Source organism: Natator depressus, chromosome 1 (assembly GCF_965152275.1).
Source record: "Natator depressus isolate rNatDep1 chromosome 1, rNatDep2.hap1, whole genome shotgun sequence".
NCBI classification, from domain to species: domain Eukaryota; kingdom Metazoa; phylum Chordata; order Testudines; family Cheloniidae; genus Natator; species Natator depressus.
The window spans coordinates 10,386,449-10,508,255 of NC_134234.1; the positions used below are offsets into that span (position 1 = coordinate 10,386,449).

The following is a 121,807-nucleotide window of genomic DNA, read 5'->3' on the forward strand; positions in this document are numbered from 1 at the left end:
CACCATGATTTCAACAATTTCCATTCCACCATCAACCTCAGCCTGGACCAGTCCACACAAGAGATCCACTTCCTGGACACTACGGTACTAATAAGCGACGGTCACATAAACACCACCCTATACCGGAAATCTACTGACCGCTATGCTTACCTACATGCCTCCAGCTTTTGTCCAGACCACACCACCTGATCCATTGTCTACAGCCAAGCTCTACGATACAACCGCATTTGCTCCAACCCCTCAGACAGAAACAAACACCTACAAGATCTCTATCAAGCATTCTTACAACTACAGTACCCACCTGCTGAAGTGAAGAAACAGATTGACAGAGCCAGAAGAGTACCCAGAAGTTACCTACTACAGGACAGGCCCAACAAAGAAAATAACAGAACGCCACTAGCCATCACCGTCAGCCCCCAACTAAAACCTCTCCAACGCATCATCAAGGATCTGCAACCTATCCTGAATGATGACCCATCACTCTCACAGATCTTGGGAGACAGGCCAGTCCTTGCTTACAGACAGCTCCCCAACCTGAAGCAAATACTCACCAGCAACCGCACACCACACAACAAAAACACTAACCCAGGAACTATCCTTGCAACAAAGCCCATTGCCAACTGTGTCCACATATCTATTCAGGGGACACCATCATAGGGCCTAATCACATCAGCCACACTATCAGAGGCTCGTTCACCTGCACATCTACCAATGTGATCTATGCCATCATGTACCAGCAATGCCCCTCTGCCATGTACATTGGCCAAACTGGACAGTCTCTACGTAAAAGAATAAATGGACACAAATCAGACATCAAGAATTATAACATTCAAAAACCAGTCGGAGAACACTTCAATCTCTTTGGTCACTTGATTACAGACCTAAAAGTGGCAATTCTTCAACAAAAAAAACTTCAAAAACAGACTCCAAGGAAAGACTGCTGAATTGGAATTAATTTGCAAACTGGATACAATTAACTTAGGCTTGAATAAAGACTGGGAGTGGATGGGTCATTACACAAACTATTTCCCCATGTTTATTCCCCCCCACCCCCCCAGCCCCCCACTGCTCCTCGGATGTTCCTGTTAACTGCGGGAAATGGCCCACCTTGATTATCACTACAAAAGGTTTTCTTCCCCCCCTGCTCTCCTGCTGGTAATAGCTCACCTTGTGATCACTCTCGTTACAGTGTGTATGGTCACACCCATTGTTCTCTATGTATATAAATCTCCCCACTGTATTTTCCACTGAATGCATCCAATGAAGTGAGCTGTAGCTCACTAAAGCTTATGCTCAAATAAATTGGTTAGTCTCTAAGGTGCCACAAGTCCTCCTTTTCTTTTTGCGTATACAGACTAACACGGCTGCTACTCTGAAACCTGTTAGGAAGTGTAGGAAGGAGGTGCTTTTGCAGAACTGGGATTAGACATAATTAGAAGTGTTACAATGTTGTCACAATTTAAACATGAATGGAATGGAGGATGGATCTAGACTGTTCTCAGTGGTACCAGATGACAGAACAAGGACTAATGGTCTCAAGTTGCAGTGGGAGAGGTTGAGGTTGGATATTAGGAAATACTATTTCACTAGGAGGGTGGTGAAACACTGGAATGCGTTACTGAGGGAGGTGGTGGAATCTCCTTCCTTAGAAGTTTTTAAGGTCAGGCTTGACAAAGCCCTGGCTGGGATGATTTAGTTGGGGATTGGTCCTGCTTTGAGCAGGGGGTTGGACTAGATGACCTCCTGAGGTTCCTGCCAACCCTGATATTCTATGATTCTATGAATGTTACTCACCTTCCAAGGAACTGAGAAATTTGAGCTTTTTTAAAAAATGCCAAGCTGGTGACCAAAAGGAGAAAAAGAGTGCCTCCAATTACAGTTCCCAAAATGATGATGTTATCGGAAACTTGGAAAGAAACAAACACAGAACATTACACTTTGCAGTCAGACTTACAGATACAAATGTCATAAATATTTAAGTAGCAAATGTAGCTTGTCATTATATGGAGTGTGCATGTCTCTCTCTCTCACACACATACAGACAGAGCTATCTCATGTGTAAATTATGTAACAAGGTTTGTCAGGACCCTGAAACATGCAGACTTTGCAAAAACACATCTGTCTAATTAACGGTCTGAGGAAACCTCTTGCTTTACCTTTGAAATTGCTTAAGAAGTTTTTTGGATGGACGTTATTGTTATACTAACACAATAAATAAGGGAGGAGAAATTTGGGCTAGATCAGGGGTTCTCAAACTTCAATGCACCATGACCCCCTTCTGACAATAAAAAATTACTACATGACCCCAGGAGTGGGGACCAAAGCCTGAGCCCACCCAAGCCCCACTGCCCCAAATGGGGAGGTCAAAGCCAAACTCCAAAGTCTTCAGCCCCAGGCAGGAGGCCTGTAACCTGAGCCTCACCATCCAGGTTTGAAGCCCGAGGGCTTCAGCTTCGGTCCCAGACAGTGGGGCTTGGGCTTCGGTCCCAGGCCCCAGCAAGTCTAAGCCAGCCCTGGCGACCCCATTAAAACTGGGTCATGACCCACAGTTTGAGAACTGCTGGGCTAGATGGATCACTTTGTGAACACATCCAAGGGTCCCCAACGGCAGATGGAAGATGGGCCATCGGACGTCTGTCACTGTACCACTTGAAAACCACTCCACCAGACTTCATGACTTATTAAGGATTGGGGTATTTTACTAACCTGTTGCAAATGTATGTAAGTGCTTCAGACTAAATAAAGTGTAGGTTTATTTATAAGTAAGAGCACTTTTGTATTGTACTGTTTGTGTCAACCATCTATCAGGTGGACGGCTGTGTCCTCATTGATTTATTTCCTGCCACTGCTTTGCCAAGAATAAAGTTACCAAAAGCTTTGGGTTCAGAAAACCTTGGGTAACAGGCAGACATCATTAGAAGTTCTGTGAAGCAGAACTGTCTGGGCCAGTAGGGTGCTAAGAGAATAATGTTGGCTCTGTTGCGATGTATCTTCCCTACAACTTGTGGAAATAGGGGAATGGAAGGAAAGGCATACTTGAGGTTGTTCATCCAGGACAGCAGAAGACGCATGGCTTCTCTGGAACAATATAAGTGAAGCTTTCTGATAGTTCGAGATGCAAAAAGGTGTATCCCACTGTGTAAATATCTCACTTAGGACTATGTTGTGGACGTCCCACTCACAGTTTGCTGAGAAGTTTCTGCTTAGTCTGTTGGCAAAGATGTTGTGAACACAGGTGCTGGAACTGCGGGTGCTACCGCACCCCCTGGCTTGAGAGCCATTGAACCAGAATGATCTTATGCTATGATATGACTACATCATATGGCTTCTCAAATATAGAACAGAAATATTTATTGAACTCTTCAGACTTTTCTGTAACATGATGTGGTTCCTGATGCACCAGTTCCAGAGACTGATGGCTTCCAGACAGAGGAGACAAGACCTTGTTCCTCCTTGTTTGTTTATATAGACGACAGTGGTAATATTGTCTGACATTATCTACATGTGGAGCAAGCGTATGAGCAGAAGGAAGGTTTTGCACGCAGACCACCCTCAGTTCCAGTACATCTATATGTAGTCTGACCTCTCATGGGGTCCAGGTACCATGAGCAGTGTGGTTGTCCACATGAGCACCCTACTCCAGGAGGGAGGCATCCATCACAATGATGGCTCTGGGGGTGGGAGGGCTGAACGGAACACCTACCAGGACTGTTTTCAGGTTCGACTATCAGTCAAGGGAGGTGATAACTCTGGTAGAAATGGCCACCTTGGAGTTGATGTGGTCCTTGTTTGGCTGATAGATCAAGCAGAGCTAGGCACTGCAAGTAAAGCAGGTCAAGAACATGCCATGCAGATGAATATAATTAATATAATGAATGAATATAAATGAGAAGCTAGGAACTGTAGAAAATTGACAAGGGAAACAAAAGGACACAAAGAGAAATTTATGAGCCAGCAGAGGTCAGGACAATAAGTAGGAATTATTTAAGGAACAAAAAGAATTCTAAAAGTGATATTGATCCATTACTAGATGCAAATGATAAACTTATCCATAATGCAGAAAAGTCAGAAGTGTTCAATAAATATTTCTATTCTGTATTTGAGAAGCCATATGATGTAGTCATATCATATGATGATGATGAAACACTTTCCATTCTGATAGAAGGATATTAAGCAGCTCCACTAAAGTTAAACATTTTCAATCGGCAAGTCCAGATAACTTGCATCCAAGTCTTTGCCTACATCTTTGGGGATCATACTGTCACTGGCCACTGTTGGAAGACAGAATACCTATATGGACTATTGGTCTGAGTGACGGGTGTCGGTCCTCCGAGCCCCTAGGGGCGATGGAGAGAAGTGGTCTTTGTAGCAGGCCTCGGCCCCACCTCCCGGGCGTTGGGGAATTAGCGGGGAGGTGGGCCGGCCGGAATCGGTAGCGCGCCCTTCAGGCAGGGGAGCGCCGGCAAAAGTCAGTAGCGCGCCCCTCAGGCAGGGTAGCGCCGGCAAGAGTCAATAACGAGCCCCTCAGGCAGGGGAGCGCCGGCAAAGTCAATAGCGCGCCCTTCAGGCAGGGGAGCGCCGGCAAAAGTCAATAGCGCGCCCCTCGGGCAGGGGAGTGCCGGCAAGAGTCAATAGCGCGCCCTTCAGGCAGGGGAGCGCCGGCAAAAGTCAATAGCGCGCCCCTCGGGCAGGGGAGTGCCGGCAAAAGTCAGTAGCGCGCCCCTCAGGCAGGGGAGCGCCGGCAAGAATCAATAGCGCGCCCCTCAAGGCAGGGCAGCGCCGGCAAAAGTCAATAGCGCACCCCTCAGGCAGGGCAGCGCCGGCAAAAGTCAAAAGCACGCCCATCAGGCAGGGGAGCGCCGGCAAAAGTCAAAAGCACGCCCATCAGGCAGGGGAGCGCCGGCAAAAGTCAAAAGCACGCCCATCAGGCAGGGGAGCGCCGGCAAAAGTCAATAGCACACCCCTCAGGCAGGGGAGTGCCGGAAAGAGTCAATAGCGCGCCCCTCGGGCAGGGGAGTGCTGGCAGGAGTCAGTAGCGTGCCCCTCGGGCAGGGGAGCGCCGGCAGGAGTCAATAGTGCGCCCCACGGGCAGGGGAGCGCCGGCCGGAGTCGGTAGCGCACCCCTCAGGTGTGGGAGCACCGGCAGGAGTCAATAGCACGCCCCTCGGGCAGGGGAGCGCCGGAAAGAGTCAATAGCGCGCCCCTCGGGCAGGGGATCGCCGGCAAGAGTCAATAGCGTGCCCCTCAGGCAGGGGAGCACTGGCAAGAGTCAATAGCGCGCCCCTCGGGCAGGGGTGCGCCGGCAAGAGTCAATAGCGCGCCCCTCGGGCAGGGGAGCGCCGGCAAGAGTCAATAGCGCGCCCCTCGGGCAGGGGTGCGCCGGCAAGAGTGAATAGCGCGCCCCTCAGGCAGGGGAGCGCCAGCAACAGTCAGTAGCTTGCCCCTCGGGCAGGGGAGCGCCGGCAAGAGTCAATAGCGCGCCCCCCGGGCAGCGGAGCGCCAGCCGGAGTCGGTAGCGTGCCCCTCAGGCGGGGGAGCGCCGGCAGGAGTCAATAGCATGCCCCTCAGGCGGGGGAGCGCCGGCAGGAGTCAATAGCGCGCCCCTCAGGCAGGGGAGCGCCGGCCAGAGTCAATAGCATGCCCCTCGGGCAGGGGAGCGCCGGCAAGAGTCAATAGCGCGCCCCCCGGGCAGGGGAGCGCCGGCTGGAGTCAGTAGCGCGCCCCTCAGGCAGGGGAGCGCCGGCAAAAGTCAATAGCGCGCCCCTCAGGCAGGGGAGCGCCGGCAAGAGTCAATAGCGCTCCCCTCAGGCAGGGGAGCGCTGGCAAGAGTCAATAGCGCTGCCCTCGGGCAGGGGAGCGCCGGCAAGAGTCAATAGCGCGCCTCTCGGGCAGGGGAGCGCCGGCAAGAGTCAATAGCGCGCCCCTCGGGCAGGGGAGCGCCGGCCGGAGTCAGTAGCGCGCCCCTCAGGCAGGGGAGCGCCGGCAAAAGTCAATAGCGCGCCCCTCAGGCAGGGGAGCGCCGGCAACAGTCAATAGCGCTCCCCTCAGGCAGGGGAGCGCCGGCAAGAGTCAATAGCGCTGCCCTCGGGCAGGGGAGCGCCGGCAAGAGTCAATAGCGCGCCCCTCGGGCAGGGGCGCGCCGGCAAGAGTCAACAGCGAGCCCCTCGGGCAGGGGAGCGCCGGCAAGAGTCAACAGCGCGCCCCTCGGGCAGGGGAGCGCCGGCCAGAGTCAATAGCGCGCCCCTCGGGCAGGGGAGCGCCAGCAACAGTCAGTAGCGCGCCCCTCGGGCAGGGGAGCGCCGGCAAGAGTCAGTAGCGTGCCCCTCGGGCAGGGGAGCGCCGGCAAGAGTCAATAGCGCGCCCCTCGGGCAGGGGTGCGCCGGCAAGAGTCAATAGCGCGCCCCTCGGGCAGGGGAGCGCCAGCAACAGTCAGTAGCACGCCCCTCGGGCAGGGGAGCGCCGGCAAGATTCAATAGCGCGCCCCCCGGGCAGGGGAGCGCCGGCCGGAGTCGGTAGCACGCCCCTCAGGCGGGGGAGCGCCAGCAGGAGTCAATAGCACGCCCCTCAGGCGGGGGAGCGCCGGCCAGAGTCAATAGCACGCCCCTCGGGCAGGGGAGCGCCGGCAAGAGTCAATAGCCCGCCCCTCGGGCAGGGGAGCGGCTGCAAGAGTCAATAGCCCGCCCCTCGGGCAGGGGAGCGCCAGCAACAGTCAGTAGCGCGCCCCTCGGGCAGAGGAGCGCCGGCAGGAGTCAATAGGACGCCCCTCGGGCAGGGGAGCGCCGGCAGGAGTCAATAGCGTGCCCCCCGGGCAGGGGAGCGCCGGCCAGAGTCAATAGCGCGCCCCTCGGGCAGGGGAGCGCCGGCCGGAGTCGGTAGCACGCCCCTCAGGCGGGGGAGCGCCGGCAGGAGTCGGTAGCACGCCCCTCAGGCGGGGGAGCGCCGGCAGGAGTCGGTAGCACGCCCCTCAGGCGGGGGAGCGCCGGCAGGAGTCAGGAGCGCGCCCCTCGGGCGGGGGAGCGCCGGCAAGAGTCAGGAGCGCGCCCCTTCGGCAGGGGAGCGCCGGCCAGAGTCAATAGCGCGCCCCTCGGGCAGGGGAGCGCCGGCCAGAGTCAATAGCGCGCCCCTCGGGCAGGGGGAGCGCCGGCAAGAGTCAATAGCGCGCCCCTCGGGCAGGGGGAGCGCCGGCAAGAGTCAATAGCGCGCCCCTCGGGCAGGGGAGCGCCGGGGTAGGGGAACGCAGGCCCACCCAACTCCACTGCGTTTCAACCCAGGGCCCTGACAGTGGCGGGAGGCGAAGGTCCCGCCGCTGGGTCAGCGGGCAATCCGCATCCGCTGACAAAACACACCCACCCCACGGTGTAGTTGGGCCCCTGGGCTACTTCCTCCCCGGTCTCTCTCAGGCGGGTCGCTCCGGTCCCTCCATCTCCTCCGGGTATTCCGCTGCGGGCAGCTCTTGAATCTCCATCTCCTCTGGCTAATCCGCTGCGGGCAGTTCCGGTCCTTCCGGATAATCCGCTGTGGGCAGCCCCGGTTCCTCTGGATAATCTGTTGCAGGCAGCCCCGGTTCCTCCGGATATTCAGCGGCCGGCAGCCCTGGTTGCCACAGGCCTTCCCCCCGGTAAGGCCCCTCCTTGCCCAGGGGTTCGCCTGGGTCAGCAGCAGGCTTGCGAGGGAGCAGCCAGCAGCCTGTGTCTGTCTCCCTCCCTGGTGTTCTCTTCACTGGGCAGAGAGCCCCACCCTTTGTACTTCCTGTCCCACCCTTCTCCTTCCGGGGATTGGCGGAAGCTCGGCCTGGCCCCGCCCACTCAGACCCAGAGGGTGGCTCCTTACCCTCTGGTTCAGAGGGGAGCCACACTGGCTCTCTACAGTCTGACACAGTGTGGCCTTTCTTTTTTGTTCTTAAATTCCAGCCTACATGCATAAGGTGTAGAAAAAGTCATATCCCAAGAGATGATTTATGTCCAGCTAGAGGAAAAAGGTTTAATGAATGCACAAATTATGGACATTTTGTAGTGTTTACCACACCAAAGCAGTCAGGGAGTTGACTTATATTACAGATAATCAAGAACCATTATTCCCCTGATCTATCACATGTGATGGATGACACAGAGCGTGCCTGGAGAGTGTAACTGAATATTCTTGGAAAAACGATTGATTTAAAAATTTACTTTGGAGCTGATTTTACAGTCATCTCAGAAGGGACTTACAATAACCTTCAAGCCCTCATAAAGCTGAAGTCACATGACACAGCTCTGACTAGCCCTGGAGGTACTCCGAACTGTCTGGGCCAGTTCACCACAAAAATAACTCACAAAGAGAAAAGTTTTGCATTCAGAGTGCATGTGATCAAAAGCGCAAAGACCACCTATCTTCTCAGCTGCAGTGTGGCATCCACGATGGGCCTAGTAAGAAAGGTGGAAGAACTCGATGGAGGATTTGATGTTACTGAACTTTTGAAAGGACAGTACAAATCAATGTAAGAGACAATGCTGCACCATAAAGTGTACAAAACCTGTACCAGACAGACCTTGGAAGAGACTAGCTGCAGATTTATGCGAATTCAGAGGACATCATCACCTGATTGTAGTGGACTATTTTTCCAGGTATATAGAAATAATGTACTTGAAAGACATAACATGTTGCAATGTTCTTGATAAACTAAAGTGCACTTTTGCTCATTTTGCTATTCCAGAACAACTAGGGACAGACAACGGACCAAAATTCACTGCAGCAGAATGTAAGTCATCCTGAACAAAATATGATTTTGACTATATTACTGGAAGCCCACATTACCCACAAGCAAATGGAGAAGCTAAGAGAGCTGTACAGACAGCCAAGAAAGTCCGACAGCAGAAAGATCCATTCCTGGCAACTCTGACCTACAGATCAACACCACCAGCAGCTACTGGATATAGTACAGCACAACTCCTGATGGGAAGACAACTCAGAAATCTGTTCCACCTTTGGAAAAGAATCTATCCCCAAAGTGGCCAGACATGAAGAGAGTAGCCAAACTGGATAAAAGAGCTAGAAGAGCTTATGAACACTTTTACAACAGACATCACTCAGAGAACTGCCAGGTCTAGAACCTGGTGACTATGTTCTGGATGGAGAAAAAGAATGGACAACTCCACCCATCGTAAAGAAAAATAATAGAGTGCCTAGATCATATGTAATCATATGTGACCATGGAGAGTTCAACAAAAACTGTCAACAGCTACAGTTTGTGCCTCAGAAAGAAAAAAGAAGACAACGACTCAAGGATTCCAGACTCACCACATCTCGTCATTGCAAGTAATGGACAGCCAGACGACCAAGTTGTTACATATTTGGGTCACGGAATTAGAAAACCAATATGATTCAGACATGCTTAACAGACTGATCCGTATTGAACATCAAAGACAGCATGATAGTGTAAATTTTGCAAATGGTAGGAATGTAGAACTTAAAAGGGGAGCTGTAATACACTGCTAGACTGTATTTATACTGTTTCACCACTAGGTGGCACTGCGCACAGCATTGTTATTTAAGCTAACCTCAGCCATCTCTGGCAGAGCATTCAAACATCTTGTGATGAACACATCAGGTGTACCTTGCTAAGAAGGAAGCTCTGTAGCCAGTCCATATCTGTTACAGGGGCAAGACAGTGGTTAGCAAACTTTTTAGAAGTGTGGCTCTCTTACAAATACAGTGGGTGCTGCAGGGCTCTGCCCTGGGTCCAGTACTACTCAACATTTTTATTAATGACTTGGATAATGGAGGGATCCAGATAAGCTCCCTACCCGAAGTGGGAGTCAAAGTGTCTGTCATCAGCTTCTTGGTTGATAGAGATGGAGAAAACAATTCATACTGGAGAGGACCCTTCCACCAATTTAACAATGAAATGACTTCATAGGGGACCTGCACCCTTGTCTTTATGTGATGTCTATTGGGTAGATATACAGATTTTACCCCCACTGTATGCAGCATACATGAAATCTGGCATGCTTTGTGATAATATGTGCAGAGGGCCATGTGATCTTGAAGTGTGAGCCAGACTCTTACTGATGTTTGAGGGTGAGCCTGCAGCTGGCTGATGAGATTGACTAATGATGTTGAATCTGTCCTGAGGTAGATATGCCTGAACTCGGGTTTGACTTGGGTGCAAAGTTGTAGAATCTGATGGATGGAGCTGTTTAATTGCTGAAGTGATGTTACTCGAATAAGCCAATCATTAAAGTGTGGGTACACTTATAGATTCATAGATTGCAAATCCAAAAGAGACTATTGTCATCATGTAGTCTGACCTCATGTATAACACAAGCCAAATAACTTTCCCAAAATAATTCCTAGAGAACATCTTTTAGAAAAACATTGAGTCTTGGTTTAAAAATTGTCAGTTAGGGAGGATCCACCACAATCTTTGGTAAATTGTTCCAAAGATTAATTACCCTCACTGTTAAAAACGTATGCCTTATTTCCAGTCTGAATTTGTCTAGCTTCATTTTCCAGCCATTGGATTGTGTTATACCCTTCTCTGCTAAATTGAAAAACCTGTTATTAAATATTTGTCCTCCATGTAGGTACTTATAAACTGTAATCAAGTCGTCCCTAAACCTTCTTTTTGTTAAGCTAAAGAGATTGAGTTCCTTAAGTCTATCACTATAAGGCATGTTTTCTAATCATTTAATCATTTCTGCGACTCTTAAATCCTCTTCAGTTTATCAACATCCTTCATTAAGTGAGGGCACTAGAACTGGACACAGTATTCCATCAGTGGCTGCACTAGTGCCAAATATACAGGTAAAATAATTTTTCTAGGATCGCACCAGTTCTTTCAGCCACCATATCACATGGGGAGCTCATGTGCAGCTGATTATCCACTACAACCACCAAATCTTTTACAGAGTCACTGTTTTGCAGGTGACGAACCCATCCTTCAATTATGGCCAAATTATTTGTTCCTAGATGTGTACTTATAAATAGTTTTAGGCCAAGAACATATCACTGTGGGACCCCTCTGGAAAAAACACACTCTCAATGATGATTCCTCATTTACAGTTACATTTTGAGATCTGTAAGTTAGACATTTTTAAATCCATTTAATGTGTGCCATATTAATTTTATATTGTTCTAGATTTTTAATCAAAATGTCATGTGGCACCAAGTCAAACATTTTACAGAAGTCTAAATGTTTTACCTCAACATTATTATTTTTATCAAACAAACTTGTAATCTCTTCAAAAAACATATCAAGTTAGTTTGACAGGATCTATTTTCTACAAACCCATGTTGATTGTCATTAATTTTATTACACTCCTTTAAATCTTTATTAATCAAGTCCCACATCAGCCGCTCCACTATCTTGCTGGGATTGATATCAGTCCTATAATTACCCACATCATCTCATTTACTGTTTTTAAATATTGGCACAACATTAGCTTTCTTCAGGAACTTCCCTAGTGAACATCAATATTAATAGTCCAGTGAACTCCTCAGCCAGCTCTTTTACGATTCCTCAATGAAAGTTACTAGTACCTGCCAATTTAAAAATGTCTAACTTTAGTAGCTGCTGTTTAACATCCTCCTGAGATACCAGTGGAATAAAAAGAGTGTTATCATCATCATCTGATGAGATTACAACTTCTGATTTTCCACAAATGCAAAACAGAAATATTTATTGCACATCTCTGACTTTTCTGCTTTATTATTGATAATTCTACCATTTCATCAAAAATGGACCAAAACAATGATCAGAATTCTTTTTGTTCCTAATATATTTTTAAAAAACCTTTTTCTTACTGTAGAGTCATAGAATCATAGAATTGTAGGAATGGAAGGGACCTTGAGAGGTCATTTAGCCCAGTCCCCTGCACTTATGGCAGGATTAAGTATTATATAGACGATCCCTGACAGGTATTTGTCTAACCTGCTCTTGAAAATCTCTAATGATGGAGATTCCACAACCTCCTTAGGCAATTTATTTCAGTGCTTAACTACCCTGACAGTTAGAAGTTTTTTCTAATGTCCTATATAAACCACCCTTGCTTCAATTTAAGCCCATTGCTTCTTGTCCTATCCTCAGAGGTTAAAGAGACAATTTTTCTCCCTCCTCCTTTTATGTACTTGTCAGGGTTCCCTCCCCACTCTGAACTCTAGGGTACAGATGTGGGGACCCACATGAAAGACCCCCTAAGCTTATCTCTACCAGCTTAAGTTAAAAACTTCCACAAGGCACAAATTCTTCCTTGTCCTTGGAATGGTACCACTGCTGCCACAAAGTGAGTTAGACAAAGATTTAGGAAAAGGACCACTTGGAGTTCCTGTTTCCCCAAAATATCCCCCCAATATCACCCCGTCTCCTGGGGAGGCTTGAGAGTAAACAAGGTGAGCACAGACCAGCCCCTTGCGTTTTTAGGACACTAAAAACCAATCAGGTTCTTAAAAGCAGAACTTTATTATAAAGAAGAAGTAAAAGAAGCACCTCTGTAAAATCAGGATGGAAGGTAATTTTACACGGTAATCAGATTAAAAACACAGAGGATTCCCCTCTAGGCAAAACTTAAAGTCACAACAACAAAAAAACAGGAATAAACCTTCCTCTTAGCCTAGGGAAAATTCACAAGCTAAAACAAAAGATAATCTAATGCATTTCCTTCCTATTACTTACAATTTGTAATCTTAGATGCTTAGTTCAGGTATGGCTTTAGGAGATGTATTTTCTCTGCCCTGGTTTCTCACTGTCCCGGAGAGAAAAACAAAGAAACCCAAAACAAAAACTTTCCCCCACCGATTTGAAAGTATCTTCTCCCCTTACTGGTCCTTTTGGTCAGGTGCCAACCAGGTTATCTGAGCTTCTTAACCCTTTACAGGTAAAGGAGGGATTTTATGCTACCCTTAGCTGTATGTTTATGACAGTACTTGACAACTGTTATGTCCCCTCTCAGTCTTCTGTTCTCCAGACTAAACAAACCCAGTTTTTTCAATCTTCCCTCATAGATCATGTTTTCTAGAAATGTAATAATTTTGTTGCTCTTCTCTGGACTTTCTCCAATTTGTCCACATCTTTCCTGAAATGTGGCACCCAGAATTGGACACAATACTCCAGCTGATGCCTAATCAGCATGGAGTAGAACGGAAGAATTACTTCTCATGTCTTGCTTACAACACTCCTGCGAATACATCCCAAAATGAAGTTTGCTTTTTTTGCAACAGTGTTACACTGTTGACTCATATTTAGCTTGGGGTCCACTATGACCCCCAGATCCCTTTCCACAGTACTCCTTCTTAAGCAGTCATCTCCCATTTTGTATGTGTGCCACTGATTGTTCCTTTCTAAGTGGAGTACTTTGCATTTGTCCTTATTAAATTTCATCCTGTATACTTCAGACCATTTCTCCAGGTTGTCCTGATCATTTTGAATTTTAATCCTATCCTCCAAAGCACTTGCAGCCCCTCGCAGCTTGGTATAATCCACATCCACAAACTTTATAAATGTATTCTCTATTCCATTATCTAAATAATTGAAAAAGATATTGAACAGAACCAGACCCAGAACTGACCCCTGCGAGACCCCACTTGATATGCCCTTCCAGCTTGACTGTGAACACTAATAACTTATAGTAGCTCCATCTACCCTTGTTTGTTTATGAGAAGGTCATCCAAGACAGGATCAAAAGCCTCACTAACGTCAAGATATACCACATCTACTGCTTCCCCCCATCCACAAGGGTCGTTATCCTGTCAAAGAAAGCTATTAAGTTAGTTTGACATGATTTGTTCTTGACAAATCCATGCTGACTGTTACTTATCCTCTTACTATCTTCTAGGTGTTTGCAAATTGATTGCTTAATTATATGCTCCATTATCTTTCTGGATACTGAAGTTGAGCTGACTTGTCTGTTATTCCCCATCCTTAACTCTGCTGACCCCATAGTTTTCTCCTTGTGGCCCTTTCCTTACATGATCAATTTTTTACAATTTCTAGCTTTTGATTTATTACTATCAACCACCCATTCCTTCCATTTATTATATACATTAATTATGTAATAGAATAGAATATATAATTATTTCTTTCATTTGCTATTCATTATTTTATATATTATTATTTGGCTTCCCTATTTTCTCAGGTGAGCAGCACTTTGTGAAAACTCTTGGGGCTACTGATAGAGGGAATTTCCCACTTGGAATTTCAGGTACTTTCTGTTTGCCAGGTTGTTATGTGAAAATACCCATCCTGAGCTGTAAGCCAGTCCTGAGGCTCTAAGGATGGAATTATAGAGGCTAGGGTTACCATCCTGAACTTGAAACAGCAGGTGAAGGCATTAGGCTGCCTCAGGTCCAGGACTGGGCATCAGCTCTCCCCCCCCGCCCCCAGCATCTTCTTCAGGATTAGATAATAATGAGAAAAAACCCTTCCCTCTGAACTTTAGAGGCACTTCTTCCACTGCTCCATGATTTAGAAGTGAGTCCACTTCCTGCTATAAGAATGTCTTGTCATAGGGGTCCCCTGAATTGGAAAGAATGAATATGCCACTTCTGAAGGTGGAGATAGTTTGACAGATATCCCAGGCTGAACGATGGACTCTGCTCTTACCGGCACTGATGAAGCATACCAGTGTCAGTGGTTGGTACTGTGGATGAAATTCTCACCACCAAAGACAGTAGTGATGATTTAGGCTGAGCACTCACCATTAGGTTGCTTGGTACTGAAAATGACTTGAGTGTTGAGAAGTTTGGTATCGAGTGGTCATCACCCCAGAGTCATGGTGCAGTTTGCATTCCAAGGAGACACTAAAGTTGGTATTGGAAAGTCAGCAGCAGGGGAAGTATGGAACTCGATTTGATATGGTATCAGCATTGCTCAGCAACATGTCTCTGTGTGGCTGTCAGAGAGACCCGCTCTGGGCCGTGAACTTTCTTGAGAAAGGAGGTTGAGGCAGTGTGTCTTTTTCTATGAGGTCGTGATTCACGTGACCTAGACTTGTGCTCTCTGGTGCAGCAGTGTTCTCTTTTACCCCTTTCAGTTGACTTAGCTGCTTTTCCGGTCTCAGCAGACACCTTCTTAGTTGAGAGAGCCTGGGAGCTTGGAGTTAAGCTGGCGCTCACAGGAACGCTGCAATGAAGGCTGCTCAAGCCTACCAGGGCCTTTCTTCTCCAGATCTGAGGGGCTGAAGAATAATGTAAGGCAAGCCTCTCTCACCATCTGTGTCTTTTTATAAACAGAATGGCAAACAAAACTTCTGTCAGGGATGTGCCCCTCCATGAGGCAAAAAAGACACCTTGAGTGTCCATCGTTCAGAGGAATGGCTGCATTGCAAGATGGGCAAGTCTTGACGCCAGGAGTCTTCGGTTCATTCACAAGGGCTATATCTCGGTACCAGGTAAATCCCTAACTAAGAATTATTTTTTAAATATATACTAATTGACACTAACAAATACTAATACCATGCTAAGCTAACACTATACTAATTAACTAGTTATTTACAAAAACAGTTTTTGGGTCAAACAGTGTGCAAGAGATACAGATATAGCCAAGTGTTACATTTCACTGCAATGGGCGATAAGGAGTAACTGAGGGATGGTTGGGCCCCCTCCACTTTATGCCTTCTCATGGGAATGTGTGAGGACGTGTAAGGTGCAGACACAGTCCCAAGGACACTGTGGGCCAAAATAATCTGAACTTGATTGTGTGGGACACATGCATTACTGAAGTGGACTATCTGTGGACTATCATTTGAAGAAAAACTGGGGATATGGGAATTTAGTGAGTTTACAAAAAAATTGGAAAGTAACACTCAGTTAAAAGGAATGGGTGACTCAACCCACATTGCGGGATATAGGCTTATAGTCAGATAGAGAAATGCTACATAAGTGAATAGAGAAAGTTCAAGGACTTTGGGTAGGAACATAATTGGGGCCAATGTGCTACACAGAAAAAAAGAAGTGCATGACATTCTTTCCCATACTCTTTTGCCTCTGGTGTCCATTTAGGGCCAGATTATGATACCCTTACTTATGCTGAATAGCACCATAACACTCCAAGATCCTCCTGAAGGCAGTGGAGCCATTTCTGGAGTAAGGTATGTTACGATAATTGGTCTATAAATTTTACCTGCTTGGGAATTAACCATGAAAAGAAGGCCAATTTATTTAAAATAAAGAATGTTATAAACAGGTACAAGAAAACCATACAGAGAGACTGAATTAGTCCAAACGATAAAGGCCTACTGATATGGTTCAATGACTGTGCTGAGATTGGATTTAATAAGCAAATGTGAGAACGAAGTTGTCTATGCCAAGTTTACGGAAACAGATTTAACTGGTGAACAAAATAATGAGGGAATGAACCAGGGGGTCACCCAATGAAATTAATAGCCAATATGTTTAAAACAAACAAAAGGAAGTACTTTTTTACACAATGCATAGCAACCCATGGAACTTGTTGCCAGAGAAATATTATGAAGGCCAAAAGTATAACTGGGTTCAAAAAGAAATAGATAAGTTCATGGAGGGTAGGTCCATCAGTGGCTACTAGCCAAGATGGTCAGGGACGCAATCCTATGCTCTGGGGCTATGGAGAGCACACAGCGGCAGAGCTGCACTGGTGCAGTTGCACTGCTGCAGTGCTGCGAGTGCAGATGTTCTAAGCTGACAGGAGAGAATTCTCCTGTTGACTTAATCACTCCAGCCCCCGTGAGTGGTGGTAGCTATGTTTGCAGGAGAAGCTCTCTCACCGACATAGCGCTGTCCACACCGGCACTTAGGTTGGTGTAACTTACATTGTTCGGGGGGTAGCTTATTCATACCCCTCAACAACATAACTTATACTCATGTAAGCTGTAGTATGTACATAAACTGGGTGTCTCTAAGCTTCTGACTGCCAGAAGCTGGGAGTGGACGACAGGGGATGGATCACTTGATGATTGCCCTCTTCTGTTCATTCCCTCTGAAGCATAGGCCACTGTCGGAAGACAGGATTTCAGGCTAGATAGACCATTGGTCTGACAGCTGTTCTTATGTTCTTATCTCATCTTCCCTGACATCAAGACATAAGGAACAGACCAGACTGAATGATTGTCTTCCAGACAGGAAGGCCACCAGTCCTTGCTCTTGTGTAAGGAACTTCATTTTTCATCTGTGAGACCTGAAAGTCACTATATCATCATGACATCCAGTCCTCAGCCCATAAGGGGGGATACCTAATTGTCAGCACCTCAGAGGCACAAAAGATCCTGTTCTGTCTTCCTTTTCTTTTTGTGTTACTTTCTACCCAACTATATCATAGAATCATAGAATAGAATATCAGGGTTCGAAGGGATCTCAGGAGGTCATCTAGTCCAACCCCCTGCTCAAAGCAGGACCAATCCCCAACTAAATCATCCCAGCCAGGGCTTTGTCAAGCCTGACCTTAAAAACATCTAAGGAAGGAGATTCCACCACCTCCCTAGCTAACGCATTCCAGTGTTTCACCACCCTCCTAGTGAAAAAGTTTTTCCTAATATCAAACCTAAACCTCCCCCACTGCAACTTGAGACCATTACTCTTTGTTCTGTCATCAGCTACCACTGAGAACAATCTAGATCCATCCTCTTTGGAACCCCCTTTCAGGTAGTTGAAAACAGCTATCAAATCCCCCCTCATTCTTCTCTTCCACAGACTAAATCATCTCAGTTCCCTCAGCCTCTCCTCAGAAGTCATGTGTTCCAGTCCTCTAACCATTTTTCTTGCCCTTCGCTGGACTCTCTCCAATTTATCCACATCCTTCTTGTAGCGTGGGGCCCAAAACTGGACACAGTACTCCAGATGAGGCCTCACCAACGTCGAATAGAGGGGAACGATCACGTCTCTCAATCTGCTGGCAATGCCCCTACATATACATCCCAAAATGCCATTGGCCTTCTTGGCAACAAGGGCACACTGTTGACTCATATCCAGCTTCTCGACCACTGTAACCCCTAGGTCCTTTTCTGCAGAACTGCTGCCAAGCCATTCGGTCCCTAGTCTGTAGCGGTGCATGGGATTCTTCTGTCCTAAGTGCAGGACTCTGCACTTGTCCTTGTTGAACCTCATCAGATTTCTTTTGGCCCAATCCTCTAATTTGTCTAGGGCCCTCTGTATCCTATCCCTACCCTCCAGCATATCTACCTCTCCTCCCAGTTTAGTGTCATCTGTGAACTTGCTGAGGGTGCAATCCACACCATCCTCCAGATCATTTATGAAGAAATTGAAAAAAACGGCCCAAGGACCGACCCTTGGGGCACTCCACTTGATACCGGCTGCCAACTAGACATGGAGCCATTGATCACGACCTGTTGAGCCCAACAATCTAGCCAACTTTCTATTCACCTTATAGTCCATTCATCCAGCCCATACTTCTTTAACTTGCTGGAAAGAATACAGTGGGAGACCATGTCAAAAGCTTTGCTAAAGTCAAGGAACAACGTGTCCACTGTTTTCCCCTCATCCACAGAGCCAGTTATCTCATCATAGAAGGCAATTAGATTAGTCAGGCATGACTTGCCCTTGGTGAATCCATGCTGACTGTTCCTGATCACTTTCCTCTCCTCTAAGTGCTTCAGAATTGATTCCTTGAGGACCTGCTCCATGATTTTTCCAGGGACTGAGGTGAGGCTGACTGGCCTGTAGTTCCCAGGATCCTCCTTCCTCCCTTTTTTAAAGATGGGCACTACATTAGCCTTTTTCCAGTCGTCCGGGACTTCCCCCGATCGCCATGAGTTTTCAAAGATAACGGACAATGGCTCTGCAATCACATCCGCCAACTCCTTTAGCACTCTCGGATGCAGCGCATCCGGCCCCATGGACTTGTGCTCATCCAGCTTTTCTAAATAGTCCCGAACCACTTCTTTCTCCACATTTTTCCTGCTATCCTCTCTCTCACTTTTTTGGCTTTTCATCAGATCCTAAGATCAACAGAACTGCACACATCAGCACAGCGAGATGAGATAGCCCATCCATCCCCTGCCCTGTCTGAGCAGAAAAGACCCAACCAGATGATGTTCCTGACAGGAATGTGATTCAGGGTCCAGTCAACAGATGTTGTGGCTGACCTGCCAGCCTAAAGCATCCATTTGTGACCGACCAGCCCACCCAAGTGTCCCCAGAACATCAACAAACACTATATTTCCGCCACCTTTTCTATCCTCTCTCTCTTCCACCTTGTGTTTGTCTGTCTGTTAAAAGCAGAAGTGAATACCCTTCATACATCAGGACTGAGAATAAAATTAACCCTTTCCTTTTCATCAAAGAAAGGCTGTTAGTAAAAATAAGACACTCTGAGATTTTGCCTCCAAAAAAAAGAAAGACTTTAATAGGATTTAATTGTTTGTACTGTGTAATCACTCAATTTCGGTTTCAATGTAAATGCTTGTTTTGATTTCTTGCTCTTTTTTGTGATTGATCAATAAACTTCCAACTTTAGAATGAATGCTTTTGGATGTTTGCCAAGAAACTGAGTAAACCAGGGTCTCTATGGACCCCCCTCTTCATGAACTTTTGTAATACTGTTTCAATGTTGGACAGTGAAAGAGTTTATAACACCTTTAACTCTTTTGGCCCTAGAGATCAGTACAACAGGTACTAATTGGTTTGACTAAGATATCTGAATCAGGCCTTCTAGGTTTTATATAAATAATGACTTCCAGTTCTTTTCAAGGGCAGCCCCAAGTTGATCACATTGTTATAGTGCGGGCTGGAAGTGACAAAGATGTGGGTGACATCTGCCAGGTTTACATTAGAGTACAAGTTACAGCTTCCTGCCCTTAGATTAAAAAGGTATCACAATTCATCCACCCCACATCAAGAATTCAACAGCAGTGATGGGACCAGTAAAGCCTCAAGTTACCAATCAGAAAAAGGGTGAACAAGCCTCACAGCTGAAGATGCAGACAACACTTGCATATTTGCCTAATATTTCCCTCCAACTAGCATGACTTCCATTTTATATGAGTTACAGCCAGTTTGCTCTCATTCCAGTCCTTCTCTTAGTCAAACTCTGGGAAAGCAGACACCTCAGAATCTGCATCCAAGAAGAAGACATTGTAGAGCTGAATCAGTCAGTACACAGATGAAAATGCAGTTCCTGAGGCCTAGTATGAGCTTTCAGACAGTTCCACAGAGTTTGTTTATACGCCACTTGTCTCGCATGTTCATGGTAAGTGAGAAGTACCAGTGTTAGTTAACAACAGTGAAACCCCTTCCCGTCCTGGTTTCAGACTGCTGTATTTGATAAGTATCTGTTAATAACAATATCTAACTTATGCAAGTTCCAGGGAAAGCCTGGCCATTAAAAAGATAATAGTTCAGTGTGGAGAAAGAGACGTATCCCTGATACGTATTAACAGGAGAGTTTAGGATAAGATGGTAGGGGCAGAGAGTAAGGAGGTGATCCCACTTTATCTTTCAACCTTCTGGTGGCTGCTTTTTCTGGTACACTCCCTTCAGATGTAAGTTATGTTCATATTGCACATCCAGTGAGTGCCTAGTTGGAGCAAGGTACATTACTTTACCACCTACCACCCATAGGCAGTTTCTGCCAGCATAAGTCACTGAGGAATGTGTCCTAGAAGTTTCTTTGGAAGATGCACCTGCTTTCACCAGTTCTAAATTTGACCCACTGATTAATTACTTAAAATTAATTAAAAAAAAACTAGATAAGTTCATGGAGGATAGATCCATCAATGGCTATTAGCCAGGATGGGCAGGAATTCAAAACCATGCTCTGCAGTGTCCCTAGCCTCTGTTTGCTAGAAGCTGGGAATGGGCAACAGGGGATGGACCACTTGATGATTCCCTGTTCTGTTCATTCCCTCTGAAGCACCTGGCATTGGCCACTGTTGGAAGACAGGATACTGGGTTAGATGGACCATTGGTCTGACCACTATGATTGTTCTTATGTTCTCTTCACCACATTCCTATGAGGTATGGTTAAATATTATTTCTCTTTTAGAGATGGGAAAACAGAGCCACAGAGAGGACTTCCCATGGCTACAAAGGAGTTATTGTCAGGGCCAAGATGAGATCTCAGAAGTTCCTAGTTTCCAGGCCTGCTCTCACACCATTAGATTTCAACTCTTTCTCTAAAACTTTTGGAATGGTATTAACAAATATGGGAGCATTAAGCAATGGTGAGATGTAGTATGGTTAAATTATGGGAAAAGAATGAAAGGTGGGGTGTGCTGTTGTTGTTTTTAAGAACAGATGGAAAAATACAACCTTAAGAGAGAACAAAGGTCTCAGAGATAAAGAAAAAGAGTGATCAACTGGAAGAAGAGAAGATAAAAATTCCAGAAGCAGCAAGAGACAGACTGTGCAAGGGAAGACCCTAGCAGCCAAGAAAATCAGAACCTACAGAAAAGAAGGACATAAACAGAAAATATAAATATCAATCCATAGTGCTTTACTCAAGGACACAGCCAAGATCAATCCACCCAAAGCAGCTGCAAATCTGGTGTTACTAATTTATATATGAGTAAATTACCAAATATAAGACTTTATCTAGTTAGAATCTGTTATTTAATTGATTATTGCTTAAATGATGTTTTACAAAAGGTTTTTCAAATCTTTCACAAAGCAAATTTCCAAAACAAGATTCAACATGCTACATGTTATTATACTCAGAAGAACATGAAACATGTTGTTTCCCCTGGAGCAGATACCATGAAACCAAACTTAAGAACTCACTGGTTTGGAGGAGATTTGGTACAGATTGTAGGTCACTCGTTTGGCGTGTGAGAGCAATGTATGTAAGCTCCCCCATTCAGACTATATGTTTTAGAGTTTGCCAAGCCAAACTGGCAAGAGAAAGAAAGGTTACCCACTATACAAATATAACTCATGGAAGTGAAGTCTGGAGGCTCATCAGTGAAACAAATAAAAAGATTGGCAACAGCAGACAAACTGATGTTGATGTAACAGAAGATAGAGAAGAAAGTGAACTGTCTCGAGTGCTTAGTTTTTCACAGCACTTACCATTTGGAGTCGGAGGGGGCCCACTGTCAACACTTCCTCCAAATCCTTTGTATTTACAGTCTGGAGGGGCCCACCCAAAATCACAATGGCAGTTTCGGTTGCTATTGCACACCTGAAATAAAATAAATGTATAAATGGCATGAAACAATAAAATCTAATGGATAGCATTATTAAAGGGCTAATATATGAAAAATTGTAATTTTATTGAATCATGTTGAAAGCACACAGGAGGAAGATAGGTAGCAAGAAACCAACAGCAGAGTGCATATGGGAGAGTTGTTTTTTTCCTTCTCTCTGTACTATAAAAAGTAGAGACCTGGGTATTCTTATCTTGGAGGAGAATCTTTTACTGTCAGAGCCAGGTGAAGCTGGCTGTATTAACCTGTAGTTCTTGAACTCCACTTGTTGCCATTCCAGTGCTTCTGTTTCTATTTTTCCACTGCACCATCTGGTGCTAGGAATGCAGCTTGGAAAGCGGGAGTTGGCTCACTGACTGATTTAAAGTGGAGGAGGAGCCATGGGATTATAAGCAGGTTTTCTACTTCTAGGAGTAAACTGAGGTCAGAACACAATGCTAGTTGTTATCATTTAACATTTATTTTGCAGAAGTGCCTAAAGGAGACAAAGAAGGTTGGGACACCATTGTGCTAGGTGCTGTACAAATGTGTAATAAATGACAGTCCCTGCCCCAAAGAGTTTGGTTAGACCTTGGTTAAACTCAGGTTAATACTCAGTAGTATGGTGACCTCAGATCAGACCAGAAATCAGCCAGATGTTTTTTACACTGTAAAATTGGGTTTTAAGAAAGGATGATTCTTAGTGAAGGTACTACTAATGGTCCAGTTCAGAAGGGAGCATTTACATCCTGTCATATTATCATCTTGTTCTTGTTTCAGTTCCCTATTTCTGTGTGATTTAAATAGTAATCGCATCTGTGGTCTGCATGGGTCTCCTTATACTGCTGGACTTAAACTCCTGTGAACCTCAGGATGAAAAATGTCCAACTGCAGATGGGTAAGTAATGAAGTAATTGTGCACATTGCTTTTTAGTGGCTGACTGACAGAGGATATGCGATCCACTTCCATTGTTAGCTGCTACAGGAGCTCTCCTATAGCTCAAGTGGTAGAGGCAGGTGAGGGCTTTTGGAGTCAAAGGATCAGGGTTCTGGTTCTGGTTCTAGTCCCAGCCCCCAGGGCCTTATAGCCATGTCTAGAAGGTATCCTATATAGTCTGTGCCATGCTGGGGCTTTGGGCAGTTTATCAGGAATCCAGGTTACTCCAGTTTCACAGAATTGATGACATTAAAAAATTGTTCATATTTATGTGTATCACTACAGCAAAGTATTTCATTGGCATTTGAGATTTTCTTTTCCTCAGTATCATTTATTCCAAAAGTATCTGAAATACCCACATTCATCTCTCCGTGATTCCGCCTAGACTTTTGGTGTGTACAGCTAAGCTATTACCTAGAGTAGACAAGCCTTTATCCTGCATAGCAAATTTCCTCTTTAAAATTAGCATGGGATGGGTTCAATCTTACTGTGGAGGGCAATCTTTTATCTGAGGTTTTCCCATTCAACTGACACTCTAGAGGTGTTCAGTCTCTTCAGTAAGAAAGTCATAGAACAAGGGTTGCTGATCATAGGATTGTCACAAAATACAGGATTTGTAAACATTCCTATGAAGTCATCTAGAAATGCCATGCCATTAAGAGCAAGGGAAGTTACAGTTCTATCATTTTCTTGTTGATGATGGAATGAAAGTTGTTGTGGGGAGAAAACAAGAGAGAATAAAGAAGAGGAGACATGGTTGTACGTCGATGGGAAGCCTGGTCAAAAGGAATAAAACTAATGAAATATTTTGCACATTCCATCTGAGGATCTCAGTGCACTTTAGCTGAGGTTTGCAAACCTCACACCCCTCTGTGAGGAATGTATTACTGTATCCAACAATAAACCATGGAGTCCTAGGGGACAGCAATGGCCCAAAATGCCTTTTATCACCTTCAGCTGGCCTGAAGATTATGACCTGTCCTATCTAAGGCAGACCTCACCTCAGTTATCAATATCTCTGTCAGGCCCATGCTGGATGACTGTATTGTGCTCCATTTAGTGCTATTCTGGAACCTTCATCTAGTGCTATGAGAATGTAACACCCGTGTTTCTTGTTCTGCACTGACTCCCTAGCTGATTGTAAGTGCAATGCATAGAAATAATGTATTATCTATAAAACCCTATAAGGCATGAGACCTGACTGCTTTGGAGATCTTACTACATCATGTGTCATACACTGTAGTGGCTTTTCATCAGATGGAGCACAAGATATCTAATGTGAAACATAGCTGCTGAGAGAACTAATTCCAGTGTTTTATTTATTACATTTTAATATACAAGGGATGTTCCAATCTTTGCTACTTACCCCTCTACTACTGCATTTTTTGTCATGACAGTCATAATTCAGAACTGTTATATTGACACATGTCCTGTTTATACATATCTGTAAAAGGTCACACATAAATATACGTTAGATAATGGAATGACAGTAGGAAAGCCTGTATTCTGACTGATTAATAGATGTGGAAACCACACCATGGGTCAAAAAGAAAAAATTAGTGGTAAATAATTGTTTTTTCAAAGTTTCACTGCATTCTTGGCACCAAAGCCGAGCCCTCCAGAAAGTAACAAGCATAAAGGCTGTGAATGTGCTCATTTGCAGAATGGTGTTCCTTCCACTTCATCAGAATCTATATCAGAGATGCCGAAGAAGTGGGGAGGGTGAATCTATATAGCCCAGGGGTAGGCAACCTATGGCACGTGTGCCAAAGGTGGCACACGAGCTGATTTTCAGTGGCACTCACACTGCCCGGGTCCTGGCCACTGATCCCAGGGGCTCTGCATTCTAATTTAATTTTAAATGAAGCATCTTAAACATTTTAAAAACCTTATTTACTTTACATACAACAATAGTTTAGTTATATATTATAGACTTATCGAAAGAGACCTTCTAAAAATGTTAAAATGTATTAATGGCACGCGAAACCTTAAATTAGAGTGAATAAATGAAGACTCGGCATACCACTTCTGAAAGGTTGCCAACCCCTGATATCAAAGAATCAGTTTCTAGAAAATAACATTTCTCCTTTAAGTATTTTTAGTGTAAAACCTTGCACTATAGGTAGCTCTCTTGAAACATTACATTTAAATTTCTTATCTTTCTCTATTACCCTCTCAGTGCAGGTGGTCACATTTAATAATTTTTGGCCAGTATTTGCCTAGTTCAGTATTTCAAGCATTACTCAATAGGCGCAAACCTGTTATTTTATATCCTATGCCTTTTGCAAGATTAAGGTCAACTCCTGTTGGGGAGATTCTCTGTCGTGAAGCTGCTCCTTAGGTATATCATATTGACACCTAGGATTAAGTTTTGTACTTTATAAATCAATTGATCATTGAAGATTATATAGGAAGGTGAGAGCAAGGTGGTGAGCAGCTACTGAGTCAGATGGGGAATCAACCTGGACACTGAAATACCTAGGATAATGGTGGTAAATTGAGATGAGAAGAAAAAGGGTGAGCCAGGCATCAAAAAGAGTGGTTACTTCCCTTACAGTAACTGTGATTCTTTGAGAAGTTCTGCACATGTGGATCCCACTCATGATTTCTGTGTGCCCCAGGACAGGAATTTGGAACATTTTAGCTAATAGTGTCCAGCAGGTATTGTGCTTACACCCAGTATGCTCTCACACTCCCTCTCCTGATGGCATAAAGGGCCTGGCGACATCAACTGCCATGCAGTTCCTTTGCCACCCAGTCTGAATGTTTGAAGGAGGACTCACTATTATTGTACAATATCCTAATACAATCTGATATCCATTTTTAGAGTTTTTGTGATGAAATAGCCATCCCTTTGGATTTATTACTAAAACAACAAAAAGTTTTGAAGTCTTATTAATAGGTTTAGTTCTATCCAGGTAATATAACAATGATCTTCTCACATGTAAAGTATTTAATTTAGATTCAGCTGACAAGGAATGAGGTTTCTGGGGAAAAACCTGGTAAGTGAATAGACTGATTTATACGAAAGTCTGACAATACTTTTGGAATCAAAGACAGGTGAAGCCTCATAGTTATTCTAGCCATATCAAAAACTATGTTGGGAGTGTTTATCATGAAAGCTTGCAACTCACTTTCATTGACAATAGATAAACTGAATAATTGGATAAAGGTTCAAAAGTAGGTTCCATAAGGGTGGAGAGACTGGGAGGCAGGGAGGCTGGGATATTTGGCGGGCGGCTGCTCGGGCTCCCCGCTCAGGGCAGGGGGAGGGTCTGCCGTGGTTCTGCACAGCTGCCTGCCCGGCTCTTCCCGTGGCCGGGCTGCGGCTCCGAGCCACCTCCCTGGCAGTAGCTGGGGCCAGGAGAGCCGTGCTGGCAGCTGGGGGGAGCCTGACTCTCTCCACCTGCCCTGGGTGGGTGGAGATGCTGGAGGGGCGGGGCATTTGGTGGGGGCCTGCTCACCCAGGACAGGAGGAGGGTGCGCTGCGGTTCCCCACAGCTGCCAGCGCGGCTCTCCCTTACCCGGCTCCGTCCGGGGAGGGTGCTGGCTTGAAGCCGCAGCCCGGCTATGGTAAGAGCTGGGCAGACAGCTGTGGGGAGCTGCAACAGACCCTCCACCTGCCTTGGGCGTGGAGCCCAAGCAGCCCCCAGGCAGCTCCCCAGGTCTCCCCCTCCCCCCCGGCCAGGCCAGCGTGGAGCCCAGCTGGGGAGCCTTGGGGAGCGGTGGAGGACCCTTCACCTGCCCGCAATGCGGGCAGGGGTGGGGGGCTGAGACAGCCCCGACTGTGTCCCCGCCCGCCAGGCTTACCACCTGGTTGAGGGCAGGTGGAGGGTCTGTGACTCCACGCAGGCTCCCCACAGCTGCCCACGTGGCTGTCCCTGACAGGGCTCCGGCAGGGGGGATGCCTTGGGGCCTCAGCCTGGCCCCCAGTGTAGAGCCCTGCAAACCCACAGATATCTGCGGATATCTGCGGATATTTTTTGTGGATAGCGAATTGGATGCGGACACACATTTGTGTATCCACGTAGGGCTCTAGGCAGTGCTCACACCTTGTGCCATAACCCCCTCCCCTCGCTAGATGAAGTGGCACTGCCCCCCCCCCCCCTCAGTTTCTTCACCCAGAACATCCATGAGATGAGATTCCAGTGCAGAGAGTACAGAGGGTGGATCATGGAATATACTCTGCATCACATCTTGAAGAATCACAGTTACAGTAAATAACCATTTCTTCATCTTGCAAAAGATGCAGCCATGTATTCCATTTGAGTAATTCACAAGCTGTACCCCTCCCAGGAGGAGGGCCTTGGAGTCTACCTAAACAAGAATTGCAGGACCACCCTAACGAATCTTGCATCCACCGTGGAAGATGTGGTAATGGCATTATGGTTCGTAAATGTATGTATGTATGTATGACCACGTAACAGCCTTGCAAATATCTAATATGGAAATGTCACTGAGGATTGCTACAGACATTACTTATGCTCTTGTTGAATGAGCTCGCACCCACTGAGGTGGCATAGCCAAAGCTATTTCATCTGTAGTCTTGACACAAGATATTATCCATTTAGAGATGGTCTGTGAAGAGAACACTTGACCCTTCATGCGATCTGCATATGACACAAACAGGTGAGGAAAAGCATGAAATGGTTTAGTCCTATCCAAATAGAAGGCTAGGCATTGCCTGACATCTAATGTTTGGAGACGCTGCTCCTCCAGAGATGAATGTGGCTTATGAAAGAATACAGGGAAGTATACTGCCTGGTCCAAGTGAAACTGAGAGGCCACTTTAGACAAACATTTTTGGTATGGTTGTAAAGTCACCTTGTCTTTGGAGAATCTTCTATAAGGAGACTTTGCCATCAGAGCCTGTTCCTTACACCCTCTCTTTGCAGATGTTATTGGAACCAGGAAAACAGTTTTCCAACAGAAGAGTGGAAAGGGACAAGATGCTGGGGGCTCAAAAGGAGGCCCCATTGGCACCACTATGGCTATTTAAAGGTCACACAGAGGAACCAGCTCTTGGACTGGCAGATGTAGGTGAAGAAGCCCTTTTAAGAACCTTGTTATCATGGGATTGGAGAAGATTGATCTTCCCTTGCTAGGGGGATGAAATACCAGTATAGCTGCCAAATGCACTTTGAATAAACTAAGCTCAAGTCCCAAAGACTGAAGGTGCAGCAGGTATTCCAATATGTCCTGGATAGAAGACAGTATTGGTTGAATTCCATGGGCCAATGACCACACAGAAAACAGCTTCTCTTTTGCCATCTTACTCAGAGATGCAGCCACACGCAGTAACAGGTCCTGGTATGCCTTGAAATCCTCTGGTACCAAAGGGGAGGAACATCCCAGCACCACAGAACCATCCAGGGGTGAGGATGAGGCAGTTAAGTGTGCCTGAGCTGGATCCTGCTCCAGGGCTGATTGGCCCAGGCAGGACAACTCTGGAGGCTCCCTGAGGGGAAGCCTCACCAGTACCTGCAGCTGTGGTGAACTGACAATCACTGCCATAGATGTAGTCAGTGGTCTTGGCCTTGAGCAGGACGAGGAGCAGGATCTCTGCGACTGAGGAGTGTCCCATGGATTTTGAGGAGATTACTGGTATGCATAGGGCATTGGTGGCCCATAGGTGCCAGGGCAGGGGCCTCCATCAGATAACGAGATGTGTGCCAATCCTGGTACCCATAGTGTTCCATGAACAGCTCTCAATCAGGTGATGGGAAGAAAGAAAGAGGAAGGTCCTGACTCAATTATCGAGTGGTCCTGGGCCATAGTGGTGAGCCAACCCTGAGGGTGTGAGTAGCTGGTCCCACTCATCCATAGCCCAGAATGACAAGGGGGCTGGTACCGACAGTGGAAATGGCACTGGCATCACTGAGTATGCCTTTGTTGCTTCCAGTGCAGGGAGTGGGGTTGACACCAGAGTCAGCATTGGTACTGAAGTAACCAATGATACCAAAGTTGAAGGCAGTGACTGCCAACATGGCAACACTTGCGGTGCCAGCCATAGGGGGTACCAAAGTTCCTAGTGCCATGGAAATCCTTGTGCTGGGTCTGGTACTGGCCCCATTTCCACTGAGTTTGGAAGGGAAGCATTTGGGTGCAGCACTGACAGACTCTTAAGTTCAGTGGCCTGGCCAGCCAATAGGGTTATAAAGGAGACAGCCCTGGCAAAGTTCTGGACCAACGGAGAGGTGAGGACAGAAAGGCAGAGGAGGTCCACTTCTGCCTGATATGTTGCCAGCATGGAAGTAGCTGGTGCCACTGTTGCCCTCATTGGTATCGGACTCAGTGGATGCCTCAGGGCTGGAACCGGGATTAACAGTACAGGGTCTCTGACCTTCCTGGTTGACAGGACATGCTCCATGCCGTGCACCAGGATTCATTGCATCTTCTGGGGGAGGGAGATAAGTCCTGAATGACCGAGGCCACTCCATGTCCCGTCTTACATGACCTTTTCCTCGGTGCACTTGATGGGGAACTACTCCTCTGCCTCCTCAAAGAGGTGCCAGCTCCAGGATGCGAAGTGGCAGCATTCTCTGCACTAGAGGGCAACCTCTGAGCTGATGAGATCCTCTGTGCCAAAGCAGGCTGCCTGGCTTCTTCGAGCAGGTGCTGCTTCAGATGAAGATACCTCACCACTTGAGTCTATTTCGTGAACGATCTGCAAATTGAACACTACTCCTTGACATTGGCTTCACCTAGACACAGCAAACACTCCACGTGGGGATCGTTCCCAAAACAACAGACAATGTTTAAATCCTGGTGAGGGCAACACCAGGGAAAACTTCAACAACAACTACCTAACACTAAATCTAAGTAACTATACTCGGGGTACTAATTAACGATATACAATTAGAGAACAAAGTCACTAAATAGAAGAAGGTGAAATAAAAACCACATAGAGCTCTGACTCCAGCTACGGGCGATAAGAAGGAACTAAGGGAGGCTCGGGGCAGCACTGCCTGATATAGCCAGTGCAGGGGCTATGGCCATGAGATTATTGGTGAGTCAGGCTCTGTAGTAATCCTGAGATCTAGTGAGGACACAGAGAGATGTCAAGAAATTACTTGTAAGGGACATCAGTGCTGAGGAAACCAGTGCCACATCCCTCCATATTGAAGATTCCACAGAGGCTGAAACAGTCAGTGGTGAGTGGGATTTATTTAGTAATGGCAGTGCCAATATAGATGGCACTGGGATGACCATGCTGAACATCCTAGAGCTGTGAGGGACAGTGCCAACAACTCTGGTATCATGGTGGAGTGTAACAAGTGCATCTGTGCCCTCCTATCCCCTCAAGCCTTCAGTACCAGCTAAGAAGATTTCTGGGATGGTCCTTTATGGTGATGCAACACTGACAGCTCTGACCCTGCTTCTTCCCATGCCAACTCCAACAGCACCATTAAAAAACATTTCCTCCTACCCAGCACTGGAGACAGAGAATGTGAAGAGAAGCTGACTTGGAGTCCAGCTCTCTCAGTCCTTGGACAGCAGGGATCCCTAACTGACCTGAAGGATTTTGTAGAGTCTCTTTTGGTTTCTTTGCTCCTCCTGAGCTTGGTGTCATGTCTCTGGTAACATGCCTCTGTTCAGAATCCACCATAAACCTCATGCATTTTCCATGAGGAAAATGTTTATTCTAGTTTGTCTCTCCTTCTGTGTATATTTCTTAATAATTTGCATATTGAACACTTAGCAATGATGGGCTCTTCATCCAAACAGTAGAGATACGTGTCATGGGTCTCTGTCAGAGGAATACCCCCTCTCCCCCATTTCCCCAGACACTCCTCAACAAGGGGGGCATGATTTAAAGCCAGGAAATCTGTTAGACCTGCAATAGAGGTCTCCCTACTGGATGGGGAGCAAGCAGATACCGGAGACAGTGTTGGTATATAATACTTTAAATGCTCTTTATCGATTATAAAACGAACCTTACTCCACATTCACACCCCAAACATACTATACCAGAGTCCAAAGATCAGAATGGTCCTGATGGCTAGTCGACATTCCTTCCATCAGGATAAGATCATAAGATGCGTGGAGCCGGCGAAAACCACATCTATATCCAGATGGGGCTCTAGATCAATAAATGACTCTGATTTGCAGAAGTCATAGGCAAACATTTATAGTCCATTCTGTCGTGACATTGGTTCTTTGCCTTTGTTTACTAGGCCTTCTACCCACACAATTCCAAAGAGACAATCCTGGCCGGGCCGCCATGATCCAAGATGTGCCACTTCTTCCAGTTCTAATACAATTTTATATTAGTCCAGTTGGTGTTATTTCATTTGCTGATGATTTCCTGTATTTTTCTCAGAACATAAGATTGTTTTTGCACAAATAGTTCTAATAGTCCTTGACCTTAAATTCTTGTTTCGGTTGCTAACTTGCAACGCACGTATTCATGTCAAGCATGCGTCATTCATACCAGGCCGCAATGACCTATAACATACTACATTGTGATGAATATATATATATCCCAACAAATCTAGGCTCAGCCATCATTCCCAGATACAGTCTATGCTCTATTATTTTTTATTTCTTTTTTTTAAAATATATTTTACTGCCAATGGGCTAAATGAAACATTAACAACTACAGGAAACTAAACAAACTACAAACTTCTACTCTAACTACAAAGTAACAAAGTACAGTAGGGACACAATGTTATTCCAACTTTCTGTCTAAGCAGTGGGAAGGAACGGAGTGGCACTTGGGAGGGGGAGCACGAAGGTGTATCTGGTACATTCTGAACTCCTGTGATGGGGCACACAAGCACCTTTAGTGGGATCCAATTTTGCAGTAACTCAGAGAAGAATGCAGACTTCCTTTTATGCTGTTGGGGAAAAGATACCAATACAGGAATTAAAGAAGTTGTACAGAAATGATGTTGTTTATAAATTTCCTGGGCCTTTTTGCATTTTTAAAGACAAACTTTAAAGCATTTAAAAACCACAGCTGAGAAAGTGAGTATTATGCACCTAGTAGACTAGATTGTACAGTCATTCTCAGATATCAAAATAAAAATATAGTCACAGAAAAACAGATAAGTAGCTAGATAAACTCCTGTACACTCACCCAATAGAAGAATGAAATGGGCCCAATCATCCCATCAGTCACAAGCATGTAACTGCTGGGACAAATACCCTCCAGGTTTTTAAGCACTATTTTAACATTTGAGGATTTTGCTTCTAGATTAATATTGCAAACCCAGACAGATACCCAGGCAGAGCAGGCATAGCTCAAGCCTAACTGTTCTCAGAGCATGTTGCAAGATACACCTTTTTGTACAAGCCTTCTTCCTGGAACATTAGCATGTGTCTTTTTAGTCCTGTGCTGGCATATACAGAGAAAATGAAGATGGATTTAGACAGTTTAGCACATTCAGGAGAGTAGGAGACATCTAGAGTCAGATTTTTAAAGGTATTTAGGTGCCCAAAGATAAAGATAGGCAGCTAGTGGGATTTTCTAAAGGGCCTAAGCACCTAACTTCAACTGAAATGGGAATTAGGCACCTAGGAGCGTTGGAAAAATCTGACTCTTATCATCTCTCCACATACTCCACAAAAGGGAAGAATATCTGTTGCCACTAATCACTCATGTCTTTTGAAGGATTAAGAAGGGGGTACCTACTGGTCTGCCTCAGCCACCTGTGGAGAACAGGTTGTTCTCAGAAGTGTCTTAGAAGCTTTTCAGGTAAGGGGAGGGAAGGAAACTTGGAGAGGGGAACAAGAGTTCAAGTCCTCCTCTGTATTTAATCCGTTCACAAATCTAACCGTACTTACTACAGTACCTTGTTATCACCACATGCTGTGCCATCTCTCACCAATCCAATGTCTACTACCTCCATCCCAGCACTAAATTCTGTACCCCAACACAAAACATTGCCAACTGGAGTCTGAACTATGGACCCACGATAATTGCTTTGAGGTATTTTTTTAACATTAACACACTGCAGTCTTCCGCACAAGACATCTCTGAAAGAAAAACAACAAGAACAATTGCTTCAAGATTTATACAGACATTTGAAGAATTCTGTATGGGAGTTGTGGTGTATCTTACCATGGAAGATTCAGAATCACTCCCATAAGACCTTCCCTACATCCTCTGTGCCTTGATAATCCCACTAATAGCCCAGACTATGATTACTGACCTTTCTGCCATGGAGGATTGTGTCCAGTTCAATCAGGAGCTCATCAATATGGTTGCAGTTGGTAAAGAGGTGAGAGCAGAACAATGTGGGTTGCTGCCTCTGCCTCCTAGGCTGAGAGAATGGGGAGGGGTGTGCACTGCTGGCCTGATGCTCAGGAATAAAGAATTGAACTAAAGACCTGAATTTGGAACCTAGTCTATAAGCCTACTGTTCTACTCCAAGCCCTACTACCATTCTCTGTAAAGTGCTCTGGTATGTATGAATGAAAGTAAAGTGATTTACCTGACAATACCTGAATTTCTTTGAGATGTATTGTGTATATATATATATATATTTTCTACTCTTTTGCACATGAGCCACATGCACTCAAAATTGAAGTCTTTTGTCCAGCAGTAGTGTCTGGTGGGCCTTCCATAAACCCTGAGTGTCCTTGTGCTCGCATACCAAGGGCACAAAGGATGGAGCGGCTCCCAGTGAATTCCTTTGCCACTGCAGAATCTAGAGCTCTATACTAATAGATAAGATGGGCCATGAAATATATATATTTATAAATATATATTAAATAAATATATATACATGGACAACACATTTAGAAGAACTGCAGTTACTCCAGTTCTTTCTTTTTAAGGGCTTTTCCATATATATATTCCACTTTTGGTGACTCACAAGCAGTAACCCGAGCTAAGTAGGTAGAAAAGACACATCTGACCTTGATGTTCTACGATGGAATACTGATTTGTAAAAGTATGGATTGAACCCACCTAGCTGCCTGAAAGGGGTATGCTTTGTAAGAAAGCTACAGTAGTATGAGCCAGAATCCATCCTGGGGCAAATAAGATCTAGCTGTGTTAGAGTCTGCTACTGCAGCTATGTATTCTATTCTTTGCACCAGTGTTAATCTAGACTTTTCCTTGTTGGCTCTTAGGCGGACAGCAAGGAAGAAATGAAGAATCAGTTGGATGGTGGATTCCACCTACTGTGGTGACTTTCCCCGAACAAGCCAATAGTCCAGATAAATTACATTATTATACCCTATCTTCTTAGGTAAGACAACTGCTAGAAGCTTGGTAAACACTACTGGCCTTGAATAGATACCAAAAGAGAGGGTCCTCTGAGACTCATAGGGATTCTATCCAAGCTACAGGCTTAAACACTTCCTGTGCACTGGATGTATTGCAGTGTGAAAGTGTGCGTCTTGCAAATTAAGACTTGCAAACCAGTTTTGCGGATCTAGTGATGGAACAGTGGATGCCAGGATTACCGTTCTGAATCTGAAGTGATGGACGAAGGTATTGAGCCTCCTCGAATCCAGAACGACGTGCCGATCTCCCTTCTTCAGGGTTATGAAATTATTGGAATAAAACCTTTCCCTCTGATATTGAGGCTGAGCCTTTTTTATTACTCCGAGAGACAGAAGTGAGAGCTCTCCCCAGTGCAACAGCCGCCTCCCATGAGATGGGTCTCTGAAGAGGGAACTGGAAAGGTGGGGAGAGAATAAGAGCAGTATGGAACTGAATGAATTATCCAGATGAGATTATTTCTAGGACCCAGCAGCCTGTTGGTAAGTTCCATGCATCATGGAAAAAGCAGAGATGCTTCCAAAGTGGGAGGGGAAGAAGGGTCTAGATCCTGTGAACAGACTGTACTGCAACTCTTGATCAACCCATCACAATGGTTGCTTGGGTGCAGATGTAGACTCAGTTGAGACTGTGTCTTGAGACAGGTCTCCTCTTTTGACAGCATTGCCCCTTTCAAAGAGGCTCTGAAGTTCTTTGGTGGAAGAAAGTGCTGGGCAAATGTCTTTGTCTTGATGAATTGCAGGGTCTTCCTTATTTCTCTTTGGGGAAGAGTGTAGATCCAAACAGAGCAACGAATGGCTTGGGAGTCCTTCAGGAAGTGAAAGACATCAGCAGTCTATGTACTAAAATGTTCTGGACTGTCCAAAAGAAAGATCTTCCATGGTTCACTGGGTCTTTTGAGGAAATCTAGAACCCTAGAGCCAAGATATCCTCTTCATTAACACTGAAGTTGCCGTAGGTCAGGGTATGGTGTCAGCAGCATCCAGAGCTTCCTAGAGAGATGTTCTTGCAATTAATTGGTTCTGTGAAATTGATGCTTTAAACTCTTCTGATACCTTGAGGCAAATTTTTTATGAAGTGAGAGAATTTATTATAATTCAGAAAATTATAATAGGCACATAATGCCTAATAATTTGAAATTCTAAACTGAAGGCTTGCTGATGAATAACTTTAACATCCAAATAAATCAAGATGTTTTGGTATTTTTCTTTTGTTTTCATTTTTTGTTGTCTGTTTTTCTCACTGGCAGCAACCAGCACCACCAAGTCTGCTACCAAGTGTGTGTAAAAATATTTTTGTTAGGTTTTGTCTCTGGCCAGGAGGGATTTTATAGCACTGTATACAGAAAGGTGGTTACCCTTCCCTTTATATTTATGACAAGGGAACAGGAAGATATGGCTATAAGCAAAGCTAATTTACTGGTCTGAGGCAGCTCCCACTCAGAAATTTCCTCTGAATGTTCAGGTTGATTTACTGCTAGTTGAGAAACTGCAGTTTCCTGATAAGTAGCTGTCAAGGCTGATTCCCAACTCTAGCACTTAGAGTGCAGAAGTTGGGGGCCCACAAGGATTTTAAAAATTAATACTGGTCACTCCAGGCTGGTATTAAACTCCTAAGGTCACAGCTTCTCTCTGACCTTGGATAGGTACATGGTGCCACCACCCAAGTGCGAACCCCCCCACCTTTTGAGAACCCAGGAAGGAACACTTGGGAATTCCTTCCTGTGGGGCGCCCTCAAGCCCTTTCACCCCCCTTCCCAGGAAGAGCTGAGAAAAATACAAAGGAAATCAGCTGTTGCCACCAGCTAATTAAACAACATAGGCACAAACCTTTTAGGGACACAAAAATCCAATTCTGTTCTTAAAAAAGGTAAATTTTATTAAACCCAAAAAGAAAGGAAATACATTTGGAACTTAGGCTTTTTGCTACATCTTAAAAGAAACAATTACAAAAATCAAGCATCAAGATAGCTCTCTTGAGGTTCAGCTTAAAGGTTACAAGCAAAACAAAAGCATCTGGGGTTAGCACAGAGGCGTCCACAAGCCAATAAGAAATAAAAGAAATAACCCTAATCGCATCTTCCTAGACATTCCCTGATTACTTATATATTTGGGGTTTCAGATAAGTAAGTTGAGGTATGATCTGATGCTTTTTCATACTTGATTTTAAAGCTTTTTACAGCATAGCTCCAAGCCCTCTCCTGCTCTGTCCCCTCTCTCTGGGGGATGGGGGGAGGAGCAGAGGGGAGGGACAAATGGAAGTTTTTTCTCCCAATTTTAAAAAGTTCTAGCCCTCCCATTGGCTCTTTTGGTCAGGTGCCCACTCCCTTTCTTTTACCCAGCCAGGGAGACTTTTTAACCCTTTACAGGTAAAGCAAGCAGATAACGGCCATCAAGAGGGACTTTATAGCTAACTGGCTGGCTGGGTGTCCATAAAAGGCAGCTACGCCCCTTCATTTATCAGAGTAGCAAAGGAGGACTTAATCCTCAGAGGTGATTTAAAGGTGTGATGTCTCAAATGATAAGGACCCCAGGTGTTCCAATAAGGGTGTGTTGGGATGTTGTAGAGGGAGGGGCCCAGGGGTCATGGGACAGGATACCAGGGCATATGTCTATCCTCATACTCCCTAAAAGAACAAGATCTAAATGAATCCCTCAATTTCCAACCTAGTTAATTCACATGAAGAGGCCTTAGGGGAATAACAAATGGATCCCCTGTCTATTATGTTGTGACTCAGAAGACAAAGAGAATAAACGTTCCAAGTCTAGGGGAGGGGCTGCCAAAGCTGACGTACTAGGCTGAAAGATAAGTCTAGGGAGCTTGTTCTGAGGAGACACCCAGTGCCAGTGTGACAGTGGGCATTGGTACTGTCGAAGGAATGTTATTTCTTGCAGGCAGTAAAGGAGATTCAGGCTTCTCTGACACTCATAAATCCCCTGGTACCACCTACTTTCTCGATACCGACCAGAATGGTGTTGCAAAAAAAAAATCACACTTGATGGTGCCGATATGGTAAGTACCGAAAAAAATCAGTATCAATATAAGCACTATCAAAGTGGTCATTACCAACGATGCTCTACCATGACAGCCATCGTTGGAGTGCTCGGTGCTGAAGTAGCCATTTATTTAGTATGTTATTGCAGTACTGGGATTCTGGAATCATGCTCCCTCAGAGGTACTGCAGTACTTTAAGACAGTGGAATCTCATTGGAACAGGAGCTATGGGATGACTTGGACCTCTTCTTAATATAGGTTTATGTAGGTGATCTCCCTCTTTACCTGAGGAGTGATGCTCCTTTCCCTCTAAAGATTTAGTTCTGCTGGTCCTAGCACATCTGAAGCTGAAGCCTTGAAAGACAGGGCCCAGGAGCGAACAGATCCTGAATTCACAGGGACGCACCTGAGGTGGATTTTGAGGACTTTACACATACCTGGATCTAAAGCCGGTTGCATAGAGCAGTCTAACAAAAGCAGCCAGTACATTGCTGGCCGAGAGATCCTGATCTTGAGCACATGGGACACGTGCACACCAAGAGTGGAACATGTATAACCTGTTCTTCAAAACCTCCAATGATGGAGATTCCACAACCTCCCTAGGCAATTTATTCCAGTGCTTAACCACCCTGACAGTTAGGAAGTTTTTCCTAATGTCCAACCTAAACCTCCCTTGCTGCAATTTAAGCCCATTGCTTCGTGTCCTATCCTCAGTGGTTAAGAAGACCAATTTTTCTCCCTCCTCCTTGTAACTACCTTTTACGTACTTGAAAACTGTTATCATGTCCCCTTTCAGTCTTCTCTTTTCCAGACTAAACAAACCCAATTTTTTCACTTTTCCCTCATACGTCATGTTTTCTAGATCTGTAATTATTTTTGTTGCTCTTCTCTGAACTTTCTCCAATTTGTTCACATCTCTCCTAAAATGTGGCTCCCAGAACTGGACCCAATACTCCAGTTGAGGCCTAATCAGCTTGGAGTAGAGCGGAAGAATAACTTCTCGTGTCTTGCTTACAACACTCTGGCTAATACATCCCAGAATGATGTTTGCTTTTTTTGCAACAGTGTTACACTGTTGACTCATATGGACAAGCACTTGTAGAAATAGTAGTTTTCTTGTTATTGTCATCAGAGTTCTGACAGGGTCTTTTGTGGTTGTTCTGTTTCAGGTCAGAGCTCAGATGGTCTCCCTTCCATGCATAGGAGAGAACTGATGAGAGACATTTTTTTCCTGGATGGGGAATGGGGTGAAAAGGTGACGGGAGCAGGACAGAGGCCAAGGAGAGAAAGCATGGAGATTTTGGGAGGGGAAGGCTGAGGAGAGATCAAGGAGATATGGAGGTGGGCTCAAGAAAGATAGGAGAAGGAGGAGAGAATGAGGGCGAAAGGAATAAGAGGATTTCCAAGACAGTTATGAAATGAGAGAACCTTTGAGCATTTGGTTAATCTAAAAAGGGTCTCTCCTGCTCCAGCTCTGCAGAGTCATACAAGCCACCACCTAATGAACACAGTTAGTCTGCTCCCTTTCAAAAACTACATCTCTGAGGATAGATTCCCTGTAAGCCTCCCACCCAGGGTCATCAGCTTAAATATCCTCCTCCACATCAAGAGCAATGGAGCAGGAAGCTCTAACTGTGGTACACGTGGGGCCGATATGTAATAATTTAGGAAAACTGATCTGTATTAATTTATTGTATTTAACCAGGTCATGGGGAATGTTTGCTGTATGACTATATTGAAATCTTTACTGTATGCATATGGGGGTTTAGGTGAATAGCGGGCTGTCAGAAGGTAAAACACCCACCTCCTGGTAAACAGGGCAGGAAGTGAAGAAACAATGCCTGTGCTATTAAGCTGTGAAGATGCTGCTTCCAGGCACCAGATAAATTACAAGATTTATTTTGCCAAGGTTTGGAGTTAACAGATCAAAATGACAACAAACAGTTAAAAAGTCACTCTCTAAAAGGGAGTAGGGGAGTTGTCAGAGAAGTACTCGGAGGAGCAGACTCACTCAGAGACAGGCCCTGCGGGATAGGTCTAAAGCAACTGGGTCTTCCTAAGCTTTCAGAGGTATGACAAGCTTTAGATAACACAGGTATATATATAGACCTTTTATTGTTTTCAGATCTTCTTTCTCTTATGCTGTGCTGTGTTCCTGCTTTTAAGAATCAACAATGCTTTTTTTTAAGAAGGTTGTCTGGTTATTGTATAAAACATTAGTCACAACTCAAGGGAAGTTTTGCTGGGCCAAATTCAGTCAGGCCTAGTGACAAATCCTGGTTGTTACACAGAGGGCTGTAGCCTGAGACCAGTCGGAAGAGTGGGATAACCATGGGATGCCACCCCAGGACAGGGGAAGTCAAGAGGGGAGTATGTTCAGAGAGAGTAGAGGAGTCAAAGGTGCAGGGAGCTCTGTAACCGTGACACTAACTCCCTGGCTGTTTAGAAGAAAGGTGGATACACTGCAGTCAGGGAGTGTCAGTGCTGCAGGGAAATTGCACCCAGTCTGCAGGTGAAATAGGTTGTGTATTACTTTCAACTAAAAATTGAGAAGGCAGGACATACTGCAGGATGAGAGCCACATCTCCATCCAGTGATTCTTTGAATGAGAAAGGCAAAGTAAAACGGACACTTCTCTGGGCAGAACTCTGCATTAATTAATTCTACAGGAAGGAAAAGACTTAGGGAAATAATCACCAAAATGAACCAAAGGCAAACCCAAACTGACCCATGGCAAAATCAAAGCTTGGCTTAGTTAACAAGAAAGTTATTGCCACATACTGGGAGGCAGGACAAGTGGGCAAGATCAACTATCCAGCCCCCATTTACAGAGGATGAGAAATATGAGGCAGATAGGCCTGCATATACAAACTGAATCCTCAAATTATGATTATTTTTAGGAGGAAAATACTTTCTAATGTCTCAAAGTTAAAAATCTAACTTTTCATCTAGATTGTGGGTGAACAAATGCTGTTCAAAGTTGAGCCCCTGAGTACCAAAATATAAACGGGAAGTTACAGCATCTGTCTGTAGAATAAGGAACTGTGCTCTATGTGCATGGCTGAGTGTATGTACAATTGGTGCTTTCCTATTATTTCAGTTACAACTTTTCACTAGCCTTGCATTTTTAAAAAAATACATTTTTGAGTTGTGGCATTTTAGGATGGTTGATCTAACCTCTGTGGACTGACCCATGACTTCAACAGACTAGATACACTTTTCATCTATGTAATTTCTGAAATTACTGGATTGGGCTAGTTCTTCATTTACTTAGAGGTGAACTAATCAAACCCAATTGGGTAATGCCAGTGACCTCAGAAGGAGAGTGTCCCATTCTGATTCACCAAATGATTCCTGAGGACTTTCAAGGGGGAGGAACCACCTGGCTACCATCTTCAAAAACTGAAGGAACGGAAGAAGGCTTGCTGCTCACTTACTGGCTTCAAACCATGGCTTGCTTGCCTGCAATAGTTGTTGCTATGACCTTGGCTGCAGGGCTCTGGTTATACAATGTTATCATGTCTGACAAAAAGGCCTGTGCTTCCCTCATCCTCCCAGAGGCCACTGAGGGATAGGAGTCTAGTAACAAGCAATATCTAAGATTCAACATCTACAAGCAAGTAAGCTCTAGCCACCTGCAAGTCCATTCATATAAAACAGCAGAGCTGACAAGACCACTGACTAATCTTTTCAACCATGTGTCAGCTCCTGAGGTAGAATGAAATCACAAGAGTTGCGACAGCCATTGCCACTGCCCAGGCTGGCATGTTGTAAACTACCTTTCAAAAACCAAAGCACCCTCCTCAAACCCACTGTGGGTGAAAATGAAATGCTTAAATAAACTGGACCTCTGATGAAATGCTGCTGAGTCTCCTCTCACTTGTCTATGACTTATTCTTCTACACTACTTCTTAAAATGCGGTTTTTTATTTACAGTGATTTCTCCTGAGTACATTTTCCAGTAGATCATACAGATCAATGTAAACAACTTACTTGTGTTGGCACTTCTTGTAAGCAAGACCATCCCCACCACAGTTGCCACACCGGTCACCTTTAGTGTTCACTGTTTTGAAACAACTCAGTGGGGCCAGATGTGCTTCTGCAAAAGGGGGAGAGGAAAGGCACAAGGTAAATGACAAGGCAGAAATAAAGTGCATGGTGCATGGTACTAACCCCTCCAATCATTTCAAGGGCTTGAAGAAATGGAGTTACTCACTGTAACCCGAGTTCTCTGCGATGGACTCTGCATAGTCACATGCATGGGAGGCACCTCCGGTGCAGCTGTGATGGTGGAACCTTTGGATAGCAGTGCCTGTTGGGGCACTCTCACACTCTCTTCTACCGCTGCCCTCATTGGTCCTGAATATTCTGAGGGCAGGACTATAAAAGGGGACATGGTGCTCCATCCACCTCAGTGCTTTCTGCTGCCTCCTCCAAATCCCAGGTTGTCTTTAGGACTTGGAGGAAGAGAGGAAAGTGGGGTAGGAGTGTGAATATGAAGAGTCCCTCTTGAGATACACTGGTCATAAATGAGTAACCTCCATTTCTTCTTTGAGTGTCCTATACATATTCTCAGTCACGGGATAGTCAAGCATTACTCCTGTTAGACAATGGTGGGTCCTAATTAAAGAGGGATTGAAGTACTGCCCTGCCAAATTGTGCATCCAATTTGGGTGCTAAGTCCAAAGAATAGTGTTTTGTAAACGTGTGCATGGAACTTCATGTTAAAGCCCTATAGATCTGTATGAAAGGAATATGTGTAAGGCTTTTCATTGAAGCTGCGTTGGTCCTAGTGAAACGTGACCTCATTTTTGGAAGGACAGGGTTCAATACTAAAGTGCTGGCCTCACGAAAGCACAACCTAACTCATTTTGAGAGTGTCTGAGATGTGATCACTTGACCCTTTTTATTATCAGTATAGGGAATGAATAGATGACGGCACTTTCTGAACTGTACAGACTGATTAAACTGAAGTCCCTTTTGCATCTAAAATGTGAAGCTTATTTCTCCTACATGTGTATGTAGGCTGGATAAAACCACTGGCAATTAAGCACTTCAGGTAGGAATTTGGGATAGGAATGTAGCACAACTTTGTCCTTATGCAAAACAGTGAATGGTGGGTCAGTCACAAGGGAGTGAAGTTCACTAACTCTTCTGGCAAATGTTATGGCTATAATGAAAGGTGCTTTAGCCAAGAGGTGAAATAAAGAGCTTTCTGCCATTGGCTCAAATGGAGGTTTAATTAGCTACGTGAGGACGATGTTGAGGTCCCGTGCTAGAGAAGGGTCTTTAACTGGTGGAAGGATTTTCTTAACCCTTTCATGAATCTCTTAACTGTGTTGTGTGTGAATACATGAGAGAATGGTATACTGATATAACTGCTAGATGCAAATTAACTGATGATAAAAAGAGACCTGAGAGTTTCAGCTGTACCAAATATTCTAAGATATGCTGAACCGGGGACATTGTTGGGGCTACATTATGACTGTTTGGCCAGAGAACAAATCTCTTCCATTTGAGGCTATTACACTCCAGTATTGATTCTTTCCAAGAGTTAAGTACGACATGTACCACTGGACAACAAGATCGTTCTATCAAAGCCCAGGCCATCAGATATACAGAATATAGGTCTGGGCAATCTACTTTTCTGTTATGTTAAGTCAACAGATCTGGTGTAAGAGGGAGAGATTGGTAAACTCCTTTTGATAGCTGAAGGGAGTCTGGGAAACACTGTACTTCTTTGCCAATCAGTGCCTGAAATATCTCATTTTTGAACGAGGTGTAATGTGTTACATATGTAGCTGAGGCCATAAAGGTCAGTTTGCATTTGCCCTATATTACTGACTGCCCCAATCCAGACAACTAAAACCTCAGTGAGTACATAACCCTTTAACACCATGGTACCATATGCCATAAAAACTAGAACAATATAAAATACATTAAATGGATTAAAAGTGAGCCAATACATCTTAAAATGTAATTGTAAATGGGGAATCACCATCTAGTGGGGTCCTGCAGGGATTTGGTCTTGGTCCTGTACTATTTAACATTTTTATCGATGAACTAGAAGAAAACATGAAATCACCACCGATAAAGAGTGCAGAATACACAAAAATTGGAGGAGTCGTACATAATGAAGAAGACAGATCATTAATATGGAGCAGTATAGATTGCTTGGTAAACTGGGCAGAAATAAACAATATGCATTTTAATGTGCTAAATGTAAATGTATACTTCTAGGAACAAAGAATGGGGGATTCTACCCTGGGAAGCAGTGAGTCTCAAAAAGATTTGGGGAGTGTGGTGGATAATCAGCTGAATATGAGCTTCCAGTGCAATGCTGTGGCCAAAAGGGCTAATGCAATCGTTGGATGCACGAACTGGGGAATCTCCAGTAGCAATAAAGTGTCAGAGACCCAAATATAGGTGGTCATGCCTACTCAGAACCAAAGTCAGAAGTGGGCTTCTGGCCAGAACTGGAGCTGAGGGTCAGAGCTGGGTTATCTCGAGTGAGGCAAGGCAAAGACAAGGCCAGAGCCAAGGCAGGAGCCAGGCTGGTTCCAGGGCAGGAGCAGGGCTGCGTCCCAGGCAGGTGCAGGGTTGGAACAAGGTGGGATCAGGGCTGGGAACAAGCAAGCAAAGGGCCGTGGGCAATCCAGTTTCTCAGGTTACTTCTGAGGGAGCTCTTGTAACAGGTCTGGGATGTGCATGTTCTTTACAGGTTCCCAAGACTGTTCATCTGGACCACAGCCTTCCCAGTCACCAGGTGCTGGTGCTTTGCCCTAAATTGCTGTGAGTCAAGGATTCAGTGGACCAAGTATTCCTCCTTTCCATAGACTGTTATGGGCTTTGGTTGGCAGGTTGGAGCAGTTTGAATTTGGATTCTCAGTGCAGGGCTTTAAAAGTGAGATGTGAAAGATGGGGTAGATCTTCAAGGACTCGGGCAGCTGTAACCTCTGGGTTTACCTGTTTTATAATCTTGAAAGGGTCCAGGTGTTGGTAGTCTAGTTTGGCGGATAGGTGGCTCAATTTAAGGTTCTGGGTGTGGTAGAAAGAGAGAGCCTGAGACATGAGGCCTTGTATAAGAAGCCCACTCTGAGGCCTGAGGCCTGTACTAAGGTAGTGGTCAAGCCCTGCTACTATAAAGCAAAATTAGCAAAAGTCAGGCTGTGAGCAGAAGCCAGGCTCTGTCTGCGTGCCAGCTCATGGACACTGGCAAGAACAGGGCTGGTATTGCAAAAACACACACATTCCTGAGAAGCGCTAAGCACAGGACACTCATGCAAGCACATTCCAGAAGGGTGGTACCCCGTACGGTTCGAAAACACTCCCCTAAGATGATACAAGGACACGCTGACCCCCTCCTTAAAGATAAAGTCAGATAACAGGGTGATGGATATAGATGATTAGATTGAACCAACATGTACAAGGTAAAGGGTGGTAACTAACCACATCAGAGGGGCAGTAACTATCTACATCAGAGGGCAATATGTAACTTGTTTGTATCAGTGTATAAAATGGAGTCTCAGAGGGAGTGTCTTTGGCCACCCTAAGGGGGAATGCAAAGTCCCGCCATTCACTGAGCAGAGTCCATTGTTACAGGAATACACATATTAGTGGTCCGGTAGAGTCTGTGGGATAGTAGTACTGTGCTTTGTTGACAATAAACCTGGCTGGGTGCCTTCACTACTAATCTGAGTCTTGCGGTCTTTGTGGGCAGTTCTATCAAGGTCTGCTGTGTCCACTACCTGCTCAGAGCTGGGACAGCACACTGAAAGAACACACACACAGCCAACATCTGACAACATTGGGCAGAGACCCACACCTTGTCCCCTACAGCCAGATTGGGGGCAGCCTGATGGTCTTGGTCCACATGGTGTTAATAGGCCTTTTTGACTGTGTTCCCTGAGCTCCTGGTGCACCTCATGTAGGTGGGAGGCTAAATCCATGGCGGCCAGTACTGGGGAACTTATGGGTAAGTGGGGCTGAAAACTATAGTTTGCAAAGAATGTGCTATATTGGGTCATGACATGATTTGCATTCTTATATGTGAACTCAGCACAGCACAGCAGGGGGAGCCTGAAAGGAATCAATTGCAAAATATTCCAGCATTCTAACGCTGGAGATTGCATTTAGTTATATTGTGACACATGCCTTAAAATGTAACTGAAATGAAAAACTGATTTGGCTAAAAGTGAAAATCTATTTATGATATGAGAATGTGTATACGTACTGCACACTTAAATGCTGCACAGTAAAAACAGTGAACAAACACTGAGTATCATTGTAAACAAAGCAAACACCTGGCAACTGGAGATTTTACACCTATTTGCAACATTAACCTTTCAGACCAAAGTAGGAATTGAGGGTGATTTACATTCTTTCTGGGTATCTCAATACCCCATCTCTTATGCTCCAAAATGTAGCCTGGCCCCTCAATATCTCTTTTGTCCTCGGTCTGTCCTACTCCCTCTACTCTTTAAAGTGAGCCCTTCCCATATCAATAGTCCGGATCTAGCACCTTCTGTAGTCAAAGATGACTCCCTTACCACTTAAGCAGGCATCTCATCCAACTTTCCCAAATCACCTATTCCCAAACGCCAGCTGCTTTGCTATCAAGGAGCCACTCCCGACCTCTACTGTTACTTCCTGGGTTGAAGGAGTGTGAAGGATCTAGCAGCAGAAGTTGGGCACATTATGAATGTTTAGGTATGACAGTTGGGTGACCAGATGTCCTAATTTTATAGGGCCAATCCCGATATTCGGGCCTTTGTCTTATATAGGAGCATATTACCCCTCTCCTTCTGTCCTGATTTTTCACACTTGCTATCTGGTCACCCAATATTACAGTGACTGGTGCTATAGAATAAACTAACATGTAGGTATGATGTTCAAGATTCACTAATTAGACAGGATAAGTTCAGGGAGAAGGGGAGTTTGCCAGCAGAGGGCAGGCAGTGTCACTCAAGACTCACTGCATCCAGGAATCTTGACCTGACATTGCCTCCCAGTAGCCATACAAACTCTCCCTTCCTCTATGGCAGAGACCCCTTCCCAAAAGGAGAATTAGCCCATCCCCAGATGGCAGCCATTTAAGAAGTTACCAGTTTCCTAAGAGTTAAGTGATGCTATTATTTATTTTTATATACAACCAGGGAAAACTTGCCTTTGCCAAATATAGCTTTGCACTGTCTCTCATGGCTGGGGCATCTCCTTTGGAAACAATGGACATTGTCACCACACGGAGTTCCATCTTGCTTAAACACATCCTTTGGGCACCATTCTGAAGTCCCATTGCAGTACTCAGGTAGGTCACACTCACCAATTCTTTCTCTGCATATTTTTCCTTCTCTATGAAACTGTTGAAAATAATAATACAAAGACCTGAAGGTGATTTCTCTCAGGAAGCCTATCCCACAGGCTGTCATTAAAATGTTGTTTTAGCAGTTCCCTAACATCTAACCTGTAGTTACTTAGCCATTTATTTTAACACAGATCAGGTAAAAGGAAGATGCAAAATAAATTCATTAAGTAGAACTCACTTTCTTGGTCTTATGTTGACATTTACCACAGTGCATTCCAATTCTAATCTTTAAAATAATTGTAATCCTTTTCCACTCCAAAATGATGATTAAACTCTTAGTGCTTTTAATAATTAACAATGATCAAAGCTCCTGATCATTATTGATATTGATTCTTGCCTATCTATTCATTTTCTTTTGCATGTTGGGTCTGCCGAGGCTAGGCCTGGGGTCACATCACTCACATTGTACAACAGCTGGAGTTAACAGTCACTGGTAAGTGGGGGAAGGGACTCGGCCAGCAATTTACTGAACAAGCACTTCATATCTTTTTACAGCATTAGAATGTCTGGAGTAAATGAGGGTCAGATCAGCAGATCCCCTATGTCAAAGAAAAGAAACTGATAGCTCAGGGGTGGGCAAACTTTTTGGCTGAGGGCCACATCAGGGTTGCAAAACTGTATGGAGGGCCAGGCAGGGAAGGCTGTGCCTCCCCAAACAGCCTGGCCCCTGCCCCCTATCCACCCCCTCCCACTTCCCGCCTCCTAACTGCCCCCCTCAGAACCCATGACCCATCCAACCCCCCCGCTCCTTGTCCCCTAACCACCCCACCAGAACCCGACCCCCTTCCTGTCCCCTGACTGCCCCGACCTCTATCAACACCCCCGCCCCCTGACAGGCCCCCTGGGACTCCCACGCCTATCCACCCCCCCGTTCTCCGTCCCCAGAACCTCCGCCCCATCCAACTGCCCCCTGCTCCCCTGTCTGCCACCCGGGACCCCCTGCCTCTTATCCAACCCCCCCACTCCCCGCCCCCTCACCATACTGCTCAGAGCAGCAGGAGCTCGCAGCCCAGCCACCTGGCCGGAGCCAGCCATGCCACTGTGCTGCCCAGCAGGAGCGGTGGGCCAGAGCACTGGCGGCACGGCGAGCTGAGGGTGCGGGGGACGGGGGACAGCAGGGGAGGGGACGGGGGCTAGCCTCCCTGGCCGGGAGCTCAAGGGCCAGGCAGGATGGTCACGCAGGCCGGATGTGGCCCGTGGGCCGTAGTTTGCCAAACCTCTGTGATAGCTTGATAGGTAGGAATTAAACCTCTCTCTTCTGGAGTACTGTAGCTGCTGAGCCTGTGTATCTGGGCATCAACATGAATGATTCAGGTTGCTAAAGGTTATCACATTTTTATCTCACCTGACAGTTTTCACAGCAAAGTCCAGAAATACAGGCAGCACCTGGCTTTACCGTACAATTGGCTAGGCAACAACCATTCCGTAGGCACACCTTCAAATACAAAATGAAATAGCACCTCACTATAACAATCTGCTGCAGAGTTCTCCTGGCATAGCACTGCTCTCATACTTTATCATTTTACTGAATGTCATTAGTGCTATTTCTTTCAAATAGTAATAAAGTTAGTGAAGTTGAGAGACAAATTCCCATTCCCCACCACAGTTCAAATCATATAGATTTAAAAGAAATATTAAAATTTTAGATCCAAATGCTACACAAGAAATCCAAAGAGAATGCTACCGTCTAGAGAGGAAGTATAGTCCAGTGGTTATGAGAGTAGCCTAGTACTGAGAAGACTGGGTTTAATTCCATGCTTTGCTGTAATCTTCATGTGAGGTTGAGGACAAGACACTCAGGGAACGGAGGCACAGAAAAACTATTTGTGAACAGGGATAACAGTACTTCCCTATCTCCTTGGGGTCTTATGAGGATAAATACATTTAAAAGATTGTGAGGTGTTCAGATTCTACAGTGATGGGGGTCACATAAGTACCATAGATAGATGTAATATTTCTAATGATTTGAAGACATGTGCAAACAACCTTCAACAGTTTTATTTTATGTATGCTTTTAAAAGCAGATTCACCAGGACACTAAAGAAGCATTCAGCAGCCAAAGCACACTCGTGAATCTGGTGCTCAATTTGTAATTTACCTACTGGTTTAGAGGGTTGCATTAGTGAGACTGGTCCTATGTGAAGTTAGGTATGGGGATAGCGTAGTCCCGGAGTCTCAAACTCAAATGACCACGAGGGCCATATGAGGTCTAGTACATTGGCCCGAAGGCCGCATTACTGACCTCCCCCCCCGCCGCCCTCGGCCCCACCCCCACTCCACCTCTCTTATGAGGCCCTGCCCCTGCCCCGCCTCTTCCCACCCCTTCCCTGCCCCCATTCCAACCCCTTCCCTGAGGGCCGGAGCTGCTCTAAGTAAGCGCTGGGTGGGACAGGGGGACCGCAGGGAGCTGGCAGGCCACAGGAAATAGCCCTGCGGGCTGCATTCGGCCCGCAGCCCACGTGTTTGGGACCCCTGGCGTAGTCCCTGAGTCCCAATGTTTCTGGGTTTTAAGGGCTCCCCCGTACCCCGTCTTAGTTCTCCTGGTACTGCTGCCAAAATGGGAGTGGTGTTAAGGCAACAATGGCATGGAGAGCCTTACAGGCACTGATGCAGCCATGGAACCTTTAAAGAGCAGTGACAATTGGGCCAAGTAAACTAGATGTGTCCAGTCTCCGCTCGGACCACTGAGTCATTACAGCCAACAGCACTGTTGCATACAAATTAGCTGCAGAAGAAATTTGGCGACTGGTTTAGTTAGCACTGATGTCACAATGGCCCCAGTGAAGAGTTACCCAAGCTCTTAACCTGAGCCTATTAACGGCCTATTATGGTGACAAAGGTGTTGGTAACAACTTCGTAATGTAGGTTGAGTTCCATTTTGCACTTACAGCAGGGATTCAACTGCTTTGGTATACATGAAAAATACAGCAACTCCTTTCCAAAATGGTAGCACTTACTCTCTCAATAGAGACTGAACTAATTTTCTAAGAATTTACAATTTTAATTAGTTCATGGGTTAAAATTAACGATAAACTAGGTCCTTTAAGAAATTTAGCATCCCCAGGGAAGAACCCAAGGAAGACAAAGGATACAGATGAGTCATTTATGTCTAAGCTAAAGAGCTTATTCCCATGAGCCTCTGGGGTTGCTGTAGGGAATCATAGGACTGGAAGGGACCTTGAGAAGTCATCTAGTCCAGTCCCCTGCACTCATGGCAGGACTAAGTATTATCTAGACCATCCCTGACAGGTTTTTGCGTAACCTACTCTTAAAAATCTCCAATGATGGAGATTCCACAACCTCCTTAGGCAATTTATTCCAGTGCTTATTCCACCTTGACAGACTAAACAAACCCAATTTTTTCAATCTTCCCTCCTAGGTCATGTTTTCCCAGACCGTTAACCATTTTTGTTGCTCTTCTCTGGACTTTCTCCAATTTTTTCACATCTTACATGAAATGTGGTGCCCAGACCTGGATACAATGCTCCAGTTGAGGCCTAATCAGCGTGGATTAGAGCAGAGAATTACTTCTTGTGTCTTGCTTAAAACATAAGAACATAAGAATGACCATACTGGGTCAGACCAAAAGTCCATCCAGCCCAGTATCCTGTCTACCAACAGTGGCCATTGCCAGGTGCCCCAGAGGGAGTGAATTTAACAGGTAATGATCAAGTGATCTCTCTCCTGTCATCCATCTCCACCCTCTGACAAACAGAGGCTAGGGACACCATTCCTTACCCATCCTGGTTAACAGCCATTAATGGACTTAACCTCCATGAATTTATCCAGTTTTCTTTTAAACCCTGTTATAGTCCTAGCCTTCACAACCTCCTCAGGCAAGGAGTTCCACAGGTTGACTGTGCGCTGAGCGAAAAACTTCCTTTTATTTGTTTTAAACTGGCTACCCATTAATTTCATTTGGTGGCCCCTAGTTCTTATATTATGGGAACAAGTAAATAACTTTTCCTAATTCTTTCTCCACACCACTCATGATTTTATATACCTCTATCATATCCCCCCTTACTCTCCTCTTTTCCAAGTTAAAAAGTCCTAGCCTCTTTAATCTCTCCTCATATGGGACCCGTTCCAAACCCCTAATAATTTTAGTTGCCCTTTTCTGAACCTTTTCTAATGCCAGTATATCTTTTTTGAGATGAGGGGACCACATCTGTACGCAGTATTCAAGATGTAGGCATACCATGGATTTATATAAAGACAATAAGATATTCTCCATCTTATTCTCTATCCCTTTTTTCATGATTCCTAACATCCCGTTTGCTTTTTTGACCACCGCTGCACACTGTGTGGACATCTTCAGAGAACTGTCCATGATGACTCCAAGATCTCTCTCCTGATTAGTTGTAGCTAAATTAGCCCCCATCATATTGTATGTATAGTTGAGGTTATTTTTTCCAATGTGCATTACTTTACATTTATCCACATTAAATTTCACATGCATCCGACAATGTGGGTATTCACCCACGAAAGCTTACGCTCCAATAGGTCTGTTAGTCTATAAGGTGCCACAGGACTCTTTGCCACTTTTACAAATCCAGACTAACACGGCTACCCCTCTGATACTATTTGCCATTTTGTTGCCCAATCACTTAGTTTTGTGAGATCTTTTTGAAGTTCTTCACAGTCTGCTTTGGTCTTAACTATCTTGAGCAGTTTAGTATCATCTGCAAACGTTGCCACCTCACTGCTTACCCCTTTCTCCAGATCATTTGTGAATAAGTTGAATAGGATTGGTCCTAGGACTGACCCTTGGGGAACACCACTAGTTACCCCTCTCCATTCTGAAAATTTACCATTTATTCCTATGCTTTGTTCCCTGTCTTTTAACCAGTTCTCAATCCATGAAAGGATCTTCTCTCTTATCCCATGACAACTTAATTTACGTAAGAGCCTTTGGTGAAGGACCTTGTCAAAGGCTTCCTGGAAATCTAAGTACACTATGTCCACTGGATCCCCCTGTCCACATGTTTATTGACCCCTCAAAGAACTCTAATGGATTAGTAAGACATGATCTCCCTTTACAGAAACCATGTTGACTTTTGCACAACAATTTATGTTCTTCTATGTGTCCGAAAATTTTATTCTTTACTATTGTTTCAACTAATTTGCCCAGTACTGACGTTAGACTTACCGGTCTGTAATTGCCAGGATCACCTCTAGAGCTCTTCTTAAATATTGGTGTTACATTAGCTATCTTCCAGTCATTGGGTACAGTAGCTGATTTAAAGGACAGGTTACAAACCATAGTTAATAGTTCTGCAATTTCACATTTGAGTTTTTTCACAACTCTCGGGTGAATGCCATCTGGTCCCAGTGACTTGTTCCTGTTAAGTTTCTCAATTAATTCCAAAACCTCCTCTAGTGACACTTCAATCTGTGACAATTCCTCAGACTTGTCACCTACAAAAGACGGCTCAGGTTTGGGAATCTCCCTAACATCCTCAGCAGTGAAGACTGAAGCAAAGAATTCATTTAGTTTCTCCACGATGACTTTATCGTCTTTTAGTGCTTCGTTTGTATCTCGATTGTCCAGGGGCCCCACTGGTTGTTTAGCAGGCTTCCTGTTTCTGATGTACTTAAAAAGATTTTGTTATTACCTTTTGTATTTTTGGCTAGCTGTTCTTCAAACTCCTTTTTGGATTTTCTTATTACATTTTTACATTTAATTTGGCAGTGTTTATGTTCCTTTCTATTTACCTCACTACGATTTGACTTCCACTTTTTAAAAGATGCCTTTTTATTTCTCACTGCTTCTTTTACATGGTTGTTAAGCCATGGTGGCTCTTTTTCAGTTCTTTTACTGTGTTTTTTAATTTTGGTGTATACATTTAAGTTGAGCCTCTATTATGGTGTCTTTGAAAAGCGTCCATGCAGCTTGCAGGGATTTCACTCTAGTCACTGTACCATTTAATTTCTGTTTAACTAACCTCTTCATTTTTGCATAGTTCCCCTTTCTGAAATTAAATGCCATAGTGTTGGACTGTTGAGGTGTTCTTCCCACCACAGGAATATTAAATGTTATTGTATTGTGGTCACTATTTCCAACCGGTCCTGTTACAGTTACTTCTTAGACCAGACCCTGTGCTCCACTCAGGACTAGATTGAGAGTTGCCTCTCCCCTTGTGGGTTCCTGTACCAGCTGCTCCAAGAAGCAGTCATTTAAAGCATCAAGAAATTTTGTCTCTGCATTTCATCCTGAGGTGACATGTACCCAGTCAATATGGGGATAATTGAAATCCCCCACTATTATTGACTTTTTATTTTGATAGCCTTTCTAATCTCCCTTAGCATTTCATCGTCATTATCACTGTCCTGGTCAGGTGGTCGATCATAGCTTCCTACTGTTATATTCTTATTAGAGGCATGGAATTACTATCCATTGAGATTCTATGGAACATGTGGATTCATTTAAGATTTTTATTTCATTTGATTCTACATTTTCTTTCATATATAGTGCCACTCCCCCACCCCCCCACACAACCTGTTCTGTCCTTGCGATATATTTTGTACCCCGGAATGATTGTGTCCCATTGATTGTCCTCCCTCCACCAGGTTTCTGTGATGCCTATTATCATAGAATCATAGAATATCAGGGTTGGAAGGGACCTCAGGAGGTCATCTAGTCCAACCCCCTGCTCAAAGCAGGACCAATCCCCAACTAAATCATCCCAGCCAGGGCTTTGTCAAGCCTGACCTTAAAAACTTCAAAGGAAGGAGAACCCACTACCTTCCTAGGTAACGCATTCCAGTGCTTCACCACCCTCCTAGTGAAAAAGTTTTTCCTAATATCCAACCTAAACCTCAACCCCTGCAACTTGAGACCATTACTCCTCGTTCTGTCATCTGCTACCACTGAGAACAGTCTAGATCCATCCTCTTTGGAACCCCTTCAGGTAGTTGAAAGCAGCTATCAAATCCCCCCTCATTCTTCTCTTCCGCAGACTAAACAATCCCAGTTCCCTCAGCCTCTCCTCATAAGTCATGTGTTCCAGTTCCCAAATCATTTTTGTTGCCCTCCGCTGGACGCTTTCCAATTTTTTCGCACCCTTCTTGTAGTGTGGGGCCCAAAACTGGACACAATACTCCAGATGAGGCCTCACCAATATCTAATAGAGGGGAACGATCACGTCCCTCCATCTGCTGGCAATGCCCCTACTTATACATCCCAAAATGCCATTGGCCTTCTTGGCAACAAGGGCACACTGTTGACTCATATCCAGCTTCTCATCCACTGTAATCCCTAGGTACTTTTCTGCAGAACTGCTGCCGAGTCATTCAGTCCCTAGTCTGCAGCGGTGCATGGAATTCTTCTGTCCTAAGTGCAGGACTCTGCACTTGTCCCTGTTGAACCTCATCAGATTTCTTTTGGCCCAATCCTCTAATTTGTCTAGGTCCCTCTGTATCCTATCCCTACCCTCCAACGTATCTATCACTCCTCCCAGTTTATATCAATATCCTCCTTAAACAAGAGGCACTCTAGTTCACCCATCTTATTATTTAGACTTCTAGCAGTTGTGTACAAGCACTTTAAAAACTTGTCACTGTTTATTTGTCTGCCCTTTCCTGATGTGTCAGATTCTTTATGTGAATGTTTCTCATCTGATCTGGCCCATACTTTACCCTCTTCCATCCTCTCCTCCTGACTAAAACCTGGAGAATCTCTATCAATAGACTCTCCTCTAAGATAATTCTCTGTCCGATCCAAGTGCGCCTCTGCAGCAATCAGCTTTCCCCCATCTCTTAGTTTAAAAACTGCTCTGCAGCCTTTTAATATTAAGTGCCAGCAGTCTGGATCCACTTTGGTTTAGGTGGAGCCCATCCTTCCTGTATAGGCTCCCCCATCCCAAAAGTTTCCCCAGTTCCTAATAAATCTAAACCCCTCCTCTCTACACCATCATCTCATCCATGCATTGAGACTCTGAAGCTCTGTCTGCCTACCTGGCTCTGCGTGTGGACCTGGAAGTATTTCTGAGAATGCCATCATAGAGGTTCTGGATTTCAGTCTCTTTCCTAGCAGCCTAAATTTGGCCTCCAGGACGTCTCTCTTACCCTTCCCCATGTCATTGGTACCAACATGTACCATGACCACCGGCTCCTCCCCAGGACTACACATAAATCTATCTAGATGCCTCGAGAGAGACACAACCTTTGCACCAGGCAGGCAAGTCACCATACGGTTCTCCCGGTCATCACAAACCCAGCTATCTATGTTTCTAATGATCGAATCTCCCATTACTAACACCTGCCTTTTCCTAATGACTGGAGTTCCCTCCCCCAGAGAGGTAACCTCAGTGCGAGAGGATACCCCAACATCATCTGGCAGGAGGTTCCCAATTATGGGAAGGTTTCCCTCTGTTCCTGTTGACTGCTCTCCTTCTCTGGGCCTTTCATCCTCCTTAACAGCGCAGGGGCTATCTGACTGGAGGTGGGACAAATCTACAGTGTCCCGGAAAGCCTCATCAACATACCTCTCTGCCTCCCTTAGCTCCTCCAGTTCCGCCACCCTGGCCTCCAAAGCCCGTACATGGTCTCTCAGGGCCAGGAGCTCCGTGCACCGAATGCACACATACGCCACCCGCCCACAGGGCAGGTAATCATACATGCTACACTGAGCGCAATAAACAGGATAGCACCCACTCTGCTGCTGGGCTTCTGCCTGCATTTTCTCCTATAGCTAACTAGGTTAATGATAGGGTTTTTGTTTAAATCAAGATGTTTTAATTATAGTTTAGTTTTGATTATAGATTATAGCTTAGTGTAAAGGTTTTAAAGAATGGCAAGTGTACCTCGCCCCCTTCCCACTCTCCTTCCCAACTCCCTCTCGAAACTCCCTGTTAGTGGCCCCTGTTCGCAAAGCTCCCTGTTCGCTTGCTCACTTCTTTATAAAGCCTTGCCCTTCTTGATAGCCCTGCCCCCTGACGAAGGCTCAGCCAATGAACAGAGGCTTCTAGATTTCAAAACTTGTTTAGAAGGTCACAGCTTCCAACTGCCGACCACAGCACACGGTCCTTGAAACAAACAAACAAACAAAAAACACAAGCTCAGCACACAGCAAATAACCCCCAAACACAAACACACACTACAGTCAGCCACTTACCCCAAGGGTCCCGTATTTGCTCCTCCTTCACCTGGAGAACTCCCTCTCAAAACTCCCTGTTCGCGGTCCTGCTAATACACTCCTGCTAATACATCCCAGAATGAGGTTTGCTTTTTTGCAACAGTGTTACACTGTTGACTCATATTTAGCTTGTGGTCCACTTTGACCTCCAGATCTCTTTTCGCAGTACTCCTTCCTAGGCAGTCATTTCCCATTCTGTATGTGTACTACTGATTGTTCCTTCCTAAATGGAATACTTTGCATTTGTCCTTATTGAATTTCATCCTATTTACTTCAGACCATTTCTCCAGTTTGTCCTGATCATTTTGAATTATAATCCTATCCTCCAGAGCACTTGCAACCACTCCCAGCTTGGTATCGTCCGCAAACTTTATAAGTGTACCCTCTATGCCATTATCTAAATCATTGATGAAGATATTGAACAGAACCAGACCCAGAACTGATCCCTGAGGGGGTCCACTAGTTATGTCCTTCCAGCATGAATATGAACCACTGATAACTACTCTCTGGGAAGGGTTTTCCAGCCAGTTATGCACCCACCTTATAGTAGGTAGCATCTAGGTAGCATTTCCCTAGTTTGTTTATGAGAAGGTCATGCGAGACACTATCAAAAGCTTTACTAAAATGAAGAAGTACCATGTCTATCCCTTCCCCCCCATCCACAAGGCTTGTTACCCTGTCAATGGAAGCTATCAGGTTGGTTTGACAAGATTTGTTCTTGACAAATCCATGCTGACTGTTACTTATCACCTTATTATCTTCCAGATGTTTGCAAATTGATTGCTTACTTATTTGCTCCATTATCTTTCCAGGTACAGAAGTTAAGCTGACTAGTCTATAATTCCCCGGGTTGTCCTTATTTCCCTTTTTATGGATTGGCACTATTTTTTCCCTTTTCCAGTCTTCTGGAATCTCTCCCATCTTCCATGACTTTTCAAAGCTAATAGCTCAGATATCTCCTCAGTCAGCTCCTTGAGTATTCTAGGATGCATTTCATCAGACCCTGGTGACTTGAAGACATCTAACTTGTCTAAGTAATTTTTAACTTGTTCTTTCCCTATTTTAGCCTCTTCTGATCCTACCTCATTTTCACTGGCATTCATTATGTTAGATGTCCAATCACTATCTACCTTCTTGGTGAAAAACAAAACAAAGAAATCATTAAGGACCTCTGCTATTGCCACATTTTCTGTTATTGTTTTCCCCCCTCATTAGTAGCGGGCCTACCTTGTCCTTGGTCTTCCTCTTGCTTCTAGTGTATTTGTAGAATGTTTTCTTGTTACCCTTTATGTCTCTTGCTAGTTTGATCTCATTTTGTGCCTTGGCCTTTCTAATTTTGTCCCTACATACTTGTGTTATTTGTTTATATTCATCATTTGTAATTGACTTAGTTTCCACTTTTTGTGTGACTCTTTTTTGATTTTTAGATCTTTGAAGATCTCCTGGGTGGTCTCAAGCCATACTTCCTATCTTTCCTACACAGTGGGATAGTTTGTCACAGGTGTATAGATTCCAAATGATTTCAGTGTTGCCCTGGAATCTTTTAGGCTATGCAGCCTATCTTCCATCTTTTGTGAAAAGAGGGAGAGACCCTCAAAGGGCAAATCCTGGATGGTATGCTGTATTTCGGGAGGGAAACCAGAAGACTGCAGCCACAAACACCTCCTAATAGATATGGCAGATACCACGGATCAAGCTGCTGAGTCCGCCATATCCAAGCTGTCCTTGCCACCAGCTTGCCCTCCTCTACGATAAGAATGAACTACTGCCTGGAGTCCTCCAGTAGCCTGTCTTTAAACATCATGATATTTTCCCCTAGGGTGAAGCCATAGCAACATAGGAGTGCTTGTTGGTTAGCAGTTCTAAGCTGTAGGCCTCCTGTAGAATAAAGTTGATGACCAAACAAGTCCAGCCTCTTTGATTCTTTACCCTTTGGTGTCAACCCTTCTTGGTGTCCCTGCCTCTGCCACTCATTAGTTGTTGCCGCTACTGGAGATGTAGGGGGATGAGAGCAGAGGTGTTTTGAACCCTTAGAAGGGACACAGTGTCTGTTCTCTGCCTATTTAGCCGTGGGGAGAAAGGGTTTGCAAAAATGTTTTGATTGGTTCCAGAATTGCTTCGTTAATTGGAAGCTTCACTCTGGAGGGCCCCGCACATGCTAATATGTCCACTATCTTGTGGGATTTTTTCATGGACCTCTTCTGCTTGAATGTCTAACACTGGGGCACTCTTTTAAGCAGTTTGTGGTAAGCCTTGTAATCCTCTAGTGGTGGTGCATACTTCTCTACAGCCTCATCTGGCAATGAACAAGATGCACCAGGATGCCAAGGCAAAGGCTGATCTACCTCTTGCAATGGAGGAGCTGCCTGAGCAACTTTCAGCTGCTCAGTACCAGTGCCTGTACTGGGTGTTGGAGAATGTTGTCTGCAGTACTGATGGTCTCTGTGCACCCTTGAGGAAGGCAACTCAGATGGGAGAGGGGTTGTCATAGCAGGGGCTAGGGCACTTCACAGGGTCCAGAAAGGCCACTGACATAGCAGTGGTGGACTCCATGGTTGTACAGGCCATTACCCCTTATGATTTGGCCACTGTTGATACTGCTGTGACTTCCATGGACCCTAAGGCTCTGACAGAGGATAAGCTTCCTGTATGGTATGGGACACAAAAGACCCTTCTTCTGAATCCAACAAAGATGAGTCAGATTCCTGCTATAACAGTGGAGAAGAACCCATGTGGACAAGAGATAGGTAAGCTGAACACGGAGATGGCAGTAGTGAGGATATTAATAGTGGCTTGCCCCTGGAACATACTGGCTTTTTAGGTACCGGAAGCAACATCAGAACCGCATGTTCTTGTGGAGCTGATGTAGGAACTACAGTCACTAGTACCAGCTGAAACCCTTCCTTAAATGCTGGGGACATTGATACCAAAAGGTTAAGCAAATCTCAGCATTATTGGTACTGGAATTGGGTCTTGAGTCTGGTGTCTTTGTATAGAAATTTCAGGGGTCAGGCTTGATGGGCCTAGCATAAGTTCCAGAGTCAAAAAACACTCTTGTAGCAGATGAATGTTCTGTGGAATGCCATCCCACAGAGTCCTTGTCTCTAGCTGGTCTCAGTACCTAAGGTCTTGCTGAATGAATTACCGAGTCCTTGGAAGATCTGTATCTCTTCTTCAGTACTGGAGACACAGAACGTGGTGCCAAAGACATCTCAGGAGGCACATCTGTGCGGAGGGTGCCACACTTGGAGTATACTCTGAGTCCTATGGTTCCAACAGAGGGTGAAGTGCCACCTCCATAAGGAGACACTTATGCCTTGCTGGTCCATCCTTTTTAGAGTGAGGCTTAAACCCCCTACAAATGTGACACTTGTCACTTATGTAGGATTCCCCCAAACATTTTAGACAGTTTGGGTGCAGGTCACTGACCAGCATCAGTCTGGCACATGACAGGCAGGACTTAATCCCATAGGGCAAGGCATGGCTCTGGACCCAATCCTGAGAATCAGATTTCATCCAAAAAGGACTTAAAAACTGAAACTTATCACTAACACAATCTAAGCACTATATCTACTAACTACTAAACAACAAAGAGAGTATATGCAATGAGTGATGGAAAAACTTGGATAGCAAGACTGGAAGTGCACCAACAGCCCTCACTGGTGGTAAGAAGGAACTGAGAGGGCTGGGGTCAACTCCATCCTCTTATACCCATGATGCAAATGGTAGAGGGTGCTCAAGCCACCCCAATGGGTATCGCTGAGAAAAAAGTTCTCCAACAACTGTGCACAAGGCGAAGAATAACAAACATAAAGAAGTACTTCTTCACACAATGCACAGCCAACCTGTGAAACTTGTTGCCAGGGGATGTTGTGAAGGCCAAAAGTATAACTGGGCTAAAAAAAGAATTAGAGAGGTTCATGTAGGATAGGTCCATCAGTGGCTATTAACCAAGATGGTCAGGGTATCCCTAAACTTCTGACTGGCAAAAGCAGGGGCTGGATGACAGGGGATGGATTAGTTGATCATTCATGTTCCCGTTCATTCCCTGGGCTAGATGGACCATTAGTCTGACCCAGTATGGTCATTCTTATGTTTTTATGTTCTAATCCCTGCTTTGAGTGCCAAACTGAACTCAGCCTTAACTATGGAACCATGAACAGCACTTCTATGATAAAACCAAAATGACCTCCCCACAGTATTTTCTTGAAGAGTAGTTTTGAAATTGGATAAAACACAAGAAACGTACAATGCTTCTGTAAAACCTGCATTAAACTGATGTCTTCAGTTACTAACCTCATCCATGCCACAGTCACATTCCTCCTCATCGTCTGTCACACCATTACCACACATCTGTACTCCAAATGCTTTCTTTTCTGGTATGTCAAGTAGACAAGTTTTTTCTGATTTTCTTATCATGTCATAATAGTTTGCTCTAGAGCAGTTACTGAACTCTGTACACTGTATCCTCCTGCGTAAGGAGAAGATATCTAATACTAAAGAGCACTTTAATCTGTCAGATAGATGTATATCAAAATCCAATGACTGGAAGTTAGACTCATAGACTTAAAGGTCAGAAAGGACCATCAGGATCATCTAGTCTGACCTCTTGCACAGTGCAGGCAACAGAACCTCACCCACATACTCCTGTAATAGACCCATAAACTCTGGCTGAATTACTGAAGTCCTCAAATCATGATTTAAAGACTTCAAATTAAAAAGAATCCACCATTTACACTAGTTTAAACCTGCAAGTGATGCACGCCCCATGCTGCAGAGGAAGGTTAAAAAAACCCTGGGGTTTTCTTCTTGAAGTAGAAACATGTATTACTTTGAAGCCATTCATTCAGATGGTGGTCTGATTTAAAATTAAATGGACTCCTCTAATACACAGACAAACTGACCATGCACATAAAATATAAAAAACAGACGAATCACTTTACAATAATGTTTATACTGTAGCATGAAATCAACCCTGCACTATATTTTCAATTGAATATTCTCTGATCAGGAAATTAAAGTTGTTATTAAAATACTTTTGATTTTATAATGAATCATGTTTTAAAAATAATTCCTTACCTCATCATTGTTCCCTGCAGATTGATTCCATTGGTGCAAACTAGGTGGATAGTCCTTTCTGTATATGCAAATCAGCTTGGAATCAACCAGTAGTAGCTGAGAATTTTCCCACTCTCAGTCACTGACTCCTCTTCCTGTTTTCTCCAAAGTTTTTCAAAGCTGTACCTTCAGTTTAAGTGAGCCAGCAAGTGAACTGTGGGGGGTTGCAGTGTTGGATTTTGTCCACAGAGAAGAATTCCCAGATGAGAAATTCTTTCTTCTGCATCCTGTTTCTACCAGGATGAGAGACAAAGCTGTGGTGAAAGAAATATCTTCCCTCTCAGCAGGGGCTAGGAGGGAGAAGAGCCAGAAAGAACCAGACATCAGAGCTTTGGAGGATTGGGAGGGATGGTCCTAGCAAAGGAGCCTATGAAAGAACACAGAATCATGGACTCGTAAGACTGGAAGGGACCTAGAGACGTCATCTAGTCCAGTCCCCTGCACTCATGGCAGGGCTAAGTATTATCCCAACATGTTAGAAAAATGAAGGTTACTTACCAGTAACTAGAATTCTTCAAGATAGACTCTGCATATTCTGACTCAGCGGATGCTCTGACCAGTGGAACCCTAGCTAGCAATGCCCATTACAGAACTCACACAGCTCCCCTGCTCCTCCCCTTAATGAATGCAGAATGTTCCACTGCAAGGGTATACAAGGGCACAGTGCTTCTGCAGTCTCAGTTACTTCAGCTCCGGCTTCAGGTCCTTTGGTAAGTAAGGCTTCCAGGAAGTGGGGAAGAGTATACGGAGAGCATGAATATGTAGAGTCCATCTCAGAGAACTCTGGTTACAGGTAAGTAACCTTCATTTCTTCTTTGAGTATCCTCTGCATATTCCCACTCATGGAAATAACAAGCAATAACTAACCAATGATGGTGGGATATGGAGTCCTAACTGAACAATGATTGCAGAACTGTTATATCAAACTTTGCATCTGATCTAGAGTCTCAGTCTAATGAGTTGTGCTTAGTGAAAGTATGGATTGAACTCCATGTTGCCGTTCTACAGATTCCCACTAGAGCTGCCTTTGTCTTATAAGCTTCTTGAATACATAACGCTAAACCATCTAGAAAGCATTTGCACACTGACAGTTTTCCCCTTGTTTTCCCTCTTATAAGACATTAGCAAATTGAGTAATTGTCTGAAATGCTTAGTTTTGTCTAAACAGAAAATGAATGCCCTTCTAGCATCCAATGTAATCTAGCTTCACCCACTTGGTTGGTAAAATTAATGACTGATTAATATGAAAACCAGAAACCACCTTGGCAAGAACTTCATGTGATTATGTAATACTATTTTATCTTTATGAAAGACAGGAAAAGGAGGCTCTGCCATTAACAGTTGTAACTCACTTACATGCCTCACTGAGGTAATAGCTACTATAAACAGTCTTACTCAGTAAATGAAACATGTACAATCTCCCATACATTCAAACAGATGCTGTATTAACTGTGAAAACACTAAATTTAAAACTCAAAAAGGTACAGGATCTCTAATCGGTGGATATAGATTATTAATACCTTTTAAGAAACTCTTAACCACATAAGTAAACACCAATTTAATGACAGGTTTCAGAGTAGCAGCCGTGTTAGTCTGTATTCGCAAAAAAGAAAAGGAGTACTAGTAGCACCTTAGAGACTAACCAATTTATTTGAGCATAAGCTTTCGTGAGCTACAGCTCACTTCATCGGATGCATTCAGTGGAAAATACAGTGGGGAGATTTATATACATAGAGAACATGAAACAATGGGTGTTACCATACACACTGTAACCAGAGTGATCACAAGGTGAGCTATTACCAGCAGAAGAGCGGGGGCAGGATGGGGCGGGGAACCTTTTGTAGTGATAATCAAGGTGGGCCATTTCCAGCAGTTGACAAGAACGTCTGAGGAACAGTGGGCGGTGGGGGGGATAAACATGGGGAAATAATTTTACTTTCTGTAATGACCCATCCACTCCCAGTCTTTATTCGAGCCTAAGTTAATTGTATCCAGTTTGCAAGTTAATTCCAATTCAGCAGTCTCTTGTTGGAGTCTGTTTTTGAAGTTTTTTTGTTGAAGAATTGCAATTTTTAGGTCTCTAATCGAGTGACCAAAGAGATGGAAGTGTTCTCCAACTAGACAGATTGACAGAGCCAGAAGAGTACCCAGAAGTCACCTACTACAGGACAGGCCCAAGAAAGAAAATATGTGTGATTTGGCCTTCCTGATTTCACTCCTGCATGCCTGAGCAATATTTTTATACTCCTCCCTGGTCATTTGTCCAATCTTTCACTTCTTGTAAGCTTCTTTTCTGTGTTTAAAATCAGCAACGATTTCACTGTTAAGTCAAGCTGGTTGCCTGCCATATTTACTATTCTTTCTACACATCAGGATGGTTTGTCCCTGTAACCTCAATAAAGATTCTTTAAAATACAGCCAGCTCTCCTGGACTCCTTTCCCTCGCATGTTATTCTCCCAGGGGATCCTGCTCATCAGTTCCCTGAGCGAGTCAAAGTTTGCTTTTCCGAAGTCCAGGGTCCGTATTCTGCTGCTCTCCTTTCTTCCCTGTGTCAGGATCCTGAACTCGACCATCTCATGGTCACTGCCTCCCAGGTTCCCATCAACTTTTGCTTCCCCTACTAATTCTTCCCAGTTTGTGAGCAGCAGGTCAAGAAGAGCTCTGCCCCTAGTTGGTTCCTCCAGCACTTGCACCAGGAAATTGTCCCCTACACTTTCCAAAAACTTCCTGGATTGTCTGTGCACCACTGTATTGCTGTCCCAGCAGATATCGGGGTGACTGAAGTCTCCCATGAGAACCAGGGCCTGCGATCTAGTAACTTCCATTAGTTGCCGGAAGAAATCGTCGTCCACCTCATCCCCCTGGTCTGGCGGTCTACAGCAGACTCCCACCACGACATCACCTTTGTTGCTCACACTTCTAAACTTAATCCAGAGACTCTCAGGTTTTTCTGAAGTTTCATACTGGAGCTCTGAGCAGTCATACTGCTCCCTTACATACAGTGTAACTCCCCCACCTTTTCTGCCCTGCCTGTCCTTCCTGAACATCCAGTTGTAATATTGCAACTTTCATGTCATTCACCTGCACATCTACCAATGTGATATATGCCATCATGTGCAAGCAATGCCCCTTTGCCATGTACATTCGTCAAACTGGACAGTCTCTACGTAAAAGAATAAATGGACACAAATCAGATGTCAAGAATTGTAACATTCATAAACCAGTCGGAGAACACTTCAATCTCTCTGGTCACGCGATTACAGACATGAAAGTTGTGATATTACAACAGAAAAACTTCAAAACCAGACTCCAGCGAGAGACTGCTGAATTGGAATTAATTTGCAAATTGGATACAATTAACTTCGGCTTGAATAGAGACTGGGAGTGGTTAAGTCATTATGCAAGGTAACCTATTTCCCCTTGTTTTTTCCTACCTCCCACCCCCCCCCCACTGTTCCTCAGACGTGCTTGTTAAACCCTGGATTTGTGCTGGAAATGGCCCACCTTGACTATCATACACATTGTAAGGAGAGTGATCACTTTAGATAAGCTATTACCAGCAGGAGAGTGGGGTGGGGGGAGAGAAAACCTTTTGAAGTGATAAACACCCATTTTTTCATGGTCTGTGTGTATAAAACATCCTCACTGCATTTTCCACTTTATGCATCCGATGAAGTGAGCTGTAGCTCACGAAAGCTTATGCTCAAATAAATTGGTTAGTCTCTAAGGTGCCACAAGTACTCCTTTTCTTTTTACCAATGACTTTATCTGCCTGATCTGCTCACAAGCATGCATGTTATGCTTTGGACTTCAGAGTCACTCCAGAATTCACAAAAAGAGATAGAATGAAAATATCATAGTCGAACAGATGGAGTATGTGAGATGTAAAGAGCTAGGGCTCGTCTAACATCCAGTGACTGAAGGCATTGTTCATTCCTATTTGCATACGGCTTCAGGTACAATAAACTTTCCTACAAAACAAGTCTAATTTCTTTGAACCTTTTGATTTTGGGGTTGCACCCTGATGACCCTGCCTTTCTTTCTCATTGGCCGCAGATACCATCAGAGATACTAGCGGGAGGGACAACAGGTTTACAGGAACTTGTGGCCTGGGCAGGAACAAAGAGGGGAAGGGATGCGGGGTCTGCCACAAGGTCTTAACAGGATTCATAATGGCCTCATTGAGAGGCAGGGCTACTTTTGAGGGGCCCATAGCAGCTAACATGTCAAGTAGGCTTTGCACTACCTCCACCTGTATGCTCAGATTTAAGGCCACACTCTTCAACAATTCTTGGTGAGCCTTACAGTCACTGAGGGGCGGTGACACGCCCCCTCCTGAGACAACTTATCCGAGGAGGAGGAGGCCAGCACTGGCTGTGGAAGCTCTTCCTCTCTTTCTGCCTTGGCAAGATCCCATTGATCTGGCTCTTGCAGCTTGGTTTCGGGTTCAGTACTGCAGTACAGATTGGGTGCTGCCCAAGAGGACAATGCTCCCCTTCTTTCCAAGGCCACTGAATAGGAGCACCAGGAATGAGCCCTGTAAACTGGGGGAACACCCCAGGGGGCTCTAAAAGAGCCACTGGACCAGCGCAGTCCCCAATGACCTCCTGGGCATGCACTCAATGGTACTTCTGTGCCCAGGTCCATGGAAGCATAGAAATGCCTAGAGGAGTAGCAAGAACTGCTCCTCAGATGGGAAGAGTAAGACCTGATCTCCAATTCCAAAGAAGACAGGTCTCTCTCCAGTGAACACAGTGGTACCATTCCCACCTGTGCCAGAGACTGGTGCCAGGGTGGAGATGCCTGCACCAAGGCCAGCAGAGCTTGTTTCCCTTTTACAGTACTGAAGGGTACCGGACTGAACGATGACAGGATCCAGCAGGTTCCCTCCTCTTTGCCAGCACCGATAATGCTGGCTCTTGTACCACCATTGACACTGATACCAACAGCAAGACACAGTCTGTTTGGATTGCACTCTATTCTGATCCCAATACCTGTCCGTCTTCGGTGTTGGCGATTGCCCCCTCTTGGCCATCTGTTTCTTTTGCCTTTTCCTAGGCACTGCAGATGGTGATCATTGCCGGGACTCTAGTACGGTAGGGGGAGCACTCTTAACTGAAACTGAGGTACTCGGTGCTGAGTCTGACTGGCCTGGCTCAGATGGAGGTCTCAGTGCTGTCTTCATGAGCGAAAACTTTAGTCTGGCCTTCTGGCCCTTTTTTGTGCAAGGTTTTAAGTCCCTGTAGACCTAGTAGTGGTCCCCAACGTGAGCTTCACCCAGGCACTCCAGGCAACATGAGTGTGGGTCACTCAGGGGCATAATCTTGTTGCAGGAGGTGCAGGGCTTAAGGCGCTGCCTCGGCACCAGGGAACCAACAAAATTCTGCTAAAACACAAAGTTACAAAACTTCACTAAAATTATCTAAAACTGACTACAACTAACTATGTACAGAAAGAAGAAGAAAAAAAGTCCACTGAAGGAGTTTTCAAAGGCAAGAATAGCTGTTCCAATGACCATCACGGGCACTAAAAAGGAACTGAGCGGGCGCAAGGTTGGCTGGGCATTTTATACCGGTGCTATTGGAAAGATAACAAAAATAGATCTGCAACTAGAGTCCTAGATTTCAAAAGATTTCAACTTTAAAAAAATAATGGAATTAGTTAGGGAAGTGGACTGCATCAAAGAACTCAAGGATCTGAATGTGGAGGAGCCTTGGAAGGAGAAAAACCAATACACCCAGGTCTATCAAAGAATGACTATGAGCTGAGCTGCCAATGTGATGCCACCATGAAAAAGGCTAATGCAGTTTAAGGATCCAAGGTATTTCCAGTAGAGACAGGAAAGTTAGTACATTTATACAAGGCACTGGTGAGACCTCATCTGGAATAATGTGTGCAATTCTGGTCTCCCATGTTTAAGAAAGATTAATTCAAACTAGAACAGGTTCAGAGAAGGGCTATTATGATGATCTGAGGAATGGAAAACTTACCTATCAAAGAGCTTGTCTTGTTTAGCCTAACCAAAAAGAAGGCTGAGGGGAGATATGATTTCTCTCTATAAATACATCAGAGGGATAAATACCAGGGAGGAAGAGGAGTTATTTAAGTTAAGCACCAACGTGGATACAAGAACAAATGGATATATACTGGCCATCAACAAGTGTAGGCTTGAAATTAGGTGAAGGTTTCTAATCAGCGGAATGAAGTTCTGGAACAGTCTTCCAAAGGGAGCAGTGGGGGCAAAAAACCTAACTGGCTTCAAGAGTGAGGCTTGATTAGTTTATGGAGGGGATGGGATGATGAGACTGCCGACAATGGCATGTAGCCAATCTGCGATATATCTCCAATGGCTAGTGATGGGGCACTAGATGGGGAGGCTCAGAGTTACTACAGAGAATTCTTTCTCAAGGGTCTGGCTGGTGTGTCTTGCCCACATGCTCAGAGTGTAACTGATCGCCATATATGGGCTCAGGAAGGAATTTTCCCCCTGGGTCAGATTGGCAGAAACCCTGAGAGTTTTTCGCCTTCCTCTGCAGCATTGGGCACAGGTCACTTGCATGTTTAAACTAGTGTAAATATGAAGTCTTTAAATAAATATTTGAGGACCTCAGTAACACAGCCAGAGGTTATGGGTCTATTACAGGAATGGGTGGATGAGGTTCTGTGGCCTGAAATGTGCAGATCAGACTAGATGATCATGATGGTTCCTTCTGACCTTAAATTCTGTGCATCAATGACCCTATCCTTTGCTCCCCTGTCTCATGAAGCTATACACCGGCCACCTCGACAGCATCAAGGAAAGATTCAACTAACAACTCAGCAGGTGCAGAATGAATTAGATGTGCTTTTGGAAGACTGAAGTGACCCTGGCATTTTTTCCTCACAAGATTGGATCTCAGTGAGAATAACATCTCAATGATTACAAGTCTCACAGGTGCGCCAGGCTGAGGCTGATTGTGCCCAGAGGAGCCCTTTAACTCCTTTCTGACTGGGGTGGGGATCTGCCCCATCACATACTCTCCCATTTAACGTGATCCTCAGGACCCCAATGACTGAGCCTGACTCCTTCACTTCCCATGAAAAGAAGTCCACATTGATGCAGGAAAGAAACACAAACAAAATTCTTGAAAAATCTGGACTGAAGAGGACAGGCTCCTAGCACAGCCTGTCTTTCAAAGCGCTAAAGTCTTTCTCACAATGTTCATCTCTATGGACCTTCTTTGAACTCCCATCTTGTATCAGGTCTACCAAAGGGATGGGATGGCAGTGAAACTGGGAATAAACAGCCTATAGTAAGTAGCCAATTAGTCCAATGAAGTGCCACACCTGCCTCTTAGTCTGCAGAATAGGACATACCAACAATGTCTGTACATTGCTGACTAGTGGCCTAAGTTGGTCTCCTCTCACAGTACAACCAAGGTAATTCACCAATTTGCATTTTGCTGGATTGACTATGAGCGGGATGTATGGACATCCCACTGCACTTTTTCCCCAAGGTCCTACCGTATCCATCCCAATTCATGTGAAGGGAGTTTTGATTGGGAGAGTGTGATCAAATGGGCCTTTGGGCACACAGGACAGGAGGCACAGTACTCTCTGACTTCCTGGTAGGTGCCAGGCCAGTAGAAATGAGCCAACATTCAGGACAAGGTTGTGATGCTGGCACCATAACAGACGGATCGTTCTCTTGTGAATTGGTACTAGAAACAGAGACTGATGCCACTGAATGCTGAATCAGCCTTCAGAGCCTTTCCCTGGCTCTGGGATCCCTTGGTGCCTCCTTTGTCCCAGATGCACTTGGAACAGATGCTGGTCTAGGAGGCTTAACCAAAAGCGTGGGAACCCTCAGTTCTAGGAGGCTTCACTGCTAACGCTTCCTAAGGCAAGATTCCCTGTAGTCTTTTCTGCCACTTTTTCTTTGTTCATATGGTAAATATTAAGTGTATTGAGTACTTTGATGCTGAGTGACCCTGGCCCAAGAATGCCAGGCATCTAGATGCTGGGAATACTAATGGACATGACATGCATCTTTTAAAACCTGATTTCTTGGTCTTTGGTTCTGCTATCAAAGCACCAAAGAAACTTATACTTATAAAAATTCAAACTAAACAACTATACTAATACATGTCTAACTAACTACAACTACCATCTAACTAGGCACTACATATATGGATCTGGAAGAATCCTGGATGGATTCCTAATCCATCTGCTGATCATGGCTGGAAGAACATGAAGCAGCTGAAGTACATACCCCTTTTATACCCTCACCATGGAACATCTGATGTTTGCTAAGGGGATGGATGAAGGAGGCGTGCGAGCACTCCAATGGGCACTGCTACCTAGGCTTCAACCATTCAGAGTGCACTAGTCAGAGCATCCCATGAATGGGAATATGCAGAGGACATTCAAAGAGGAACTTATACATATTTTAGTCTTTGAAGGGAAAGCTCCTGACAAAGAACTTAGCCCTGAATTATGAAGGGGAGGGGTAAAACTGTGTTGTTTTAGTCATTAATAGCCACATGCAGCTGAATCTCCAAACAACACAGAACATGGCATAGCCATCAATGTACCAAGGTCTTAACTACAAGGCCTTGAGGACCAAAAGAGAAGGATGCTGCATTTGTCTTTTAAATGTCCTTTGTTCAAACAAAAAAAGACAACAGGAATACCAATCAAGGGCATCTCTTCCTGACAGTACGTAGACAACATGTGTGAGGTAATATCTTTTATAAAGTAATGACAGTACATACAGTGTTTAAATCCTGGAGAGTCTGCGTAGTTATTAGCAGAAAGGACTACAGAGAAACAAAAGAACTATTTACCAATAACAAGAGATGATAAAGCTAGGTGAAGCAACACAGGGAGCTCCAACTTGCATCACAGGCAGTGAGAAAGAACTAAGAGGGACTTGAGGTGATCTCACCCTTTATGCCCTGAGCTGCAAGCACAAGGACATGCAGGGCACACGCGTGCGCCCAACAGTACTGCTAGCAAAAATCTGACTCAAGTGTACTGGGTGCACATACACCTATAGTGAAATCGCTTGAAGGAGAACCAGTGCCACAAGGTGCATTCACCTCCTGGGGAAGGTCACTGCAAAGTGGGCTAGCACAAGGAGCAGGAGGCCCATAATCATTTTCCATTCTTGGGTTTCATACTGAACTCCAAAACTGCAATGCAATGGAAATGAGGTCAAATGTGGAGTAAGCAGCCAAAAAATCCCAAAACAACTCCCCGCCCCCAAAAGGACAAATAAAAACCAAAGGAAAAATATTACTTGTTCAAGACAGAGAAGACTTCTGAATTTAACTAATTCGTCAAAGGCTGGAGCCAACTGGCCACATGGAAAGGAAGGGAAGAGGAGTCAGTGACTGAAGATGAGAACATTTTCAACTGCTATTCTGTCCCCCTACATGATATGTTATGTAGAGGAAGGACTATCCTGTCCCATGTGCATCGGAGACAACCAGTCTATAGAAAAAAGGAACTATTCTCCAAGATGACCTTATCAAAAGCCATAACTGTCGTATTTAAAAGTTTAAAAACAAACATTACTCACGAGGCAAATGACCACATGACGCATTTTCCTCCTCCAGGGCATTTGCAAACACAGCCTCTAGCTGTATTTCTCTTAGAATTATCATGAGGGAAGCCAAGAGAATGGCCCATCTCATGTGCAACACTGATTGCATCATAGAGCACTGAGCTAGATCTTGCCTGTACACAGTTAGACAAAACACAAAGACAAGAGGGAGTTATGAATTACATATGAACATAAAAAGCCACATTTTTAGTTATTGCACGGACACACTGGATAATTTCATTTGCAAACAGATAATTCTAGAACATTGCAGAATTCGAAAAGAGAATTTTCAGAGTGAAGGAATAATTTCTTCGCACTATTCTCTGGCATCCTTTTAACAGGGGGGAAAAATGAACTACTTACGAGTGATATGCCTAGCTCCGCCAAGGTCCCCAAGCCATAAAATTTCATCCCATAATTCCTCTACATCAAGCCTATAAGTGGAGGTTACTTACTGTAACTGGATGTTCTTAGAGATGTGTGGTCCCTATCTGTACTCCACCCATGGGTATGCATGCACACCATGCACGTGAGTCCGGAAATTCTTCAAAACGGTGTCCATTGACTGGCATATAGGCAGGAGTTTTCCTCATGCTACTAACTGATGGTATGAGAGGCAGCATGGGTCAATGCCTCTCCAATTCCTCTTCTTACAGCAAATCCAACAGGATCTGAAGCAGATGGGGTGGAGGGCGGGTTGTGGAATACAGATAGTGACAACACATCTTGAAGAACCTCCAGTTACAGCAAGTAACTTTCACCACTTCTTTCTCAAATGATGGTGTATTCTCCATGTGGGTGACTGGTAAGCAGTGTTCAGACTGGAGGAGAGTGCAAGGAAGATGACACAAAAATGCCATTCCTACCGCTTCATCTACAGTCAATCCATTACAGTGTAATGTGTCACAGACATGTGGACAGAACTCCAAGTCACTGCCCTGCAAATGTCCTAAAGCAGGACATCAGATAGGGATGCTGTCGAGGCTGCTTATGCTCACATGGAGTGAGGTGTCATATCCCCAGGGAAGGAGGAATTCTTGATATTTTGTAGCACTCCAATATGCATCCTGAAACCCACTTAGAAATCCTCTGGGAGAATATATCTTGCCCATGCGATCTTTCAGCTATGGCAATAAAAAAAGCTGAGATTTTCTAATGGGTTTGTTTCTTTGCATGTAGAATGCCAGGGCGCACCTGACATTAAGGGAGTGAAGTCTCTTGTCTTCAGAAGCATGGGGTTTCAGGAAAAATACAGGAAATTGTATTGTTTGATTGATGTGGAATTTAGAAACAATCATGGAGAGAAATATGGGGTGTAACTGAAGAGAAATCTTCTCTCTGTGAAACACTGTATAGGGAGTGTCTGCAAGGATGGCTCCTCGTTCACGTACCCTTCTGTTGCCATAGGTTCGAAGGGCAGACCTGTGAGTGTTGACAGGACAAGGATAAGGTCCCATTGCGGTAAAGCTTTAATGATCAGTGCGAATAGCTTGATCTAGCCCTTCATAAATTGTAGAGTAGTTGGTGAGAAAGAAAGAATGTTGTTCCACTGGAGGGAAGAAGGCACTAATCACTGTTAGGTATACCCACAGCAAAGTAAGAGCTAGACCTGAAGTCTTCAAGGATAGGAGATAGCTTAGGTCAATTGGAATGCCAATGGTATCCAGCAAACATTGGTGGAGACATCCGTAGGCCGAAAAGTGCCTCCATTTGGTTAGTTAGCAGGTTCCTGTAGAATCCTTTCTACTTTGCTTAATGATTTCCTGAACAGGGGTGGAGCATGAGCATTCTATTTTGGATACCCATCCAATCACCAGATCATGAGGTGGAGAGAGCTCGGGTTGGGGTGCTTGATCCCTCCCTCCTTGGGTTAGGAGATCTGTAAATGGTTAGATCCTGATAGGTGGGCGGATGGATGTATCTAGAAGTTCTGTGAACCAGAACTGTCTGGGCCAGTAAGGTGCTAGGAGAATGATGTTGGCTTTGTCGCAATGGATCTTCCCTATGATTTGTGGGAGTAGGAGGATGGGAGGAAACATGTATCTGAGGCCATCCGTCTAGGAAAGCAGGAGAGGGTCACCCTGAGAGTTGCAACCCATGGCTCCCCTGGAGCAATACACTTCCTTTAATCTGGGACACAAATCAGTCCCATAGTGGAGTACTCCATTGTGTAAATATCTTAGTTAGGACTGTGTCATGAATCCCTCATTCGTGATCTGCAGAGAAGATTCTGCTTAGTTTGTCTGCCAAGGAGTTGTGAACACATGGGAGGTACAAGGCCTATATTGTGATATGGTTTCTCATACACCTGTTCCAAAGTCTGACATCTTCCAGGCAAAGAGAATGAGATCTTGCTCTTCCTTGTTTGTTTATAGGCATCACAGCAGTGATACTGTTCAATGATCTCTATACGTGCAGCGAGTGTAGGAGGGGAAGGAAAGCCTTGCATGCAAGGTGGATGGCCCTCAGTTCCAGTGCGTTTATATGTAGCCTTGCCTCTCGCAGTATCCAGGCACCTTGAATGGTGTGGCAGTCCTGGTGAGCATCCCACCTCATAAGGGAGGCGTCTGACACTATTTCCTGCATGTGGGAGGGATGAAAGAAGTCCCCACCATGACTTTGTTTGGGTTCAACCATCAAGTAAGGGAGGTGAGAACTCTGGTGGGAACAGTTACCTTGGAACTGTGGTCCCTGTTTGGTCAGTAAATCAAGTGGAGCCAAGCTTGCAGACACTGCAAGTGGAGACTGGTGAAATGTGTCATGTAGGTGCATGCAGCCATGTGGCCTAACAGAAGGAGACACCTGGTGCCATAATTCATGGTCTGTCGGTGACATGGGAAATCAGGTTCCTCATTGCATAAAATCTGTCTGTGGGGAGGAATGCTCTACCAAAGACTGAGTCCAAACATGCTCCTATAAAGTTTATTGTCCTTGTGGGAGATAAAATGGACTTTTCTTCATTTATGCAAATGTTTAAGGTAGCAACAAGTTGCAGAAGAGATCCTGTTGCTGACAGGACTGCTTGATGAGACTGGCCTACCAGAAGCCAGTCATCCAAGTACGGGAACACAGTTAAGCCATGGCGCCTCATCTGGGCTACTACCACAGAGAAAATTTTCATTAAAATCTTGGGTGCTATAGTGAGCCCAAAGGGGAAGACCTGAAACTGGTTGTGTTCCTGGCCAACCATGAAATGCAGGAACTTCCTGTGTGAGTGGTGAATGTTCACATGGAAATACATGTCCTTCGTGTCAAGAGCCACAAACAACATCCCCTCCTGAAGAGAGGGGATTACAGAGGCCAATGTAATTGTAACCCATGTGCCTAATAGGGAGATATCCCTTTAAGAGATCTATGTGGGGGGATGAGTTGTGACTCTTTCTGTAGCTGCCTGTACCACTGATTTGGGGGCAGGATGGGAAAACAAAGTCAGCTCCTTTGGCAGGAACAAAATGCCTCTCAGCCCTTTTTGGTGTATGCGCACAAGATGTTTGTGTGTGCCAAACCACGCCGTCCAGCTCTAATATAGCCTCTTTAATTGGAAGGGCCACCTTACTCAGTCCTTGCAGTTGCAAGATGTCCAGGAGCTGGTGTTGAAGGCTCTGGACCTCTTTAAATGTGATCTGTAGATCATTTGCAATCTGCTGTAACAGCTCCTGGTACTGATGGTGGTTGTCTGGCAGAGAATGTGATGAAGAAGTGATAGCATGGTCCAGAGATGATGAAGAAGCTCCTGTTGGAACCATCAGTACCAGTGGAAGCAGTTCTGACTCTTTCTCCTCGTACACCAATGGAACCAGTGAGTGAGAGGGGGAGGAGTGGTACTACCTCTGAAAATGGCCCAGATGCCTGATATATGGATCCCATGGGCACCAATAAAACCAGAAGGAGGGATCCACTGGTTGCAGAGGACTGCCAAGGGAATCAGTACCAGCGGTTGCTTGGGGAGGGAGTCATACCCAGAGGAGTGGTGAACATATCCTCTTGATTGTCGGTCAGGCTCCTGTACCTCTGAAAAGATACTGGTGCATATATCTCCTCTGACTCCGCTGATTCAGAGGACTGTTCCCTCAGCAGTGGCGGTGCCATCAGTACCGGGGTACTCTTGCCCCATGGTTGGAGATGGAACCGCTCTTGGGATATCGGCATAGATTCATCTTCCAGAGTAAAAACATCAGTCAGTAGGGCAGAGCCAGAGAGGAGTGAAGAGTGTGGGTGTGGGAGAAATATATCCTCCAGTGTTATGTGTTATATCCTCCAGTGTTATGTAAGTCTCTGTATGGCCCATGGTATTCCAACAGACATGCCTGAAGGACCCGGCTTATCTGTTTCAGCTAAACTGTTTTTAGATGAACAAGGCAGTACCGATGATGAGTCTGGCCCTTCACTCATAGAAGGAACTGACAAGCATCTGTCTTTCTATTTCAGTACCACAGTCACCACTGAAACTAGTGGATCCCTCTTTCTGTGCACCTTGCCCTCCAATCTGGGGGTCTTTGATGGAGCCTGTTCCATGGGTTCCATATGTGATGTCTCACCCGACCTGGACTATCTCAGGGAGGGAACGCATTTCCTAAGGACAGTCCTCTGTGGAGATCTGTCCTTGCACCCATGGGAGTGCCCTCTACTCTCATGGGGAGCCCTTGAGGAAGACTCATTGGACTTCAGGGATAGAGGCTCTGCTCCAAGGTAAATGCTTGGAGGGGCACTGCTGGTTGGTTGAGGCTGATGTATATGGTGGTCTCCTGGACCCAGATCAGAGGAGGGCCTCATAACCTCCTCCATCAGAAACTTTTTAAGTCAAAGCGCGTAGGCTTCTTGAGTTCTGGGTAGAAAGGATTACTTTGCAGCAATATGTGCCTCACACAGAAAGTACAGGCACCACAGATGCTCATCACAGATGGAGAAAGAGCAAAGGGAGGAGAGACAACTCTTGAATTCCAGACTCTGTGTATAATCCCAGAACGGGGAGAACATCCCCCGACAGGGGGCTGGGAGGAACTACTCTATACTACCTATAAACAATACTAACTACAAACTACTTAAGCTAAGATATTTACAAATATTTTTACTTTACAGTTTGTACACAGAGTGAAGGAGGACATGATTCTGACTAAGCCCAGGCAGCAGGTAAGAGAGAACTGAAAAGGCATTTACCTACACTGTCTCTTAAATGGTCGAGAGCATGGGGAGAACTACTACACATGTGCAGGTCAACGGACACTACTTTGAATAATTTCCAGACTCAAGCGTATGGCATGCACGCATACCCATGTGTGGAATACACATAGGAACCATCACTTGAGGAAGAACTTCTGGTAGTGCTGAAGCATTTCTTTTAGAAGGAAATTAATTCCTGATTTCAAGACTCCATGTGATGGAAAATCCATCACAATGGTCAATAAATTGTCCTAATGGTTAATTACCTGTGATGTGCCTTATGAACATAAGAATGGCCATACTGGGTCAGACCAAAGGTCCATCTAGCCCAGTATCTTGTCTTCCGACAGTGGCCAATGCCAGGTGCCTCAGACGGAATGAAGAGAACAGGTAAGCATCAAGTGATCCATCCCCTGTCACCGATTCCCAGCTTCTGGCAAACAGAGGCTAGGGAAACCATCCATGCCCACCCTGGCTAATAGCCATTGATGGACCTATCCTCCATGAACTTATGTAGTTCTTTTTAAACCTTGTTATAGTCTTGGCCTTCACAACATCCTCTGGCAAGGAGTTCCAGAGATTGACTGTGTGTTGTGTGAAAAAATACTTCCTTTTGTTTGTTTTAAACCTGCTGCCTATTCATTTCATTTGGTGACCTCTAGTTCTTGTTAATACATTCTTATTTGTTTTCTCCACACCAGTCATGATTTTATAGACCTCAATCATATCTCCCCTTAGTCGTCTCTTTTCCAAGATGAAAAGTCCCAGTCTTAGTAATCTCTCCTCAGAAGGCAGCCGTTCCATACCCCTAATCCTTTTTGTTGCCCTTTTCTGAACCTTTTCCAATTCCAATATATCTTTTTTTTGAGATGGGGTGACCATATCTGCATGCAATATTCCAGATGTGGGCATACCATGGATTTATATAGAGTTAATATGATATTTTCTGTCTTATTATCTATCCCTTTCTTAATGATGTCCAGCATTCTGTTCGCTTTTTTGACTGCCGCTGCATATTGAGTGGATGTTTTCAGAAAACTATCCACAATGACTCCAAGATCTCTTTCCTGAGTGGTAACAGCTAATTTAGACCCCATCATTTTATATGTATAGTTGGGATTATGTTTTCCAATGTGCATTGCTTTGCATTTACACTGAATTTCATCTGCCATTTTGTTGCCCAGTCACTCAGTTTGGAGAGATCCTTTTGTAGCTCTTCACAGTCTGCTTGGGACTTAACTATCTTGAGTAGTTTTGTATCATGTGCAAATTTTGCTCCCTCACTGTTTACCCCTTTCTCCAGATCATTTATGAATATGTTGAACAGGAGTGGTTCCAGTACAGAGCCCTGGAAAACACCACTATTTAACCTCTCTCCATTCTGAAAACTGACCATTTATTCCTACCCTTTATTTCCTATCTTTTAACCAGTTACCAATCCATGAGAGGACCTTCCCTCTTATCCCATGACTGCTTACTTTGCTTAAGAACCTTGGTGAGAGACCTTGTCAAAGGATTTCTGAAAATCTAAGTATACTATATCCACTGGATCCCCCTTGTCCAAATGCTTGTTGACCCCCCTGTCAAGGTTCCTCCCCTACTCTGAACGCTAGGGTACAGATGTGGGGACCTGCATGAAAACCTCCTAAGCTTATCTTTACCAGCTTAGGTCAAAAACTTCCCCAAGGTACAAAATATTCCACCCGTTGTCCTTGGATTGGCCGCTACCACCACCAAACAAATACTGGTTACTGGGGAAGAGCTGTTTGGAAACGTCTTTCCCCCCAAAATACTTCCCAAAACCTTGCACCCCACTTCCTGGACAAGTTTTGGTAAAAAGCCTCACCAATTTGCATAGGTGACCACAGACCCAAACCCTTGGATCTGAGAACAATGAAAAAGCATTCAGTTTTCTTACAAGAAGACTTTTAATAGAAATAGGAGTAAATAGAAGTAAAGAAATCCCCTCTGTAAAATCAGGATGGTAGATACCTTACAGGGTAATTAGATTCAAAACATAGAGAACCCCTCTAGGCAAAACCTTAAGTTACAAAAAAGATACACAGACAGAAATAGTTATTCTATTCAGCACAATTCTTTTCTCAGCCATTTAAAGAAATCATAATCTAACACGTACCTAGCTAGATTACTTACTAAAAGTTCTAAGACTCCATTCCTGGTCTATCCCCGGCAAAGACAGAATATAGACAGACACACAGACCCTTTGTTTCTCTCCCTCCTCCCAGCTTTTGAAAGTATCTTGTCTCCTCATTGGTCATTTTGATCAGGTGCCAGCGAGGTTACCTTTAGCTTCTTAACCCTTTACAGGTGAGAGGAGTTTTCCTCTGGCCACGAGGGATTTTAAAGGGATTTACCCTTCCCTTTATATTTATGACACCCCCCCAAAGAATTCTAGTAGATTGGTGAGACATGATTTCCCTTTACAAAAACCATATTGACTTTTCCTCAACAAATTATGTTCATCTATGTGTCTGGCAATTTTGTTCTTTACTATAATTTCAACCAGTTTGCCCAGTACTGAAGTCAGGCTTACTGAGCTGTAATTGCCTGGATCACCTCTGGCATCATATTAGCTATCCTCCAGTCATTTGGTACAGAAGCTGATTTAAATGATAAGTTACAAACTACAGTTAGTAGTTCTACAATTTCACATTTGCATTCTTTTAGAACTCTTGGGTGAATACCATCTGGTCCTGGTGACTTATTATTGTTTAGTTTATCAATTTGTTCCAACACCTCCTCTAATGACGCCTCAAGATGGGACAGTTCCTCAGATTTGTCACCAAAAAGAATGGCTTATGTTTGGGAATCTCCCTCACATCCTCAGCCATGAAGACCGATGCAAAGAATTCATTTCGTTTCTCCGCAATGGCCTTATCATCCTTGAGTGCTCCTTTAGCATCTTGATTGTCCAGTGGTCCCAGTGTTATTTAGCAGGCTTCCAGCTTCTGATGTACTTATATTTTTTTTTGCTATTACTTTTTGAGTCTTTGGCTAGTTGTTCTTCAAATTCTTTTTTGGTCTTCCAAATTGTATTGTTACACTTCATTTACCAGAGTTTATGCTCCTTTCTATTTTCCTCACTAGGATTTAACTTCCACTTTTTAAAGGATGCCTTTTTGCTTCTCACTGCTTCTTTTACTTTGTTGTTTAGCCACGGTGGCACTTTTTTCCTTCTCTTGCTATGTATTTTAATTTGGGGTATATATTTAAGTTGAGCCTATATTATGGTGTCTTTAAAATGTTTCCATGAAGCTTGCAGGGATTTCACTTTTGGCACTGTATCTTTTAATTTCTGTTTCACTAACTTCCTCATTTTTGTATAGTCCCTCTTTCTGAAATTCAATGCTACAGTGTTGGGCTGCTGTGGTGTTTTCCCCTCCACAGGGATGTTAAATTTAATTATATTATGGCCATTAGTACCAAGCAGTCCAGCTATATTCATCTCTTGAAAAGATCCTGCACTCCACTTAAGACTAAATCAAGAAGTGCCTCTTCTCTTGTGGAATTTGGATGGGTTATGCCCCATCCAAATTAATCTAGCTTCAGATTCCTCTCTTTGATAAACTAAATAGATTGAGCTTCTTAAGTCTCTCACTGTAAAACAGGTTTTTCAGACTGAATCATTCTTATACCTCATCTGAATCCTTTCCAATTGTTCAACATCCTTGAGAAGGTAAGGGGTGGATGATGGCAGGGGGAGAACAGTGGAGGTACCATGCTTGGAAGGGAGGCCGAAGAACCCAGTCTTAATGGATCACTGGCACCTACTTCATATATGATAAAAGTATAGGTAGGTAAGGAAATTTTACCTATTGCTTCCACAACTTGGTTGTAGGATGTCCCACAATCCTGTGAAGGTTTTACTACTTTTAAGTAATAGCACAGGACACAAAGACATGGTATTCTTGACCTCTTACTGTAAAATCGGGGAAGAGCAAGGGAGTAAGGCATAAAATATGGTCTGATTTGAACTCACTTTGGACAGTGCCTGGATATCTCCTTGCAAAAGCTATCAGATGGTACAACACTCCCAGAACTGGGTTCTGGGTGTATCAGCTGGGGAAATGGGTCCTGTTGCTTTTACCAAGCATGGAAAGCAAACTTCTAGCAAAGTAGAAGACCCTTCAAAGTGTTTTGAGGGATGGAGACTGTAGCCCGATCCTGTAATGAATGCCAATTGGTACTCAAGTAATGAGAGGTGTGTGCTAAGGTTCTTGCCCTAGAAACAGACACGACAGAGTCAAAACTGACAAGTTCAATATCTTGTAAGGAACTCCATGGTGTATAGCAAAGGCACTCACACAGAGAGCAAAATACAACCTTAATTACCTTTGTTACTATAATTAATAGAGATAAGAAAGCTCCAAATCACATAAGCAAATAGAGGTAATAGAGTATTAAACAAATTTTAAAGGTTATTCACTGCATAATTTATGTTCATAGATTTACATACTCACACCTCTTTATTGAAGATCTGGTGGTAAGAGACAGAGGACCAGCCCTGTCTCTGGCATGCAAATGGGTCAGATAGTCCAGGTCCCCAGTGCTTGAAGATAGATGATATAGTACTAAAATATTGAAGGGTGGAGGGCTAGCTACCTACTTCATGTGGGTTCTTGCTTACTTAGGGCCTGGGAATCATCATTAATATTCATACTAACACCCACCCTCCTCTGTCCATATCCAACTTCCTCACCCTAAGAATATTGGAGTGCCTTTACCTGATAGGCTAGCATATTAATCCATATTCACTCATTACCATATTGCTGAAGCAAATTTGTGGTTAGACATCTGCCAACGATCCTAGCCGAATATATCCACGTTTAGTATCAGTTCAGTGTTCCTGCGGTTGCCTAGTCTCATTTTATGCCAACTTTTCTCTTAAGCAAACTATTCCCAGTTCCCCAAAATCCACGGTGACAGTTGGGCTACTTATCGATACTGTTTCTGGTGATTTTCTTAAATTGAAAACCATCTAGTCAATATTTTTATCAGTGATCTAGATGATGACATAAAATCTTTGCTGGTAAAATTCACAAGTGACAGATTGGTGGGGAAGTAAATAACACGGGAGACAGTTTACTATTACAGAGATCTAAATCATCTGGTTAAATAGTCACAGTCCAACAAAATGCATTTTAATGCAGCCCAATGTAAGGGTAATCTGCATCTGGGCCAAATAAACAAAATGCATGCTGGATAGGAGACTCTGTCTTGGAAAGCAGTGACTCAGAGAAGGACTTATGAATCATTGAAGATAATCACCTCAACATGACCTGTCAATGCAATGTCATGGCAAAAAGAGCTAATGCAATCCTTGGATGTATAAGTAGGGGAATATCAAGTAGAAGTAGGAAAGTCATCTTGCTTTTGTAGATAGCATTGGTAAGACTGGCTGTATTTTGAAGATTCCTTATTGAGGTTGCAGGAACAAACCATCCTGATGTGTAGAAAGAATAGTATATATGGCAGGTGACCAGCTTGGCTTAACAGTGGAATCCTTGCTCATCTTAAACACAAAAAAGAAGCTTACAAGAAGTGGAAGATTGGACAAATGACCAGGGAAGAGTATAAAAATATTGCTCGGGCATGCAGAAGTGAAATCAGGAAGGCCAAATCACACCTGGAGGTGCAGCTAGCAAGAGATGTTAAGAGTAACAAAAAGGGTTTCTTCAGGTATGTTAGCAACAAGAAGAAAGTCAAGGAAAGTGTGGCCCCCTTACTGAATGAGGGAGGTAACCTAGTGACAGAGGATGTGGAAAAAGCTAATGTACTTAATGCTTTTTTTGCCTCTGTCTTCACAAACAAGGTCAGCTCCCAGACTACTGCACTGGGCAGCACAGTATGGGGAGGAGGTGACCAGCCCTCTGTGGAGAAAGAAGTGGTTCAGGACTATTTAGAAAAGCTGGACGAGCACAAGTCCTTGGGGCCAGATGCACTGCATCCGAGAGTGCTAAAGGAGTTGGCGGATGTGATTGCAGAGCCATTGGCCATTATCTTTGAAAACTCATGGTGATCGGGGGAGGTCCCGGACGACTGGAAAAAGGCTAATGTAGTGCCCATCTTTAAAAAAGGGAAGAAGGAGGATCTGGGGAACTACAGGCCAGTCAGCCTCACCTCAGTCCCTGGAAAAATCATGGAGCAGGTCCTCAAGGAATCAATTTTGAAGCACTTCGAGGAGAGGAAAGTGATCAGGAACAGTCAGCATGGATTCACCAAGGGCAAGTCATGCCTGACTAACCTATTTGCCTTCTATGATGAGAGAACTGGCTGTGTGGATGAGGGGAAAACAATGGACATATTATTCCTTGACTTTACCAAAGCTTTTGACATGGTCTCCCACAGTATTCTTGCCAGCAAGTTAAAGAAGTATGGGCTGGATGAATGGACTATAAGGTGGATAGAAAGCTGGCTAGATCATCAGGCTCAACAGGTAGTGATCAATGACTCCTTGTCTAGTTGGCAGCCGGTATCAAGCAGAGTGTCCCAAGGGTCGGTCCTGGGGCCAATATTGCTCAATATCTTCATTAATGATCTGGAGGATGGCGTGGATTGCACCCTCAGCAAGTTCACAGATGACACTAAGCTGTGGGGAGAGGTAGGTATGCTGGAGGGTAGAGATAGGATACAGAGTGACCTAGAGAAATTAGAGGATTGGGCCAGAAGAAATCTGATGAGGTTCAACAAGGAAAAGTGCAGAGTCCTGCACTTAGGACGGAAGAATCCCATGCACTCCTACAGACTAGGGACCGAGTAGCTAGGCAGCAGTTCTGCAGAAAAGGACCTAGGGGTTATAATGGATGAGAAGCTGGATATGAGTCAACGGTGTGCCCTTGTTGCCAAGAAGCCTAACAGCATTTTGGGCTGTATAAGTAGGAGCATTGCCAGTAGATCGAGGGATGTGATCATTCCCCTCTATTCAGCATTGGTGAGGCCTCATCTGGAGTACTGTGTCCAGTTTTGGGCCCCACACTACAAGAAGGATGTGGAAAAATTGGAAAGCGTCCAACGAAGGGCAACAAAAATTATTAGGGGGCTGGAGCACATGACTTATGAGGAGAGGCTGAGGGAACAGGGATTATTTAGTCTTCAGAAGAGAAGAATGAGGGGGGATTTGATAGCTGCTTTCAACCACCTGAAAGGGGGTTCCAAAGAGGATGGATCTAGGCTGTTCTCCGTGGTAGCAGATAACAGAACAAGAAGTAATGGTCTCAAGTTGCAGTGGGGGAGGTTTAGGTTGGATATTAGGGCAAACTTTTTTACTAGGAGAGTGGTGAAGCACTGGAATGGGTTACCTAGGGAGGTGATGGAATCTCCTTCCTTAGAGGTTTTTAAGGTCAGGCTTGACAAAGCCCTGGCTGGAATGATTTAGTTGTGGATTGGTCCTGCTTTGAGCAGGGGGTTGGACTAGATGACCTCCTGAGTTCCCTACCAACCCTGATATTCTATGATTCTATGACTGCTATTAGGATTCTGTGTCAAATTCTAGTGTGCACACTTTGTGGAAACACTGGAGAGATTTCAAAGGAGAGCCATAAATATGATCCACACACTAGAAAACAAGCCTTATGACATTGAGCTTATAGAGCTCAACTTATTCAGCTTATGGGAGAGAAGGTTGAGAGGTGAGTTGATGACTGTGTATAGCTTGTTGGGGTTTTCGATCTTGCTGATGAAGCCATAATAAGATCCTATGGTTGGAAGTTGAAGTTAGACAAATTCAACCTTGAAAAAAGGTGCAATTTCCTAGCAGCAAGGATAATTGAACACTGGAACTGAATAATTTCTTAGAGTCTTTAAAATCAGGTTAGATATCTTTATAAAATATATGCTTTAATCACAACTGGCCAGATATATCCAAGCAGGGGGAGTTCATTTTCCTCTGAAAGATCAGAGATTGTCCACAGCTGGAGATGGAGCACTGAATGGCTGAACCAATGCTTTTAGGTGGTACAGATGTCTGACTGGTGGGTCTTGCTCTCATGGCTCAGGGTCTAACTGATTACCAGATTTGGGTTTGGGAAGGAACTTTTTCACAGATCAGATCAGCAGGGACCTTGGGTTTTTTTGTTTGTTTTTGATTTACTTCCTCTGCATGGGGCATGAATAACCTGCTAAGATCATCTAGACATCTTCCACCTAGTTGTTTCTCTGCCATTGCAAGTGCCTTGGTGGCACCTGTGTCTTTCCTGTGGTCTGCCTGTTGTACACAATAGTTTAGTCTTCTGAGGATTGAAATGCTTTGGACTGACTCAAGTTATTGGGCTTAATATAGGGATGTCTGGGTGAAATTTAATGTCCTGTTATATACAGAATGTCAAACTCGACCATCCTTCTATGCTTAAAATCTATGAAATTATGAATTATTAGCATAGTGTTAATTAAATTATCAGTTTTCAAAGTGTACATACTGCGAACTATACTTCACATACTTTGACAGTAGCTACTGAGGGAAAATTAGTGCACAGATAGTCTCCATATGAATATCCATCATATCCTGGGTATCTTCCACCACTGCAGTACAAAATACAAAAAAAGATATAGAATGTTCTGTTGATATTACACTGCTCTCTACAGCTATAAATGCATTCAGTCTAAATAAAAAGAGTGATATATAAACCTATGTTTAGAACGATAAGACGACAATTTATTCTCACCTGTAAATACATCTTCTCATAACATAAATGTCCACCAATCAAGAGTCACTTACTGACTAAAGTCTGCCCCTCAGAATCAATTGGAAACATCTCTGCTGAAATGTATTTCACTGGGAGCAGTGACCATGTTAAAATATTAGCTATTTATGTGACACCATATTCAAATATTAGTCATGCAGTCAGGATAAATATACATCCCATTCTCATATACATAGGGCCAGAACTTAGCTGGTGTGAACTGGTGCAGGTCCCAATTGAGCTATACCAATCTATATTATGTGATGATCTGGCCCAAATTGTCTTCACTACTGGGGAACTGGTTTACAGTAGTGCAGAAAAAAGGGGCATTGAAACTATTTTCAGAAACATGGCAGTTTAGACAGGCTCATCGTCAACGAATACATTAGAAGCAAGAGGAAGACCAAGGACATGATAGACCTGCTACTCAATGGGGTGTGGGGGGAAGACAATAACAGAAAATGTGGAAATGGAGAAGTACTAAATGACTTTTTTGTTTCAGTTTTCACCAAAAAGGTTAGTAGATATTGGATGTCTAACATAGTTTATGCCAGTGAAAATGAGATGGGATCTGAGGCTAAAATAGGGAAAGAACAAATAAAAAATTACTTAGACAAATTAGATGTCTTCAAGTCAGCAGGGCCTGATGAAATACATCCTAGAATATTCAAGGAGCTGACAGGAGATATCTGAGCCATTAGCAACTATCTTACTTAGGTTTCAGAGTAACAGCCGTGTTAGTCTGTATTCACAAAAAGAAAAGGAGTACTTGTGGCACCTTAGAGACTAACCAATTTATTTGAGCATGAGCTTCTGCAGTTTCCACAGTATGCATCCGATGAAGTGAGCTGTAGATCACGAAAGCTCATGCTCAAATAAATTAGTTAGTCTCTAAGGTGCCACAAGTACTCCTTTTCTTTTATCTTACTTAGAAAACTCATGGCAGACGCAGTGTTCCCTCTAAGCTGTGCGACTGCGCAGCCACACAACAATCCATCAAGTGCCGCGCACTATCATAGAATCATAGAATCATAGAATATCTGGGTTGGAAGGGACCCCAGAAGGTCATCTAGTCCAACCCCCTGCTCGAAGCAGGACCAATTCCCAGTTAAATCATCCCAGCCAGGGCTTTGTCAAGCCTGACCTTAAAAACCTCTAAGGAAGGAGATTCTACCACCTCCCTAGGTAACGCATTCCAGTGTTTCACCACCCTCTTAGTGAAAAAGTTTTTCCTAATATCCAATCTAAACCTCCCCCATTGCAACTTGAGACCATTACTCCTCGTTCTGTCATCTGCTACCATTGAGAACAGTCTAGAGCCATCCTCTTTGGAACCCCCTTTCAGGTAGTTGAAAGCAGCTATCAAATCCCCCCTCATTCTTCTCTTCTGCAGACTAAACAATCCCAGCTCCCTCAGCCTCTCTTCATAAGTCATGTGCTCTAGACCCCTAATCATTTTTGTTGCCCTTCGCTGGACTCTCTCCAATTTATCCACATCCTTCTTGTAGTGTGGGGCCCAAAACTGGACACAGTATTCCAGATGAGGCCTCACCAGTGTCGAATAGAGGGGAACGATCACATCCCTCGATCTGCTCGCTATGCCCCTACTTATACATCCCAAAATGCCATTGGCCTTCTTGGCAACAAGGGCACACTGTTGACTCATATCCAGCTTCTCGTCTACTGTCACCCCTAGGTCCTTTTCCGCAGAACTGCTGCCTAGCCATTCGGTCCCTAGTCTGTAGCAGTGCATTGGATTCTTCCATCCTAAGTGCAGGACCCTAGATTATTGCAGCTGCATAACAGGGTTGCCAGGTCAGAAAGGGACCCTGGTGGCTCTGGTCAGCACCATTGACCGGGCCGCTAAAAGTCTGGTTGGTGGTGCAGTGGGGCTGGCAGACTCCTTGCCCAGCTCCGTGCGGCTCCCAGGAAGCAGTCAGCATGTCCCTCCAACTCCTGGCAGAGGGGCAGCCATGGGGGCTCCACGTGCTGCCCCTGCCCTGAGCGCCAGCTCCACAGCTCCCCTTGGCCACAGTTCAAACTACAAAGCAATTTATGAAGTGATCGATCCCATTGTTCAGTCCACTTCTAGCAGTCAGAGGTTTTGGGACACCCAGAGCATACGGTTGCATCCCTGACCACCTGAGCTCATAGCCACTGATGGACTTCTCCACCATGAACTTATGTAATTCTTTTTTTAACCCACTTATGCTTTTGGCCTTTGCAACATTCTCTGTCAATGAGTTTCACAGGTTGACTGTGCGTTATATGAAGAAGTGCTTCTTTATGTTTGTTTTAAACCTGCTGTCTATTAATTTCATTGGGTGACCCCTGGTTCGTGTGTTCTGTGAAGGGTTAAACAACACTTCCCTTATTTATTTTGTCCTCACCATTCATGATTTTATAGACCTCTATCATAATCCCCCTTAGTTGTCTCTTTTTTAAGTTAACCCATCCCAATCTTTCTAATCTTCCCTCATTTGGAAGCTGTCCCATACCCTTAATCATTTTTGTTGCCATTCTTTGTACTCTTTCCAATTCTAACATACCTTTTCTGAGATGGAGTTACCAGAACTACAAGCGGTATTCAAGGTGACAGTGTACTACAGACTTATAAAGAGGTATTATGATATTTTCTCACTTATTTGCTATCATTTTCCTAATGGTTCCTAAATTTCTATTAGCTTTTTTGACTGCTGCTACACATGGAACAGATGCTTTCAGAGAACTATCCATGATGATTCCAAGATCTCTTTCTTGAGTGGTAACAACTAATTTAGATCCCAACATTTTGTATGTACGGTTGGAATTATATTTTCCGGTATTTATTACTTTGCATTTATCAGCATTGAATTTCATATGCCATTTTGTGAGCCCAGTCACCCAGTTTTGTGAGATCCCTTTGTAAGTCTCCACAGTCAGCTTGGGACTTAACTATCTTGAGCAGTTTTGTATTATCTGCAAACTTTGCCACCTCACTGTTTATCCGTTTTCCCAGCTTATTTATGAATGAACAATACTGGTCCCTGCACAGATCCTTGGGTGACCTCGTTATTAACCTCTCTCCACTGTGAAAACTGACTGTTTATTCCTACCCTTTATTTCCTATTTTTTAACCAGTTACCGATCCATGAGAAGACCTTCCCTCTTATCCCATGATTCCTTACTTTGCTTAAGTGTCTTTAGTGGGGATATTGTCAAAGGCTTTCTGAAAGCAAAAGTACGCTATATCCACTAGATCATCTTTGTTTGTTGACCCCCTCAGATAATTCTAATAGACAGGTGAGGAATGATTTCCCTTTACAAAAAACATGTTGACTCTTCCCCAATAAATCGTGTTCATCTATGTGTCTGATAATTCTATTCTTTACTCTAGGTTCAACCAATTTGCCTGGTACTGAAGTTAGGCTTACAAGCCTGTAATTGCCAGGATTACCCATAGGCCTTTTAAAAAAAATTGGCATTACATTAGCTATCCTCCAGTCGTCTGATACAGAGGCTGAATTAAGCAATAGATTATACACCACAATTAATTCTGCAATTTCATATTTGAGTTCCTTCAGAACTCTTGGATGAATCTCATCTGTCCTTGTGATTTATTACTGTTTATTGATTTGTTCTAAAACCTTCTCAACTGACACAGCTCCTCAGATTTGTCACCTAAAAATAATGGCTCAGGTGTGAGAATAATAAAATCATAGGACTGGAAGGGACCTCGAGAGGTCATCTAGTCCAGTCCCCCGCACTCAAGGCAAGACTAAGTATTATCTAGACCATTCTTGATAGGGGTTTATCTAACCTGCTCTTAAAAATCTCTAATGATAGAGATTCCACAACCTCCCTGACAATTTATTCCAGTGCTTAACCACCCTGACAGTTAGTTTTTCCTGATGTCCAACCTATACCTCCCTTGCTGCAATTGCTTTTTGTCCTAACCTCAGAGGTTAAGAACAACAATATTTCTCCCTCCTCCTTGTAACCACCTTTTATGTACTTGAAAACTGTTATGTCCCCTCTCACTCTTCTCTTTTCCAGACTAAACAAACCCAGTTTTTTCCATCTTCCCTCATAGGTCATGTTTTCGAGAGCTTTAATCATTTTTGTTGCTCTTCTCTGGACTTTCTCCAATTTGTTCACATCTTTCCTGAAATGTGGCATCCAGAACTGGACACAATACTCCAGCTGAGGCCTAATCAGCGCAGAGTAGAGCAGAAGAATTACTTCTCGTGTCTTGCTTACAACACTCCTGCTAATATATCCCAGAATGATGTTTGCTTTTTTTGCAACAGTGTTACACTGTTGAGGCATATTTAGCTTATGGTTCACTGTGATCCCCCCAGATCTTTTTCCACAGTACTCCTTCCTAAGCAGTCATTTCCCATTTTGTATGGGAATCTCCGTCACATCCTCTGAAGTGAAGACTGATGCAATGAATTAACTTCTCTGCAACAGCCTCATCTTCCTTGAGTGCTGCTTTAGTACCTCAATTGTCCAGTGGCCCCATTGACTGTTTGGCAGACTTCTTGCTTCTGATGTACTTTAAAAAGTGCTATTAATTTGTGTCTTTTTCTAATTACTCTTCACATTCTTTTTTTGCCTGCCTAATTCTTTTACACTTGATTTGCTGGAGTTTATGCTCCTTTCTATTTTCCTCAGTCGGATTTGACTTCCACTTTTTTTTTACTCTAATTGGCTCTTTTACTCTGCTTAACCAGGGTGGCATTTTTTGGTCCTCAGTTTTTGTTTGTTTTCATTTTGTATATACATTTAATTTGAGCCTCTCTTATGGTGTTTTTTTTTAAAGTTTCTATGAAGTCTGCAGTCATTTCACTCCTGTTACTGTTCCTTTTAATTTATGTTTAACTAGCTTCCTCATTTTTCTGTAGTTCCTCTTTCTGACGTTAAATGCTACTGTGGTAGACTTTTTTTGGTATTTCCGCCACATCCAAGGTTGTTAAATATAATTACATTATAGTCACCCATTGACGAGCAGTTCAGATAGATTCACCTCTTGGGCCCGGTCCAGTGTGCCACTCAGGACTACATAAAGAATTGCCTCTCTATTGTTGGTTAGAGGATTAGTTGGTCCCAGAAGCAGTCATTTATGGTGTCCAGCAATTTTATCTTTGCATCCCATCCCGGGGTGATATGGAGCCAATCAATATGCAGAGAGTTGAAATCCCCCCTTAATATTGAGTTTTCTATTTTTGTAGCCTCTCTAATCTCCCTGAGCATTTCACAATCTCCATTACCATCCTGGTCAGGTGGCTGATAGTATAGTAGTAGGAATGTACTCTTATTATTCAAGGATGAAATTTCTATCCATAGAGATTCTACGGTACTGTTTGATTCATTTAAACACCTATAAAGTTTGTCAATATTTAGTTTTCTGCCTTCATGTGATGTAATTGAATGGGATTCTTTTTCACCTGTTTCTCTTCAGTTCCTACCTATATTTTATCAACGTCTATCCTCTCCTCTTCACTAGGATATAGAGAATCCCTGTTAATTGATTCTCCACTAAGGGATATCTCTGTCTGAATCTTGTAATCTTCTTCCGCAATCAGCTTTCCCTTAGCTCTTAGTTTAAAAACTCCTCTATGACCTTTTTAATTTTACATGCCAGCAGTCTGTATCCATTTTGGATTAGATGGAGCCCATCCTTCCTGTATAGTCTCCTTCTTTCCCAAAAGGTTGCCCAGTTCCTAATAAACCTGAAACCCTCCTCCCTACACCATAGTCTCATGCATTGAGGCCCTGCCATTCTGCCTAACTGGCCCTACATGTGGAACTAGAAGCCCTACCTTCCCTATGTCACTAGTACATACATGGGCCATGTGTACCGGCTCCTCTCCAGCACTGCACATGAGTTTGTCTAGATGTCTTGAGAGATTCTCAGCCTTACCACAGCTCCTACAGGAACTGAAAAGAGTGTGTGTGGGTGTGATTAAGGTGATGCACTCAGATTGTAAGCACCTCAGATTGTAAGCACTTGCATATACTGATTCAAAATCAACATACAAAGAAAAGCCTTGTCGAAGGGTTGGAAAAAACTTTGGTCTAATAGGGTCCCAGAAGACTGATGGGTGACTCCAGGTGTGTTTAAATCTGTTTATTTTTATTATGCTTTCTCTGTAATGCTTTTACTTTATGTGACGGGGCAAGGCCAGAAGGCTATAGAAAAGTAGTGGGAGATAGATATATTAGCTCCAGGCTAAACAAATCCCTGGTACCAGGATAAGTGAAATGGCAGCTGCTCCAGGTCAATTAAGACACCTGGGGCCAATTAAGAACTTTCCAGAAGGCAGGGAGAAGGCTAGGTTGATTGGGACACCTGAAGCCAATCAGGGGCTGGCTGAAACTAGTTAAAAGCCTCCCAGTTAGTCAGGTGGGGGTGCATGTCAGGAGCTGTGGGAGGAAGTTGCGCTGTTGGAGAGGCTGAGTAGTACACACCATATCAGGCACAGGAAGGAGGCCCTGAGGTAAGGGTGAAGTGGAGCTTGAGGAAGTGAGAGCTGCTGTGGGGGAAGTAGCCCAGGGATTTGTATATGTCATGTTTTTAAAAGGTCAGCTACCATAGCTGATACTATTAGGGTCCCTGGGCTGGAGCCCGGAGTAGAGGGTTTGCCCGGGCTCCCCCCCCCACTTTGCCTCCTGATTAATCACTGAGACTGGGAGACAACAGAGACTGTGCAAGGAAGGATAACTTCTCCTCACCTCCCTCGCTGGCTTATGATGAAAATGGCTCAGTAGACTGTGACCCTTGTCTCTAGAGAGAGAAGGGTTATGTGGAGGGTCACAGTGAGCCTCTGAGGCTAGCGAAATACGCCAGGAAACGTGGGACCCACGGAGACAAGGACAGAGCTTTGTCACATTTAAGAATAAATGTACTTGCTTAAAAAGTACTGTGTGGTTACTTGTAACTGCTGGCAATATACCGTTCACACCCCTCAGATAGAAAGGAAAGCATAGGTGCTGGCCGTTAGGCAGACTGGCTTGCTAGGGATATCACAGTGTAAGGCAGGGAGCTTTGTAGCCTTAAAATCCCCAGTAGGAGGGAGAGACACATGGGTCTCCACCCAAGAAAGGTGGTGGCTGGAAGCCAGAAACTTTATGTGGGTGTCCTCAAGGAACCACTCATAAGCGGGAATATCGAGTAGCAGTAGAGAGGTTATATAACCTCTGTACTCGGCCCTGGGGCAACTGGAATATTTTGTCCAGTTCTGGTGCCCACAATTCAAGAAGGCTGTTGAAAATTAGAGAGGACTCAGACAAGAATTAGGGAAATAATTAAAGGATTGGAAAACATGTTTATATTGAAAGACTGAAGGAGCTCAATCCCTCAAAGACAAGATTATGGGTTTACTTTTATCAGAGGCTATAAGTACCTATACTAGAAACTGAAATTTTAAAATAGGAGGCTCTTCAATCTAGCTGTAAAAGATTCAGTGGCTAGAAGCTGAATTTAGACAAATTTAGACTAGAAATAAGGCATATATTTATAACCAACTTACCATAAATTGTGGTGGATTCTCTATTTTAAAATCAAGACTGGATGTTTTTCAGAAAGATACGCTCTAGTCCAAAGAGGAATTAATTCAGGTAAATCCTGTGTCCGGGGTCATGCAAGTCAGACAAGATGATGACAATGGGTGCTTCTGGATTTAAAAATCTATGGATGTTTGTACAGTTTCTAGAATAAACTGAGATTTTCCAAAGCAAGTGAGAGACTATCAAACTCCCCACACTCTTAGAGTACATCTACACAGTAATTAGACTTCAGCTGACGCAGGTTCGCAGGGCTCAGGCTGAGGGACTATTAAATTTCAATGTAGATGTTCCAGTTCAGGCTGCAGTCTGAGCTCTGAGATCCTCTCACCTCGCAGGGTCCTAGAGCCTGGGCTCCAGTCCAAGCCAAGAAAACTACACTGGAATTAAGCAGTTCCGCAGCCCAAGCCCCATGAGCCCCAGTCGCTGGCATGGGCTAAACATGAGTTTTTAATTGCAGTATAGACATACACTTTGGGTGCAGAAGCAAGCGAAAACCCAGTACTGAAATTGTCAGCTGGGTTACACCGGAAAATAAGGGATACCTTTTGCGGATATTTTTTCTAGTTTCCAAACAGAATCTTGCAAAATATCTTAAAAATCCTAATTAATAAGTGTAAATCACAGTATTTACATATTTTTACAGATTAAGATAAAAGTCTTACACAATTAATTCCGTGTGGTCAAAATGTACCCGGTGCTGAAGAAAATTTTCAACATAGCTTAAAAAAAATCCAATAACCTGATCCAAAAGGTGAGTAATTGTTATTAGGTCCCTTTCTGTCCAGATCTCTAATCCAACCAGTATAATATGAAGACCAAATGGACGGTACATCTAAAAACATAATATTAAGTATTAAAAAGAAGTCATCTACATGTAAAACTTTGAAGCTATTATCCTTAATAGATCCACATTGTTGGTGTCCCTCCCCATGTGTATTTCTGTTGGCATCATCAGTAGCTGCAGGACTCAATTTAAAATCACAATGTTAAAGGGAGGCTTATGGATTTGAAAATCTTATTTCTGGCTGGAAAAATGTTTACATATCATAATTACAAACAACACTCGTAACTACAAAAGCTGAAATAACTTAGAACAATATCTGCTTTTTCATTTCTTTACTTTGTCCACTTGACAGTATTTTGTGTACAGCTTTTCTGTTCTGTTCTGCCGATGGTCACTTGTACTTTCTGCCCCATGCACGAACATACCATCACTTTCATGCACTGTTCGGGGAATGGGAGGGATGGGCTTCACTCATGTGCATACTGTTTAACTGGAACTGAATAGAGGGTTTACCATTAACAAAATTATGTTGTAGAGAACAATCCAACAGTAAGTTGGCAGGAGGCTAAACTCGTGGTGGCTTGATATACTCACGGCAGCTCTATGCTAGAAGTGCTACATTGGCACAGCTGCACTGATGCAGCTGCACTGCTGTAGTGCATCTGGTGAAGCTGCTCTATGCTGACGGTGGGGCACTCTCCTGTTGCCATAATTATTCCACCTCCGTGAGAGGCAGAAGTAACGTCAGTGGGAGAGCATCTCCCACCGACATAGTGCCGGCATGGATAGCTCTTAGGTTGCTGTAACTTGAGTCTTTTTCACACCCTTGAATGACGTAAGTTAGATTGACTTAAGCTGTCGTGTAGACCTGCCCCCAGACTTTAAGGCCAGAAGGGACCGTTATGGTCATCTAGTCTGATCTCCTGCACATTGCAGGCAACAGAAGCCCACCCACCCACTCCTGCAATAGGCTCATAATGCCTGGCTGAGTTACCAAAGTCCTCAAACCGCGATTTAAAGACTACAGAGAATTCACTATTTACTCTAGTTCAAACCAGCAAGTGACCTATGCCCACGCTGCACAGAAAGGCAAAATCCTGCCAGCACCTCTGCTAATCTATCATGGGGGAAAATTTCTTCCCGTCCCCAAACATGGTAATCAGTTGGACACTGAGGAAGTGAGCAAGACCCACTGGCAAGACACCTGGGAAAGAATTCTCTATAGTAACTCAGACTCCTCTCCATCTAGTGTCCCATAGAATCACAGAATCGTAGGACTGGAAGGGACCTAGAGAAGTTATCTAGTCCAGTCCCCTGAACTCATGGCAGGACTAAGTATTATCTAGAGCATCCTTGACAGGTGTTTGTCTAACCTGCTCTTAAAAACCTCCAATGATGGAGATTCCACAACCTCCTTAGGCAATTTATTCCAGTGTTTAACTACCCTGACAGGTAGAAAGTTTTTCCTAATGTCCAACCTAAACCACCCTTGCTGCAACTGAAGCCCATTGCTTCTTGTCCTATTAATGAGAACAATTTATCTCCTTCCTCCCTGTAACAATCTTTTATGTACTTTTATGTCCCCACTCAGTGTTCTCTTTTCCAGACTAAACAAACCCAATTTCTTCAATCTTTCCTCATAAGTCATGTTTTCTAGACCTTTAATCATTTTTGTTGCTCTTTTCTGGACGAGGCCTAATCAGTGCAGAGTAGATCGGAAGAATCACTTATTGTGTCTTGTTTACAACACTCCTCCTAATACATCCAACCCCTCTCAACTTGGTATCATCCACAAGCTTTATATGTGTTCTCTCTCTGCCATTATCTAAATTATGATGAAGATATTGAACAGAATTGGACCCAGAATTGATCCCTGAGGGACCCCACTTGATATGCCCTTCCAGCTTGACTGTTAACTCTTCTCTGGAAACAGTTTTCCAACAAGTTATGCACCCACCTTATAGTAGCTCCATCTAGGTTGTATTTTCTTGCTATTGGGCTTGCAATTTCATGTGCCAATTCCTTTAATATTTTTGGACAGAGATTTATCCAGACTGCCTGATTTGGGTTTGATTAAGCTGTTGGAGTTTGGCTTCCACCTCAGATGTGGTAATTTCTACTTCCATATCCTTGTTCCCATTAGCCACACTGCCCCCAAGCTCCTCATTATTGTTACTAAAAACTGAGGCAAAATATTTGTTTAGGTGTTGGGCCAGACCTAGATTATCTTTAATCTCCACCTTGTCGTTCAGTCCTTAGCAACCCCACTGGGAAGCATAAATCAGTGTTCATGTCCCGCTCCCTGCCAGTATCTAGCCCAGGCTGAGGAAGCTAATGATCCCCAGCAGCAGCTCATGCACTCATGGTCTGTCTCTTCTTGTGACTCAGCCCTCTGACCAAGTCATTTAAAGCCTCACCCCCTTCCGAGATAACAAAAAGTCCAAATAAAACTTAAGGTCTAATGACTTTAGATTAGGTCTTCAAGCCTGATATAGGCTCAGTATTCCTTGCCTCTTTACTCCTGAGGTTTACACCTCCCCTCCTGCGGGCAGTGGTAAGGGAACCCAGGCTCACCTTCTTCTCTGGGTTCCAGCCCAGGGACCCTGTGTTAAGCAGTTAAGATCTACTTCTTACAATCCATTGGTGCTTCCCTGGGTTGCTTCTATCTTTGCATGGTTGCAGACATCTTTTACAGAGCTCCACTCTAATCCTCTGTCCCCAAAGCTCCATCTCCTTGGTCAGCTTCTTCCCAGTCTGCTGCTGAGGAACTTCCTCAAGGTAACTCTCAGATTCTCTAGTAGGGTTGCCACTGATGCATCCCCAGAATACCGGGAACCCAGGTACTTCCAAAACAGCATAGATCCACCCCTGCCTGCATAATCCCTCCCCGAGACCTTGCATGAACTCACAAAGAGGACACCATTTTGCAGACCATGCCACCCCACCCTGTCCAGTGCATGTGAGGTCATTCCACATGGAGGATGCCATTTTGCAGAGGGCATCACCCCTCCCTTTACCAGCATGACCTTGCAGGCACCATGTGTGTGAGGTTGTGTTGCACAAAGGATGGTGTGACCTCACATGCACAGTACATGGAAAGTCATTCCAGCAGTGGCAGAGCAACATGCTCTGAAAAATGACATCTTCTGTGTCATGACCTCACATGCACTGTGCATGCAAGATCACACTGGCACAGGGGGAGCAGCATGCTCTGATACCAGACAAAACCACATCCAGTACCAGATAGGAACAAACATTACCAAAAACAGGTCCAGCTGGCTTAAAACCAGTTGAATGGCCAGCCTGCTGTTTGGTTGTCTCCCTTTTCTGCCTAAGCTATAGACTTTTATCACAGCGAATGCTAATCATCCACTTAATCGCAGCTGGAGATGTAACTGATCCATTTATTCACCTCTTCCTGACTGCTACCGTGTGAGATCTAGACACCCCATCACAGATGGACTATATTTTGTTGGTTCTACTCGACGCCAGCAGAAAACAGGAAATTTGATTGCTAAAGGAAAAGGCATAACAGGACCTTCCCTTGAATTGGGTAGGTTACTAACCTAGACTAGGTACAATTGGTCAGTCCTAACACTGCGTCAGCCACAGGAGTCCCAAAAATGAGAATAAGAAGAGTAAATAATAACTCACTTCACTTGTTAAATGGATATATTGAAGCATCTTCAATGTCACTAAAGTTTCATTGGAATCCTCAAGGCGAAACTAGGAGTGAAAACAACATTTTAGAATCTCCATCCTGAACAGAAATTAATTCCATGTGATATCTTTAAACAGTAGCACATTTCATGAAAAATCTTTCCATTAAGTGTGATTCAGACATATTTGCTTACATATTACTATTTCACTTCTCCCATTAATTTTTATTAACTTACATTTTCCAAGAAAAGGGAGTTATATTCCTGTGATTCTACTTCTCTGAAAATACTCCATCAGGATTTTCACCCTTGGATCTTGACCGAAGAGCTCATTATCAAAAAACTAATGTCCTTGTAGGCAATTATCAACTGTGATCAAATCACCCCTTAACCTTCCTTTTGCTAAACTGAGTAGATTGAGCTCCTTGAGTCTATCACTATAAGGCATGTTTTCTAATCCTTTAATCATTCTTGTGACTATTCTCTGAACTTTCTCCAGTTCATCAAACATCCTTCTTGAATTGTGGACACCAGAACTGGACACAATATTGCAATAGTGGTTGTACTAATGCCCAACACAGAGGCAAAGAAACTCTCTACTACTACTCAAGATTCCCCTGTTGATGCATCTCAGGATCACATTAGCCCTTTTGGCCACAGCATCACGCTGGGATCTCACGTTCAACTTGGACTTAGGCAAATCTTTTAGAAAGTCATCCAATCTTTATTTCGAAACTTCAGTGATGGTAAATCTACGGTATCCCCTTGTAAATTGCTCACAAGGTTAATGAACTGCTCTGTTAAAAATTTCCAGTCTGAATTTATTTAGTTCCAGTCTCCAGACACTGGGTCTTGTTATATCTTTGTCTGTTAAACTAAAGAGCCTCTACTATCACTGATCACCTCCCATTGTTATAGACTGTATGCAAGTCACTTCTTAACCTTTTTCTTTGTAAACTGAACAGATTGAACTTCTTAAACCTCTCACTGGAAAGCAGGTTTTCAGACCTCAAATCATCTTTGTGGGTATTCGCTGAATCCTCATCCATTTTGCAACATCCTTTTTAAAGTGTGGATATTAGAACTGGACATAGCGTTCCAGTAATGGGTTCACCAATGCTGGATACAGAAGTAATACCATCTTCTTACTCTGACTCAGTGTTGCCCTGTTTATAAACCCAAGAAGTGGTTTAGCTCACTTAGCTAGGGCATTACACGAGGAGTTCATGTTCAGTGGGTTATCCACCACCATCCTTGTTTTCCAGAGTTTTCCAGTCTCCTATAGATGCCGATTCTGAGGGTGCTCCAGGGCTGGAGCACCTACAGGGAAAATACGGTGGGTGCTGAGCACCCATTGGCAGCCCATCAGCTCCCCTCCACCCACCAGTGGCTCCCGCCTGCCGAGGCCCCCACAAATCAGCTCCTCCCTCTCCCTTCCTGTACCTCCTGCCTGACGCGATCAGCTGGTTTGTGGCGTGCAGGAGGCTGGGGGAGGGAGGAGCGAGGGCACAGCATCCTCAGGGGTGGGGGCGGAGCGGGGTCGAGAAGAGGCGGGGCAGAGCCTTGGAGGAAGGGGTAGAGTGGGGGCAGAGCCGGGGTTCGAGCACCCCCCAGCACTTTGGAAAATCAGCACCTGTGCAGTCTCCAATCCTGCTAGTTATATTCTTTGCTCCAGAGGTCTGTCTACACTGCAGACTTACCACATTCTTATGTGTTTTAGCCCAAACACTCCTACCATCCACACACAAAACCATTAGCCACAAGCTTATATGTCCTTTGAACCGATGTTCTATTGCACTCCTGGAGTATGGGTAAAAGCATGTGTTTCGTTTTAAGGTGCACGCCTACTTGCTAACTTCGTAATGATCATGGAGCTAAAGTATGTGTAACTGAGTGGGTGTTTGGTTAATCCTCCAATACCATCTCATAATTCCTAGGGCTTGTGCCTTCTACCTCTTCTGTTTACTTCCTTCCTTCTACCCTCCTGTGAATGGCTAGCTACCTGCCAGTTTATTTACACTGGTCAGTTAATCTTTCTTTCCACATGACTTGCTCCATTTTCTACAGAGCTCAATCTTCAAGCTGAGCCAAATACATGATGCTTACCCAGCATGCTGCTATCTGGCCAGAGGAGCATGCCAGCGTTCTGGTTAACCTATGGTGTGAGGAAAGCAAGGACCATGATTTTAGAAGAAGCATCAGAAACCTGAAATTATATGTAAGGATCTCAAAGAATTTGATGGAGTGGGGATCAGTTAGACTGCTACCTAGTGCAGGGAGCATATTAAATACCTCAAAACCATCTACCCACAGGCCAAGGATGATAATGGCAGGTCCTGGAACTCCCTGACTACTAGCCCCTACTACAAAGAGTTCAAATAGCTGCTTGCCCCCATCCTGAGTTTAGAGCCCACAGTGACTAGCTTCCTAACAGGGATGGTATGATGATTTTCAGACTGAAGGAAGAGGAGATGTGGATAGCACCAAAAGACAGCCCATTGACAGAGGGGGCAGAATAGCAGAAAAAGACCCCAGGACAGACTCTGCAGCAGGAACTGGCACCATACCAGGCCATGCAGCAGAGTGGGCCTGGAGCCATATTCCAAAGAGTTGTTCAGGAATGAGCCTGGGGAACAGCTTGGAGAGGAAGAAGCAATACAGCAGAAACCGCAGCTAGAGCCTGGCAAGTGGCACCAATCAACTCTGTTATTATTATAATGTTGGAAATTGCCAGATAAGTGGAAGGGGAGGAAGGAGGGATATCCAGATTCCAACCAATAAACTTATTGTTACACAGAGATTACATTAATGGGGGATGAATTTAGCTTCAATTGAGCATGGAAGCCACACCTTTTCCCTAGCCCCCCTTTTACCTCCCCAACCAAGACACATTCCAAATGGGATAAAGATGTAAATAAGCCACTATCAATTCATTTTTTACTATTAAAAAAGGACGAGGACTACAGATTTAGTAATCATTGGTGCATATTTCTGCATATACTGTTCTCTTTGTAACTCTGTCACATTAGTAGATTGCTATAAAATTATACCACTGGTGTAGGCAGTGTTGTTGCAGCTATGTGGGTCCCAGGATATTACAGAAGGTGGGTGAGATATTATTTTATTGGACCAACTTCTCTTGGAATGCTTTCAAGTTTACACAGAGCTTGTTTACAAGTCTGGGTACATTTCTGGTCTGTGTGAGCTCAAAACCTTGTCTCTTTTACAAACAGAAGCTGGTCCAATAAACTTCACCCACCTTGTCTCTATAGAATTATAACACCATTAGCAGTACAGTAGTATGCTTTGGTTGAGATGTCCCAGTGGCTCTAGTAAGTGGAAAAGTCCCCTGGGGATGGTGATACTGGGCTCCTGGCCCTGTCCATTCGTGGCATGCTACCTGGAGTGTGTGTGTGCGTGTGTGTGTGCTGGGGGGAGACGGAGGAGGCAGAAGAGAGTCAGTCCTGGTGCATCTTACTTCAGCACCATGCCAATGTTTGTCTGGATTTTCTCCCATTGCCAACAGTTGATGCTTGAAAAGTTTGCATATAAGAGAAATTCTAGATGGTGGGTGAGATTCCTGGGCAAGACAAACTTCCAGTGGCCATCCTTGTATTTTAATAGCCTTCTTCTCTAATTGACATGCTCTTTAGTTAGCAGATGATAAAAATAAATCTCCTCTGTATAGATGGAATTCCTCTGCTGGCCTGGAAAAGTTGCTCCCTCTTCCACTCTAGGACCTCCAACAGATTAATATCCTCCCAGGTTTCTCTGGCCTGAAAGAATGTTAAAACCTAATACTGGTAAGAGGCCATGATCTGATTACCCCCACATGCCAAAAGCGGGTCCCAATTCAAAAAAATAAATCAAATTGTCACAACAGTGTCTCTTTGGTCTGGATATGTGACTAGCATGAGCATCTGAACAGTCCTGTGTATAAAGATGGAATAAAAGTATACTTAGATGATAAAAGTATTAAATTTTAGCCTTGTCATGATGTTCAAAACTAAAAGCGGGAGCGGAAATTTTTTCTTTCTTTCTCTCCATGGACAGAAAATATACTCTTCCATGTTCTTGACAGACCCTCCCACTTCTGCTGAACCAAGGCAAGCACCTGGATCTCTTACAGAGAGGACTCTCAACCAGTACAGGAAAAGGCTCAGATGAACTGCTGCACGGCAATGTGGGCACGTCAGACGAACAACTGTACTATCGCCGAAGGAAAGAGGATCAGAACATGTAGCAAGCATCAAGAGTCTCAACCCTGCCATGGATTAATTTCCCAACAAGACCATCACCATTGCTTTCTGAAGGACAGAAACTGCTGCTGAAATGCCCACCACTGACTCACAGAAACGACAATGCAGCTGCAAGCAAAAACAGCTCTTCCACATGTACTATATCCATGGCTTGCCACTGGCTGGGATTCACATATAATGCCAAGCTTACATAGTGCCTCCAGGACCCGAGCTTTATTGGTGATAGGTCCATGTGTTAGGAAGTCATGGCATATAGCGGAAGAACTCAGCTGAACATGCTCAGAGCCAGGAATCTGATTACAGGTAGGACATCTCCTCTAAAAAAAAGAAAGTTGCTAATGAGCATCATTCCTGTGGCTAATATCTGAATCCCACTAACACTGATGTTAATGGGACAGGACTGGTTCCTGGCAAAATGTTGCCTTTAACCTGAAGTTGCTATTATCACAATTACTATTAAGAAGCATCCACTATATGAGTACAAGATGGACTGGTGCAGAACTGATATCCAAATAGGTGAGTCTGTTGAGTTTATTTCAGAGCATATTCTTGAGGAACTATTTAAGACCCCTTCCTTAATCTCAAAGCAGATCGATCCAGCCTTAACCAGCACCATTTTCACACAGGCTGCACAGCTGCAACTATAACCAGTGACAATTACATTTCATGGACACACAAATTGTGTCAGTGAACTGTCATCAACTGAAGAGTATATTTACATTTCTAACCAATGACTAAGGAGAATGGTTCACATCCTGATCTATAAATCAAACTTTAATGTTTCATATATATTTTTACTGGGAGATTTAAGTACAGAAGGATTACTACTAAAATAGTTTTAATGTATCAAATTACAATTAGAACAAAGCACTATCGCTATAATTTGATGAGACTTACCTTGGCTTTGTCTGCTACAAAATAACATTCTAGGTATCTGGAAGATGTGTACGAACGGCTTAGTCCATCTTTCTGGAAGTGAAGATATGTAAAGTAAGGTTATGTAAAGTAAATTCAGGTGTTTTACCTGTATGAAGAGTCATAGAAATACAGCTCTGATCCATACTCTCCTGTATTACACAATTCACCCCATGGGAACATCTCACAGAAATATAATTCAATACAATTCTGCAGAATAACATTGCCATGGCACCTACAATATGAATTTGAATAGAACTGCATGAAACTAACTGACAACACTGAGTATGTAATACTGTAAAAATCATTTTTCTTTGCCATAGGGCTTCTCTAGAGCAGTGGTTGTTCACATTTTTTCAGTGGGGAAACAAAACCATCTGCAGTTTCTTGCTGTAACCCACCCAATCCCACAATCTTTTTGTGCAGCAAAGGATTTAGGTCAAAATAAGAAGTAGCTCTTTTGGTCCCAGGGCTGTTGCTGGGTATGGATGAGCTTCTCACTTCTTTTTTTCCTGCAACACTTGGTTTCAGTGAAGTTGGGCTTTAAGAGGCTGTGAACTGCTCATGACAGTTTAGCAGTCATGGAATTTTATATATTTCCACCTCACCACACCTGGAGGGCTGTCATTGAAAAGGCACCCACAGTTGATCTGCCTCTGCTGGAGACAAGAGCCCCAGATCTATTTCCCTCCAATGTAAGTTGAAGGGCTCCATTTGTTAACATCATAGACTACTTGAATGCAATCAGCAATCCATCCTGAACATTTCTGAGCTGAAACTGATTGTTCTTTTGATATGCAACCAAATGCCACAAAGAGTGATTGATTTGCAGGTGGGTTTTGTTTTGATAAGGTGGTACAAAAGTGTTCTTTAATATGAAAAATATGAAGCTTTGCTTCCCCTGCAGATGAATGAGTTCTTAGGGAAAAAACACTGATAAGTGGAGGTATTGGTTGATGTCAAAGTCTGAGACCCCCTTCAGAATGAAAATTAGGACAAGGTCTCATTGTCATTCTGTCCACAATAAAGACAATATATGGAGAATTTGACGTGAATTGTATATCTTGCTTATTCTATGAGAAAAAGTAAAGGCTACTAGGAATACAGTTGTCATTGATCACTGATGTAACAAACAAGATGACAGGCTCATAGGGTGGAACAATCTATTTTGAGAGAATCAAGTTTAGGTGCCATGGGACAGGTATCCAATTTATGGGTGGAAAAACTCATGTTAAACAATTTAAAAGTCTGTTAACTGTCTGGTGGGGAAAAACAGAAGTTCCTTGTTCTGGTGGATGACAGGCCAACATTGCTGCTAAATGGGAAACTGAACTTTTGGGAACTTAACAACAAGCCTGATATCTTTAAAGATAATAAATAGCACAAAAATCATGAGAACAGAAGCTTAGATCAGAACACAACTATGACTGGATGCCAACTGTTAGAGAGCTTATTCCTTCACTCTCCCATTTCCCTGGTCCTTCTCGCATGAACAGAGAACAACAATACCCGAAGTCCAAAGGTGCAAACAATTCAATGTTTATTGGGGTGAACCTCCAGCAAGCTTAAATCCAAGTTCCTTTTTCCTTATTTTCAAATCCCAACTTACTTCCTGTTTGCCCCTAATTTATACAGTAATATTCTTAGCTCTACCTTAACCAATCATTCTACTGAAATTTACCTAACCAATCCTAACATCTTGTAACATGATTAGCTAACCAATTATATCCCACCACCTTAATTAGTTTACACCCAGCAAAATTAATTATACAGCAGACAGAAACAATCACAGAACCAGACAGAGACCATGCAAATAAACAATAGCAAAGTGGGAACTATAATGACAAAACAATACAGAAGTGAGGATTTCACAACTACATCTATAAAGACATAAGGGTTTCCCAGCTGTGTCTATTGATAAGTGAGTTCTTACCAGACAGAAAACTATCAACTTAAATTTCCTTTTACATCTTCTAGGCTCTTCCCTTTCTCTGGAGGTGATAGATCGGATCACCTTCCTAACAGCCCCATATTGACTAGCTTGGAATGTGAGGATGTGACCGTACGCTTCCCAGCTTATGGCTGCCTCTGCTGCTTAGCCAAAGGCATTGGCCTAAGAACAGGGCCTCAGACTGTCACAGTGAGAGAAAGCCCTTACACAGATTCTTTCTTGTATACCTCTATTACTAGCTAAATGATAAACATATACCTCCATTCTTAAAGTGTAGGCCTGACAGGCAGGCCTGAATATCTATATCCTAACACCAACAAGGAAAAATGCTTCCATTTAACCACGTATGTTCTTCTAGTTGCTTTCATGCTCTGTAATACAATATTTTGCATGTCCAAGAAGCAGCTCTTGTCCACAGAAGTCAACCATGCAACATCCACGCCGTCAGGCAGAGGGATGCTGACTCTGGATGAAGGATTAAATCATGATTCTGAGAGATTATGTCCTTCTATGGTGATAATGTTTATGGAGCCACAGTTGAATAAATGTATAAGGTCTGAATACCAGAACTGGTGTGGCCATGCTGGAGCTATCACAAGACCGGCAGGTAATTGCTTCTGATGACGCATCACACTTTTTGGCTCAGGGATGACTCACTGGGCTTAAGTAGGCACAGGCCCAAAGGTAACTCAGAAATGATTCATCACAGTCACAGCGGGGAGAGCCAGTGAGAATGGGACTCTCTCGCACACGTTGTCTTGGTTCATCTATCAGTTCAAAGATGACAATACCCTGGCTGGATGCATACTAACTAGTCCAGATGGTGTATCTGAGGGGAGTAGACTGATTTGAGCCATGCCTACATACCTCAGAGATGGAGTCTGGCATGCGGGGCGGAAGTAGCAGCCATGTGCCCAGGAGCCTTAGGCAATTCTGCCTGTGGTTTGTGGCTGACCTTTGATCATCGCACAATGGTCCTGTATAGCTCAAAACACAGGTAAGAGCAGATAAGCCTTGGCTGAGTTCAGGTCCAGGACCACCCCAATTCTTTGGAGTGGTGACAGGAATGATTTTTCTCTATTTATTTTCAGGTGTATAAAGGTGAACGGATAGAGTCTACGGGATATTGCTCTTCACCTGATGACTGGAGTGACCCCATACCAACCATGAATGTCCCAACAGCAGAGTCAGGCTGCTACAACTGCCATGCACTAGGTGAAAACCCTTGGTGCTGATGATAGTTCAAAGGGTAGAATGGGTAATTGTTAATGATGTCCTCCGATCATGTACCTTAGGAGCCTTCTGTGGCCAGGGCTGATTGCCCCATGGAAGTAGGCATCCTGCAAGTTGAGGACAGTATGCCAGTCACCCAAATCTAGAGAAGAGATAAAGGGTAGAAAGGGTAACTATATGAAACATTAACTTTTTGAGTGTGAGCGTTCATCCTGAGATCTAACGCCAGCCCAAGACGAGTGGGGGGCAATCTCCACAGCTGGGGGAAACAGGGACTGGAGAACAGAGTCCTAATTTCACTTGCCTGCTCCCAATGCACTCCCCCACTTCAGTCCATAGGTCAAGAACACACCAAGAGGAAAAGGAGAAAGAAAGGTGGGAAAGATTAACTGTAACACTAACTCTACTCTCCGTTCTACCCCAGAATCTCAGGCCTTCCCTATGTGAAACACAAACAGAGGGAGAAAAGTGAGCTCTTTCTGCAAGATGGAAGCAGAATATTGGGCTTTTTCTAATCCTGACCAAAGGGTGACAACATTTCTAGAAAGCATAGATGACAACATTTCTAGAAAGAAATCAGCAAAGAGAAATAGAGCTGGAACTTCTATCTCCAGCAGAGACAGATCAACTGGGGCATTTAGGCACACAGGTTTAGCATAGATTCCATGATTCTGACAAATTGCTTTCCTCACAATCAGACAGGAATGCTTTTAGTTTCCAGACTTACAGATGGACAAACTATGGAAGAAGAGATTTATTTTGTGAATTTCCAGCAGGGGTGAGCTCACTTCTAACAGTGAGTTTGAAAGATGGGTCTAACATGCATAGCTTTGTAAGTTCTCCATAATATCAATTTACTTTACGTGAATCTATATAGAACGCTTACACCTGTTACAAGCTGTTTCTCAGTTTGAACCTCAGGTATTTGACGTTCTCTGTTTTCAGCTGCTCCATCTTCGATATCTTCATCAATTACTCCACACCGACCAGGTGAGTCTTCTTCAGCCATCATTCGATAAATAATGTGTTGAAACGTAGAGGAAGATTTAATAGGTTCAATTTCATAGTTTAAATCATAAACCTTCAAATGTCCCCTGAGAATTGCAAAATTGAAGTGTGATTAAGGGGCTCAAAACTGAAAAGTTTCTTAAAAGATGTACATAAATATTAGAGTTGGTCAGAAATTTTCCATCTCAATTATTTTTGATGTATAATGCAGTTTTTTAAATATTGAAATTTCCCCTCTTCCTTCCTGAAAGAAAAGTGCTATAGGGGAAAATCATTTTCAATTAACAATCAAATACAAATGTTCTTGGTAACACAGCTACTCTGGAGAGGCAACAATTAAGAGCTTGAAGAATCCCAAGTGATCACCATGCCACAGATCAGTCATCACTCACTACATTCTGTTTTACAATCTATAAAATAAAAAAAGAAAATAAGATTACAGACTTTTGAATCTAGCCCTATGGAATGACCCTTATGAACTAGTTTGCGTGAAATCTGCATTCGGAAGAGAAGGCACTAAAAAATGATTCTGTTATGTTAAATCTACATTCCCATCTCAGAAGAAAGTAATTCACATTGTTTACAATCTAACCGATTGAGGGGCCAACATTACCAGAGCCCAGAGCAGGTGCTGAGAACTGCAACAGATTCTGGCACATCCTCCACATATCCAGAGTAGTAGCAATCATCCTGCAAGGTCCAAAAATATGTTTTTCTTCTCTACCATTAATTGTAGTCAAATAGAACAACAGACACTAGTTACACAAAATTAAAGATACACAACACAATGACAAAACTCTTTTGCATCTGCTCTCAAAATGTGGTTCTAAGATGAAAAGTGATCATATATAAATGGCACCTTTCCACTCAGCAGATCTGTTCTTGTGTGCACTCAGAGTTAGTTCTGCTGACTTTGGTAGCAAAATGACGTTTTGCTCATGTTAACCATGCAGAGACAATGCAGCTGAAATGGAGTGAGCTTCAAAAGGGAGGTTCTCTTATATTGCACCTTTCACACAACAAATTCCTATCTACCTTACTATTCACACTTCTGCAGCCTTAGCATCAACAACTAGCTGAAGGCTGCTGTTTGCAGTACATGATGGGAATGATATTAATTTTTCTCATTTAGGGAAGGTAAAGGAAAAGGGATGAAGCGGCCTCAATTTAACACCCGAACTACATAATCTTGCTTTATCTAGTATTTCAAATAGTTGAGAAAAAAGTACTGATTCATATGGAAATCTGACACCATATGTAACAAGCATGATATATACAAGTGCTGGCAAGAAACAGAAGTTAAAAGGCAGCCTTACTTGTGTATTTTCTTCCTCAGACCCTCCATGTCCGGACAATGGCCTGTTCCCCTTTTCCCTAATACTGGAGGCAGACCAACTCCAGAACAATATCATTTCTTCCACTTGAGAAGACAACTGCGTAAAAGTTAAAGTATTATCTTGCTCCGTTCATTTGCAACAAAGCCTTGATAAGAAGAATCCCCAAATCTCTTAAGAAAATAAAGCATTCTTCTCCTTCAAATTACTTAAATGAATGATCCTTGAAGGGAGAATCAAATTGTCAGACATGGGGGATCTTAGAAAGAATATTCACAAGCAAGACTGAAGTTTCCTATTCATGTATTTGTATTACAGTACATAATAATTGGGGCTTATTAGGACTACTCCAATATGTAAAGTACACTAGAGTATAGATCAGTGGTAGGCAACCTGCAGCCTGCACGCGGCAAGTCAGGATAATCCACTGGCAGGCCACCAAACAGTTTGTTTACATTTGCATGGCCACCTGCAGCTCCAGTGGCCACGGTTCGCCGTTCCCGGCCAATGGGAGCTGCAGAAAGCAGCGCGGGCCACAGGGACGTACTGGCCACTGCTTCCTGTGGCTCCCATTGGCTGGGAACAGCGAACCACAGCCACTGGGTGCTGCGGGCAGCCGTGCAAATGTAAACAAACTGTTTGGCAGCCTGCCAGTGGATTACTCTGATGGGCCGCAGGTTGCCCACCACTGGTATAGATCATATAAAACAGTAAATACTGCGCACATGTAACTGCCATATTTTCCTCACCACTCCAGGGTATTCTTTGGGCTTGGGTTGTCCAGAGTTCTTGGACCATCTGGGCTTAACAAAGAAGACAGAGCCCCCCTTGTTCTCTTGCCCCCAAAGCCTCCTCCCTGTCTGGCTCTCTCTGTTTCTGTGCGGCTCACTATTTAAAACCCTCCACTCCCTTCCTTTCTTCTGTCTTTTGGATAACTTTCCTCTCTCCTTCTTTCCCTGTTCCCTTCAGACTCAGCTAAACTGCTTTTCTAAGGATGCAGCTCACCCACTGTTCAGGTGTTTGCACCTGAATAGGGTCACTGAGACCTAAGCACTGCCCCATCATATCTGTATGGTGTATACCTTCCTGTCATCAATGGTGAATCCACAGACATTAACACACTCATGATACAGCCGTTTTTCATAATACAACTTTTCAATATCAACCAGAATTCATAAGCTGTACAGACATAGGCCCAATTCATTACATTTCTCATTTATAAAAAATAACAAAACAAAACAAAACCATACACATCAGCAGTACCTCACCAGTATTTCCAAGATGTGCTGGCACCCCACCTTTAGACAGAGCATCTGCTGTTACTACCTATTAATTCAAACTTAATATATTAACTCAGTTATTAAACAATTCCAATGATTGTATCAAAATACAAATTTCAGGAAATCACAGATCAGCTCTTACCTAACTTGCACAAATCTCCTCCCTCATTATTCCATGGAAGAGGTAACTACGGTTAGAGTTGCTGAGCTCCCATATGCTCATTACCCCAATATGTCTGATTGGTTGGGGTCGCCACAAAAGCCTGGGGTCCCTGCAGGGTGAGTCTTGACACTGTAGCACTTCAGTCAGAAGACTCATACCTGTCCCAGGGTGAGGTGGTATCTACACACTTTTCTCTGAGCCCAATCCCCTTCTTCACACCTCCTGGAGAGAGCTGAAGTGTTACCCTCCTCCGTTCCCCTACATTTAATTACATCATGACTGAACAAGCTGAAGCCAGAGATTCACAGATTCCAAAGCCAGAAGGGACAACCGTGATCATCTAGGCTGAACTCCTGTATAACACAGACCAGAGAACTTTCCCAAAATAATTCCTAGGCAGATTTTTTTAGAAAAACATGCAATCTTGATTTAAAAATTGCCAGAGATGGAGAATCTACCACAAGCCCTAGTAAGTTGTTCCAATGATTAATTACTCTGACTGTTAATACTTTACATTTCAAACGCTTTAACTGTTCTTTCCTTATCTATATCTTTAATAAAGGTTAAAATGATGTTTTAATTGTGTGTTTGTCATGGGATTAAGCAGGCCAATGTGTCTGTATTGTATTCCAAACCCCAAGCCTGGTTTAACTGTATAATGTTGAACAGTGATAGGGTCACAGTAACACCTTTGATTCTCTGGGCACATTTATTCCATCTAAATTAACACCACAGCACTATACAAAAATATAGTAAGAGATAGTTTCTGCCCTGAAGAGCTTACATTCTAAAGACAAGATGGACAAATTGGTGGGTGGAGAAACAGAGGCAGAGAGATGTAAAGTGACTTTCCCAATGCCACACAAGTCAGATAAATTTGAGAACTGAACCCAGGCCTCAGTCCCACTCCAGTGAATTATCTACTGAAGTGTATTGCCTCCTTTGCTCTCTCCCCTCCATGTTTGATGATCTTTATACTGGGATGTAGAAAGCAGTAAATCATCCCTAGAGAGGAAGGAAGATTCAGCTTAACTATGTACACGTTGGAAAGAAAATAAAGGATTTCTGAGGCACTGTGTGCTGTAGTGCCCATCTACCAACAACGCATGTGAGATATGTGGATGTCAACCTTATGTCTCTAGCCTCATTGGCTACTGCAGTCTCTCTTCTGACTGGCTCCTGAATGGTGAATTTAAGTTTACTGCCAGCAACAATTTTAGCCACTTCTACTTCTCACTTCCTTTGGCTGAAGTTAAAGAGCACCAAAGCTTACATAAAAAAAGGACAGAATACCAACAAACCAAAGAAAAGGGGGCTGTCTAACTATTGAAAGTGAGTGTTTTTTAGAGTGTCCTTGTTCGATTTCCTTCCTTCAGGCACAATCAATCCTCCTCTCAATGAGGTCAACAGGAATTCGACCAATGACTTCAATGGGAAAAAGATTGGTCCCTTCCCACCATCACACTCTCCCACTCCACTTCCTGCTGCAAGTCAGCACAGCTCTTGTCCTTGCACTAACTATTCATTTGTGTCTACATTTATTATATAGTTGGAAAAGGACTCTCTAAACATTTGAACAGAAGAATGTCGGAACATAAGAATGGCCGTACTGGGTCAGACCAATGGTCCGTCTAGCTGGGCATGAGGACAGAGAGTAGGAAGGACAAACAAGGTTTTTAAACTTTTATTTTTTTAAATTATTTTAAACCTTTCACCAGTTTGACAGCTCATTTTCTACAGCTTATCCCCTCTTTCATTTAGAATTTGGCTAATGAATTCAAAGATTTAGTATTTTACCTCAGGGTTTTTAACCAATATTTAGGGATATAAATATCACTCTTTAGCCCAGGACACGGTTGCCTCAATGCACAGAATACACCCTCAAGTTATAACCCAATTAAAAAAACCACAAATTTGCTATCAAAATTGACACTTTCATACATCCAATCTTTAGAGCATGGCAGCTTAATTTTACTCAGTATTGTATCCTTGTATCCTCTTAGGTACATTTCTCACACTTACCCGTATATATGGATAATCTGTTATCAAGTCTCCCTTCTGATTGTAAGTAAAAACTGGGAAATTTGGAGCTATGAACATTCTGAAAATAAAGATTACAAAAACCTAAAATTAGAAATTCAAAAGCATAGGACCTGCTGTTTTCAGTCTTGATGTATATGATTTGTTGGTTACATGTGGTCTAAGGACCAGATCCTCAAAGGTATTTAGGCACCTAGCTCCCACTGAAATAAATGGGATTTAGTCACCTACATATCTTTGAGGCTCTAGGTCTATGTCAGGGCCCAATACATTCTGTAGCTGTGAATTTGCTGTAGAATTCACTTCTTGCCACAGAGCTGTGCTCTAAAATCTCATCATTCATTACAAAAATATTTCTAGCCCTTGTGGTAGTGAAGAAAATAATGTGAACTGAACTGCAGAGATCCCATTATTCCCATTTTACAGATTAGTCTGGGAGCACATGTAATTGCATGGGCAAATTAATGATAAAGAAGTAAAAGAGGTGTCATTTGATTAATAAAAAACTACAGAATCATTATTTCAGCCACACCCTTCTGTGGTATGGCAGAAGTGATTGCTTCTCACCACCCTGGCTCCCAGGTCCCCCAGTTGGTAAAAATTTTGATAACACAATGTCATTGGAAATAGGTCAAGTTGGGTATCATTCGAAAGCCCCTTCTCTCACAAGCACAATGGTGCCAAACATGACAAACCGAGAATGATTAAGTAGCTGACAGGAGATTTTTGGTTAAATAAATTAAGAGCTTCTCTCCAGGCACAGAGTGAAGTTGCCCATACCTACAGCTACATGCCAAACAGAGAAACCAAGGCAATAAGAGATGGTGTGACATTTTATAACCTTAGCTCTGAACATTAGCTCTGGGAAGGAGTGCTTGTGTGGACTCATGGGCACTGCTTTTCTAGGAGGTTCAAAAAGCTCAGCAGCACTAGGAAGCATACATCCTACCAGTGCTAACATGGATTCATCACCTCAAAGAGGAGTGTCTTGTTCTTTTAGAGTAGCAGCCGTGTTAGTCTGTATCCGCAAAAAGAAAAGGAGGACTTGTGGCACCTTAGAGACTAACAAATTTATTTGAGCATAAGCTTTCGTGAGCTACAGCTCACTTCATCGGATGCATTCAGTGGAAAATACAGTGGGGAGATTTATATACACACAGAACATGAAACAATGGGTGTTACCATACACACTGTAACCAGAGTGATCACTTAAGGTGAGCTATTACCAGCAGGAGAGCCGGAGCGGGGGGGGGGAACCTTTTGTAATGATAATCAAGGTGGGCCATTTCCAGCAGTTGACAAGAATGTCTGAGGAACAATGGGGGGGGGGGAATAAACATGTGGAAATAGTTTTACTTTGTGTAATGACCCATCCACTCCCAGTCTTTATTCAAGCCTAAGTTAATTGTATCCAGTTTGCAAATTAATTCCAATTCAGCAGTCTTCTCCTTGGAGTCTGTTTTTGACCCATCACTTTCACAGATCTTGGGAGACAGGGCAGTCCTTGCTTACAGACAGCCCTGCAACCTGAAGCAAATACTCACCAGCAACCACACACCACACAACAGAACCACTAACCCAGGAACCTATCCTTGCAACAAAGCCCGTTGCCAACTGTGTCCACATATCTATTCAGGGGACATCATCATAGGGCCTAATCACATCAGCCACATGATCAGAGGCTCGTTCACCTGCACATCTACCAATGTGATATATGCCATCATGTGCCAGCAATGCCCCTCTGCCATGTACATTGGTCAAACTGGACAGTCTCTACATAAAAGAATAAATGGACACAAATCAGACGTCAAGAATTATAACATTCAAAAGCCAGTCGGAGAACACTTCAATCTCTTTGGTCACTCGATTACAGACCTAAAAGTGGCAATTCTTCAACAAAAAAACTTCAAAAACAGACTCCAAGGAGAGACCGCTGAATTGGAATTAATTTGCAAACTGGATACAATTAACTTAGGCTTGAATAGAGACTGGGAGTGGATGGGTCATTACACAAAGTAAAACTATTCCCACCCCCCCACCCCGCTGTTCCTTAGATGTTCTTGTCAACTGCTGGAAATGGCCCACCTTGATTATCACTACAAAAGGTTTTTTCTCCCCCGCTCTCCTGCTGGTAATAGCTCACCTTACCGGATCACTCTCCTTACAGTGTGTATGGTAACACCCATTGTTTCATGTTCTCTGTATATATATATCTCCCCACTGTATTTTCCACTGAATGCATCCGATGAAGTGAGCTGTAGCTCATGAAAGCTTATGCTCAAATAAATTTGTCTCTAAGGTGCCACAAGTCCTCCTTTTTTTTTTGCATCTTGTTCTTGTAGCTCTCATCTCTCTGAAATATATTAATTGAAATAATAGAAATGTAAGGCTGGAAGGGACCTCAAAAGGCCATCTAATTCAGCCTCCTGCACTGAGGCAGGACCAAGTAAACCTAGACCATCCCTGCCAAAAACCTCCAATGACGGAATCTACAACCTCCCTTGGAAGCCTATTCCAGTGCTTGACTATCCTTATAGTTAGAATGTTTTTCCTAACAGCTAACCTAAATCTCCCTTGCTGAAAATTAAGCCCATTACTTCTTCTCCTACCTTCAGCAGACATGGAGAACAAATGATCACTGTCCTCTTTATAACAGCCCTTAACATATTTGAAGACTTACCAGGTCTCCCCTCAGTCTTCTTTTCTCAAGACTAAACATGCCTAGAGTTTTTAACTTTTTCTCATAGGTCATGTTTTCTACACCTTTTATCAATTTTATGGCTCTCCTCCAGATTCTCTCCAATTTGTCCCCATCTTTCCAAAATGTGGCACCCAGAACTGGACACAGTACTCCATTTGAGGCCTCACCAGTGCCAACTAGAGAGAGAAAATTACCTCCCGTGCCTTACACATGACACTCCTGTTCATACATCTTGAATGTATTAGCCTTTTTTGCAACAGCATTACATTGTTGACTCATATTCAATTTGTGATCCACTAAAACCACCAGATCCTTTCCACTACTGCCCAGCCAGTTATTCCACATTTTGTAGGTGTGCATTTGATCTTCCATTCCCAAGTATAGTACTTTGTCCTTGTCTTTACTGAATTTCATCTTGTTGATTTCAGATCAGTTCTCTAATTTGTCGTGGTAATTTTTTTCCTGCTCCCAATGTATTTATAAACTTTCTTCTTATTCCCCTGTATGTCCCTTGCAAGGTGTAACTCATTTTGTATCTTAGCCTTTCTAATTTTATCCATGTTTCCAGTTTTACTAGGATTCTTTTTTGATTTTAACTGTGTCTTTTTAATTCTCCAGTGTGTTTCAAAACTTCCTAAAATATCCTTTCTGGCAGAAGATTACACATGTGTAGAATTTCACGTGCATTGGTTTGCTCTTGGCAAAGTTAGAAAGTATGTAAAAAAATCAAGCTTATAAAATGGAAATTTAGCTTTAACTTTAAAACATGGAAACACTTGACCCGCTACAATTATTACTCCTCTAACTGCTTCCCATATAAGCAGTTTTCTTTGCATCCCTTTCCTCCTACTTTACCATTTCAGGTTTCAGAGTAACAGCCGTGTTAGTCTGTATTCGCAAAAAGAAAAGGAGTACTTGTGGCACCTTAGAGACTAACTAATTTATTTGAGCATGAGCTTTCGTGAGCTACAGCTCACTTCTGAGCTGTAGCTCACGAAAGCTCATGCTCAAATAAATTGGTTAGTCTCTAAGGTGCCACAAGTACTCCTTTTCTTTTTACCATTTCAGTTATTTCTCCATATCTAGACTGATGGCTTCGGGGGAAAGGAACTTTTGTCTTCATACTTTATTATAAAGCCCCACATACACCTATTTCTCTATAAAAAGAGCAGATGAAAGGTTTGGAAGAGAGCAGTCACTTACTTCTTCTGTAACAGGTGAACAATATGGTGTTTTCCTTCTACTCTAATAAGATAAGACACCTCCTAGAGCATTCAAATAAAAAAAAATTTAATAGTATCATAAAACTCATACTAATCAATCCCTATACTATATTGCATTTTATGAAAATTGTATCCACTACGTTTCCTCAGACTGTGTTCAGAGAAGGTAACTTTTTTCCATCTAAGAACCCTCTGTACTAGGGAAGTTTTCTAAATACTTCCCAAAGCTGTAACATGGGTCCAGCTGGATCACTGTTAGCAGTATTGGGATTCCTTGTATAAATCGACTTCCCATGGTAACAACAGTATTTAACTTTAGGATCCTGTGACAAGGGGGTGGGGCTTACTGAGAGAAAACAGGGGTTTCAAAAGTCAGCTCCTAAGCGACCAGGGAAGATTTGCGAGGGAGTTTAGAGAGGGAGAAGGAGAGCCAGGTACACCTAATGAACATTCTCTAAATTTAGGTCAATACCACCCCACCCCGCCCCACCCCCTAAAACCTCAGCAAGAGTAAAAATAATGCAAGCAGAAGTCCAGCAGCAGAGTGGGGACTATCCAGTTTATTACAATAAATGCACCATGTACAATGACTTGCTTTGTGGGGAAGGAGGCGTGAGTGCATTCAGGCAAGCAACTCATGGCTCTCAGAGACTAAGTATTGGCTCTTGAGATAAGTGGCTGAACTAGAGGAGCTAAGGGAGACAGATAGGTACATAGATGAGCCTTTCCAGAACATGGCAGAGCAGTCTCACTCCCAGTCTGATAGCCTCTGTGCTGTTGAGGAGGATGAAGGTCCTGGGTAAGGAAAACATTATGCTGGAGCAGAAGGAAACGACCCAATAGTTGGAACCCTCCTTCCAGATGATGTGATGACTGGGAGAACTACAAGGTGGATTGCCTGCTGGGCACAAAGGATGCATCCTCTCAAGACATCTAGGTAGACTTATGTGCAGTACTGCGAAAGAGTCAGTGGTTGTGCTACGTGTAGATACCAATGATATGGGGAAAGGCAGGAGAGAGGTCCTGGAAGCCAAATTTAGGCTGCTAGATAAGAGATTAAAGTCCAGGACCTGCAAGGTGGCATTTTCTGAAATGCTTCTAGTCCCATACACCGGACCAGTTAGACAGGCACAACTGCACGGTCTCAATGTGTCGATGAGACAATAGTGTAGGGAGGAGGGATTTAGGTTTATTAGGAACTGGGGAACCTTTTGGGAAAGGAGGAGTCTAGAGAGGAAGGATGGGAACCACCTAAACCAAAACGGAATCAGATTGCTGGCATGTAAACTTAAAAAGATTGTAGAGGAGTTTCTAAATAAGGGCTGGCAGAAAGGCAACAATTGTGGAGGAGCACACAGTTCAGACTGAGCCATCCCTCTGGGGAGGATTTATTAAAGAGGAGAGGATAAAAGTTGATAAAGTTAGGTAGGAATTGAAGAGAAAGTCAAGTGAAAAAGAGTTCCATTCAACTATATCACATGACGGCAGACAACTAAATACTGACAAATTGTATAAGTGCTTGTATGCAAATGCCAGAAGTCTAAATGCTAAGATGGGTGAACTTGAGTGCTTGGTATTAAATGATATTTATGTAACAGGTATCACAGAAACATGGTGGAATAATGATAATCAATGGGATGGGGTAATACGAGGATATCAAAGATATCGGAATGACGGAGTAAGTTGCTCTGGTGGGGAGTGGCACAATATGTTAAAGAAAGCATAGAGTCAAATATAGTAAAAATCTTAAATGAATCAAACAGTACCATAGAATCTCTATGGATAGAAATTTCATGCTTGAGTAATAAGAGTATAACAGTAGGAATATACTACCAATTACCTGACCAGGATGGTGATGGTGATTATGAAATGTTCAGGGAGATTACAGAGGCTACAAAAACAGAAAACCTGATAATAACAATGGATTTTGACAACTGTCCCCATACTGACTGTGAACACGTCACCTCAGAATGGGATGCAGAGATAAAACTCCTAGACACCATTAATGACTGCTTCTTGGAACAGCTAATCATGGAACTCACAAGGGGAGAAGCAATTCTTGATTTAGTCGTAAGTGGTGTACACGATCTGGTGCCAGAGGTGAATATAGCAGAACGTCTTGGTAGTAACGACCATTGTGTAATTAAATTGAACATCTCTGTAGGGGAAAAATGCTAAAGAAACTCACCACAGTAGCATTTAATTTCAAAAGGGGGACCTATACAAAAATGAGGAAGCTAATTAAAAGGAAATTAAAAGGAACAGTCACAAGAGTGAAATGCCTGCAAGCTGCACACAAACTTTTTAAAGGTTTCAGAGTAGCAGCCGTGTTAGTCTGTATCCGCAAAAAGAAAAGGAGTACTTGTGGCACTGTAGAGACTAACAAATTTATTTGAGCAAAGCCCGTTGCCAACTGTGTCCACATATCTATTCAGGGGACACCATCATAGGGCCTAATCACATCAGCCACACTATCAGAGGCTTGTTCACCTGCACATCTACCAATGTGATCTATGCCATCATGTGCCAGCAGTGCCCCTCTGCCATGTACATTGGCCAAACTGGACAGTCTCTACATAAAAGAATAAATGGACACAAATCAGACGTCAAGAATTATAACATTCAAAAACCAGTCAGAGAACACTACAATCTCTTTGGTCACTCGATTACAGACCTAAAAGTGGCAATTCTTCAACAAAAAACTTCAAAAACAGACTCCAATGAGAGACTGCTGAATTGGAATAAATTTACAAACTGGACACAATTAACTTAGGCTTGAATAAAGACTGGGAGTGGATGCGTCATTACACAAAGTAAAACTATTTCCCCATGTTTATTTCTCCCCCTACTGTTCCTCACACGTTCTTGTCAACTGCTGGAAATGGCCCACCTTGATTATCATTACAAAACATTCTTTTTCTCTCCTGCTGGTAATAGCTCACCTTACCTGATTACTCTCGTTACAGTGTGTATGGTAACACCCATTGTTTCATGTTCTCTGTATATATAAAATCTCCCCACTGTATTTTCTACTGCATGCATCCGACGAAGTGAGCTCTAGCTCACGAAAGCTTATGCTCAAATAAATTTGTTAGTCTCTAAGGTGCCACAAGTACTCCTAAACTTTTTAAAAACGCCATAATAGAAGCTCAAATTAAATGTATACAACAAACAAACAAACAGTAAAATAAATTTGTTAGTCTCTAAGCTGCCACAAGTACTACTTTTCTTTTTGCGGATACAGACTAACACTGCTGCTGCTCTGAAACCAGTAAGAAGATGAAAAATTGCAATCATGGCTAAACAGAGTAAAAGAGGCGGTTAAAGACTTTTTTAAAAATTGGAAGTCAAATCCTACTGAGGAAACTAGAAAGGAGCATAAACTCTGGCAAGTCAAGCATAAAAGAATAATTAGGCAGTCCAAAAAAGAATCCGAAGAGCAACTAACAAACGAGACAAAAACTAACAGCAATTATTTAAAGTACATCAGAAGCCAAACAATCAGTGAGGCCACTGGACAATAGAGGTGCTAAAGGAGCACTCAGGGAAGACAAGGCTGTTGCAGAGAAGCTAAGTTAATTCTTTACATCAGTCTTCACTGCAGAGGCTGCGAGGGAGAGTCCCTCACTTGAGCTATATATGTTTTTACTACAGTCAGATGATTTATGTTATTAATGCCCACTGTGTTCCTCTAATAAAAATATCAACTGCAGTCACACAGGCAATGATAAAAATGTATTAAGGATGATCAACCTTTGTGATTTAGAACAGTCCCAAACCACTAATTGCTCAGAATTAGGAAGAAACTTTCCCCAATACACACTTTTTTAATGGAGGTGTTACACTTCCCATCAAAGCATCTGGTATTTCCATTGTCAGAGACAGGATTAATGGACCATTGGTCAGATGCAACATAGCAATTAACATTTTCTAAAAGAGCAGTACTACCTTGTTGTCAATGCCATCCCTTGGTTCAAGCTTTTTGGGCACTATTATTTCATAATAAGAAAAGTCTGAGGTCTCAGAAAATCCTAGAAAGAGAAATAGTTACAAAGACAAAACACAATATTTAAAGTTTATAATAACTGGGATAACTTCTACCAAACTAGCACTGCAAATAATTTTATACAGAAGTCACTCTGTACAATATGTTAATGAGGAAAAATTCAAGGGGAAATGAGAGGGATGAAGTCTTAATTCAATAATATTTGTAAACCATTTGAGGAGCTTGGACAGAGAAAAGAGCATTACTATTTCCTTGCTTCTCTTTCCCAACTCAAGTTAATTTTTCAGGCAGGCCCCTCCCATCCTTGTTTCATCACCCTGATTTGCTCTCCCCCCATCAAACATATTCCCCCTTCAGCAGGCCCTCTCTCCTCACCCCCACTGCCAGCCAAAACCCTCACTGGACCACCTTGCTTCCTTATTTGGATAGAAGGTGGTTAAAAATTGATGATTTAAAAAAAAACACAGATTTTTTATTTAAATAAGATCTTTTAATTTAAATTAACTAAAGTTTCATTTTGTTAAAAATAAACAATTTAAAATTAAATTTGAGATTAACAACCTATGTTAAAGGCCTAAACTTATTATAATCTATTAAAATCATTTAACTGCAACAACAATAGTAAGCAGTACATTTTTGCTGCAAAGTTTAAAGAAAGTCAAACCATTGAACTGGTGGAAGTCACTGGCTAAGCATGTGGAACCAGAGTTTGTTGAAGTTCTAAACCAGCTTTTGACACTAGTATCCTCTTCTGCAGGTGCAGAGAGAATATTTTCTTAATTTCAGTTTATTCAACTAGTTCAGTTCAATGACTAGTTTTTTCAAATTTAAGAAACCAATGGGAGATTAAAAAACAAAAACTCATTTTCCTCTTTAATAATATGAATAAAGACGATGTATGAAGGGAGGAGCTCTTCTAGTTCTAAAATTTTGAAGGCTACAGAGACCACAAACAATGAAACTTAATTCACCAACTCCTGATAATAGTTACTTTCTTTAATAGATCTGTTTTAAATGAAAAACATTTTAACAATTTTACATATCCAGAACATTCAAGCTAATTCAACTTAATAAAAAAAATAAATGTGGCTTGTGCATTTTTAATTGAACCTGAATTTCCTTCTAAAAAGAGCTTGACACAAATCTCAAATAAAAAAAAATCAAACACCAGCTGGTAAATAAGAAATGCAGCCCCCCCCTTGGAGTGCTCCAAGACCCCCTCAGCAACCCTATTTCCCTCAAAATCACCATGCCTAGTCTCCACTCCAAAACACTAACTCTTTGTGGAGCCCCCATCACCTTCCCTGTTCAAGCATCCTTCAAGCCTTCTGTGGGTCCTGCCCTACCCCTCCACACTACCTCTGACCACAGCCATGACCCCCAAACTCCCTACTCCACACCTTTCTCCCTCCTCCCCCATCCTGTTCTGCCCCTGCCCTCACAAAATCATTCTCATCCCCCCAAAAACTCAGTGGGCCTGGCTCCTCATTTCCTGCTGTGCTACCCTCTGAATCATAGAATATCAGGGTTGGAAGGGACCTCAGGAGGTCATTTAGTCCAACCCCCTGCTCAAAGAAGGACCAATCCACAACTAAATCATTCCAGCCAGGGCTTTGTCAAGCCTGACCTTAAAAACTTCTAAGGAAGGAGATTCCACCGCCTCCCTAGGTAATGCATTCCAGTGTTTCACCACCCTCCTAGTGAAAAAGTTTTTCCTAGTATCCAACCTAAACCTCCCCCACTGCAACTTGAGACCATTACTCCTTGTCTGTCATCTGCTTCCACTGAGAACAGCCTAGATCCATCCTCACTGGAACCCCCTTTCAGGTAGTTGAAGGCAGCTATCAAATCCCCCCTCATTCTTCTCTTCCGCAGACTAAACAATCCCAGTTCCCTCGGCCTCTCCTCATAAGTCATGTGTTCCAGCCCCCCAACCATTTTTGTTGCCCTCTGCTGGACGTTTTAAAATTTTTCCACATCCTTCTTGTAGTGTGGGGCCCAAAACTGGACACAGTACTCCAGATGAGGCCTCACCAATGTCGAATAGAGGGGAACGATCACGTCCCTCGATCTGCTGGCAATGCCCCTACTTACACATCCCAAAATGCCATTGGCCTTCTTGGCAGCAACAATCCGACCTGGTGGGCCCCTCCCCGTCTCTCCTCCAACCTCACTGCCCCTCTTCCCTTCCCCCTGCAACGCCACACTGCTCCCCCTCCCCACGAGAGGCACCACTACCCCTTCCCCACCTAAACTCATCTGACCAAGGGCAGGAGCAAAGTCCCAGCATCAGCCCGGCCATGGAACCCCCAGGAGGCAGCGCCACTGCAGCTGCTCCTCACACACACCAGCCAAGTACCGGCCTCGAGAGACGTCACCTCAGCCACTTCCCAGCCAGCCCCTTTTCCAGCTCGCCCCTTTCCAGCTGCTGCTTTGGGCCACCCTACTCCAGAATCCATACGCCTCGCAGCCCTTTGCCCCTGGTTCTAATCTCTCCCTGCCTCATTCATTGAACCTCCCCCTTGGTCATCTGTGCTCACTTTTCCCTGCCCCCGAAAGAGTCCCTTTGCCCCCCTTCCCAGTTTGCCTCCATGAACCCTCAGGCCCACAGCCCCTTTCTGCCTCCTGCCTGGTTCCAGGCCCTGACCTTCTCTCAGAAAATCCTGCTCCTAGTCCCACTCTGGCACCTCCTGAATCTCCCGTCCGTGCGCCCTGCTCCGACTTCACAAATCCCCCACCCTTTGATTTACCCCCCAGTGCTCCCTGCTGCCCCCACGATCCCATATTCCCCCTCCCCTCAAGCCCCTGTTCCCCTCCTTGTGCCCCAGTCCTGCTCCTCCTCCTGTTCTGGCCCTGTTTTCCCTCACAACCCTGCTCTGACTCCTGGCTCCTCCCTTCCCTGCATGGCCTCCACCTTGCAAGCATGACCCCAAATATCTACCCGCTCTGGCATCTCCACCAGACTCACTGCCCCCCTCACCTGGGCTGAGGAGCAGGAGCAGGAGCAGGGCCCAGACCTGCAGCCCCATCCCTGCGGCTCCTCACAGACACCGGCCAAGCACGTGCCGCAAGAACAGAGACAGCGTCTCCCACCCCCTCTGCTCAACTGCCCTAGTGCCAGCCCCGCTCCAGTCCCACTGCCCCAGGCCCAGCCCCCGCCCCTCTGCTCCTATTGCCTCAGTGCCAGCCCCGCCCCCGCTCCAACTGCCTCAGGCCCCGCCCCCGCCCCCTCCGCTCCTATTGCCTCAGTGCCAGCCCCACCCCCTCCTCTCCCCTCCCACTGCCCCAGGCCCAGCCCCCGCCCCCTCTGCTCCTATTGCCTCAGTGCCAGCCCCACCCCCTCCTCTCCCCTCCCACTGCCCCAGGCCCAGCCCCCGCCCCCTC

General features: G+C 43.9%; 1 protein-coding gene across 1 annotated transcript; it reads right to left on the bottom strand.

Moving 5' to 3' along the window:
• Positions 1–1,790: 1,790 nt before the first annotated feature.
• Positions 1,791–121,452, bottom strand: LOC141981076 (disintegrin and metalloproteinase domain-containing protein 9-like). The gene is made up of 19 exons (XM_074942885.1): positions 121,404–121,452; positions 118,363–118,448; positions 114,398–114,459; positions 110,476–110,554; positions 106,290–106,366; positions 105,555–105,762; positions 101,467–101,538; positions 96,306–96,377; positions 92,530–92,699; positions 84,074–84,155; positions 70,434–70,591; positions 60,049–60,223; positions 47,962–48,051; positions 46,419–46,611; positions 41,246–41,351; positions 32,820–33,003; positions 24,389–24,466; positions 21,970–22,081; positions 1,791–1,906 (listed from the first exon to the last, which is right to left on the bottom strand). The coding sequence occupies exons 1-19, from the start codon at positions 121,450–121,452 to the stop codon at positions 1,791–1,793; spliced, it is 2,169 nt and encodes a 722-aa protein (XP_074798986.1).
• Positions 121,453–121,807: the final 355 nt, after the last annotated feature.

Bases quoted from the DNA above. Each gene is read 5' to 3' on its own strand.
- LOC141981076 (XM_074942885.1), bottom strand. From the start codon at position 121,452: ATGGGGCTGCAGGTCTGGGCCCTGCTCCTGCTCCTGCTCCTCAGCCCA. The intron at 118,449-121,403 runs GTGAGGGGGGCA...TTCTCTTTCTAG, and splicing joins GCTCCTGCTCCTCAGCCCAG to GATTTTCTGAGACCTCAGAC. The intron at 106,367-110,475 runs GTAAGTGTGAGA...TGGACCTTGCAG, and splicing joins CAGATTATCCATATATACGG to GATGATTGCTACTACTCTGG.